Source organism: Scyliorhinus torazame, chromosome 11 (genome assembly GCF_047496885.1).
Source record: "Scyliorhinus torazame isolate Kashiwa2021f chromosome 11, sScyTor2.1, whole genome shotgun sequence".
NCBI lineage: Eukaryota > Metazoa > Chordata > Chondrichthyes > Carcharhiniformes > Scyliorhinidae > Scyliorhinus > Scyliorhinus torazame.
In genome coordinates this window covers 190,746,763-190,890,941 of record NC_092717.1, presented here as the reverse complement: position 1 = coordinate 190,890,941, position 144,179 = coordinate 190,746,763, and the positions used below count along the sequence as shown (strand labels likewise).

At 50.1% G+C, this 144,179-nt stretch overlaps 1 protein-coding gene and 1 non-coding gene across 2 annotated transcripts; one reads left to right on the top strand and one right to left on the bottom strand.

Moving 5' to 3' along the window:
• Window positions 1-51,714: 51,714 nt before the first annotated feature.
• trnar-acg (transfer RNA arginine (anticodon ACG)) lies at window positions 51,715-51,787 on the bottom strand. Its single transcript has one exon. It is a non-coding gene; the product is annotated as a tRNA-Arg (tRNA).
• Window positions 51,788-67,113: 15,326 nt separating this feature from the next.
• On the top strand, window positions 67,114-111,435 carry LOC140385739 (chymotrypsin-like elastase family member 2A). The gene is made up of 8 exons (XM_072468200.1): window positions 67,114-67,211; window positions 67,383-67,459; window positions 71,577-71,686; window positions 73,953-74,078; window positions 101,039-101,175; window positions 104,432-104,577; window positions 107,703-107,852; window positions 111,314-111,435. The coding sequence occupies exons 1-8, from the start codon at window positions 67,178-67,180 to the stop codon at window positions 111,338-111,340; spliced, it is 807 nt and encodes a 268-aa protein (XP_072324301.1). The 5' UTR covers window positions 67,114-67,177; the 3' UTR covers window positions 111,341-111,435.
• Window positions 111,436-144,179: the final 32,744 nt, after the last annotated feature.

Genomic DNA, 144,179 nt, shown 5'->3' with positions numbered 1-144,179 from the left:
CCAATGCCCTCTTGAATGCCTCGATTGAACCTGCCTCCACCACACGTCCAGGCAGTGCATCCCAGGCACGAACCACTCATTGTGGGAAAAAGCTTCTTCTTATAGATTAACATAGAATTTACAGTGCAGAAGGAGGCCATTCGGCCCATCGATTCTGCACCGGCTCTTAAAAAGAGCACCCTACCCAAGGTCAACACCTCCACCCTATCCCCATAACCCAGTAACCCCACCCAACACTAATGGCAATTTTGGACACTAAGGGCAGTTTATCATGGCCAATCCACCTAACCTGCACATCTTTGGACTGTGGGAGGAAACCGGAGCACCCGGAGGAAACCCACGCACACATGGGGAGGATGTGCAGACTCCGCACAGACAGTGACCCAAGCCGGAATCGAACCTGGGACCCTGGAGCTGTGAAGCAATTGTGCTATCCACAATGCTACCATGCTGCCCCACATATCATATTTGCTTCTTTTCAGTTCTGATAAAAGCTCATTGACCTGAAGCCTTAATTCTGTTTCTCTCTCTCCACAAATACTGCCTGACATGCCCACTGTTTCCAGAATTTTCTGTTTTATGTCCCAGATAACCTTTGCTCACTGATTCACTTCCAAAGGGCACAGAAGCATGGAAATTTGTTAACTTAAATAACAGTGCCAGACATCCTTCAACCAGTGAACCTTCATGCATTGCAAATACCATATTTGGCCTTGGAGAGGAAATGTAATTGTAAAGGAAAATGCAACTTTCTTGTCATGCTTCTTTTTAAAATTTATTTTATTTTATTTTATTTATTGTCACATGTACCGAAGTACAGTGAAAAGTATTTTTCTGCGGCCGAGGAACATACACAGTACGTACATAGTAGACAAAAGAATAATCAACAGAGAACATTAACAAATGGTACATCGACAAACAGTGGTTGGTTACAGTGCGGAACAAGGTGCCAAACAAAACAAACAAGCAATACACGAGCAAGAGCAGCATAGGGCATGGTGAATAGTGTTCTTACAGGGAACAGATCAGTCCGAGGGGGATTTGTTGAGGAATCTTGGAGCTGTGGGGATGAAGCTGTTCCCATGTCTGGATGTGTGAGTCTTCAGACTTCTGTACCTTCTGCCTGATGGAAGGGTCTGGAAGAAGGCAATGCCTGGTTGGGAGGGGTCTCTGATAATGCGGTCTGCCTTCCTGAGGCAGCGGGAGGTGTATGCAGAATCAATGTGGGGGTGGTAAGCTTGTGTGATGCGTTGGGCTGAGTTCACCACACTCTGCAGCTTCTTGCAATCTTGGATTGAGCAGTTGCCATACCTGGCTCTGATGCAGCCGGATAGGATGCTCTCTATCGCACAGCTGTAGAGAGTTGATGCAGACATGCCACATTTCTTTAGCTTCCGTAGGGAGTAGAGACCTTTTGGGCTTTCTTGACTGTTGCATCAATGTGAGTGGACCAGGAGAGACTGTTGTTGATGGTGACCCCCCAGGAACATAAAGCTATCGACCATCTCCACTTCGGAGCTATTGATGCAGACGTGAGTGTGTGTCGTGCTGCGCTTCCTGAAGTCGATGATCAGTTCCTTGGTCTTTCCAACATTTAGAGAGAGGTTGTTTTCGGTACACCATGCAACCAAGTGATTTATCCCCCTCCTGTAGCCTGATTCATCGTTGTTTGAGATACGGCCCACCACAGTCATATCATCCGCAAATTTATAGATTGAGTTGGAGTTAAATCTTGCCACACAGTCATGGGTGTATAGGGAGTACAGTAGAGGACTGAGCACACATCCTTGCGGGGTTCCGGTGTTGAGGACTATTGTGGGGGAGGTGCTGTTGCCTATCCTGACAGATTGCGGTCTGTTGGTGAGGGAGTCGAGGAGCCAGCTGCACCGGGAGGGGTCAAGTCCAAGATTGCGGAGTTTAGTTATTAGTCTTGTTGGGATAATGGTGTTGAAGGCAGAGCTGTAGTTTATAAACTGCAGTCTTACATAGGTGTCCTTGTTGTCGAGGTGTTTGAGTGTTGATTGCAGAGCCAGTGAGATAGCATCTGCTGTGGACCGGTTGCGGTGATAGGCAAACTGCAGTGGACCGAGACCGACTGGGAGGCTGGCAGTGATCCGTCTCATGACTAGCCGCTCGAAGCATTTCATGATAACAGACGTCAGGGCCACTGGTCGGTAGTCATTGAGGCAGGCTACCTTGTTCTTCTTTGGTACTGGTATTATGGTGGCCTTCTTGAAGGAGGAGGAGGCCTCAGAGCAGAGGAGTGAGGTGGTGAAGATATCTGCGAATACACTCGCCAGCTGGTCTGCGCAGGCTCTGTTTGCTCGCCCAGGGACTCCGTCAATAAAATTAATTTCAAGTAAAACTTAATTTACAGGATGTAGGCGTTGCTGCCTAGGCCAGCAAAATGCCCACCCCTATTGTCCTTCAATGCAGAGGCTTGCTCGGCCATATCAGAGGGCACTTAAGAGTCAATCACATTGCTGTGGGTCTGGAGTTACGTGTAGGCCAGACCAGTTAAGATTGGCAGATTTCCTTCCCTAAAGGACATTAGTGAACCAGCTGGGTTTTTAATGGCAATCACAATGGTTTCATGGTCAACACCAAACATTTCAATTCCAGATTTTGATTGAATTCAAATTCTACATCTGCCCTGGTGGGATTCAACCTGGCCCCTAGAACCTGGGTCTCTGGATTACTTGTCCAGTGACAATACCACTCTACCACTGCCACCTATATTAACCAAAGGAGCAGAAAAATGTAGGTGTTCACCCTTATTGTATTGATTTATGTGTACTGAGGTACAGTGAAAAGTATTGTTCTGCGTACAGTCCAGGCAGATCGTTCCATACATGAAAAACATAGGATATATAATAAATAGACAATGTAAATACATAGATATTGGGTGAAGCATATGGAGCATAGTGCTACTCAGTAGAAAGGATGTGTGGAGAGATCAGTTCAGTCCACAAGACGGTCATTCAGGAGTCTGGGACCAGTGGGGAAGAAGCTGTTTTTTTGAGACTGGTCGTGTGTGATCTCAGACTTTTGTATCTCCTGCCCGATGGAAGATGTTGGAAGAGAGAATAACCAGGGTGGGAGGTGTCTCTGATTATGCTGCCCACTTTCTAAAGGCAGTGGAAGGTGTAGACAGAGTCAATGGACGCAAGGTGGGTTCATGTGATGGACTGGGCTGCTGTGTTCACGACTCTCTGTAATTTCTTACGGTCTTGGGTCATGCAGTTGCCATACCAGGCTGTGATGCAGCCATATAGGATGCTTTCTATGGTGCATCTGTAAAACTTGGTAAGAGTCAATGGGGACATGCCAAATTTCCTCAGTTTCCTGAGGAAGTATAGGTGCTGTCGTGCTTTGCTGGTCATAGCGTCGATGTGGGTGGACTAGGACAGATTGTTGGTGATGTGCACACCTAGGAATTTGAAGCTGTCGACCATCTCCACATTGGCACCATTGATGCAGACAGGGGTGTGTATGATACTTCGCTTTCTGAAGTCAATGACCAGGTCCTTAGTTTTGCTGACATTGAGGGAGAGATTGTTGTTGTTTCACAACTCCATTAGGTTCTCTATCTCCCTCCTGTATTCTGACTCATCGTTGTTTGAGATCCTACCCACTACGATCGAGTCATTAGCAAACTTGTAAATGGAGCTGGCGCCAGATTTTTCTGCACAGTAATGTGTGTATGGGGAGTAAAATAGGGAGCTAAGTACGCAGTTTTGCGGGGCCCCGGTATTGAGGACTATCGTAGAGGAGGTGTTGTTGTTTGTCCTTACCGATTGTGGTCTATGGGTCAGGATGGCGAGGATCCAGTTGCAGAGGGAGGAGCCAAGTCCTAGGGTTTGGAGTTTGGATGTGAGCTTGGCTGGGATTACGGTGTTGAAGGCAGAGCTGTAGTCAATAATTACGAGTTTGACGTAGGAGTCCTTGTTGTTGAGATGCTCCAGGGATGAGAGTTGGGCCAGGGAGATAGCAACTGCTGTAGACCGATTGTGGCGGTAGGCGAGTTGCAGTGGATCAAGGCATTCCGGGAGTATGGAGTTGATGTGTCTCATGACCAGCCTTTTTGCAGCACTTCATATGGGTGGCATGTTAGCACAGTGGTTAGCACTGTTGCTTCACAGTGCCAGGGATCCGGGTTCACTTCCTGCCTTGGATCACTGTCTGTGCGGAGTCTGCACGTTCTCCCCATGATATTATTATTATCATTATAATGATAGATATCAAGGCCACTGGACGATAGGCATTGAGGCATGTTGGCTAGTTCTTCTTTGGCACCGGTATGATGGTGGTCTTCTTGAAGCAGTAAGAAGTCTTACAACACCAGGTTAAAGTCCAACAGGTTTGTTTCAAACACTAGCTTTCGGAGCACTGCTCCTTCCTCAGGTGAATGAAGAGGTATGTTCCAGAAACATATATATAGACAAATTCAAAGATGCCAGACAATGCTTAGAATGTGAGCATTTTCAGGTAATTAAGTCTTTACAGATCCAGAGATTGGGGTAACCCCAGGTTAAAGAGGTGTGAATTGTCTCAAGCCACACCTCTTCACACCTCTTTAACCTGGGGTTACCCCTATCTCTGGATCTGTAAAGACTTAATTACCTGCAAATGCTCACATTCTAAGCATTGTCTTGCATCTTTGAATTTGTCTATATATATGTTTCTGGAACATACCTCTTCATTCACCTGAGGAAGGAGCAGTGCTCCGAAAGCTAGTGTTTGAAACAAACCTGTTGGACTTTAACCTGGTGTTGTAAGACTTCTTACTGTGCTCACTCCAGTCCAAGGCCGGCATCTCCACATCATGGTTTCTTGAAGCAGGTGAGAGCCTAGGAACGGAGTAGAGGTTGAAGACGTCCGCGAACACACCCACCAATTAGTCCATGCAGGTTCTGAGTGCACGACCAGCGACTCCATCAGGATCCATTGCTTTCCGAGGCTTCACTTTCAAGAAGGCTGATCTGTCTTCGGAGGCTGTGATGGTCGGCATAGGTCTGCCTGAGGCTGCTGGGGCAGTTGACAACGGTTTGTTGGTTTCTTGCTCGAAATGAGCATAGAATGCATTGAGTTCATCGGCGAAGGGTGCACTGGTACCAGTGATTCTACTCAGCTTTGCTTTGTAGCCCATTAAATTGTTTAAGCCTGGCCACAACCGATGAGAGTCTGTGTCGTTAGTCTGTGACTTTGGCATAGTATGGTATTGTCTCTTGCCATTCCTGATGGCTTTGTGGAGATCGTACCTGGATTTCTTGCACTTTTTTAAATAAAATATTTTTATTCTCCTCCTTTTTCACATTTTCTCCGAACTTTGCACCCACCAACAATAAACAATAAGCAGTAACGAATATAATGACAATCCCCATATCAATAACAACGATCCCATCCTCCCACCAAACCCCAGACACCTGCCCGCATGTTAACATAAACAAATAACAAAAGGTAATCAGGAATCACACATAGTTATCATTTACACAGACAGTACCCCTCCCCCCAACCCTCCCGACCCCCCCCCCCCCTAACACCCAACTAATGTTCGATGTTATCCAATTCTTGAAAGTGCATAATGAATAACACTCATGAATTGTAGAACCCCTCCATCCTTCCCCTTAGGTCAAACTTAACCTTCTCAAGAGTCAAGAATTCTAACAGGTTCCCCCACCATGCCAGGGCACAGGGTGGAGAGGTTGCTCTCCAACCCATCAGGATCCGCCTTCGGGCGATCAGCGAGGCGAAGGCTACAACATCTGCCTCCGCACCCGTTTCCAACCCTGGCCGGGCCGACACCCCGAATGTGGCCTCCCAAAGACCCAGGTCCAGTTTCACGTGCACCACTTTAGCAATTACCCTAAAATCCTCCTTCCAGTAAGTCTCCAGCTCTGGACAGAACCAAAACATATGAAAGTGATTTGCGGGGCCCACCCACGCAACGTTCACACACACCTTCTACCCCCCCAAAGAGCCGGCTCATCCTCGTACTTGTGAGGTGCGCTCTATACACCACCTTCAGCTGTATCAGCCCCACCCTCGCGCACAAGGTGAAGGCGTGCTCACACCAGAACCACTGCTCCAACTCTCTCCCAACTCTTCCTCCCACTTTGCTTTGATCCCTTCCAGTGGTGCCTTCTCCTCTTCCAAAATAACCCCGTGAACCGCCGACACTACCCCCTTCTCCAGTCCCCCCTGTCGTCAGCACCTCCTCCAGCAATGTGGAGACCGGCTCCACCAGGAAGCTCTGTATCTCTTTCCTAGCAAAATCTCAAACCTGCATGTATCTAAACATTTACCTGGATTTCTTGTATAGGTCAGGGCCGCTTGTCTTGAATGCCACAGACGCCTTTAATCATTATTTTGTAGAAATTGAACATTTCATTGGTTTAACTTCAATAATTGTTTTCCCTTCACTGTCGCAATATAAATTTCTGGGCCAAAGTTGAGATTTTAGCAGAGGGTTTCTCAACATAATGGAAAAAAGAAGCTAGAATATTAAAACTAGGAGATTTTCTAAGCACTCACAAAGGGTTCCGTAATGCTTTATTATCAGCACCAACCTCTTTTGTCTATAAAAATCCAGAAACCTTTCTGGTAGTTTTCCATTTGTTTATCAATGCCACGCTCACAATATCTCCATCTCCTGCATAATGGGGGAATAAACCTCACCTGCATGTAATTGAAAGCTGCTTAGATTTTCACACTTTAAGGAAGGCCGGACAAAGTCAGATATGCCTGTTTCTCCTTTCCACTTTTCTGCCTCCTGTTCTGACCATGAACTGCTGGAGTAGTTGACCTCAGAAAGCGGTGAAAAATAAAGGGGCTCCAGTTGTATAGATCCTTTGTCAGACCACAGGCTGGATTCTCCGCTTGGGAGACTAAGTCCCCACGCCGGCTTGAAAACGGTGGTGTTTTACGCCAGGAAAACTGGTGCAAAATGGGCCACCGATTCACCGTATTGCTGGTGGCTAGCAGGGAGGCAGCGTAGAGTTCCAATGGCCGCACATGCACACGGCAGCGGCTTACAAAGGCCACACCGTGCTTCATGGCGGACTCAGCCCGCGGACCCGAACTGTAAAAATAGTAACCCCCTTCGGCCGCTTGAGCGCCCTGAACCTCCCACCCACAGTCCCGAATGAAGCCCTCCCTCCCGCGGATCGGCTCTCCCAGACTGTGGCGGCGCCAGACTGAGTCCGCAGCTGCCAGGCTAAGTTCACGACGGGTGAGACCACACGGGTCCCACACCGTCGGGAACTCGAATGGTCGGGGATGGAGCATCGCGGGGCGGGCCTCAGGCAATGGCCTGAGGCTGGGGATACGTGGTGCGGCGTACTCCTGGAGTATGCCACTGTTCAGGGGGCGGAGCATCGCGAAAGCGGCGCCGTCCCCGATTTTTGCATCATTGGGGATTCTCCACCCCATCGCCAAATACGAGTTCGGCATCGAGGAGCTGAGAATCCAGCCCCACATCTTGCATATTGCATTCAGCTTTGAGCGTGATGAACTAAAAAATTTCAGTCACTTGTTTCGCTCTTAATTTTCCAGACCACGACGCTGGCGGAATTTTACGCTGTGGTTCTGCTGAAGTCAATGGCCTTTTGAACGGCTTGCTGCCTTTTAGAGCCCTACCCCCACTGGTACAGGGAAATAGAATTCTGTCCCATGTCCCATTGAACCCTACATAAACATTAGCAACCGTTATCAGTTATCCCCCTTTATCCCCTGTTCTGCCATTCATTCAGATGATGACTGCTCCTCAATTGCATTTTACTATCTATGCTCTCTTACTTTAAAAAAAAAAAATTTAGTGTACCCAATTCATTTTTTCCAATTAAGGGGCAATTTAGCATGGCCAATCCACCTACCCTGTGTGGTGAATGTATAATTACTGATAATTCACCAGTGCACTGTGTTATGTTATTAACCCTGTGGGCTCTACCTATGGGCCATTGTGTGGCTTCACCCACAGGTGATATGTTGTGGCATATACGGGCTCCACCCATGGCTCCACCCCTTTTACAGGAAGTATAAGAGCTGCCGACCTGCAGGGCCGCCTTCAGTGTTGTACCGGTCACAGGCAGGCTCAGTTCTAAGCTGATTAAAACCACGGTGTACTTATCCACATGTCTTCGAGTGAATTGATGGTCGCATCACCCTGCACATCTTTGCGTTGTGGGGGAGAAACCCACTGTGCAAACTCAACATGGACAGTGACCCAGAGCCGGGATCGAACCCGGGACCTCGGCGCCGTGAGGCAACAGGGCTAACCCACTGTGCCACCGTGCTGCCCTTGCTCTCTTACTTTTACCCAGTATGATACGCTTACCAAACAAAAGTCCAGCAGTCAAAGTTTTAAAGGATCCAACCACCCTAACATCCACAATTTCTATTACCCTTTGTGTGAAAAAGTTAATCCTAATTTCAGTCCTGAATGCTCTAGCCCTAATTTTAAGATTAGCCTACTAGCCGTGTTTTTTTCAGTGCGCCGCTGTTCGTTGGCGACGGGATTCTATACTCCCACCTCTTGTCAGTGGGATTTCCCATTGAAGCCACTCGATGTCGCCGGGAAACCCACGGGCGGGGGTGTGCTGCCGGTGGGAGCAGAGAATCCCAACGGCCAGAGAATTCCAACCCATAGACCCAAGTTCACGATTTCCCTACCAGAGGAAATAATTTATCGAACATCTACCATTTCAAATCCTTTTAACATTTTAAAAACCGCAATCGGACCACCCTCAATATTTTATACTCTGATGGTGAACAGCTCGACAGCATGTTGTCACCTCAGGGACTGCAGTGGCGAAAATTGGATTAATGGAGGAGAAAGAAAGAAGAAAAGCATGTGTAGAAAAAAGTCATTCAGGAGTTCCCACCTAGTAGTTGCATACCAATTGGATGCTAATTGTACTCATACAAACATAAGAACTAGGAGCAGGAGTAGGTCACTCATCCTTTCAAGTCTGCTCCACCATTCAGATCGTGCCTGATCTGACTGTAACCTCCCGCCTACCCCCGATAATTTTTTCACCACTTGTTTATCAACATTCTACCCACCTCTGCCGTGAAAACATTCAAAGACATTGTGAGCATTTTAACGGGGAAAAAGCAGAGTCCCGTTTTGGGTATGTTTTGCAGGGATTGGATTTGTTTATTGTCACGTGTACCGAGGTACCGTGAAAAGTATTTTTCTGCGAGCAGCTCAACAGATCATTAAGTACATGAGAAGAAAAGGGAATAAAAGAAAATACATAATAGGGCAACACAACGGTGTTGCATGCGAGGGTGTTCCTCGCATGCAACACCGAGAATGGCCACACTATCAAACCGGACTTTTTTCTTGCCCCCACCAAGGCTGCATTTACCTTCATTTCCTAAAGAGATCGGGGCGCCATTTCTAAATGCTATCCCCGATCTCTGAACCCCCCCCATAGTGGCCTTTGGACCCCCCCTAACACCTCAACCTACATGAAATGGGTCATCAAGCTCTCGATCACCCCATCTCATAAGGGCAGGGCACCCCCAGGCCTAATTCATGGCACTGCCAATCTGGCATCTTGGCATGCCCATGCCAGCCTTGCAGTGCCACCCCGATCCTCTGATCTCCAACGATATTCAGAGTCTCTGGAAGAGCGCCCCCAGTGGCGGGGATCGGAAACGTCTGTCCGGGAGGTGGCGTTCTATGCACCAATGGGCACCCCAGACTGAGGACCACCATCCTTTGCAGTTATTGTGTCCCTTGATCTGCACTTTCCCTTGACAAAGCCGCTTTTTGACAAGGCTGCTTTTTGCAAATCTAGGTGAGTCTCAGCCAGCTCTGGGTTCCCGCATCCCGGATGCCACAAACCAACCAGTCCCGTAGTTTATATCTTAATAATCATCTTTATTGGTGTCACAAGTAGGCTGACATTAACACTGCAATGAAGTTACTGTAAAAAGCGCCTAGGCGCCTGACTACGGCGCCTGTTCGGGTACACTGAGGGAGAATTCAGAATGTCCAATTCATCTAACAAGCACGTCTTTCGGGAATTATGGGAGGAAACCGGAACATCCGGAGGAAACTAATGGAGACACGGGGAAAAATGTGCAGACTGCGCCAGGTAGCGACCCAAACTGGGAATTGAACCCAGGCCCCTGGCGCGGTGAAGTCTGCACGTTCTGTGAAAAATAGGAGCAGGCTGAAAGACATGCTGGGCTGGTGCATTGTTCATAACATGAATCACTGCAAATAAAAGCTTATAAATGAATAAGGACTTGACTTCAGTGTTCTATCCTTCACCACCTGGCTATCTGGGATTTGACAAAACTGTTTTAAAAAAAAAATTACCAGCCTTTATCTCACTTAGCGAGAATGTTAGGGTTTGCTTCAAGCAAAGTTCTTTAATGACTGTGTGTGTTACTCACCAGCCCCTACAATGTCCCATCTTGTAAACACATACTCACAGATAATTATCGCCCTGTCACCCATTTAAGACAGAGATGAGGAGGAATACCTTCTCTTAGGGGGTAATTAATCTGGAATTCTTTACCGCAGACAGCTGTAGAGGCGGGTCATTAAGTATGTTCAAGACTGAGATAGACAGATTTTTAATCAGCCAGGAATCACGGTTATGGGAAGAAGGTGGGAAAGTGGAGTTGAGGATTATCACATAAAATAATAATCTTTATTGTCACAAGTAGGCTTACATTGACACTGCAATAAAGTTACTGTGAAAAGCCCGTAGTCGCCACATTCCAGCGCCTGTTCGGGTACACAGAGGGAGAATTCAGAATGTCCAGATTACCTAACAGCGCATCTTTCGGGACTAGTGGGTGGAAACTGGAGCATCCGGAGAAAACCCACGGAGACAGAAGGAGAACGTGCAGACTCCACACAGACAGTGACCCAAGCTGGGAATCGAACATGGGACCCTGGCGCTGTGAAGCCACAGTGCTAACCACTGTGCTACCCTGCCACCCACATCAAATCAGTCATGAATTATCTCATTGAAATGCGGAGCAGACTTGATGGGCCAAATGGCCTACTTTTGCTCCTATGTCTTATGTCTTACTTTGGGTAGTGTGGCAGCTGGGAATGGGAACAGGTGGGTAGAGTGGCAGGTGGGTGAGGTGGTAGGGGAATTTGTGGGGGAGGGTGGGTTGGTTGGATCAGGTCAGGTCAGGAGGGCTTGTCAGGTTGGGGGCTAGTCAGGTCTGAGTCAGGGGACCAGAGAGGAGGTTGTACGGGTCAGCCGGAGTAGACGGGGCATTGAGGTGGGATAGCCAGGGGCTCAAGGTGGGAGTCAGGAGTTGAGGAGGGGATAGTTGGGGGGTGGGGAGTCAAGAGAGGAGTGGGAATGTCAGTTGTATACTTACCCAGGAGTAATACTAAAATTTAACATTAACCTGGTAACTATTCAGATAAGTACTTCAGAACTATCCGAACTCTCCGACTCTAACTTTTCAGAGGGTCCGGGGGAGCAGGCGAATGGCTCTTCGCAGCTTAAAACTTCCTGGGCCATTCCTATGGAATCATTGTGACAAGACATCTGCAGGGACCCAAAGCACTTCTTGGTTTTATGTCTGGGGCGAAATTCTCCGGTATCAGCACGATGCCCACCGACTGGCGCCCAAAACGGCGCAAATCAGTCGGGCATCGCGCCGCCCCAAAGGTGCGGAATGCTCCGCATCTTGGGGGGCCGAGCCCCAACCTTAAGGGGCTAGGCCCCGCGCCGGACAAATTTCTGCCCCGCCAGCTGGCGGAAAAGTCCTTTGGTGCACCGTCAGCTGGCGCGGGAATGACATCTCCGGGCGGCGCATGCGCGGCAGCGTTAGCGGCCGCTGACGGCATTCCCGCGCATGCGCAGTGGAAGGAGTCTCTTCCGCCTCTGCCATGGTGGAGACCGTGGCAAAGGCGGAAGGAAAAGAGTGCCCCCATGGCACAGACCCGCCCGCGGATCGGTGGGCCCCGATCGCGGGCCAGGCCAACGTGGGGGCACCCCCCCGGGGCCAGATCGCCCCGTGCACCCCCCAGGACCCCGGAACCCACCCGCGCCGCCTTGTCCCGCCGGTAAGGTAGGTGATTTAATTTACGCTGGCGGGACAGGCATTTTAGCAGCGGGACTTCGGCCCATCTTGGCCGGAGAATCATGGGGGGGGGGCCCGCCAACCGGCGCGCCGCGATTCCCACCCCGCCGAATATCCGGTGCCGGAGAATTCGGCAACTGGCGGGGGCGGGATTCACGCCAGCCCCCGGCGATTCTCCAACCCGGCGAGGGGTCGGAGAATCTCGCCCATGGTCGCTGATGATTCAGGCCATTGATTTAGAAGTGGTTGCTTCTAAACTATGTTTATCTTGTATATTTCTACAGTCCATAGAATGGTATTGTTGCAAATATCTGGTTCATGTTAATATTTTAGAGGATTTGTTAAGTTCTGGGAAGATTATTATTATGAAGATAAGGTAATTAAAATACAAAGTATTAGTGACTGCCAGGATACCTGAAGGCCAGGGCGGCACATAGCACAGTGGTTAGCACTGTTGCTTCACAACGCAAAGAGCCTGGGTTCAATTCCCAGCTTGGGTCATTGTCTGCAGAGACTACGCATTCTCCCCGTGTCTGCGTGGGTTTCCTCCAGGTGCTCTGGTTTCCTCCCACAAGTCCCAAAATACTTGCTTGTTAGGTGAATTCAACATTCTAATTTCTCCCTCAGTGTACCCGTACAGGCACTGCAGTGTGGCGACAAGGGGTTTTTCACAATAGCTCCATTGCAGTATTAATGTAAGCCTACTTGTGACACTTATAAAAATTATTTTCAGAGCATGATCCATGTTTGTTTAATAATGTCAGAAAAGATAGAGTTATAAAACAGAAGGTGGGCTGACGTAGCTGGAGATCTGGAGACATGGGACTGGATTCTCCGATTGTGAGGCTATGTCCTCATGCCGGCGTGGGAACGGTGGCGTTTTACACCTAAAAATTCGGCGCAAAATGACCACCGATCCTCCATGTAGCTGGGGGCTAGCATGCTGGCAACGTAGAGCACCCGGGTCTAGCTGCTGATACGGTGTGGAGAATTGCCGGGTCTGTGGCCGCGCATGTGCATGGACCCGGCCTGCGAAATAGTGCCCCCCCTTTGGCCGGCTTGCCCGTCCCAGACCACTCCCCAACAGTCCCCCAGAAACTGGCAAAGTCCCCCCTGCCCGCGGATCAGCCCTCCCCCGACTGTGGTGGCGCTGGACTGAGTCCGCAGCCGCCATGCTGAGTTCCCAACGGATGAGACCACACGCGACCGGGAACTTGGCCGATCGAGGGCGGAGCATCGGGGGGCGGGCCCCAGGCAATGTCCTGAGGCTGTCGATACGTTGCATGGTGTACCCTGAGGGGGCGGAGCATCGTGAAAGCAGAGCCGCCCCCAATTCAGTCATGAACGGGGATTCTCCAGCTGATCGCCGAACGCAATTTTGGCGTCGCTGACCGGAGAATCCCGCCCATGATGGCTACACTGTTTGCAAAGACGCGCATTTCAGAGAGATGTTTTTGTTTTGAGAGTTAAAGCTAAATTAGTTTTAAAGTAATCAATGAATCCATTATTTCATTAGATAAAAATAAATTGTAAATGAGGGATAATTAATTCAAAGGTCAGTATTTTTTATTTCATGTGATCTGGTCCTCACGTGTCCATCCCGCATTGCTCTGGAATTCACTGGCATTTTAGTCCATTTCCAAGCCAACCACATTGCCATGGGTCTGGAGTCACACGTATAGAATCATAGACTCCTTACAGTGCAGCAGGAGGCCCTTCAGCGCATTGAGTCTGCACCGACCCTTCAAAAGAGCACTCTATCCATGTCCACTCACCCCATGCCCGTAACTCCATAACCTAACCTGCACATCCCTGGTCACTATGGGGCAATTTAACTTGGCCAATCCACACACATTTTGAAAGAGGAGACTTCTTCCTCATGAAGCTGCGTTGAACTTCGGACGTGTAATAATTCCAGGAAGCGCAGGCTAAAAGGCAAAGTAGATTTATTCTCCAACCAAATAAGGCCACAGCCAACTCGTATAAAAACAATGCCCCAACTGGGACTACCGGGAACTGCCGGTCCACATATGGTGGCCGATATTCAAAGCCGCATTGGTGAGCCCCTATTGGGCAGGCCTCCACCCACTCAACACGGGAACTCATATTCTACGAAGCTCACAGGGAAATCAACCAGCAATCCCCTGTGGTCTTCGTGAAGGGTTTAACAGCCGTCCCTCCCAGCCCCTGATCCGTTTCATCCCCTTCACTCCTGTGGTGATGGGGCCTCTTCTGCCTTTTAGCTCTAAGCCTCGAGCCTGTGGCAGGGTGGACCGGGGGGCTGAAATGGATTGGGGATCTCCGCTTCCCCAACAAGCGCCTAGGTTGGGTCCCGCCAGTAATTTCTTCTGGGTTGGAACATGGATGCAATTCCAGTCATTTGGAAAGGGTGTCAACTATAATTAGGAACATTGATTCTATGAACAGACTAGTGAATTCTACATGCACCCGTGCCCATTGTCTTCCTTGGCCATTCCCATAGGCATAAGGAGGCCGAAGGTGGAAGCCTCTGGCTCTTCTGGCACAAGGAGCATTGCTTCACCAAATCCTTGATATCTGGATCAAGCCCGGGCCACCAAACAGCTCCTCACAAGCATGCTCACCTTGGATACCCCAGGGTGACCTCAGCGCAGATTCAACTTGGCTCATGATACTGGCAGCCGATGAGTGCTCCCTTGAGCACTGCTCTGGAATGCGTATTACCAAAACGGACACTCAGAGTTGGGTGCCGACCTGGACAGGGGACAACTACGCAGGATTCCCACAGGATAATCTTCAACACTTAGTTCTTGTCTTTTCATGAGGAAAGCCTTTATATCGTCCATGGGGTGTCCTCGGATCTCGCCAGTGAGGATCGTATGGTGTAACCTGAACAATATGGGGTCCTTCTAAGTCCAAGTACTGATCTGTTTCGCAGAGACAGGCAAGAAGACTAAAATATTTAAAGTCATGACCAGTTCTTCCAGTTCTTTCCAGATTCACGATTGCTGAGACCACAAGTGATCTGCGCCCACGTCTCACCCTCACATCCCAAAGATGTGCAGGGTAGGTGGATTGGCCACGCTAAATTTCCCCTTAATTGGACATTTGTTTAAAATTAACCACATTTTATGTTTGGGCATACTTTAATGAGATTGACAGAACATTTGATTATGACTTACAGCCTAGCACAGTACTGATACACACAGACCAGCAACACCCACAGTGTGATCAGGGACAGGTGTAATTTTATTTAGTCTCAGAGTCAGTGAGTGACTACATTTATCACCCGGTTTGGGAAAGTCCAAGTAGTTTGCTGCTTATTATTGGTGCCCAGCGATCCCTGTTGGAAAATCTGAATGATGGATGATTATAGAATCATCAATGTTCCAATTGTTCCATATTCTGCCTTGAGGCACTGTGTAGACTTGCCCATGAGGAGATGTTACTTAGCAGAGATACCAGAGAACCCCAAGCTCCATGCCAACCAACCAGGTGATAGAAGATTAGCAAATTTTCAAATGTTGGTTTCCACTAACTAGCTGTACAAATAAAAGCAAAATTGTTCCTGCAATGAGAGAAAGGACACAGAATAGGGCATTAGATTGTGATGGACCTCCTTGACCTGGGTCTGATCAAGGAGGTCCTCCCTGGATTTGCCTTCTTCGACTAGGACATCTCAAGAACCATTAAGATGATCCATTAATGTACAAGCCACAACTTGCTGCTGAGTTAAGGAATGTTTGCCTGGAGGGTAAATGATGGTGGTTGAGTAGTGAAGAATGAATTGATGAATACTTTAAATTTTACACAAGTATAACAGATGGTGATCCTTGGAGTATTTTGGCAAAGAAAGATTTGTATTAATATAGGGTTGATTTTAGTCTTTAGCACCCAATGTTCAGCATCAACTGGATGAAATGCAGAGAAGGAAATCTTATGGGAAGGATTGTGTATGTCTTACTGATTCCACTGGAGTGTTTTCCATTGATTTAAATGAAAGAAAATCCAGGCATGTGCAAAATACCCCTTCACAAGACTTTCCTGTTTATGCTCCTTATGGGCAGTGCCAAAAGCCGAGATGGTAAAGGAGAAGAACTACCGTGTATCGCTCAGAGAATTTTCAAAGAAGTTCACGTGCAGTGAATTATTTTGTAGCATAGTGACCATTACTGTGTGCAGCGGTGTGAGGAATACCTATTGCAGGACAAAGGTAGCAGTCCTGTGCCTGTATGCCAAGAATAAATTTACACGCAGTCAAACACTTAAAGGTTATTAAGGGTTAGATTCACCTGAACATACTCACAACCAACACTTGGGGTTACATAACATGCCATTGTTTTGCACTTCCGGTAGCGGCCATGACCTGCTAGGTCACGCGAACGGCAGCTCCCGCCGGGACCGTGTTTCGGGCCACTAAAAGGAGCGGCGGCGGCAATTGACAGGAGGGACCGGCGTGGGAACGGATGTGGGAGAGCCCCCCCCCCCCCCCCCCCCCCCCCCCCCCCACCCCGCTGGTGCATGGAGAGGACCAGGAGCGGAGCCGGCAGACGCCGGGGGAAGAAGGTCGAGAAGGTCCGGGAGGAAAAAATGGCGGCCGGAGAAGATCGGGAGGTGTGGGCCCAGTGGGCCAGAGAACAGCAGAAGCTCCTTAAAAACTGCTTCATGGAGCAGAAAACGGAGATGCTGGCCTCCATGGAAAGAATTGTGGGTGACCCAGAAGGCGCAGGAGAAGGAGATCAAGGAGGAGAGATGGATGGTTAGCGGAGAACGAGGACGAGGTCCTGGGCCTGGCGGTGAAAGTGGAGGCGCACGAGGCGCTCCATAAAAGATGGCAGGAGAGGCTGGATGACCTTGAGTGCAGATCTCGGAGCCACATTCTGCGGATTCTGGGCCTTCCCGAAGGAGTGGAGGGGGCGGACGTGAGCACGTACGTGGCCACAATGCTGGGGACGCTGATGGGTGTGGGGGCCTTCCCGCGGCCCGTGGAGCTGGATGGGGCGCACAGGGCTCTCACCAGAAGCCGAGGGTAAACGAGCCACCGAGGGCGATGGTGATACGGTTTCAGCGCTTGGCAGACCGGGAGCGAGTCCTGCGGTGGGCGAAGAAAGAGCAGAGCAGTAAGTGGGAGAATGGCGAGATACAAATTTACCAGGACCTGGGAGCTGAGCTGGCGAGGAGGCGTGCAGGTTTTAACCGGGCGAAGGCGGTCCTCCACGTAAAGGGGTGAAGTTTGGCCTCCTGCACCCGGCGAGACTGTGGGTAACATACCAGGACAGGCACCACTATTTTGATACCCCAGACGAGGCGTGGTCGTTCATCGGGCAGGAGAAGCTGGACCTGAACTAAGGGACTGTTGTATGGGGGTGAAATGTACGGGTGGGGAGGGACCGAGGGGAGGACGGCGGGGGGGAACGAGGGTAGGATGCCTGCCCTAGTTTGGTTTGGGGGTTTTGTTGTTTGTTCTGCTTGTTTTCCAGGTGTTTTGTTTTCCAGGTGTTTGGTGCAAGGTGGCGGGAAACGCCCGGGACGGCTGTCCGGCGCACGGGGAGGTCCCAGATGGCGCTTGCCCCTCTACCCTGCGGGGGAGGGGGGTAGGGTGGCCCGAAGGAGGCAACAAGTTAAGGGTTGGTATATAGAGGCGGGAGCGGCCGGGGTCAGCATGGGTGAGCTGACTCATGGAAGCCCAATGGGGGGGAAACCAGAGCTAAGCGGATGCTTGCGGGGGGGGGGGGGGGGGGGGGGGGGGGGGGGGGGGGGGGGGGGGGGGGTCCTGGGGGGGGGGAGGGGTGCTGCCTATGCTGACTGAAGGGGAGCCAGGGTGAGGGGTATGGATGGAGAGTCAGGCGGGGGGGCCGCGCGGGGGGGAGAGGTGGAGGAGGGAGGCGGGGGCACGCGGCTGGCCGAGAAAGGGAGATGGCAAGTCGGCGGGATGGGGGGGGGGGTCAACACCCCCGACCAGGCTGATCACGTGGAACGTGAGGGGGCCTGAATTGGCCGGTCAAACGGTCCCGCGTGTTTTCGCATTTGAAGGGGTTGAAGGCGGAAGTGGCCATGTTGCAAGAGACCACGTAAAGCTCGCGGACCAGACGAGACTGAGGAAAGGATGGGTGGGACAAGGTGTTTTCCACTCGGGGTTAGACTCCAAGACCAGAGTGGTGGCCATTTTGGTCAGTAAACGAGTGGCGTTTGAGGCGGGGAGCATCGTGGCGGACAAGGGGGCAGGTATTTAATGGTGAGTGGCAAGCTGCAGGGGGCCCGGGTGGTGTTAGTGAATATATATGCCCCGAACTGCGACGATGCGGACTTTATGAGGCGCGTGTTGGGTAGGATCCCGGACTTGGAGATAAGTCACCTGATAATGGGGGGGGACTTTAATACGGTCTTGGATCCGAGCTTGGCCCGTTCGAAGTCCAGACGGAAAGAGGCCAGCGGCGGCCAGGGCCTTGTGGGAGTTCATGGGCCAGATGGGGTCGCGAATAGACTTCTTTGTGTTGAGTAGGGCGTTAATCCCGAGGGTGGAGGGGTAGAATACTCGGCCATCGCAGTCTCGGACCATGCCCCGCACTGGGTGGACCTGCGACTGGGGGCGGAACGGGGTCAGCGCCCTCTCTGGCGACTGGATGTGGGGCTGCTGGCGGACGAAAGAGGTGTGCCGGGCGGATAAGGAGGAGTATTGAGAATTATGTCGTGAGCGAATGACATAGGAGAGGTGACGGTGGCAGTGGTTTGGGAGGCTCTGAAGGCGGTCGTTAGGGGATGAGTTAATCTCCATTAGGTCCCATAGAGAGAAGAGGAGAGGGCTGAGAGGGAGAGACTGGTGGGGAGAGATACTCAGGTAGACAGGAGGTTACGCGGAGGCCCCAGAGGGGGGGGCTGTTGAACGAGCACCAGAAATTACAGGCAGAGTTTGACTTGCTGTCCACGGGGAAGCGGAGGCGCAGCTGAGGAAAGCGAAGGGGGCAGTGTATGAGTATGGGGAGAAGGCGAGTAGTATGCTGGCGCACCAGCTGCGCAGGAGGGATACGGCCAGAGAGATTGGGGGAGTGCGGGATAGGGAAGGCAACATGGTGCTGAGCCAGAGAGGGTCAATGAAGTCTTCAGGGAGTTCTACGGGAGGTTATACGAGTCGGAACCCCCCGGGGAGGGGAAGGGATGAGGCGGTTCATGGACGTTGAGGTTCCCAAGGGTGGAAGCAGAACGGGTGCAGGAACTGGGGGGCTCCGATTGGGTTGGAGGAGGTAGTCAGGGGGCTGGCAGGCATGCAGGCGGGCAAGGCCCCGGGCCCGGATGGCTTCCCCGTAGAATTTTATAAGAAGTTCTCGGAGCTGTTGAGCCCGCTCCTGATGAGAACCTTCAATGAGGCAAAGGAGAAAGGGACCCTCCCTCCGACAATGTCGCTGGCCTTGATCTCGCTTATCCTGAAGAAGGAGAAGATCCGCTTCAGTGTGGGTCCTACAGGCCGATATCCGCTCCTAACGTGGATGCCAAGCTGTTGGCAAACATTCTGGCCACCAGAATAGAGGACTGTGTCCCGGGGAGTGATTGGGGAGGACTAGATGGGTGTTGTTAAGGGCCAGGCTGCTGAACACGAACGTGAGGAGGGCTCCTGAATATTATCATGATGCCCCTCGGAGGGGGGCAGGTGGAGGTGGTGTGATGCACGATCAATTGCACAAAGATTAAGTTGGGAAGTTGGGTACAACTGTGGCTTTATTACAGTCAGATGCGTGGCCTCCTGCTGCAGCTGGTGAAATGGCAGGGCACTGGAGGTCTTACATATTTATACAGTTCTCCGTGGCGGAGCCAGCCGGCAGGAGCTACCGGCGAACCTGTAGTGCAGGTCCATCCTCACAATCTCTTATTACAGTGGGTTCACCACATTCACCCCCTGTTCAAATGAGTCCGCGGGGGGTGACGTGAAACTATATAACAATTAGTGCAATTATGTACAGTGGTAGGGAAAGAAAAGTCCATGTTGACGGTCCGGAGTCCGTCAAAGGTTCAGCCGGTCCGTTGCTTTGGTGCTTCGTTGGGAGCGGCGTAACTGTGGCGGCGAAGTCGGTGGTGGAGGTGGCACCGATGCAGTGGTGGCGGTGCTGATGCTGGCCAGTCATGGGGGAACTCCGGGAGCGTGCAGAAGTCCTCTTCGTCCTCTTGTGCGGAAAAGGGGAGGGGGGTGCACTGGTGGGGTCAATATTGGCGGCGCGTTGGGAGGTGGGGGGGGGTGGGTGCATTGGTGGGGGGGGGGGGTGTTGGAGTGGAACCTGACGGTGCCAGGTCCCTGAGTGAGACAGTATCTTGGCGGCCGTCGGGGAACTCAACGTAGGCATATTGAGGGGTTGGCATGGAGCAGGTGAACCCTGTCCACCAAGGGGGTCCGCCTTGTGGAGTCGGACGTGCCTACGGAGAAGGACCGGTCCTGGAGTAGCGAGCCAAGTCGGGTAAAAACACGTTCATGGGGTGTGTTATTAGTGGTGGTGCACAATAGTGACCGGATGGAGTGTAGAGCGCAGGGAGGACCTCCTGCCAGCGAGAGGCTGGGAGGTTCCTGGACCGTAGGGCCAGCTGGATGGCCCTCCAAACCGTCCCATTCTCCCGTTCTACTTGCCCGTTCCCCCGGGGGTTGTAGCTGGTCGTCCTGCTGGAGGCTATACCCCTGCTGAGCAGGAACTGACGCAGCTCATCACTCATGAATGAGGATCCCCTGTCACTGTGGATGTAGGCGGGGAAACCGAACAGAGCGAAGATGGTGCTGGGGACATATCGGGGCATGGGATGGCGAAGGGGAATCTGGAGTACTCATCGACCACACTGAGAATGTACGTGTTACGGTCGGTGGAGGGGAGGGGCCCATTGAAATCCACGCTGAGGCGTTCAAAGGGGCGGGAAGCCTTCACCAGGCACGCATGGTCTGGCCGGTAGAAGTGGGGCTTGCACTCGGCACAGACCTGGCAGTCCCTGGTGACTGTCCTTACTTCCTCGACATAGTAGGGCAGATTGCGAGCTTTGACCAGATGGTACAATCGAGTGACCCCCGGGTGATAAAGGCTGTCGTGTAGGGCCCGGAGTTGGTCCACTTGTGCGCTGGCACATGTACCTCAGGATAGGGCGTCTGGGGGCTTGTTGAGTTTACCGGAGCGATACAAGATCTCGTTATTATAGGTGGAGAGCTCGATTCTCCACCGCAAATTTTTATCATTTTTGATCTTGCCCCGCTGTGTGTTATTGAACATGAAGGCTACCGACCGTTGGTCCATGTGGTATTATAGGTATTACGGTACCTGATAGGCTAAAGCACCATTGGTGGAAACTGTATGCTTTCTATTGGTTAGAATGTATGAAAGATCCGCCCTGATAGGCGGGGTATAAGAACCCGTGCCACCCCAGCAGCCTTCATTCCGTACCTGAGCTGCTGGGGGAAACATCTAGCTTATTAAAGCCTTCAGTTGGACTACAACCTCGCTTTAGTGGTCATTGATCGTGCATCAATTTAATAAGCTAGTTTTTTAAGAAGAAAGGATGGAGCTCCGAATCAAGCTGGAGTGTCTGCATCTTAGCCCCCACGCGGCGAACTCAGCGGCAATCTTTAAGCACTGGCTGGCGTGCTTTAAAGGGTATCTCGGGACAGCCGAAAACGCACCCACGGGAGAGCAGAAACTGCACATCCTGCACTCAAGGGTGAGCCCGGAGATTTACACCCTCATCGAGGAAGCGGAAGACTTTGATGCAGCAATAGAGCTGCTAAAAGGACACTATATTCGCCCGGTAAACCAGGTCTACGTCCGGCATCTGCTTGCAACAAGGTGACAAACCCCTGGGGAATTGCTGGAGGAATTCTACCGTGCACTCCTGGTGTTGGGAAGAAGCTGCAGCTGCCCGCAGGTTTCGGCGAGCGAACACACGGAACTCTTAGTCCGGGACGCTTTTGTGGCAGGTATGCTATCTTCACAAATCCGCCAGCGACTGTTAGAAAAGGACACCCTGGGTCTCAGGGAGGCACGGGCCCTTACAGGCTCCCTGGACGTGGCCTCAAGGAATGCCCACGCTTACGTTCCCGACTGCACGGCAGCCCCCTGGGCAGCGTGGAACCCTTCCGCGGCCGACCTCGAGACCTCCCCCATTCTCCTACAGGCCTGCACTGCAAGGCAGCCTGGCAAACCCGAGGGGCCCCGCTGCTACTTTTGCGGGCAGGCCAAGCACCCCTGCCAGCGCTGCCCGGCCCGCGCATCCACCTGCAAGGGATGCGGCAAAAAGGGCCATTTCGTGGGGGTATGCCAGGCCCATGCGGTTGCCGCGGTCCCCGGCGGTGAATGCGGACCACAACCACAAACTTCTCCACGGGCCCCATGCGGCCAGCGGTCGCCTCCATCTTCATATTCCAGGGCCATGTGCGGACCCCGGACGCCGCCATCTTGTTCCGCGGACGCCACGTTGGAGGGATGGGCGCCGCAATTTTGTGCACCCACAGCCATGTGCGACAATGGGAGCCGCCATCTTGGATAAATCCCCAGGACCCCAGCTCGGCAGACCACGCACTGCCCGAAGAGAACTCTCAACTGCTGCGATTAGCCTCGGTGACTCTGGATCAGTCTCGGCCTCGAACACTCTCAACTGCTACGACGACCGTATTCATCAACGGGCACGAGACATCCTGCCTAATCGACTCTGGGAGCACGGAGAGCTTCATACACCCTGACACGGTAAGGCACTGTTCTCTCCTCATCCATCCCGTTAATCAAAAATCTCCCTGGCTTCCGGTCCACACTCAGTGGAGATAAAGGGGTTTTGTGTAGCAAACCTCACAGTCCAGGGAAGGGAGTTCAAAAATTTCCCTCTCTACACCCTTCCCCACCTCTGCGCGGCTACACTCCTGGGTTTAGACATCCAGTGTAACCTTCAAAGTCTGACCTTCAAATTCGGCGGCCCTATAACCCCCCCTTACTGTCTGCGGCCTCGCGACCCTTAAGGCCGACCCACCTTCCCTGTTTGCGAACCTCACCCCGGATTGCAAACCCGTCGCCACCAGGAGCAGACGCTACAGTGCCCAGGACCGGATTTTTATTAGGTCAGAGGTCCAAAGGCTACTGAGGGAAGGGGTCATTGAAGCCAGTAACAGTCCCTGGAGAGCTCAAGTAGTGGTGGTAAAGACCGGGGAGAAGCATAGGATGTTCATCGACTACAGTCAGACCATCAACAGGTTTACGCAGCTGGATGCGTACCCTCTCCCCCGCATATCCGACCTGGTAAACAGAATTGTGCATTATAAGGTCTTCTCCACGGTGGATCTCAAGTCCGCCAACCACCAGCTCCCCATCCGTACAGTGACCGCAAATACACTGCCTTCGAGGCAGATGGGCGGCTCTATCACTTCTTCAGGGTTCCCTTCGGTGTCACCAACAGGGTCTCAGTCTTCCAGCGCGAAATGGACCGAATGGTTGACCAGTACGGTTTATGGGCAACATTCCCGTATCTCGATAATGTCACCATCTGCGGCCATGACCAGCAGGACCACGACACCAACCTCCGAAAATTTCTCCAGACCGCTAAAATCCTTAACCTTACATACAACAAGGTTAAATGCGTGTTTAGCACCGACCGTCTAGCCATCCTCGGCTACGTAGTGCAAAATGGAGTTATAGGCCCCGACCCTGAACGCATGCGCACCCTTATGGAGTTATCTCTCCCTCACTGCTCCAAGGCCCTGAAACGTTGCCTAGGGTTTTTTACGTGGGCAAGGCCCGTCCCCTGATCCAATCCACAGCTTTTCCCCTGTCGTTAGAGGCCCGCCAGGCCTTCAGCCGCATCAAAGCAGACATTGCAAAGGCCACGATGCACGCCATCGATGAGTCCCTCCCCTTCCAAGTCGAGAGCGATGCCTCCGACGTAGCTCTGGCAGCCACCCTCAACCAAGCAGGCAGACCGGTGGCCTTCTTCTCACGTACCCTCCATGCTTCCGAAATCCGCCACTCCTCAGTCGAAAAGGAGGCCCAGGCCATAGTAGAAGCTGTGCGACATTGGATGCATTACCTGGCCAGCAGGAGATTCACTGTCCTCACTGACCAACGGTCGGCTGCTTTCATGTTCGATAATGCACAGCAGGGCAAGATAAAAAACAACAAAATCTTGCGGTGGAGGATCGAACTCTCCACCTACAACTACGAGATCTTGTATCGTCCCGGGAAGCTAAATGAGCCTCCTGACGCCCTGTCCCGCGGCACAGGTGTCACCGCACAAGTGGACCGCCTCCGAGCCCTCCACGAGGACCTCTGCCACCCGGGGGTCACTCGCGTTTTCCATTTTGTCAAGACCCGCAACCTACCTTACTCCATCGAGGAGGTCAGGACAGTCACCAGGGACTGCCAAATCTGCGCGGAGTGCAAACCGCACTTCTACCGACCAGAGAAAGTGCACCTGATAAAGGTTTCCCGTCACTTTGAATGCCTCAGCATGGACTTCAAAGGCCCCCTCCCCTCCACCGACCGCAACACGTACTTCCTGAACGTGATTGACGAGTACTCCCAGTTTCCATTCGCCATCCCCTGCCCCGACATGACCGCAACCACCGTCATCAAGGCCCTCCATATCATCTTTGCACTGTTTGGGTTCCCCGCTTATATACACAGTGATAGGGGGTCCTCCTTTATGAGCGCCGAACTACGTCAAACCCTGCTCAGCAAGGGCATCGCCTCGAGCAGGACGACCAGTTACAACCTCCGGGGAACGGACAGGTAGAGAGGGAGAACAGAACGGTCTGGAAGACCGTCCTACTGGCCCTACGGTCCAGGAACCTCCCAGTCTCCCGCTGGCAAGAAGTCCTCCCGGATGCCCTCCACTCCATCCGGTCACTGCTTTGTACGACCACCAATCAGACACCTCACGAACGCCTCCTTGTTTTCCCTAGGAAGTCCTCCTCTGGGACCTCGCTCCCGACCTGGCTGGCAGCACCCGGACCCATCCTGCTCCGAAAACACGTGCGGGCGCACAAGTCGGACCCTTTGGTCGAGAGGGTCCATCTGCTCCATGCTAACCCCCAGTACGCCTACGTGGCGTACCCCGACGGCCGACAAGATACGGTCTCCCGACGGGACCTGGCGCCCGCCGGAACCCCACGCACATTCCAGCCACCAGTCCCACCCCCCGCTCCACCACAGCACCTTACAGGAGGATCGGTCCTTCCGCCGGCCCCGTCTAGGGCCCCCAAGCCACCGATGCCCCTGCAGGCGCTCCCTTCCCAGGTCAACCGTTTTCCCCACCAGCGCCATCTAGGGGTGCCGAAGCTGCCATGGAGATCGAAGCCACGCTCCCGAGCCACAGGCGCCCGAGCCTCCACCCGAGTCACCACCGAAGCTCTGACGATCACAGAGGACGACCAGGGCCCCCGATCGACTGATTGCTTCATTTTAATTGTAAACTGTAAATATAAACCATCAAATGTACATAGCTATCAGAATTGCAAATAGTTACTAAACACTGTACGGAGGTATTACGGTACCTCCATAACTAATTATACCACATTGCCATGTTTTGTAGTTTCAGGCCACCACCCCCGCCGGACTCTTTTTTAACAGGGGCTGAATGTGGTATTATAGGTATTACGGTACCTGATAGGCTAAAGCACCATTGGTGGAAACTGTATGCTTTCTATTGGTTAGAATGTATGATAGCTCCGCCCTGCCTTGCGGGGTATAAGAACCAGTGCCGCCCCAGCAGCCTTTATTCTGTACCTGAACTGCTGGGGGAAACATCTAGCTTATTAAAGCCTTCAGTTGGACTACAACCTCGCTTTAGTGGTAATTGATCGTGCATCAGTCCGTAAGGAGAGTGAATCTCTTACCGGCCAGGTAATGCCTCCAATGCCGCACAGCTTCAACGATAGCTTGGGCCTCATTTTCAACAGATGAGTGTCGAATTTCAGAGGCATGAAGGGTGCGGGAAAAGAATGCCACGGGTCTGCCTGCCTGGTTTAGAGTGGCGGCAAGGGAGACATCTGAAGCGTCGCTTTCTACTTGGAAAGACAGTGACTCATCCACTGCGTGCATCCCGGCCTTGGCGATGTCTGCTCTGATGCAGGCGAAAATGTGTTGTGCCTCGGCCGCGAGGGGGAATTGGGTGGACTGAATGAGTGGGCGGGCTTTGTCCGCATAGTTTGGGACCCACTGAGCGTAGTAGGAAAAGAACCCCAGGCAGCGTTTGAGGGCCTTGGGGCAGTGGGGGAGGGGAAGTTCCATGAGGGGGCGCATGCAGTCGGGGTCGGGTCAGAGAAGTCCGTTTTGGAATAGCTAACCGGGTCGTGCTGAACACATTCTTCTCTTTGTTGTAGGTCAGGTTGAGAAGAGTGGCAGTGCGGAGGAATTGATCGAGGTTGGCATCGTGGTCCTGCTGGTCATGGGCGCAGATGGTGACATTATCTAAGTACGGAAAGGTGGCCCGCAAACCGTACTGGTCGGCCATTAGGTCCATCTCTCTTTGGAAGACCGAGGCCCCATTTGTGACACCGAAAAGGACCCTATGGAAGTGGTAGAGGCGACCGTCCGCCTCAAAGGCAGTGTATGGCCGGTCCGACTTCCGGATGGGGAGCTGGTGGTAGGCGGATTTCAGGTCAATTGTTGAGAAGACCCAGTACTGCGCAATCTGATTGACCATATCAGATATGCGTGGGAGGGGGTACGCATCGAGCTGCGTGTACCGATTGATAGTCTGGCTGTAGTCCACGACCATCCTGTGTTTCTCCCCAGTTTTAACCACTACCACTTGGGCTCTCCAGGGGCTGTTGCTGGCCTCGATAACACCCTCCTTAAGCAGCCGCTGGACTTCGGACCTGATGAAGGTCTTGTCCTGGGTGCTGTACCGTCTGCTCATAGTGGCAATGGCCTTGCAATCCGCAGTTAGATTGGCAAAAAGGGAGGGGGGATTGACCTTGAGGGTCGCGAGGCAGCAAACGGTAAGGGGTGGTAAGGGCCCGCCGAATTTGAGGGTGAGGCTCTGGAGGTTGCACTGGAAGTCCAGGCCCAACAGGAGTGCAGCGCAGAGATTAGGAAGGACATAGAGACGGAAGTTACTAAATTCTACGCCCTGGACCGTGAGGGTGACTGAACAAAAGCATCGGATCGGGACGGAGTGGGATCCGGATGCTAGGGAGATCCTTTGATTGGCAGGGTGGACCGCGAGGGAGCAGCGCCTTACCGTATCTGGGTGAATGAAGATTTTGGTGCTCCCGGAGTCCAGCTGGCACGAGGTCGCGTGGCCATTGATTTTAACCATCGTTGACGCGGTGGCCAGGTTGTGCGGGCGAGATTGGTCCTGCGTCATCGAAGCGAGCTGCGGGTAGCCATCGGATGCTTCGGGTGGCGAGCGTTTGCGGTTCCGATGTCAGGAATATCCAGAGACCCTGTGGGGGACAAGATGGCGGCGCCCCTGGTGCGCACATTGCGGGGTCGGGACAAGATGGCGGCACCCATGGTGCGCACATTGCGGGGTCAGGACAAGATGGCGGCTCCCATGGGGCGCACGTGGCCGAAGGGGGACAAGATGGTGACGCCCATTGGTCGCACATGGACCCGGGAGGAGAAGATGGCGGCTCCCATTGTGCATCTGGTGTGGGGGAGGGGGCGATAGCGGGCGCAATCGTAGCGACTGCGCAGTCCTGGCACATAGCCGCAAAGTGGCCCTTTTTACTGCAGGCTTTACAAACTGCAGTGCGGGCCGGGCAGCGTTGGCGGGGGTGCTTCTGCTGACCGCAGAAGTAGCAGCGGGGACCCCCGGGGTGCACGGATTGGCATGCGGCGCAGACGTATTGGGAAGGCAGGGCCCCAGCTGAGGAGGTCGTTGGCGGGGTCCAGGAGGGGTAGGAAGGAGTAGAAGGGTGGGCAGCGCGGCAGGAGGGGTACGATTGTATGTTACGGGATGCAACCGTCATGGAGAGCGCCAAGGTTTTCATCTCCGCCAGTTCGAGCGTGGCCCCTTCCAGTAATCATTCTCGGCTGCGGTCCGACGCAATCCCCGACACGAAGGCATCGCGCATGAGGAGATTTGCGTGTTCGGCGGCCGTAACGGCCTGACAGTCACAGTCCCGGACGAGTGGAATTAGGGCCCGCCAGAAGTCTTCGATGGACTCACCAGGTAGTTGCGAGCGGGTGGAAAGTACATGCCTGGCGAAGAGCGTGTTCGCCTTCTGCGCGTAGTGTTCCTTCAGGAGTTCCATTGCTTTTGTGTAATTCGTGGCGTCTTGGATCAACGGGAACACGCTGGAGCTCAGTCTGGAGTACAGGACGTTTATCTTCTGAGTCTCCGTTGGCTCGGGGTTCGCAGACTTGCTGTAGGCCTCAAAACATGCTAGCCAGTGAGTAAAGTCTTTCCTGGCGTCGAGCGAGTGCGGATCCAGCTGCAGGCGATCGGGCTTAATTCTGATATCCATTCTGTGGAAAACCTGACTGTAATAAATTGATGCACGATCAATTGCACAAAGACTAAAGTAGGGTACAACTGTGGCTTTATTACAGTCAGATGCGTGGCCTCCTGCTGCAGCTGGCGAAATGGCAGGGCACTGGAGGTCATGTATATTTATACAGTTCTCCGTGGGCGGAGCCAGCCGGCAGGAGCTACCGGCGAACCTGTAGTGCAGGTCCTACCTTACACCTCCTATTACAGTGGTTCCCCACATAGTGGCTGCGATGGACGCAGAGAAGGCCTTTGACAGGGTGGAGTGGGAGTATCTGTGGGAGGCGCTCTGCAGGTTTGGATTTGGGGAGGGATTTATAGGGTGGGTCAAGCTGCTGTATCAGGCCCCCGTAGCGAGTGTGTCCACAAACCGGCTAAGCTCGGAATATTTCAGGCTGCACCGGGGGACGAGACAGGGGTGTCCCCTGTCCCCGTTGCTGTTTGCCCTGGCAATTGAGCCGTTGGCCATTGCGCTCAGGACTTCGGTGGATTGGAGGGGGCTGGTGCGCGGAGGGGAGGAGCACCAGGTCTGCCTCTACGCGGATGACCAGCTGTTGTATATTTCGGACCCGTTGGAGGGGATGGGGGAGGTCATACGGATCCTGGGGGACTTCGGGAGGTTCTCGGGGTATAAGTTGAACGTGGGGAAGAGTGAGCTGTTCGTGGTCCATGGTAGGGGCCAGGAGGAGAGACTGAGGGAGCTCCCGCTCAGGATAGTGGAGAGGAGCTTTCGGTACTTGGGGATACAAGTGGCCAGGAACTGGGATGCTCTGCACAGGCTCAACTTAACCCGGCTAGTGGAGCAGATGGAGGGAGAGTTTGAAAGGTGGGATATGCTCCCACTTTCCTTGGCGGGACGGGTGCAGACTGTGAAGATGACGGTTCTCCCCAGGTTCCTCTTTGTATTTTAGTGCCTCCCCATTTTCATCCCCAAGTCCTTCTTTCAGCGGGTGAATAGGATTGTTACGGGATTTGTGTGGGCGAATAAAACCCCGCGAGTCAAAAGAGTATTCTTGGAGCGTAGCCGGGGGAGGCGGGGAGGACTGGCTCTGCCGAACTGCTGCAGTTATTACTGGGCGGCCAATGTGGTCATGATCAGGAAATGGATGATGGAGGAGGGGGCGGCGTGGGGGCGGTTGGAGGTGGCATCGTTTAGAGGCAGCAGTCAAGGGGCACTTGTTACGACTCCGCTGCCGTTCTCGCCGGCGCGATACACCACTAGTCCGGTGGTGACGGTGGCACTGAGGATCTGGTGGCAATGGAGGAGACACAGGGGAGAGGAGGGGGCCTCGGTGTGGACCCCGATATGGAATAACCACAGATTTGCTCCGGGTAGGTTGGATGGGGGGTATCAAGGCTGTTGTAGGGCAGGTATTAGGAGGATGGGGGATCTGTTTATAGACGGTGTTTTCCCCAGCATGCAGGCGCTGGAGGAGATGTTCGGCCTGCCCCCGGGGAATGCGTTCAGGTACCTTCAGGTTCGGGACTTCCTTAGAAAACAGGTGGGGACATTCCCGCGGCTGCCCCCACGTAGGATCCAGTATAGGGTGGTGTCTGGTGTCTGGGTAGGGCAGGGGAAGGTGTCGGACATTTATCAGGAACTGCAGGAGGTAGAGGAAGCCTCAATGGGGGAGTTGAAAGATAAGTGGGAGGAGGAGCTGGGCGAGGAGCTGGATGAGGGCCTGTGGGCCAATAACCTGGGCAGGTTTAAGGTGGTGCATCGGGCGCATATAACAGCGGCAAGAATGAGTAGGTTTTTTGGGGTGGAGGACAGGTGCCCAAGGTGTGCGGGGCGTTCAGCGAATCATGCCCATATGTTTTGGGCATGCCCAGCTCTTAAAGGATTCTTGCAGGGGTTTGCAAGGGTGATGTCTAGGGTTTTGGACGCTCGGGTGAAGGCGAGCCCAGCAGTAGCGATATTTGGAGTGGCAGAGGATCCGGGAGTGCAGGAAGCGAAAGAGGCCGAGGTTTTGGCCTTTGCCTCCCTGGTAGCCCGGAGACGGATCTTGCTAATATGGAGGGACTCAAAACCCCCGGGTGTGGAGACCTGGGTTAGCGACATGGCCTGGAGCAAATAAAGTTCGCCTTGAGAGGGTCCTTGATGGGGTTCTCCCTGGGGTGGCAACCTTTCCTTGACTTTCTAGGGGAGCAGTAAGTGTCAACAGCAGCATCCTGGGGGGGAGGGGGCACTGTTGATATAATGTGAGTTGGGCATGGAGACAAAACCCACCTTGTGTTTAAAAAAAAAATTCTGTTGTGTAAGTAGTTTCATTGTAAGCTTTGGGCTATGTTTATTGTTATTTTCTATTACAATCTGTATTTCTATTTTTGTTATGTAAAAACGCTCATTGGAAAAACTTTAATAAAACATTTATTTTAAAAAAACATGCCATTATTTAAGAATAATGCATTACTGCCAGCTGAGCTCAGCTATGCTCCATCTGATCTATTTCCCCTTTGTGATAAACAATCTCATTTCTTTTACACTGTTTTTAAACCGTTCCAATTCATAAACGTTCCATGCATAATGCTTTACCCATTTTCCTTACCATCACATATCAAAATGTCTTGGGTCTATAAGTTCCAAAGTCTAATATTTCAGTCAGAAAGGCCTGAAAATAGAAGTGAGTTTCCAGTTGGGGGTAATGAAGTGTATCTAAATATAAACATGTGCCAGCTGTCCTTAGAGACTGCAGTAATGAACTTTGGTATAGATATTGGGAATAGATGTGATAGAAAGTTGGCAAATGTTACATGCTTTTTAAGAAAGGAGGGAGAGAGAAAATAGTGGACTACAGGCCAGTTAGTCTAACATCAGGGACGGGATTCTCCGACCCCCCGCTAGGTCGGAGAATCCCCAGGGGCGGCGTGAATCCCGCCCCGCCGCTCCGACGCCGGCTGCCGTATTCTCTGGCGCCAGTTTTCAGGCGGGGGCGGGATCAAGCCACGCCGGTCAGGGGCCATTGGCAGCTGCCCCCCCCGGCAATTCTCCGGGCCCCGATGAGCCGGGCGGCCGTCGGTTTCTGGCCAGTCCCACCGGCGTGGATTGGACATGGTCCCACACGGCGGGACCTGGCTGGTAGGCCGGCTGGTGCGGTCCTCGGGGGGGATCTGACCCAGGGGGGGGCCCCCACGGTGGCCTGGCCCGCGATCGGGGCCCACCGATCTGCGGGTGGGTCTGTGCCGTGGGGGCACTCCTTCCTTACGCGCCAGCCTCTGTAGGGCTCCGCCATGGCCGGTGCGGAGAAGACACCCGGCCAATCTGCGCATGCGCGGAACCACAGCAGCGGTACTGCGCATGCGCTAACTCGTGCCAGCCCTTCGGTGCCGGTTTCGCAGCGCCAACCGCTCCGGCGCCAGCCTAGCCCCCGGATGTGCGTAGGGTTCCGTGACTTCCAGTCAGCCTAACGCCAGAGTGGTTTGCGCCGCTTTTTACGCCGGCATCGGGCCATCACAGGGATTTGGGAGAATCCCGCTGCAGTTGTTGGGAAAAGGCTGGAACCTATTATTAAGGAAATCTTAACAATGCACTTCGAAAAGCTTTGTGTGATACGCACTAGTCAACATGATTTTACTAAAGGTAAATAATGTTTGATAACTTTGATAGAGTTTTTTGAGGATGTTGATGAAGGGGAACCTGTAGACCTACCATGCCTGGATTTATGGAATTTGGTGGTAATGTATTATCTTGGGTAGAGGATTGGTTAACAGACAAAAAACAGAGAGTGGGCATAAATGAGACTTTTTCAAGTTGGCAGGCAGTGAACAGTAGAGTGCTGAGATGATCAGTGCTGGGGCCACAGCAATTTACAATCTACAGCAATGACTTAGGTGAAGAGACAGAGGATAATGTAACCAAAGAGAAAATGCTGAAAAATCTCAGCAGGTCTGACAGCATCTGTAGGGAGAGAAAAGAGCGAACGTTTCAAGTCCAGGTGACCCTTATCAAAGCTTTGGGATGGCACGGGACTCGTGTGGTCTCAGTGGTCGGGAACACGGTGTGGCAGCTGCGGGCTGTGTTCAGCACCGCCACACTCGTCCGGGATCCTGGCCGCTGGCCGGAGGGGCTTCCGCAAGGGCTGGGGGACTGGTGGGAGGTGGCCAGGGAGCGGCCTGTGGGGTCGAGGATGGTGGGTTGGGTCCACGCACAGCCGGCGCCATGTTGTACGGCGCAACTGCTGTAGGTTGTTGCTGTGACCATGGGCGGCCAGTGACCTGGCCATTCTCCGGCCATTTTTGGCGCCGCTGCTAGCCCGTCTCCGGTCCCAGAATTGGTGTGGGGTTGGCGCCAAATCTTTTGTCATAGAACTCCCAGGAATTCTCCGTTCCAGCCGGCACTTAGCTGCTGAAACGGAGAATCCAACCCTATGTTCTCCCGCCGGAGGAGAATTGCTACCGATTTATGTTCCTCCTGGGAGCACAAATCAGGAATGAATTCAGTATTCCTTGCTATGCAAATTTATGCATGGCAAGAAATACGAGGGATTCCGAAGGGAATCCCACTTCTGCTGCCATTTTGAGCAGGCTTGAGTGATTGGAATGCACTTAGCGATTGGAATGCACTTACCTCTCTTTGTGTGGTTGATGTTTGTAAACATTGGGGTTTCGGCACTTGTAGTCACAATTCCATGAAGGGAGATGAATAAATCAAGGCTGCAGCTGTTTTGTGGAAGCTGTCAATCCCAGTCCACTACTAGAAATTAATGAATGGCTTGCAGCAAATGGATCTGAGGGATTTAAACACAGGTCACAGATGTTCTCTTTTTAGGAATGGACACGTGGCGCTTCCAGGTAAGTGTTACAGATGTATTTTTTTGACTGCCCAGTCTGGACTGCTCTCTAGCTTCCAGACAGGGGGCTCTTTTCTGAGGGGAGGGTCCCTGTAGTCAGTGGATCTCTGTGGAAGGTCCCTTTAGTTAGGGGGTCTCTGGGGGTTCATTTAATTAGGTGGCCTCTGTGGAAGGTTCCTTCACTTAGGGGTCCCTGCGGGCTTCTCCCTATTAAAGGGGTCCCTGGGGGTTTTTCCTATTAAGGGTGTCTCTTGGGCGGTTCTTCTATTTTGGGAGTTTCTGGGGGGTCTGGCAGAGGAGAGGTGGGCAGGTAGTGCACTGTGGGAGGGGTGGTGGCCCTCAGATGGACTTTGGAAGCAACTCCCTTGAGGAGTTCCCCCTGGGCCCACCGCGAGGTCAACATGTCAGGCTCACGTTTGGTCCTTTCAAAGCTTTTAACTGTTGACACCATCTGTTATTGTTGGTTTTGATCTGGTATGTGGTACTCATGGTGCTAAACTTACAGATAACACTGGGGGAAATACTGATTGCAAACTCTTTTTCTTCAGTAGTGAGACACAGATAACCTGAATTTTATGAGAGAGATCCAAACAAGTTTGGGCAGATTGGCGAAACCACCACAACATTTATCTTTGTGAACAAAAGATGAAGGCAGAGACCTTGAGAGATGTGGTGAATATGTACATTCACAGGCCAGGATTTTTTAGGTGGCAGCAATTCCTTTCCCACTATCCAAGGAGTTGGTGGTGAACATAACCATGCCGATGTTGATGGTCCCATAGCAATTTAACTCCAACGTCTGCCTCTCACTCAGGAGGCTATCCTGCCTCAGAGAGCTGCTGGCCAATCTGATTGGCCAACAGCACTCTAGTCTCAGCAGCACCAGAGGCTCCAGTGGACAGGACTGGGATTGTAAGCTGTCCCCAGAGCCTAAATTGCAGGAGTCCAGGACCAGGTAAGTGTAGGGGGTCTCAGGGACGGGTGAGAAGGTTAAGGCCCTGTGTGGTGGCAGAGGGAGGTGGTTTGGGGATGTTAGTGGTTTTCCAAGAGTAGGAGGGAGTACTGGCAGGGTCGGACCTTTTGGAGGGCCACCTGATGTTTAAAGAATGCTGATAACAGAGGTGCACCATCGCCCCACCACACCCTTCCCAATTGAAAGCCTGATCAGGCTCATTTGTTGGGCTTCTCCTCTGCCTCTGAGCTCCATCCTACCAGCTTGAAAATTGAGGCTGGGTGAAAGATGGCCCTTAAGTGGTAAATAATTGGCCACTGAAAGGACTCAATTCGCGCAAGGATGGGTGAGCCAGCCAAGGCCTCGCCCATTCTGCACTGTAAATTCTATGATATTAAAAAAAAAATTCATTCCAGAGTAAAATTGCGAAGAGGTCATGATGGGCACGGTGGAGGCGCTAACTGAAGAATTTTTAAAACAATTTGGCATAAGCATGGTCATTGCTGCAAAGTCATCATTATGAAAAGTGGGGGGGGGGGGAACCTGATTAATGAAGGCCCCATTGGCACACCCACTCCCCAGCCTGCAACTGGTAGACTGTCTCATGCCATCTGCTGGGTTTCAGCCTCAGCAGGGTGCCCACCTATCATTGGGAAGATCCCAGTGCTGTGACCGTTCTGTACCTAATTTGGCATTTAATTGGCAATAATTGGCTATCAGAACCTGCCAGAATCCAAAGTGGCAAATTCACCCAGAGGTGGAATGTATCAGGTCAACGACGCGACACGCCTCCTTTCCATCTTCAGAGCTACCACTGCATGGCTGATAAGATTCGGTCCAACAAGTTCCACAGTGAGATATCCTGGGAAAGACCATGGTAATACAGTTATCTGGAAACTTGTCCTCCTCTTGTAAATAAGAGCAAGGACAAAATTATCTGCTTCACAATGCTGCAAATGCTTGGACGGAGAATTGGGCGTCCGGCCAAAATCAAGGTCCGTGCTCGGTGTCGATTCGGGTGCCATGCCCCAGTCCCTCGCTGGTGGAAATAACCAGGTTTGCATCCCACGCAGGTATGCAAAACCGGCATTTGCATGCATTTAAGTGTGATTAGCGCGTTTGACCCACTATACTCTGGGCCTCCACGATGCTCCGCAACTATCAGGCAGAAGTCATATGGGCGCGATTTACTACAGATATTTACAAATGTGGACTGGGCACCATTGTGGGTAAGCAAAGTTTGAAAAAATGTTTAAAAATCGTGCCGCTTGCCAAGTCCAGGCGGAGTGGTGGGGAGCGACTTGCTGACAGCTCTGTGGATTCCGGGTGACCCCCTCAGGATCGGGATGGCCTGGCCCAGACTGCCATTGAGGCCGTATTTGTTTCAAAGTAGTGTTTTATAAACTTTGTTCCCTGGGACCCACTTTTGCCAACTGGCTGACCTTCAGAATCCCGCCAGCCGACCTTCACGGTCCACACCAGCCGACCTTTGCGACCCACGCTGGCCGACCTTCACAACAGGAAGAGGAGCCTGCTTGGTCCTCACGCTCTCACTTGAATCAGTTTAGAGCAGTGTTTGTCAAACCTTTTTTCCAAGGGCCCACTTTTACCTTCCGGCCGACCTTCGCAACACACGCCGGTCGCCTTTCGTGACCGATGCCAGCTGACCTTCACAACACACCATTATTGCTTACCTTTAATGCGACAGGTGGGCCTTCTTGGTCCTCACGATCTCACTTTTTTGTCATTCAATGTTATACTTCTGCTAAGGACTTCAGCTGAAGATTTAAGTTCTCGCTGATTCAAGTGAGAGCGTGAGGACCAAACTGGCTCCTTTTTCTCATTTAAGTCAAGCGTACGTGGCATATGTTGTGAAGGTCGGTGTGGTGAACGTATTGCAGTAACCATTCACCATGTATATAACTGTATCACGCTGTTGCGCATGTGGGCTCCACCTATGGACCATTGTAAGGTATTACCTGTAATGTATCATGTTGGTGCCTTGTGGGCTCCGCCCCTGGCTCCACCCCTTGAGGGGAGGTATAAAGAGCAGTAGCCCTGTAGGCAGCTCTCACTAGCAGACCAGTCGCAGGCAGGCACTGTTCTAGTTGATTAACGCCACAGTTTACTTCTACTTTTGGTTTCGCGTGAATTGATGGTCGCATCAGTCGGCCAACGTGGGTCGCAAAGGTCGGCTGGTGTGGATCGTGAAGGTCGGCTGGTGTGATTCCGAAGGACTTAAATCTGCTAAGGACTTCAGATGATGATTTAAGTTCTCGCTGCATCTTTTGAAAAATATCAAGAGGTTTGTCCTTGAACTCGCCTTGCTTAATCTTCAAATTCCTTTTAAGTTTTGAGGGTTTTAAACTTTCATTTGCCAGTACTTCCCTGTAGGTCTTCAGGAAACTACAGACTTGTCAGCTTGACATCAACAGTGGGAAAATTGATTGAGGCCATAATACGGGATGAGATAAATATACACTTAGAGAAAAATAAGTTAATACGAGACAGTCAACACAGTCAAGGGCAGATCATGTCTGGCAAGTTTAATTGAGTTCTTTGACGAGGTGACACAGGCAGTGGATGTTGTATATTTGGACTTTCAGAAAGCATTTGATTCGGAGTCACATGGAAGATTGGTTAGCAAATTTAAAATGTTTGGGATTGATGGGACCTTGGCAGCATGGATTAGAAGATGGCTAAGAGATAGGAAATAGAGGGTAGGTATAGGTGGGCATTTCTCCGACGAGTTGAAAGTGGTGTTCCCAGGGCTCAGTGTTGAGACCCAATGGTACAACTTTGAGAGGAGTACAGGAGCAGAGGGACCTCGGAGTTCAAGAGTATAGTTCTCTGAAGGTGGACAGGCAAGTTGAAACAGTTATTAAGCAGGCTTATAGCATCCTTGGGTTTATAAATAGCGGCAGAGAGTACAAAAGCAAAGAAGTGATGCTACACCTCTACAAATAATTGATCAGACCATATTTGGAGTACTGTGTTCAGTTCTGGGCACCTTATATAAGGAAGGATGTTAAAGCCCAGGAGAGAGTGCTAGAATTCTACCAGGAATAAGGAATTTTAGATACAAGGAAAGATTGGAGAAATTGAGCTTGTTTTTATTGGAGCAGTGAAGATTAAGAGGCGCCCTTATTGAAGTGTTCAAATTTCTGAACAATTTTGACAGGGTAAAGACGGATATTCTGTTTCCATTAGTTGGTATGTCAGTGACTAGAACATAAAACATACAGTGCAGAAGGAGGCCATTCGGCCCATCGAGTCTGCACCGCCCCACTTAAGCCCTCACTTCCACCCTATCCCCATAACCCAATAACCCCTCCTAACCTTTTTGGTCACTAAGAGCAATTTATCATGGCCAATCCACCTAACCTGCACGTCTTTGGACTGTGGGAGGAAACCAGAGCACCCAGAGGAAACCCACGCACACACTGGGACAACGTGCAGACTCCGCACAGACAGTGACGCAGCGGGGAATCGAAGCTGGCGCTGGAAGCCACAGTGCTATCCACTTGTGCTACCGTGTTGCCCTAGGAGTCACAATTTCAAGATGGTCAGCAAGAGAGCTAGGTATAAGATGAGGAGAAACTTCTTTACGCAGAGACTTGTTGGAGTTTGGAGTTCGCTGCCTGGGAGAGTGGTGGAGGTGGATTCCATAGGAGGTTTCAAAAGAGAGCTGGATATATATTTGAAAGTGATGAATTTAGAGGGCCATGGAGATAGGGCTGGGGAATGGGACTAGCTAGTTTGCTCCATTGGGAGCCGGTGCAGACATGATGGGCCAAATGACCTCTTTCTGTGCTATAAATAGCAAACAAATATAACCCACATGGGTTTGGCAAGCTGATTTGCATTGGCACAAATAAAGCCATACCTCAAAAAAAATCATCTTTAAAAAAAAATTTTTTTAATTGAATTTTACATCTGCACAATATATAATAGGTGAGCAAGATGGTTTGTATGTACAATTTTCATGTTTCCCTTTCAACGGCCTTTCCCTGCACCTCCCTTGTTCCCCCTTCCCACCCCCCACCCCCTCTCCTTCTTGTTGTTCGGCCTCCACCTTGGGTCCTTTCTTCCATCGTAGATGTTGTAGGCTGCTCTGTGCGGTCCTGTCTGCCCTCACTGGCCCCCCCGCCCCCTCCCTTCCTATCCACTATTGGCCTCGAACAAGTCTTGGAACAGGCTGATGAATGACCCCCAAGCTTTGTGGAAGCCCTCGTCCGACCCTCGAATGATGTATTTGATCTTCTCCAGGTGGAGAAATTCCGACAGGTCTGCCAGCCAGCCCACAACTTTGAGTGGTGCTGCTGATTGCCAGCCGAGCAGGATTCTCCGGCATGCGATTAGAGAAGCAAAAGCCAGGGCGTCGGCCCCCGTCCCCATATGTAGTTCTGGCTGCTCTGATACCCCGAAGATTGCAACTCTCGGGCACAACTCCACCCTCACCTCTACAACCTTGGACATTGCCTCGAAGAAGGCTGCGCAGAATCCAACAAGTCTGAGCCATGGTTGGCCGGGCCTCCCTGGCACCGTTCACATTTGTCCTCCACCTCCGGGAAGAACATTTAAATTTGGGTTCTGGTTAGGTGTGCTCTGTGGACCACTTTAAACTGCATAAGGCTGAGCCTTGCACAGGAGGAGGTTAAGTTGGCCCTGCTCAGTGCTTCGCTTGAGTCCCCACCCGACTTTCGTCCCTAGTTTGTCCTCCCATTCCTGTCTTGCTCGGTCTCGTGGTGTTCTCGCCCTTTCTAACAGTTGTCCATAAATGTCCCCACAGTTCCACTTCTCCATACTTTCCGCATCCAGCAGTTCCTCCAGCATTCTGCGTCTCGGGGCCCTAGGGCAGCGTTTTTCAAACTTTTTTTCCGGCGACCCATTTTTGCAAAATGTCCGCCTCTCGCGACCCACGCCACGGTATAGATTCAATAGACAATAGATTCGCCACAGTTACTTTTTAAAACATCACGTTCATTGTTGGCACTTCTGTATTATTAAATGTAAAAAATTGTAAATTGAAATATATTTTTTATTTTTGTTGTTATTTGGAGATCTAAATAACTTGTAATAAAAATATCTGCACAGATCAGTGAGCAAGACTTTTGATCGCAGACTCCTGAGGTGTTTGAAGGGGAATGAGGCAATTCTTGCAAACGCACCTGGATTTTGATCTGATGGGGAAGGAAGGAGACTCACCATTGATCGCAAAGTCAGTCTCACTGAGAGAGCGACTGATCTCAGAATGTGAGCGGAGAGCGGCTCTCCATTTTAAATATACATCAAACCCCTTATGCACACACAGCACAACTTCAAACATAGATCTGATTGACAAGGTTAAGAGTAATTGGGGGCAGCACGGTGGCGCAGTGGTTAGCCCTGCTGCCTCACGGCGCCGAGGTCCCAGGTTCAATCCCGGCTCTGGGTCACTGTCCGTGTGGAGTTTGCACATTCTCCCCGTGTTTGCGTGGGTTTCGCCCCCACAACTCAAAGTTGTGCAAAGTAGGTGGATTGGCCACGCTAAATTGCCCCTTAATTGGAAAAATGAATTGGGTACTCTAAATTTATTTTTAAAAAGAGTAACTGAAACTCAACAGACATCAACAAGATTAAATTGAACCAACGCTGACAACGTTAATGGTAACAGAAATTCAAGATTCATTGGCAATGGTAACAATGGCAGACATTAAACATGCATTCGATTCAAAACGTTAACCCTGAAGTCGGTATCTTTGTGTGATCATTGACTCTGTGCTTCCTATGAGCTGTAATTAAACAGATGCATTTGCCCCCTGACTGGGATATATGGATTTGCCAAACCCACACCCGTCGCCCCAGAGCCGAGTTCATAATGGGACAAACATAAATCAGCTTTGTGACAATGGACCAATTGAAAGGTGGGGGGATCCCCAATAGGATACACAGGAATTACTTGCTCGAGCTAGATCCTGTATATGGGAGTTCTCTGGCTATGAGTTACTGACTGGGATATGTCTGGATACATATTCCAGTCAGCAGTCACTTGGCTATGGGTGGGGTGCAGGCCTGGAATAAAAAGAGATTGCGGCAGTGCTGGAAACTAACTCTGTGCAGAAGGAGTATCCTCAGATAATAAATTTAAAGATATTTGTTTTTCTCTTTTAAAGTCTTCAGTTTTAGGTGCAGGTGGTGACGAAACTGGCTGATCAGCTGCTGCAGAAAAGGGAATGGCTGCTGGAGGCTGGTGTCGGTGGCGCTGACTATAACAGTGATCCAGGAAGGCAGAAAGTCCACGGCACCGGCCTCTATATCAGCCTCATATGGTTAGACACTGTACTGTAACCAGAATTCACCCAGGGAGAAAATGGGTAGAACCGTCAGGCGATCCTCGGGGATCATTTTTGGAGACCTTTTGGCGACTCATTTTACATCATCGCGACCCCCACTTTGAAAAACACTGCCCTAGGGTAACTTGTCATCTGCTTGCGGAAAATGTTTTTGATTTGTAAATGCCGGCATGCCTATCTGTTTGATAGCTCCAGTCTTTCCGTCAGCTCGTCCTGACGAATGTGATATAAAATAGTTACTTTAGAGATACTAGTTAATGTAATGTAGAAATAAGCCACTTTGATTCTTGCAGTTAGGGACAAAGGAATTCGAGACCGCATGGAAAAAGCAGGAAGAGGTGTGTCTATAAGAGTGAGGCTGCATTGATAGGGGCCAGAGAAAGGGATTGGAAGTGAGCCAATCAGAATAGATTAAACAGGTCAGGAGGGACCTAGGCTGACCTATGTCCGTCGAGTATGTGAAACTTGATACCATTTGAACTGATTTTGCAGAGATTCCTTTATCTTTTAGTCAGTCGTTTTCTGGAGTGTAAGAGGCTGGATGTCCTGTTACATTTCTGTAAGATGATTCAAGCTTGCAAGCTAAATAAATAACTTCTGTTTACGTGCGAATCCGTCTCAACTTTTATTGAGGCCAGACTGACAGGGAAAGAAATTTGGAGATCAACATTTGGTGCCGAAAACCGGGATTTCTCTGGGCGATCCTGATCCAACTGCGAAATCAGAATTAGACTGATTATGAACAGGAGGACGGGAACAAAGGGCCCTCAATGTAGAAATGGAAAACGACCAGCATTGATTGTTCCCCTCTTCTTATCGTCTGATTAGTCTGGTCACTCGCGGTTGGCATAGAAAGACCGCCTCGACGAAATCACAGGTCAGTCTGGGGATTAGCACTTTAATTGATGGGATTTCATATTGTTGTTTCGGCTTGGGTTAGGGTTTTGGGCTGATGGGACTTTAAATAATAAAGGTTCAGTCTATTATCAGGGTTCAGAGGCTGATGGGACTTTAAATAATAAAGGTTCAGTCTATTATCAGGGTTCAGAGGCTGATGGGACTTTAAATAATAAAGGTTCAGTCTATTATTAGGGTTCAGAGGCTGATGTGACTTAAATAATAAAGGTTCAGTCTATTATTAGGGTTCAGAGGCTGATGTGACTTAAATAATAAAGGTTCAGTCTATTATTAGGGGTCAGAGGCTGATGTGACTTAATTAATGAAGGTTCAGTCCAGTATAACTGTTTTTAAATCTGAAGATGGTTCAACTCTATGTGTGAGTGTTTTAAATATATAGTTGATTAAGCTAAAATTGTCTCCTTGGACTGTAAAGTTCCGAGGTCTAGTTGAGATTGTGAGGTTGAAGCAGAAGTCTCTCAAAGGGTTAACAGCAGCAGGCGGAGTTGAAAACAGACAGTGCTTCTCACTCAGGCCTTGAGATAACAGCACCAGTCTGCAGTGTAATCGGATACCTTTCCTTTGAGTCAGTGAACACCAGCAAAGTTACGTTTTGAATTAATTAAAGGAAACCAGTGGGTTTCTCCACCTCTTTGATAAAAGTTATTATTTTCGAAAGCAATTGATTGAAATTGCCAGAATCTTAAATTTTACTTACTTGAAATAAGGTTTATCTCATTTTATCTGGAGATTAATAGAAACTTAAAGAAGATCATGGACACCATTTTAAAAAGTGTCAATCTGGAGATGATAATTGATTTTGCTAATACTTATGATAGTTGATTTTGCTAATACTTATGTGTATGTAACAGAAAAAAAACTTGTTAAAAGAAAAATTGTTAAGATAAAGAAATAATTAAGTTGTAAATGTTATACAAGTTTGTGTTAAGCAAATTGTAAATTTAGTTCTGAGTTGAGATCAGAGCTAAGCTTGCAAGTTGCAGTAATTCAATTTGAATTTTCAAACATTTTTAAGTTTAAAAAAAAAGAGAGCAAATAGAGAAAAGAAGGACACAGTTCTTGAATGCGTTGAATAGCACATTTCAAAGGCCCATAAATCTTTCTGTTATCTTAGACCTAAAACCTAGGAAGATTGACGAGCCATAGGAATGTCTGGGGCGTTTTAATGAAATCTACCGGGGGCAGTCAGGCGATTTGCTGTATCAAAATGGTCAGAATTCCCCTCAATACTGTGCTATGTTAATGCATTGCCTACCACCTTCTGTGGTTACTGCTGTGAAATGTAATAACATGAATTGGACAGAGAACGACCCTTCCCAGATGGCAAGGGCAGTCAGATTTTACTGGAAGGAGGGTGTAGGCCAAGAAGGAGGCTCAGTTACAAAGGTTAAGACTGAGTATGTAATGAAAAAGGATGATCTGCGATCCCAACAAGCGGCAGAAATGGTAGTTTACCAGCAGGAGCTCCAATATAGTGACTTTGGGTGGGTGGATCAGCGAAGAGGAGGATGAGACAACAGTGCTATATTTCTATCACCCCCCAGTGGTGGACGTTAGACATTGAACAGCCACTATCACTGCATCACGTTACCCTGGCCTATGACAGAACTGGACGAAACAGGGAGTTGGAGGACAAATACCGGCCATTACTTGAGACCGAATGGCCAGTCAAGGTTACAGCCACAGTCACGGGAAAAGAAGGTACAGCCGATTTTGTTACAATATCACCACATTTATGGCCACAGTCAGCTTCGGTAAGCCCTCATATTACACGTCAGGTCCATGACCAGTACCATGCCAGGGATATGGGGCGAATGGTCAGCATCTTACCGCAGCTCGTCAGAATAGGTATGAGATATACCTTTTGAACAATCCACGTCTGACATTTAAACACTGTACCACTATCAATCCAGCCTGTTTTCTTAGTGGTCCCCCTGTCCATGAAGACGCACCTGGCCACGACTGTTTAGCCTTGATTCAGGAAACTACCACAAAAGGGGCGATTTGAGTGACATTTCGTCAGAACAACCTGACATGATTATGTGTGGTCAAATATCCCACCGGGGTTTAGTTAATGACCTACTGCAGGCCCTCCTTCTGCCAGCGCAGATTTCCGTTATTAAATGCGCTGCCCACACGAATGGTACAACCCCAGTTGACGTTGGTAATGAACGAGCAGATTGTGCAGCGCGCACAGCCGCACAAATTCAGCAAGTGATGGTGCCTAAAATGTTAAGTCAGACTAAACGATCTACTATGAATGTGTCTGCTTCTGACAAGCCAATGCCAGACGTCATAAGGTTACAGGAGGACGCTCCTGAGAGTGATAAACAAATGTGGAAACGGTTAGGTTGTACATATGATTCTGTTTCCTCTTTATGGACCACGCCTGCACATCAGACTTGTATGTCTGATGTACTGGCTTTATGGGTCATCGAATGTGTACACTTTGCAACTCATTGTGGGGCTCGAGGGACTAGTGATTTGTTGCTGGACACTTGGTGGCACCCTAAAATGCAGGGGTTGGCCCAAAGTATCAGTAATCGGTGTTTGATTTGTCAGCAATATAACACCGGAAAAGGTATCCCTTGTGGGAAGGGGCAAACCCCGTTGCCCAGTGGTCCCTTTGAGACGCTCCAAATGGATTACATTGAGTTGGAAAGGTGTCAATGTTACAAATATGTTTTGGTCATTGTGGATGTGTTCAGCAGATGGGTTGAGGCGTATCCGACTATCTATAGTAAAGCTGCTCCTGTGGTTAAAGTCTTGATGAGGGAAATCATTCCCCGGTACGGTATACCAGCTCAGTTAAGTTCTGATAATGGGCCTCATTTTATTGGAAAAATTAACAAGGAGTTTTGCTCCCAGTTGGGCATACGCCAGCAGTTACACTGTGCTTACAGACCGCAGGCAGCCGGGGTGGTTGAGAGACACAATCAGACCCTCAAAACTAAATTGGCTAACTTAAGAGCAGACACGGGACTGACATGGCTTAAGTTGCTCCCCGTTGCCCTCTTCCAGCTGCGGGTTACACCTGCGGGACCAGCCCGGCTCTCTCCCGCCGAGATTCTCTATGGCAGGCCTCTTAGAACTCCTTGGAGCCTGCAGGTTCCCAGACGGGTTCAGTTTCATCAGATGACTGAGGAAATGACCACCTATGTTCTAGCCCTTACGCAAGTGCTCAAGGAACTCCATGGCCCAGTCCGTGCGGCTCACCCGCCACCGCCCCCATTACCTAGCTCACTTTCAGTCCAGCCCGGTAGTTATGTCATGGTCAAAAAACTGGACTAGGAAGGGGTCGGAGCCGCGATGGGACGGGCCCTTCCAAGTTCTCCTTACCACCCCCACAGCAGTTAAAGTGGAGGGGCGAAGTGCTTGGGTCCACCTACATCACTGTAAATTGAGTCCATCTCCACTACTGTAAAGGGTCGGATACTAACCTGCCTCCCTTCTCCAGTGCTATTTTACAGGTGTGGAGCATGATGGAGTGGCTACGCATCGTCTGTCTGATATTTGGCCTCACTTCGCTTGGCGTGTTATTGGCGATGGACATGGAAAAGGGGAATATTATGTATCTGTGTAGCCCCAACCAATCTACAAGGATACATCACCTATGCAAAGGTGATGTTCTTCACTGCCCCCATATACGAGGACATGGTATCGACTCATGGAAGGTCATCAAAGTTAAGGAGAATGCGGGAGTCATGAAGCAGCTGCACCGGCCCCGGCGATGGGAAGGGAACATTATATGGACATTGCCTTGTTTTTGGAATACATGTAAATTTGATTTTGGATGTGTTAAAAGTGGTACAATAAATGTAACATCAGGCTGTCAGAAGAGTGTAGGAAGAGACCATGAGAAAGAGAAAGGGACTAGAGAGAGGACGGGGCGTGTGAGAAGGGAAGTACAGCTAGAACGTAGGTTACCGGGAGATGCACTTAAGTTAATTAAAGGCCAAACTGAGGAAAACCCTGGTAGTATGAATCTCTTCTACCAGATTTACCACCGTCTGTATGGCCAGGGACGGGTTGTCTGCTACCCAAACCCCGCAGCGGTGTCTAGGTTATTTTCTGTTTCACCGCTTTGGGGCACTCCCCAAACGGTGGTTCATTGTCAGCGTTCCGAGCCATTGCCCGAGCACGTCACTCTTCCTTACGATCCGGATTCAGCACCACCGGCTATTTGCCTTCCCCTCCCTCGGGATAATTCCCATTCACAGTACGATAGGCTGCGACGGTGGAGGGCGTACATACCTAGCCACTTCACTCCCAATAGGGATTCCCGGTCGTACGAGAATTGCTTCAGCAGTGAAGGATATGGCTGTTTGCTGGTAGAGGTGGACACAAATATAACATGTCTGTTTCCCACCTGTACGGACAGGAGGTGCCATATCACCCAGGCGTCTGGCCAATGCGTTTGTTATAGCACCACTTGCGTTCCATTGAACGCTGGCCTCCAGCTCCTTTGTGGCTGGGCGAATGTCTCTCATATCACTGTCGGGAATAGGGCTTTCCGCATTGCTGGGCGGCCCGAATGGGCATTGGTTATCATGGAATGATAAAAGGAGGGAATGACGAATGTGATATAAAATAGTTACTTTAGAGATACTAGTTAATGTAATGTAGAAATAAGCCACTTTGATTCTTGCAGTTAGGGACAAAGGAATTCGAGACCGCATGGAAAAAGCAGGAAGAGGTGTGTCTATAAGAGTGAGGCTGCATTGATAGGGGCCAGAGAAAGGGATTGGAAGTGAGCCAATCAGAATAGATTAAACAGGTCAGGAGGGACCTAGGCTGACCTATGTCCGTCGAGTATGTGAAACTTGATACCATTTGAACTGATTTTGCAGAGATTCCTTTGTCTTTTAGTCAGTCGTTTTCTGGAGTGTAAGAGGCTGGATGTCCTGTTACATTTCTGTAAGATGATTCAAGCTTGCAAGCTAAATAAATAACTTCTGTTTACGTGCGAATCCGTCTCAACTTTTATTGAGGCCAGACTGACAGGGAAAGAAATTTGGAGATCAACAGTCCAGGATTTCAAGTCTGCCCCCCATGTAAAAGTCCCTTATCGCTAGAGTGAGAAATCATGTTTATACAGTTTTGTTCCTGATTACAGCTTCTTCTTGATGGGGTGCTCATCAGAGGCCCTGGAGCTCACACCAATGCTACTTTGTCCTACCATGGACTCTCCTGTGCAGCTCTCTCCTGCAGATTCAGTTGTGAGATCCTGGCCTATGTTGTGTATCTCTGGCCCGCTCTTCCTTATTACAAAATAATCCATCTTCAGTTCTTCACACGGTCCTGTTGCTTGCTTGCTGGCAGCTACAAAATGGAGGAATGTCTTCTCCATGATTTTGCGCCCTACAGGGTGCGTGACATCAGTGTACGTGCAGGGTGTGTGACATTCTCTCTGCCACCACTTCTGGCAGGAACACCCAATTGTTTGTATTTAAAGGCTGTTTGGGGCCGGCATTCTTTTTTTTAAACTTTGAAACTTTGTTTCCAGTGCCTGATATTTCCAACATTATTACATTTTACTAATGAAAACTAAAGCAATTTCAGTTGAACATGTGCTCTTTACATTTACACACAAACTTTGTTTTGAATATATTCCCATTTCTTCAGAGATTTAAGCAAGTATAGAAAAAAGTACAATCTTGTTTTTACTTTACAAATGATCGGCGAAATTCTCCGTTCCTGAGACTAAGTGTTGACGCCGGGGCAGGATTCGACAGCAAACCTGGCGCTGCACCTGTACCGATTCAGCAAGTGGCTCGCGCTGACGCCACGTGGAGCACAATCGATTCCAATGAGAAACAGTGCTGGATTTGCCGGATTCGCGATTGACACTCAGGAGGCTGACAAGCTGCAGCCGCATGTACACATGTCACTCCCCACACACACCATCCTGGCCAACAACATGGCAGCAAGACGGTGAGCTTGAGACCCTCCTGGACGCGGTGGAGGAGAGGCAGGCCACCCTGTACCCCGGCCCGGGAAGGAGTCTGCTAGCCGCCACCATTCGCCGTGACTAGGTGCAGGTGGCAGAGGCGGTCAGCACCATCCGTAACACCATCTGGACTGGCCTGCAGTGCAGGAAGAAACTGCACGACATCCTCAGGGCGGCCAGGGTGAGTAGGCAGCACTGTGCCCATGGCACCAACCCCCGTTCCACACACCCCATAATCCCCTCCCCCACCCAGAGGGGTGTCGAACCCCCAACCTGTACCACATGCTGGCATCCATACCAGTCGCCATGGCCAGGTGCCCAGGCCACTGAGACCACCAGCTACTCACCCCCTGTGCTGCATGCTTCGGACTGTCTAACACTAGGCATTTCCCCCCACCCCCTACTCCAGGAGAAGGCTGCCCATAATCGCCGAGAGAGGGAGAAAATTGGAGGGGGACGACCGGACCTGCGGCCCTTCACTGTGGCTGAGCAGAAGGCCCTGGACGAGGTCGGTGGCCAAGAGCAAAGGGAAGTCACCAGGGTGGAGGTCAGCCACTGGCGAGAAAGTGAGACCCTGCTGAGTTGCGATTCCCCATGCCACGTGTGTCAACCCCCCCCCCCCCAACACGACCCGCACACTATCCTCACCTCCACACCATCTTCACCCCCACACCACCGGGGTGGAGGGGGGGTTGTGGAGGTGGGATGAGGTGTCCATGCCCCTTTCCAGTATCATCCCACCCCGCCAGTCAGTGAACCTGGAGGCAATCAGAGCATCCCGTGCACGTTGGCTCTGGCGCACATATCGTGCGGCCTCCTGTGCCTGTCTGGGCCCCATGTCCTGCCCATCTTCGCCCTCCCCCGCATCCTCCTCGTCGGACGAGGACTGGCGTTCATTCTTCTCCTCCAGCACATTGCCCCTCTGCTGCGCGATGTTGTGGAGGCCGACTGAACCTGCAGGATAACCATAAGAGAATCTTGAACTAGTGGGACTGTTCTTTTTCCAGTCATTATGTATGATGGTGTCACCAACTTGTCTCATACTCAATCTCACCAAACCTTAACCTAGGCTGTGTTTACCGAGATTCACACAGTATGATGCTCCATTATCTCGAGGGAAAGAATCAGGGAGAATCTTTAGGACCTTATCAGGTAAGGACTGATATCCCCATATCAAATGCATCTTGGGAAACAAATGGTGGCCTTTCTAGCGACGCTCACATCTCATGAATAAATTTTTCAAAAAACCATCTTTCTCAGAATCCTAAATAACAGTCACAATACATCATACTTATCATGAAGGACTAGTCTCACCATGTGTCACATTCTTGAACTTGAGATGATACTAATACAGAAATGCTCGTTTCTATGTAGTTAATTTGCATGTGGTCTAATAACTGGTTTGAAGAATGAAAAATTATAGCTGTGAGAAATATTTTATTGTCATTGCAGCTGCGTGGTCAAAATTATCAGACATGGCCATTACCAAAATTGAGATAAACAAAGAAAACAACAGCGTGGGAGTTTTTCAACATGTTTTCTGTGGATTTGCACAAGTTACCTAGTATGTATTTTAAACAGAATTTGCTGGTAGCTGCTGAGGTTTTGCCCAATTATTCTTTTTAAATTTAGAATGCCCAGTTTAGCTCAGTTGGTTACACAACTGGATTGTGATGTAGAGCAAAGCCAGCAGTGCGGGTCCAATTCCCGTACTGGCTGAGGCCTTCTCAACCTTGCCCCTTGCCTGAGGTGTGGTGATCCTCAGGTTAAATCACCACCAGTCAGCTCTCCCCCTCAACGGGGAAAACAGCCTATGGTCATCTGGGACGATGGCGACTTTATATTTTACATTCACGTATTCAGCCTTAAATATCAAATTAAAGATGATCAAAATAAAACACATTGGTGTATCTATCTCCAGAGCTCATTACAACCTTGGTCCAAACATGGATAAGAGAACTCAAGAGGTGATGTGAGAGTTATTTCCCTTGACACCAAGGCAGAATTTGACTGAACATGGCATCAAGGAGTCATGGGTAAATGGAAGTCAATGAAAAGTGAGGGAAACCACTCCACTGGTTGAAATCGCACCTGGTACTAAGGAAGATGTTTGTGGTTTATGGAAACTAATCATCCCAGTCTTACGACATCGCTGAAGGAATTTCTCATGTTGGGTCGTAGGCCCAACAACTTCAGCTGTTTCACCAATGGCCTTCCCTCCATCATAAAGTTAAAAGTGGGGATGTTTAATAATGATTGCACAGTGATCAGTATTCACAACTGCTTATAAACTGAAGCAGTCTGTGCATACTTGCAGCAAGACCTGGAAAACAGTCAGGCTTGGTTTGAAAAGTAGCAAGTAACATTCATGCTACACAACTACCGGGCAATAACCATCTCCAACAAGAGAGAATCTAACTATCTCTCTATGAAGTTCAACAGCATTACCATCACTGAATCCCCCACTATCAACATCCTGAAGGATACCATTGACCAGAAATTTAACCGGATCAACCATATAAATACTGTGGCTATAAGAACAGATCAGAGACTGGGAATTTTCCAGTTTGCAACTCACATCCTAACTCCCCAAAACCTGTCCACCATCTAACGGCACAAACCAGGAGTGTGATGGAATACTCTTCATTTGCCTTGATGGGTGCAGCACCAACACACTCAAGAAGCTCAACATCATCCAGAACAAGGCTTGATACCCCATCCACCACCGTAAACATTCAATCCCTTCATCGGTGCACTGGAACCATCACATAAGCACTGCAGAGACTCACCAATGCTCCTTCAAGCAACTTTCAAACTCACGAAGCTTACTGCCTAGAAGGACAAGAGTAGCAGATGCAGAGGAATACCACACCTTCAAGTTTCCCTCCAAATCACTTGCTATCCGACTTGGTACTACATTACTGTTCCTCTATCGTCAATGAGTCAAAATCCTGGAACGCACTCCCTAACAGCATTGTGTGTAGACCTACATGGCTGTGGCATTTATTTAATATAAATTTAGAGTGCTCAATTCTTTTTTTTCCCAATGAAGGGGCAATTTAGCATGGTCAATCCACCTACCCTGCACATCTTTGGGTTGTGGGGGTGAGACCCACGCAGACACGGGGAGAAGGTGCAAACTCCACATGGACAATGGCGGGGGGCTGGGATCGAACCTCGTCCTCAGTGCCGTGAGGCAGCAGTGCTAACCACTGCGCCACCGTGCTGCCCAGGACTGCAGCATTTAAAGGAGGCAACTGATCTCCACCACCTCAAGGGCAATTAGAAATGTGACATAAACGTGAGTCGGAGTGTTTATATGGACCATGTCAGTTGGGGTCTGTGTTTGGGGGGGGAAGGCTATGTTCTGTGATTTTTTTTGTCTTTGTTGGATCTTTCCGTTTAATAGTGTTAAAACCATAAATGCCTTAATAAAATATTTTCTAAAAAAAAGGGATGGGACATAAATGTTGGCCATCACCCAAAGAACAAATAAAAAAAAGGTGTTGTTCACCAGTGTCTTCTTTTGAAAGAAAAAAAGTATCGCAATTAATGTAATGTGGCTAATGTGGCAACCAATTTTCACACCACAATGTCATAATGACCAGATGGTCTGTTCTTATTATATTTATTATTGAGGGTTTGACCAGGACACAGAATAACTCTCCTGCTCTTCTTCAAAACAATGCCCTATAACATTATTTATGTCTGCTTGGCAGCAGACAGAGTCTTGATTAACACCTCATCCAAAAGGCAGCTCTTCTGACAGAGTAGCAACCTCTCAGTACTTCACTCCAGTGTCTACGTAAATATCTGTGCTCAAGTATTGGAATGGGAGCTGAACCCAATTGAATATGAAAGAAAGAATTTGCATTTATATAGATCCTTGCACAACCACAGAATTATAGATTATCATAGAATTTACAGTGCAGAAGGAGGCCATTCAGCCCATCGAGTCTGCACCGGCTCTTGGAAAGAGCACCCTACCCAAGGTCAACACCTCCACCCTATCCCCATAACCCAGTAACCCCACCCAACACTAAGGGCAATTTTGGACACTAAGGGCAATTTATCATGGCCAATCCACCTAACCCGCACGTCTTTGGACTGTGGGAGGAAACCGGAGCACCCGGAGGAAACCCACGCACATACGGGGAGGATGTGCAGACTCCGCACAGACAGTGACCTAAGCTGGAACCGAACCTGGGACCCTGGAGCTATGAAGCAATTTTGTTATCCACAATGCTACCGTGCTGCCCTAAAAAAAAATTTGAACTCTGAGCCAGCCAGGGGCCGAACCTGGAACCTCCTGAATCGTAGTCAGACGCGTTATCCATTGCGCCACTGGCCCACCAGTATGTCCCAAAGTGTTTTACAGCCAATGAAGTATGGTCACTACTCTTGTGTAGGAAATGCAACAGCCAATTTGCTCACAAAGAAAGCTCATAATTATCAAATTCATTTGACTGGGTAATCTTTTAATGCAGTTTTAAGAATGAACATTGGCCAGAAGAGTAGAGGAAACTTACCTGCGTTTCAAATAGTAAAGTTGCCATAGTCCCAAATGACCATGGGCTGCTTTCCCAAGGCGGAGAGCTGACTGGTGGTGATTTAACCTGAGGTTCACCACACCTCAGGAGAGGGTCAAGGTTGAGAAGGTAGGGCCTTCATGAATAACCTCAGCCGGTACAGAAATTGAACCCATTCTGTTGGATTCGCTCTGTATCACAAACCAGCTGTCCAGCCAACCAAGCTAAATTGATGGTAGTCAGGAAGAATGGGAATAGATGGGCTGAATGGCTTGGTTCATCCAAACTGATTCTGTGGTAAGCATAGGTGGCACCAAGTGCAGCTATAATTCATCATGCACCTGCAGCCCAGGGGGAGCAATGGGAAACAGAACAAAAATAACTATTTGTTGATTAACTCATATTAGCGATATACCAGAATCTGCTTGGCCTTAAATGTTGTTGAGTGGCCTTGCATTAATCCCGGGTGTCATTTTCCCTATTACACAAGACGAGGGTGATATGCGAGCAGGACACTAATAAACTGGAATAGTTCCAAATACTAAATGGGAATGTACTAAAATTTTAAAAAAAGAATTGGGACAACATTACAGAAGGAATATCAGATGACTGAGAAGTGGTTCATAGCACATCTGAATGAGGTAATGGGGAATCTTGGACTGGATTTTCAGTCAGGCCGACTCCGGAGATCTTTAAAAGGGATGGGTTAGCCCTGACGAGGAAGTCTCACCCCCATTTTACTGATACCTGTTTTTTACTTCTATATTTTTTAAAGGGAATTCAAATTCACAGTGGAGATAGCTTTGTCTTTAGGTAACAGTGTGGAATATGCGTAATTGGCTCAGCCATGCATTAAGCGCCTCTTCTGATTTACACTTGCATTAATGCCAATAGAAACCAAAATAAAGTGTCATTTAATGGGTGGCTGTATAATGACTTTGCACATGTTGAATGACAGTCTGGAGTCAAAATTACCCTTACGTGCCCTCGTTCAGACCTTTGGGCAGCTTAGCCAGGGGCAAAAAACTAATTTTGGTGTCAGGCATTGAGTTCATGAATACCTTGATTGAAGACATGTGTCCTCTACATGTTTTCCCACACCAGTGAAATACTTGGTTGTTTTGTACTTAAACCAAATCTAATGGAAACTCTGCCATTAGATCTAAAGTTGTGGACCAGTGCTCCTTTAAGGCTTAAACCATCACAGCACATGAGTGCATGAGTTTATGCTTTATTATTGGTTTTATGTATTATTGCTTGTTAAGTTTGATATGTTGGGTACTCTGGATCCGTGGAACACATACAAGCCACAAACACTTAAAATAGTACAACACTATTTTATTAAGCTAGAAACTGTTGAACATACTTTCACTGTGGGTTAACACGATATTGGATTAATATAAATGGTCTATGCACTCAGCACATGGTGAAGATCTGTGCTGTAAGCTGTAAGCTCTGTCCTTCTGAGAGGCTGCATCCCGAATGAGCGGGAAAATTGATGCCCTCTGTCTTTATAGTAAGTGTGCTCTAACTGGTGATTGGCTGCGGTGTTGTGTGTGTTGATTGGTCTTGCGGTGTGTCCATCAGTGTGTGTGTCTGCACCATGATATACTGGTGTATATTATGACAAAGTTGATGTGCTTTAAACTCTGAGAGGAAATGCATCACACAGTGTGGTATTGTGCCACATAAACCAGAAAGGGATCAGGTCCGATTGTAGGCCAGTGCTAAGTTAAATTATCTCAGCTGAGACAAGAGTAGGAGTAATACATTCAGCCTTAGCTTCCAGCAGGAAATAGGCCATGGTTCCTGTTCCTGATTATTGTCTACTAACCCAATGATCCTCTGCTGGAAAACATGTATCATGGACAGTGATTGAGGACATACTGGAGTTCACTCTGATGATTTCCCTTGTGGCAATTTCACTAATAATCCAGAGACCCAGCTAATGCTCTGGGGCCATGCATTCGTAGCCCACCATGGTAACTGGTGGAATTTGAATTCAAATGATAAATCTGGAATTGAAAACTAGGTTGGGACTTTCCGGCCCCACTGTGGCCGTTTTCCCCACGGCGATGAAATCTCTGTTGACTTCAGCGGATGCTCGTGCCAGAAGACCTCTTTCATGACTATGAAACTGTCATATATTGTCATAAAAGCTCATCTAATGTCCTTTCGGGAAAGGAAATTTGGCATCCTTACCTGGTCTGACCTACATAAGGCTCCAGAGCCACAAAAAGGTGGCCGACGCTCATCTGCTCTCTGAGATGATCTAGTAAGTCACTCAGTTCACAAATGCTGGCCATGATGATGACACCTATATCACACGGAACAATAAAAAAAAAACAATCTCTGGGAATTTTCATAAAAATGGACACTGATCAAAAATACAAGATGGCTGCCCACATCTATATAAGGACACAGCATCATGAGTCAGTGACGTCTAGAGTAGGGATGAAAGTCAGGAATGGATTTATATTTTCACTTTGAAATGCAAGGGCGAGACTTATTAATGGGATCATCCACAGTATATATATCCAGATCAAGGACTGGAAAGAGGCCGGCGGCGGCCAAGGTGCTTAGGGGGTTTTGGATCAGATGGGGGGAGTGGACCCATGGAGGTTTGAAAGGCCGCAGGCCAGGGAATTTTCTTTTTTCTCCCATGTTCTCCCAGTGAGCCAGAGAAGACACAGTCAGAGTGAGGCACAGCTAAGAGTGAGTTTCGGAATTTGAATCTAGGTGGGAATTGAATTAAATCAGTAAGGCAGTTCCTTTTAAATTTCAGGAGTTTAAATTAATTTAAATTAAGCTAGAATTGTGCAGTGTAGGTTAACAAGGGCTACCCCACCCACTCACATAACTGGTTGGCAGTTAAGTGTCAGTCACTTAAATCTACCTTGATCTAAAAGCAGGTGGGGGAGGGGAGTCAATTCAGGACAGTTTTAAAGAGAGCAACTTGTAAACTCACTCCCAGTGAGTTCTCCCAGTGAGCCAGAGAAGACAGAGCCAGGAGTGAGACACAGCTAAGAGTGAGTTTGGGAATTTGAATCTAGGTGGGAATTCGAAGCTGGGTGGGGAGGAAGTGCTTTTTATCCCTGGTAAGTGACTGGTAAGTAGTGTTTCTGTTTTTCTGTTTCTTTTCATTAGGTATATTTATTTTTTTTTTTCTTCGTTGTTTATTTATTTATTTAATTTTTGGAAATTGTAATTGTTGAAGTTAACCGAAGGTTTAAAGACATGGCAGGAGATCTCAGACCCGTGTCATGCTCCTCGTGTGCGATGTGGGAGCTCAGGGACACGTCCACTGTCCCTGGCTGCTTCATGTGCAAGAAGTGTGTCCAGTTGCAGCTCCTGTTAGACCGCTTGACGGCTCTGGAGCTGCGGATGGACTAACTTTGGAGCATCCGCGATGCTGAGGACATCGTGGATAGCACGTTTAGCGAGTTGGTCACACCGCAGGTGAAAGGTACTGAGGGAGATAGAAAATGGGTGACCAAAGACAGAGCAAGAGTAGGAAGGCAGTGCAGGTGTCCTCTACGGTCATCTTCCTGCAAAACAGATATACCGCTTTGGATACTGTTGAGGGAATTGGCTCACCAGGGGAAGGCAGCAGCAGCCAGTTTCATGGCACCGTGGCTGGCTCTGCTGCGCAGCTGGGCAGGAAGAAGAATGGCAGGGCTATAGTGATAGGGGACTCAATTGTAAGGGGAATAGACAGGCGGTTCTGCGGACGCAATCGAGACTCCAGGATGGTATGTTGCCTCCCTGGTGCAAGGCTCAAGGATGTCTCAGAGCGGCTGCAGGACATTCTGGGGGGGGAGGGTGAACAGCCAGCTGTCGTGGTGCACATAGGCACCAACGATATAGGTAAAAAACGGGACGAGGTCCTACACGCTGAATTTAGGGAGCTAGGAGTTAAACTAAAAAGTAGGACCTCAAAGGTAGTACTCTCAGGATTGCTACCAGTGCCACGGACTAGTCAGAGTAGGAATGTCAGGATAGATAGGATGAATGCGTGGCTCGAGAGATGGTGCAAGAGGGAGGGATTCAAATTCCTGGGACATTGGAACCGGTTCTGGGGGAGGTGGGACCAGTACAAAATGGACGGTCTGCACCTGGGCAGGACTGGAACCGATGTCCTAGGTGGGGTGTTTGCTAGAGCTGTTGGGGAGAGTTTAAACTAATGTGGCAGGGGGATGGGAACCGATGCAGGAAGTTGGAAGGTAGTAAAACAGGGACAGAAATAAAAGGCAGTAAGGGGGAAAGTGTAAGACAGAGAAGCCACAGTCAAAAATCAAAAAGGGCGACAGTACAAGGTACAGTGACTGAGGGGAGCTCAGTGAATAGGACCAGGACTACTAAAAGAAATAAAACGGGAAGTGATACATTAATTGTCAGCGACGCGGCAGGTTGTTACATGAAGATATGGGTTCAACGACAAGGAAAATTAGGAGAAAGGTAAAGAGGAAATATAACTTAGGAGAGGTTACTGATCGAGGTGTTAAGATTCAGAACAGAGGTAAAAAAGCCAACATAAGTGTACTTTACCTGAATGCTCGTAGTATTCGGAATAAGGTAAATGAGTTGATGGCGCAAATCATCGTGAATGACTATGATTTAGTGGCCATTACTGAAACATGGTTAAAGGATGGTCACGACTGGGAGTTAAATATCCGAGTGTATAAAACTTTTCTGAAGGACAGAGTGGATGGTAAGGGAGGTGGTGTAGCTCTGTTATTTAAGGATGACATCCGGGCAACAGTAAGGGATGACATCGGTGCTATGGAGGATAAGGCTGAATCCATTTGGGTGGAAATCAGGAATAGTAAGGCGAAAAAGTCACTGATAGGAGTAATCTATATGACACCAAATAGTAACATTGTGTTGGGGCAGGCAATAAACAAAGAAATAACTGATGCATGTAGAAATGGTACAGCAGTTATCATGGGGGATTTTAATCTACATGTCGATTGGTTTAACCAGGTCGGTCAAGGCAGCCTTGAGGAGGAGTTTATAGAATGTATCCGCGATAGTTTCCTAGAACAGTATGTAATGGAACCTACGAGGGAACAAGCGGCCCTAGATCTGGTCCTGTGTAATGAGACAGGATTGATTCAGGATCTCACAGTTAGGGATCCTTTCGGAAGGAGCGATCACAATATGGTGGAATTTAAAATACAGATGGAGGGTGAGAAGGTAAAATCAAGCACTACTGTTTTTTGGGGGGGGGGTTTAAACTAATGCAGCAGGGGCATGGGAACCTGGATTGTAGTTTTAGGGTACGGGAGATTGAGAGTACAGAGGTCAGGAGCACAGATTTGACTTCGCAGGACGGGGCCAGTGTTCAGGTAGGTGGTTTGAAGTGTGTCTACTTCAATGCCAGGAGTATACAGAATAAGGGAGGGGAACTGGCAGCATGGGTTGGTACCTGGGACTTCGATGTTGTGGCCATTTCGGAGACATGGATAGAGCAGGGACAGGAATGGTTGTTGCAGGTTCCGGGGTTTAGGTGTTTTAGTAAGCTCAGAGAAGGAGGCGAAAGAGGGGAAGCTGTGGCGCTGCTAGTCAAGAACAGTATTACGGTGGTGGAGAGGATGCTAGATGGGGACTCTTCTTCCGAGGTAGTATGGGCTGAGGTTAGAAACAGGAAAGGAGAGGTCACCCTGTTGGGAGTTTTCTATAGGCCTCCAAATAGTTCTAGGGATGTAGAGGAAAGGATGGCGAAGATTATTCTGGATAAGAGCGAAAGTAACAGGGTAGTTATTATGGGAGACTTAACTTTCCAAATATTGACTGGAAAAGATATAGTTCAAGTACATAAGATGGGTCGTTTTTTGTACAATGTGTGCAGGAGGGTTTCCTGACACAATATGTTGACAGGCCAACAAGAGGCGAGGCCACATTGGATTTGGTTTTGGGTAATGAACCAGGCCAGGTGTTAGATTTGGAGGTAGGTGAGCACTTTGGGGACAGTGACCACAATTCGGTGACATTTACGTTAGTGATGGAAAGGGATAAGTATACCCCGCAGGGCAAGAGTTATAGCTGGGGGAAGGGCAATTATGATGCCATTAGACATGACTTGGGAGGGGTAGGTTGGAGAAGTAGGCTGCAAGTGTTGGGCACACTGGATATGTGGAGCTTGTTCAAGGAACTGCTACTGCATGTTCTTGATAAGTACGTACCGGTCAGGCAGGGAGGAAGGCGTCGAGCGAGGGAACCGTGATTTACCAAAGAAGTGGAATCTCTTGTTAAGAGGAAGAAGGAGGCCTATGTGAAGATGAGGTGTGAAGTTTCAGTTGGGGCACTTGATAGTTACAAGGTAGCGAGGAAGGATCTAAAGAGAGAGCTAAGACGAGCAAGGAGGGGACATGAGAAGTATTTAGCAGGTAGGATCAAGGAAAACCCAAAAGCTTTCTATAGGTATGTCAGGAATAAAAGAATGACTAGGGTAAGAGTAGGGCCAGTCAAGGACAGGGATGAGAAGTTGTGTGTGGAGTCTAAAGAGATAGGCGAGATACTAAATGAATATTTTTCGTCAGTATTCACTCAGGAAAAAGAGAATGTTGTGGAAGAGAATGCTGAGGCCCAGGCTATTAGAATAGATGGCATTGAGGTACGTAGGGAAGAGGTGTTGGCAATTCTGGACAGGCTGAAAATAGATAAGTCCCCGGGGCCTGATGGGATTTATCCTAGGATTCTCTGGGAAGCCAGGGAAGAGATTGCTGAGCCTTTGGCTTTGATTTTTATGTCATCATTGGCTACAGGAATAGTGCCAGAGGACTGGAGGATAGCAAATGTGGTTCCTTTGTTCAAGAAGGGGAGTAGAGACAACCCCGGCAACTATAGACCGGTGAGCCTCACGTCTGTTGTGGGTAAAGTCTTGGAGGGGATTATAAGAGACAAGATTTATAATCATCTAGATAGGAATTATATGATTAGGGATAGTCAGCATGGCTTTATGAAGGGTAGGTCATGCCTCACAAACCTTATTGAGTTCTTTGAGAAGGTGACTGAACAGGTAGACGAGGGTAGAGCAGTTGATGTGGTGTGTATGGATTTCAGTAAAGCGTTTGATAAGGTTCCCCACTGTAGGCTATTGCAGAAAATACGGAGGCTGGGGATTGAGGGTGATTTAGAGATGTGGATCAGAAATTGGCTAGCTGAAAGAAGACAGAGGGTGGTGGTTGATGGGAAATGTTCAGAATGGAGTTCAGTTATAAGTGGCGTACAACAAGGATCGGTTCTGGGGCCGTTGCTGTTTGTCATTTTTATCAATGACCTAGAGGAGGGCGCAGAAGGGTGGGTGAGTAAATTTGCAGACAATACTAAAGTCGGTGGTGTTGTCGACAGTGCGGAAGGATGTTGCAGGTTACAGAGGGACATAGATAAGCTGCAGAGCTGGGCTGAGAGGTGGCAAATGGAGTTTAATGTAGAGAAGTGTGAGGTGATTCACTTTGGAAGGAATAACAGGGATGCGGAATATTTGGCTAATGGTAAAATTCTTGGAAGTGTGGATGAGCAGAGGGATCTCGGTGTCCATGTACATAGATCCCTGAAAGTTGCCACCCAGGTTGATAGGGTTGTGAAGAAGGCCTATGGAGTGTTGGCCTTTATTGGTAGAGGGATTGAGTTCCGGAGTCATGAGGTCATGTTGCAGCTGTACAAAACTCTGGTACGGCCGCATTTGGAGTATTGCGTACAGTTCTGGTCACCTCATTATAGGAAGGACGTGGAAGCTTTGGAGCGGGTGCAGAGGAGATTTACCAGGATGTTGCCTGGTATGGAGGGAAAATCTTATGAGGAAAGGCTGATGGACTTGAGGTTGTTTTCGTTGGAGAGAAGAAGGTTAAGAGGAGACTTAATAGAGGCATACAAAATGATCAGGGGGTTAGATAGGGTGGACAGTGAGAGCCTTCTCCCGCGGATGAAAATGGCTAGCACGAGGGGACATAGCCTTAAACTGAGGGGTAATAGAGATAGGACAGAGGTCAGAGGTAGGTTCTTTACGCAAAGAGTAGTGAGGCCGTGGAATGCCCTACCTGCAACAGTAGTGAACTCGCCAACATTGAGGGCATTTAAAAGTTTATTGGATAAGCATATGGATGATAATGGCAGAGTGTAGGTTAGATGGCTTTTCTTTTTTGACTTCCCATGTCGGTGCAACACCGTGGGCCGAAGGGCCTGTACTGCGCTGTATCGTTCTATGTTCTATGTTCTATGTTTTGTGCTTAAACAAAGGAGATTACAATGGGATGAGAGAAGAACTAGCTAAGGTAGACTGGGAGCTAGGAGTTTATGGTGAAACAGTTGAGGAACAGTGGAGAACCTTCCAAGTGATTTTTCACAGTGCTCAGCAAAGGTTTATACCAACAAAAAGGAAGGACGGTAAAAAGAGGGAAAGTCGACCGTGATATCTAAGGAAATAAGGGAGAGTATCAAATTGAAGGAAAAAACATACAAAGTAGCAAAGATCAGTGGGAGACTAGAGGACTGGGAAATCTTTAGGGGGCAATAGAAAGCTACTAAAAAAGCTATAAAGAAGAGTAAGATAGATTATGAGAGTAAACTTGCTCAGAATATAAAAACAGATAGTAAGAGTTTCTACAAATACATAAAACAAAAAAGAGTGGCTAAGGTAAATATTGGTCCTTTAGAGGATGAGAAGGGAGATTTAATAATGGGAGATGAGGAAATGGCTGAGGAGCTGAACAGGTTTTTTGGGTCGGTCTTCACAGTGGAAGACACAAATAACATGCCAGTGACTGATGGAAATGAGGCTATGACAGGTGAGGACCTTGAGAGGATTGTTATCACCAAGGAGGTAGTGATGGGCTAGCTAATGGGGCTAAAGGTAGACAAGTCTCCTGGACCTGATGGAATGCATCCCAAAGTGCTAAAAGAGATGGCTAGGGAAATTGCAAATGCACTAGTGATAATTTACCAAAATTCACTAGACTCTGGGCTGGTCCCAGCGGATTGGAAATTAGCAAACGTGACACCACTGTTTAAAAAAGGAGGTAGGCAGAAAGCGGGTAATTATAGGCCAGTGAGCTTAACTTTGGTAGTCGGGAAGATGCTGGAATCTATCATCAAGGAAGAAATAGCGAGGCATCTGGATGGAAATTGTCCCATTGGGCAGACACAGCATGGGTTCATAAAGGGCTGGTCGTGCCTAACTAATTCAGTGGAATTTTTTGAGGACATTAACAGTGCGGTATATAACGGGGAGCCAATGGATGTGGTATATCTGGATTTCCAGAAAGCCTTTGACAAGGTGCCACACAAAAGGTTGCTGCATAAGATAAAGATGCGTGGCATTAAGGGGAAAGTAGTAGCATGGATAGAGGATTGGTTAATTAATAGAAAGCAAAGAGTGGGGATTAATGGGTGTTTCTCTGGTTGGCAATCAGTAGCTAGTGGTGTCCCTCAGGGATCAGTGTTGGGCCCACAACTGTTCACAATTTACATAGATGATTTGGAGTTGGGGACCAAGGGCAATGTGTCCAAGTTTGCAGACGACACTAAGATAAGTGGTAAAGCAAAAAGTGCAGAGGATACTGGAAGTCTGCAGAGGGATTTGGATAGGCTAAGTGAATGGGCTAGGAGCTGGCAGATGGAATACAATGTTGACAAATGTGAGGTTATCCATTTTGGTAGGAATAACAGCAAAAGGGATTATTATTTAAATGATAAAATATTAAAACATGCTGCTGTGCAGAGAGACCTGGGTGTGTTAGTGCATGAGTCGCAAAAAGTCAGTTTACAGGTGCAACAGGTGATTAAGAAGGCAAATGGAATGTTGTCCTTCATTGCTAGAGGGATGGAGTTTAAGACTAGGGAGGTTCTGCTGCAATTGTATAAGGTGTTAGTGAGGCACCTGGAATATTGTGTTCAGTTTTGGTCTCCTTACTTGAGAAAGGACGTACTGGCAATGGAGGGTGTGCAGAGGAGATTCACTAGGTTAATCCCAGAGCTGAAGGGGTTGGATTACGAGGAGAGGTTGTGTAGACTGGGACTGTACTTGTTGGAATTTAGAATGATGAGGGGGGATCTTATAGAAACATATAAGATTACGTAGGGAATAGATAGGATAGATGCAGGCAGGTTGTTTCCACTGGCGGGTGAAAGCAGAACTAGGGGGCATAGCCTCAAAATAAGGGGAAGTAGATTTAGGACTGAGTTTAGGAGGAAAGTCTTCACCCAAAGTGTTGTGAATCTATAGAATTCCTTGCCCAGTGAAGCAGTAGAGGCTCCTTCATTAAATGTTTTTAAGATAAAGATAGATAGTTTTTTGAAGAATAAAGGGATTAAGGGTTATGGTGTTCAGGCCGGAAAGTGGAGCTGAGTCCACAAAAGATCAGCCATGATCTCATTGAATGGTGGAGCAGGCTCGAGGGGCCAGATGGCCTACTCCTGCTCCTAGTTCTTATGTTCTTATGTGCACAAAGCCTACTCCCAGATAGATTTTTTTGTTCTGGGCAGGGCGCTCATCCCGAGGGTGGAGGGGACGGAGTATTCGGCCATAGCCATTTCGGATCACGCCCCGCACTGGGTGGAACTGGAGCTGGGAGAGAAGAGGGACCAACGCCCGCTGTGGCGGCTGGATGTGGGACTGCTGGCAGTTGAGGTGGTGTGTGGGAAGGTGAGGGGGTGCATCGAAAGGTACTTGGAGGCCAATGACAATGGGGAGGTGCAGGTGGGGGTGGTATGGGAGGCGTTGAAGGCGGTGATCAGGGAAGAGCTAATCTCCATCAGGGCTCATAGGGAGAAGACAGAGGGCATGGAAAGGGAGAGGTTAGTGGGGGAGATTTTAAGAGTGGACAGGAGATACGCAGAGGCCCCGGAGGAGAGATTACTTGGGGAAAGACGATGGCTCCAGACGGAGTTTGACCTGTTGACCACAGGGAAGGCAGAGGCACAGTGGAGGAAGGCGCAGGGGGCGACCTACGAGTATGGGGAAAAGGCTAATTGGATGCTGGCACACCAGCTCCGTAAGAGGATGGCAGCGAGGGAAATAGGGGGAGTCAAAGATGGAAGGGGAGCCACGGTTCGAAGTGCGACGAAAATAAACAACGTATTCAAGGCCTTCTATGAAGAGCTGTACAGATCCCAGCCCCCAGCGGGGGAAGAGGGGATGAGACGATTCCTAGACCAACTGAGATTCCCGAGGGTGGAGGAGCAAGAGGTGGCTGGTTTGGGGGCACCAATTGGGTTGGAGGAGCTGAGCAAGGGTTTGGGGAGCATGCAGGCGGGGAAGGCCCAGGGACCTGACGGGTTCCCGGTGGAGTTCTACAGGAAGTACGTAGACGTGTTGGCCCCGCTACTGGTGAGGACCTTTAATGAGGCAAGAGGGGAGGGGACCCTGCCCCCGACAATGTCGGAAGCGACAATTTCTTTGATCCTAAAGCAGGACAAGGACCCACTGCAATGTGGATCGTACAGGCCGATCTCGCTCCTCAACGTGGATGCTAAGTTGCTGGCAAAAGTGCTGGCCACGAGGATCGAGGACTGTGTCCCGGGGGTGATCCACGAGGACCAGACGGGATTTGTAAAGGGCAGGCAATTAAACACTAATGTGCGGCAGCTCTTAAATGTGATAATGATGCCATCGGAGGAGGGAGAGGCGGAGATAGTGGCAGCTATGGACGCGGAGAAGGCCTTTGACCGAGTAGAGTGGGAGGACCTCTGGGAGGTGCTGCGTAGGTTTGGGTTCGGGGTAGGGTTTATCAATTGGGTTAAGCTCCTTTACAGAGCCCCGATGGCGAGTGTAGTGACGAACCGGCAGAGGTCGGAGTACTTTCGACTGTACCGAGGGACGAGGCAGGGGTGCCCCCTGTCCCCCCTGTTGTTCGCATTGGCGATCGAACCCTTGGCCATGTCATTGAGGGAGTCTAATAAATGGAGGGGGTGGTCCGAGGGGGAGAAGAGCATCAGGTGTCGCTATATGTGGCTGACCTGTTGCTGTACGTGGCGGATCCAATGGAGGGGATGGTGGAGGTCATGCAGACTCTAAGGGAGTTTGGGGAGTTTTCGGGCTATAAGCTCAATGTAGGGAAGAGTGAGCTCTTTGTTCTACAGGCAGGGGACCAAGAAAGAGGGATAGGGGATCTACCACTGAGGAGGGCGGAGGGGAGCTTTCGGTATCTGGGGATCCAGATAGCCAGGAGTTGGGGGGCCCTACATAAACTGAATCTGACGAGGTTGGTGGAGCAAATGGAGGAGGATTTCAAAAGATGGGACATGTTACCGCTCTCGCTAGCGGGTAGAGTGCAGTCGGTCAAAATGGTAGTCCTTCCGTGGTTTCTGTTTGTGTTTCAGTGCCTTCCCATCGTGATCACCAAGGCATTTTTTAAGAGAGTAGGTAGGAGTATTATGGGGTTTGTGTGGGCGAATAGGACCCCGAGGGTAAGGAGAGGGTTCCTGGAACGCAGTAGGGACCGAGGAGGGTTGGCGCTGCCAAACCTAGGGAGCTACTACTGGGCAGCAAATGTGGCGATGATCCGCAAGTGGGTGATGGAGGGAGAGGGTGTTGCGTGGAAGAGGATGGAGATGGCGTCCTGTAAAGGAACGAGCCTGGAGGCGTTGGTGACGGCACCGCTGCCGCTCTCGCCGACAAGATACACCACGAGCCCGGTGGTGGCGGCAACGCTAAGGATCTGGGGCCAGTGGAGACGGCACAGGGGTGCAATGGGAGCCTCGGTGTGGTCCCCGATCAGGGGGTAACCACCGGTTTGTTCCGGGGAAGATGGACGGGGGGTTTCAGAGCTGGCATCGGGCGGGGATTAGAAGAATAGGGTACCTGTTCATTGACGGGACGTTTGCGAGCCTAGGGGCACTAGAGGAGAAGTTTGAGATACCCCCGGGAAATGCTTTTAGATATATGCAGGTGAGGGTGTTTTTGGGGCGACAGGTGAGGGAATTCCCGTTGCTCCCGGCACAAGAAATTCAAGACAGGGCGATCTCGGGTGTATGGGTCGGGGAGGGCAAGGTGTCGGCAATACACCAGGAGATGAAAGAAGAAGGGAAGCGCTGGGAGAAGAGTTGAAGGGTAAATGGGAGGAGGAGCTGGGAGAGGAGATCGAGGAAGGTCTGTGGGCTGATGCCCTAGGTAGGGTTAATTCCTCCTCCTCATGTGCCAGGCTCAGCCTGATACAATTTAAAGTGGTTCACAGAGCGCACTTGACAGGGGCGAGGTTGAGTCGGTTCTTTGGGGTAGAGGACAGATGTGGAAGGTGCTCAGGGAGCCAGGCGAACCATGTCCATATGTTTTGGTCACGCCCGGCACTGGAGGGGTTCTGGAGAGGAGTGGCGGGAGCAATATCTCAGGTGGTGAAAGTCCGGGTCAAGCCAAGCTGGGGGCTAGCAATATCTGGAGCAGTGGACGAGCCGGGAGTGCAGGAGGCGAAAGAGGCCGGCATTCTGGCCTTTGCGTCCCTAGTAGCCCGGCGAAGGATCTTGCTAATGTGGAAGGAGGCGAAGTCCCCCAGCGTAGAGGCCTGGATAAACGACATGGCTGGGTTCATAAAGCTGGAGAGGATTAAGTTTGCCTTGAGAGGGTCTGCGCAGGGGTTCTACAGGCGGTGGCAACCGTTCCTAGACTATCTCGCGGAGCGTTAGAGGAAGGTCCGTCAGCAGCAGCAGCAACCTAGGGGGGGTGGGGGGGACGTCCTGGGAGGGGGGTGGGGGGGGGTGTGGGGGGTGGGGGGGGAATGGGGGATTGCCTGGGAGGGTGGATGAGCAAGAGATAACATGAAGGATTGGGGAAGCAGGCCCGTGCGGGAGAGAGCTATGTAACATATCATTTTACCATGTATATATCTTGCTCTGTGCGATTTCTTGTTATTTTGTTACGAGGGGGGGGGGTTATTGTTTGTAAGGGTGAAAAATTGTGTTAAAAAACTTTAATAAATATATTTTATTTTTTTAAAAAGAAGGCGTACGGTGTGTTCACTTTTATTGGTAGAGGGATTGAGTTTCAGAGCCATGAGGTCATGTTGCAGCTGTACAAAACTCTGGTGCGGCCGCATTTGGAGTATTGCGTGCAATTCTGGTCGGCGCATTATAGGAAGGATGTGGAAGCATTGGAAATGGTGCAGAGGAGATTTACCAGAATGTTGCCTGGTATGGAGGGAAGATCTTATGAGGAAAGGCTGAGGGACTTGAGGCTGTTTTCATTAGCGAGAAGAAGGTTAAGAGGTGATTTAATTGAGGCATACAAGATGATCAGAGGATTGGATAGGGTGGACAGTGAGAGCCTTTTTCCTCGGATGATGATGTCTAGCATGAGGGGACATAGCTTTAAATTGAGGGGTGATAGATATAAGACAGATGTCAGAGGTAGGTTCTTTACTCAGAGAGTAGTAAGGGTGTGGAATGCCCTGCCTGCAACAGTAGTGGACTCGCCAACACTAAGGGTATTCAAATGGTCATTGGATAGACATATGGACGATAAGGGAATAGTGTGGATGAGCTTTAGAGTGGTTTCACAGGTCGGCGCAACATCGAGGGCCGAAGGGCCTGTACTGCGCTGTAATGTTCTATGTTCTATGTTCTATATACAATTTAGAATTATATCCAGGTAAATGTACATTAGTGATAGCAAGTGCTGGGGAGTGAGCCTTAAATGATCACATTAAGGGCTGGTTTAGCACAGGGCTAAATCGCTGGCTTTGAAAGCAGACCACGGTAGGCCAGCAGCACGTTTCACTTCCCGTACCAGCCTCCCAGAACAGGCACCGGAATGTGGTGACTAGGGGCTTTTCACAGTAACTTCATTTGAAGCCTACTTGTGACAATAAGCGGTTTTCATTTCATTTAATTTCATGAAGGACATTATTCGCATTGATTTCTACTTCAGTCGTTCCTTTTTTTCTCAGTGTCGCTGATGCGCTTTGGATCTCCAGCAGCTAGCTTTGGGAGCAGTTGGTGTCTGCCTTTCGGTCTCATGCAGTAACATGGTGCAATGGGAGATGTTGGCAGTGTGCAGGCGAACAGCTGGCAATACTGTGGGCCAAGATAGACAAGTCATTTATTCAGTTAATGATTTCCTGGTCAGCGTCACAGGCATTTTGGCACTGTTGCCTGATAAAAATTGCCCTTTGAATAGTTGTTATCGTGTTTATGGGAACAGAGTTTATCTTGTGAGGTATGACAAAATGTATATATTTATGAGAAGTTGCTTGACAGCTGAGTTCATTTAAGATTTCAACATGTTCAAGTACCTGCTCTTGACTCTCTGCCTCAGTAAGGATTGATCATGAGTTCAAATTCTTTGCTTCTGCTCATCCGCCAGCTTAGAATGCATTGATTAAAATGAATTAAAATAAATGGCCAGTCTTAAAACAATCTTTATCTTATGTATTGAATGTTAACAATTTTTTTTTTGTTTCTTGTGTTTTTTTCCCTATGTGTTAGGGGCTGTCACTGCGAGCCCATTGTCAGGACGTGTCGTTGCTGGGCAGGAAGCAAGGCCGCACAGCTGGCCCTGGCAGGTAAGGAAACCTCACTAGCTGCATACCACTAGAAAGTCAGAATACAGCAACCCTGTTCCAGCTGTGAAGTTTGAGATTATAAAGTATGGAGGGCTTGCTATTCACTGTAATTTATTATAGATAGATCAAGATAGGGATATAGATAGGTAAGGCAAGTGGGCAAAAATTTGGCAGATGGAGTATAATGTGGGAAATTGTAAGCTTTTCCACTTTGGCAGGAAGAATAGTAAAGCAGAATATTATTTAAATTGAGAAAGACTGCAGAAATTTGTGGTAAAAAGGGATCTGGGTGTCCTGGTATACGAGTCACAAAAAGTTAGTATCTCAGGTACAGCAAGTGATTGGGAAGGCATAATGGAAGATTGGCATTTATTGCTAGGGGAATGGAATATAAAAGTAGGGAAGTGTTGCTTCAGCAATGCAGGGCCTCAGTGAAACCACATCTGGAATACTGTGGACAGTTTTGGTCCCTTTACTTAAGGAAGGATATAGCTGCATTGGAAGAGGCGAATCACTCAACTGTTTCCTTATGAGGAAAGGTTGAGCAGGTTAGGCCCTACACTCATCAGTTTCGAAGAACGAGAGGTAGTCATATTGAAACATATAAGATTCTGAGAGAACATGGCAGAGTGGATGCTGTAAAGATATTTCCCCTTGTGGGGGAATCGAGAACTAGGGGCACAGTTTAAAAATAAGGGGTCTCCCAGTTAAGAGGTGAGGAGGAATTCTTTCTCTCACATCTGGGAGTTATTGTTACAATTTGAAATTCATTTCCTCAGAGAGCAGTAGAGGTTGAGTAATTGAATATATTCAAGGCTGAGACAGATTTTTGGCCGACATCGGAGTCAAGGGTGATGGGGGAGGGGTGTGTGTGGCACGCACAAAAGTACAGTTAAGGCCACAATCAGATCAGTCATAATTTTAGTGAATGGCAGAGAAGGCTTAGGCACTAAATATCCTGGGCGGGATTCTCCGATCCCGCACCGGGTCGGAGAATCACCAGGGTGGGGGTGCAAATCCCGCCACGCAGCTCTGACACTAGGCCGCCGATTCTCCGGCGACCAGAGAATCGCCGCCAATGGCACCGGCACGGTCGCTGCGGTGCCGGTCGGGGGCCGTGTTCAGTGGCCCCCTCGGCGATTCTCCGCACTCAACGGGATGAGTGCCCACTGATTCCCGCCGGCGTCGTTCGCGTGTGGACCTAGCTGGCAGGACCGCAGATTTCTGGCTGCAGGGGCCGATCTGGTGGGGGGGGGAGGGAGGATCCGACTCGGGGTGGGGGGTCTTCACGGTGGCCAGGCCCGCGATCGGGGGCTACCAATCGGTGGGCGGGCTAATTCCGGGGGGTCCTATGTTCCCCTGCGCCGGGCCCTCATAGGTCTCCGCCATGTTGCGTGAGAGACGGCAACCCACACGCATGCGTGGACCCACGCCGGTCGTGGCGCACATGCGCGGACCCCCGCCAGCTGCACAGGGGGCCAGCACAGCACTGGAGCCCTTCATGCAGCTCCAGCTGCTGATACGGACCCCGGCACTGCTCCTAGCGGCCAGTTGACGCCATCGTAAAATGCTCCGGCGTTTACGACGGCGTCAACACTCTGCCGCTAAAACGGACAATCCCGCCCCTACTCCTGCTTCTACTTCTTACGATCTTATATTATGCATTTGCTATTTGTAATGAAATATAGTCTGCCATTCACAATAATATTTTTTGGTCTGTGCTGGTTGTAGGATACCAAATGCAAAATTCAGGTATTAATGTACTGAACTTATGCCATGTATGCTCCAGTAATTTGTACAGGGCATAAGCAACCTAACCAGAGATCTTTAAAGGAAGGCAGTGAAATAAAGGTCCCAGAAATTTTCAGTTTTTATCTTATTAGAATAAGAAGAACCAAAAACAAAATTGCCGTTCACTGCCAATGTATTTGAGTTAGCTGCTCAGATACCCCCTCCCTCCATGTCCCTCCATCCAGTTCTACCCTGGCATCTGATGCTGATTAGTGGCCATCCCACCAGCTCTGCATCAAGGTCACGAGACACTGATTTTGCACTGCAGATCACCAGCAAAACTTAACTGGAGCCTCAAGCTGAATCCGGCTCATTTTCCATCTCTCAGTTCTGAAGAAAGGTCATCAACCCAAAACATTGGGCTGGACTTTCCCGGACCCAAGAAAATAGCAGGGAGCCACGTCAAGACAGCTCCCCGATGCATTACCCCCTCCAAGGCTGGGGCTGGGAACTGGGCCGGCTGCTCGCTTCACTGAGACAAGCTAATAATTAATCAGAATAAGGACAAAATACGGTGGATGCTGGAAATCTGAAATAAAGATGGGAAATGCTGGAAGCACTCAGCGGGTCAGGCAGTATCGGTGGAGTATAACATTTCAGCTTGACGGCCATTCATCAGAACTAGTCAGGTTATTGACAGGAAACTTTGGGAGAGATTTAACAGGGAAAAAAAGAGTTCAGTTTTGGACACGTTTATCAGGGTGTTTCTCGGTGCCTGCAGTGCAGAGAACAACCCCGGTATTAAACGGGTTTCTTTTTTGGACCTCGGTGCGGAAAACCCCACTGAGGCCACACTTACTTTCATTTCCTGCACTGACGAGCTGAGTTTGAAGAGATCAGGGTTCCAATGTTAAACGCCGCCCTAATCTCTTCCCCCCTCTCCCCCCCATGGCCCAATTTCCAGATTAGGAGGTCCTCGAGCCTCACCTCAACCCACCTCATAAGGGCAGGGCACCCCTGGGCCTGATCCCTGCCATGGGCAATCTGCCACATAGGCACCTTGACACTGCCATCCTGGAGGTGTCCCTCCCAGCCAGGCAATGCCACCTGGGCACCCTGGCAGTGCCACCCTGGAGGTGCCCCTACCAGCCCAGCAATGCCACCTGGGCACCCTGGCAGTGCCCAAGTGGCAATGCCAAGGTGCCAGGCTGGCAGTGCCAAGGGCACCACCCTGCCCAGAGCCCGACCACCCGGGGGCCTCCAAATGCCTGGGTGACCCTCCATGGTGCTATTAAGCATGGTCCACATTTGTGTGGACCAGTGCTAAATGGCATCATGGGGGAGTCTCCCAGGTGTGGACATTCAATCCCGGGCCTTGGGAGACTTTGGCGTAGTCATATTTAAATGAAGCTAACTACTCACTTAAATATGCAAATTTGGATCCTGCTCAGTGAGGGTGAGATCCAGATCACACATCTCACGAGATCTCGTTACATTTAGACTGCCTTGTCCCGAGTTGGGTGCGATGAGGCCTTTTGATTGGGCCGTTATCTCTCTTTCACTCTCCATAAAAACCATCAGACCTGTTGAATATTTCCAACATTTTGATTTGGTTTATTGTCACATGTACCGAAGTACAGTGAAAAGTCTTTTTCTGCAGCCGAGGGAATGTACACAGTATGAACACAGTAGACAAAAAGAATAATCAACAGAGAACATTAACAAATGGTACATCGACAAACAGTGATTGGTTACAGTGCACAACAAGGGGACAAACAAAGCAAATACATGAGCAAGAGCAGCATAGGGCATCGTGAATAGTGTTCTTACAAGGAACAGATCAGTTCGAGGGGGAGTCGTTGAGGAGTCTTGTAGCTGTGGGGAAGAAGCTGTTCCTATGTCTGGATGTGCGGGTTTTCAGACTTCTGTACCATCTGCCTGATCGAAGGGCCTAGAAGAAGGCAATGCCTGGGTGGGAGGGGTCTCTAATAATGCTGTCTGCCTTCCTGAGGCAGCGGGAGGTGTATACAGAATCAATGTGGGGATGGCAAGCTTGTGTGCTGAGTTCACTGTTTCTATTTTAGAATTTCCTGTTCTGTTTCCCAAATCCATATTTGTTTTGCTTTTCTTTGTTTTGTTATGATGGGCAACACTATTGCATCTGAATGCCATTTCTATACTTCACAGCAGCCATCCTTCTAACTCCCCAGCCTCAATATACCGGGTACATTTCAGGTGCTTTTTGAAAGCGCACGCATCCCTGCCTTCCATATTGATGCTCAACGCATATTTTGCTCTGATAATTGGGAAATGTGCCTTCAGGTTTTCAAGCCTCTGTTTTGCATCTGTAAAAATAATAATAGAATTTTTTTTTTTTTGCTTTTAGGCATCTCTGCAGTTTGCTTATGAGCATGATCCTGATTTTTTTCAACATATGTGTGGTGGATCCCTAATTTCTACAAATTGGGTCATGACTGCTGCTCATTGTATTGTTGAGTAAGTGTATTGTTTAGGAACAAGTGCTTTGGACAATCACTTTTATACTGAAGGCACTTTCTTACAGTTACATAAAATAGAATTTTAATCTATACAGATTAGACATACATAGAAATATATGAATTGCTGGACAAATATCAACCATGCTTCATCAAAATTGCCTTCCTGTTGCTCTGGTAGTCGCATGATACAATGGTAATGAAACAGTTGACTAATTATAGCCATCAACCTCTATCAATTAGTTAAACAACAGACCCAACATGATGCAACAGAAACCCAGTGGGGAAAAGCTATGGGAACCATAGAATCTCTGCAGTGCAGAAGGAGGCCAGTCAGCCCATCGTGTCTGCACCGACCCTCCAAAAGAGCACTCTACCCAGGCCCACTTCCCCCATCCACCCTGCCCTATCCTTGTAACCTAACCTGCACATCCCTGGACACTAAGGGGCAATTTAGCGTGGCCAATCCACATAGCTTGTATACCTTTGAACTGTAGGAGAAAACCGGAGCACACGGAGGAAACCCGCGCAGACACGGGGAGAGCTTGCTAACTCCACAACGACAGTCACCCAAGGCCGGAATTGATCCCAGGTGACTGGCACGATGAGGCAGCAGTGCTAACCACTGTTCCACCATATCATCGATCCAAAGTCACTTCCCTCTCAAAGATTGCTACATCCATCATGTTACGTCTCATATTACTCATAAATGTTTTCAAAAAATATTATTTTCTGAAATAAGTTAATCTAATTTGTATTTGAACCAATAGTACCTGTTTCCACCATCTCCCCAGTGGGTTATGTCAATAGATTGACCTAATTCACTCATTGAAACATAAGTAGTTCTGAACTTAGTTTCCTTTGGGCACATGCTGAACTACTGTTCTCACCAAGATGACATAACCTGCCATGGATCACATTATCTGATGTAATCATTGTAAAATTAAGAATAATTTGACATATGTTGTACAGATGCTTATTACACTCGCGGTTCCATATTTAGACCACGGTTTTGATCAAAGTCTACAAATCGCGGCAATTTGTTTTGTTTGTATGGCTTCTCTGCCCTTTGAGATCCCTTTCCACTTCTTTGTGCATTTAACAGTAGACCCACTCACAAGCATCATTCTCTTCCAGCATTGGTGGGGATTCCTCTTCACAGTAGCTAAATCAACAGGCGCCTCAGGAAATTATACTGGGGTTAGGATAGTGTTTGAGAAATGAGTAGAAGTTCGCCTCCCTATTCCACCTCATTCCCCCGTGTTCTCTGGCAATTCACTGCGGATTTTTATTTCCCTCAGATGAGATGTTAAACCAAGACCAGGTGCGCTATTCTCCCCCCCCCCCCCCTCCCCACGCCGGGTGGGAGAATCGCCGGGGCGCTGTGCAAATCGGGCCACGCCGCCCCGACCCCCGCACACGATTCTCCCACCCCGCCCCCGGAAACCAGCGGCGCACGATTCGCACCGGTCCACTCGGAGAACAGGCGAGCCGCGATTCTCCGGCCTGGACGGGCCGAGAGGCCGCTACGACACGACAGGTTCCCGCCAGCGCCGTCCACCCCTGGTCGCTGCCGGTGGGAACTCTGTGGGAATGCTGGGGGGGGGGGGGGGCGGCCTGTGGGGGTGGGGGGGGGTGGGAGAGGGCTCCTTAACCGGGGTGGCCTCCGATGGGGTCTGGCCCACGATCGGGGCCCACCGATCGGCGGGCCGGCTTCTCCCCCCTCCCCGAGCTTCCCTCCTTCCGCGCGCGGCCCCAGAACACCGGCTCCATGTTGGTGAGGGGCCAGCGTGCGTAAGACATTCCCCGCGCATGCGCAGGATGGCGCGGCCCAAGTGCGCATGCACTGGATTGGGCTGCCCCAAATGTGCATGCGCGGGTTGGCACGGCGCCCTGTGGGGGCCAAAATAGGTTGTGTCCGGGCCCTGTTTGCGCTGTCATGAAACGCGACGGCGTTCACGACGGCGCGAACACTTGGCCTCAATATCGGGGAATCACCCCCCTGTCTATCCTCTAAGGAGACATAAAAAATCCTATAGCACTATTTAAAAGAAAAGCCAGGGAATTCTCCCTGCTATGCACCGAACCAATATCACTAAAACAGATGCTCTGGTCACTATCATATTGCTATTAATGTTTGCTGTGCTGATACACTGACTGCTGCTTTTCCTATGTTACAACAGGAACTACACTCCAAAAGTCCTTAATCGGCTATAAAGTGCTTTGGGATGTCCGAGGATGTGAATTTTTCTTTCTTTTCCTTTCAGCGTCCCAGGAAGATTTGCAGTTGTTCTTGGAGAGCACAATCTGGAGAGGAAAGGCAATGAATATTTGAGACATATTCAGTTGATTATCACTCATCCTAGATGGAATCCACTTGTCCTTGAAGATGGGTAATTTAGACCTATATTTTTAAATATGCCAGCTTCATTCGCATGGAATTATTTTTAATCAACTTGCTCCAAAATAACTTTCTGTTTTAAATCATTCCCCAGTGTAATGATGGTGATTGCTGATGATTTTCCCCTCCTTTATTCCTAAAATTCTTCAAATGCACCATTGTATTGTCGCTCCCCCATTCCTGCATTCTTGTGTTGAAATCAAGACTCATCTATGTTTATGGGCAGCACGGTGGTGCAGTGGTTAGCACTGCTGCCTCACGATGCCAAAGTCCCAGGTTCGATTTCGGCTCTGGGTTACTGTCTGTGTGGAGTTTGCACACTCTCCCCGTGTTTGCGTGGGTTTCACCCCCACAAGCCAAAAATATGCAGGGTAGGTGGAATGGCCACGCTAAATTGCCCCTTAATTGGAAAAAATTAATTGGGCACTCTAAATTTATTTTTGAAAGGACTCATTTATGATTGAATTGCTTTTTCCTGGGATCGTAAATATGTGGATCCCTCATCCCTTTCTCTTTCCTTCCTCATAAATTCTACAGGCTTCGCATCCAATGCTTAAATCCACATAATCTCTTGCTTAATGTCTTGACTCAGTGGAGAGGACTCTTGTTTCCGATCCAGAAGATCAGAAGCGCCACCCCCACTTAAGTATACACTTCAGGCTGGTAGTAGGCAATGCGGACTTTTGTATATGAGATATTAAACTTTAACTTTGGCCAGAATTTTGTTGAGGCATTGGATTCTGACTTACCAGCTGGATAAGAGCTGCTGGCTAATCAGAGTTGGCAACTCCTGTGCTTAGAAGCACCATGTGGCTTCTACCAGAAGAACACCCCTGAAGTCCTAGGATCGTGGAGCAATCCATGACAAAGGTAAGTGATTAGGGAGGTGGGGTGTTTGTCACGGTGAGGGATGCAAGCAGAGGGGTGCAACACATTCAGAAGCCCTGTGGTGGTGGCAGCCCTGAGGGTGTGAGGGCAATGGAGGCAGCACATTGGAGATTGGAGGGGGCGTCAGTGTGGTCACCGATTTGTGACAACCACTGGTTTGCTAAGAGATGGCAGCGGGCAGGGATTGAGAAATTTGGGGACCTATTCATCCAGGAGGGCTTTCCGACCTTGGAGGCATTAGAGGAGGATTTTGAGTTGCCGGGTGGGAACGGGTTCCAGTACCTTCAGGTGCGGGACTTTGTACGGAGGTAGGTTCCAAGCTTTCCTCGCCTTCCCCTGAGAGGTCTACAGGACAAGGTGATGTCAAAAACAGGGGTTGAAGAGGGGAGGGTTTCGGAGATATACAAGGAGTTGATGGAGTGGGAAAGGACCCCTCTCAGAGAGGTCAAGAAAAAGTGGGAAGAGGAGCTGGGAGGAGAGTTGGAAATTGAACTGTGTGAAAAAGCCTTGAAGAGAGTTAATTCATCCTCGCCGTGTGCCAGACTTAACTTGATCCAGTTCAAGGTGGTCCACAGGGCCCACATGGCAGCAGCCCGGATGAGCAGGTTCTTTGAGGAGGTGGAGGACAGATGTGGGTGGTGTGGGAGTAGCCCGGCGAACCATGTACATATGTTCTGGGCATGTCCGAAATTGAGGGGATTCAGGCAGGGATTTGCGGACGTTATGTCAGAAGTCCTGGAAGGGAGGGTAACTCCGAGTCCAGAACTGGCAATATTTGGTGTATCGGAAGATCCACGGGCCAAGGGGGGGAGGGAGGCCGGTGTCCTGGTGTTCTCCTCCCTGGTGGCCCGGAGACGGATTTTGCTGGGATGAAGGGACTCAGAGCCCCCGAATCAGGAGTGTGGGTCAGCGATATGGCAAGGTTTTTCAATTTCTCAGGACAGGGAACTTAGTATACAGGTAATTAAGGAATAGGGCCGGGGTAGTAGGGGATGTGGATTTCTGTGTTTTGTTCGTTTAGGTGTTTTGCGTGTGTAGGCCCACGCAGTTGTTTAAGAAATGTTAATGTGTTAAACTGTGAAAATTTACAAATGCTTCAACAAAATATTTTCTGAAAAAAAGAAAATATATCCAACTCTGAGTTTGAGTCAGAGAATTCAGGCAGTGCCAACTTATTTACTTGAATAGTTACCCAGGAAGTATTCAAAAGAAAAATCCTAGTCTAACTCCTGGGTAACTATTCAACCTCCCACTACTTTCCCTTCATCCTCCTAACTATTTCCTGACTCCCGACTACCCCCCCTTACCCAACTGACTAGCCCCCACCTCCCGACCCCCCGATCCTCCCACACCCCCTTGACCCACTGACTCCCTCCCCGACCTGACTTGACTAGCCCCCACCACCCAACTATGCTCCGATCCCCCACTTCTCCTTATGCCCGACACTCCAAAGGTTACCTGACTACTCCGCTGACCCACCTACCTACTCATCCACATATCCATCTCATCCACATGCCACCCCACCACTTCATCCATCTACCGCACTACCCACCTGCTACCCTACCACTCCACTAACTTTGTCTCGAAACTGTTCACCCATTAGGTTATTACAAACATTTGTCGCAGCATAAAATGGTTAATCTTAAAATATTTTCTGTTTATATTGAAACTTTATTTTATTATTTGTTCCTGGGAAGTGAGTAACATCGGCAAGGATGTGCCCTGAAGGCATTAACAGTTCTTTCACTGTTGCTGAGTCAAAATCCTGGAACTCCCTTAACAGTACTGTGGATGTACCCACACCACATGGACTGCAGAGGTTGAAGAAGGCAGCTCACCACCAACTTTTCAAGGGCAATTAGGGATGGGTAATAGATGTTGGCCCAACCAGTGACATCTACATTCTGTGCAAAATTTAAAAAGTCACCTCCAAAAGGTTAATGCATGAGATAAGGGCTCATGGAATTGGGTTAATGTGATCGCATGAATAGAGAATTGGTTAATGGGCAGAAGCTGAGAGTGGGCATAAAAGGGGCATTTTCAAATTGGCAGACTGTGACTGGTGGAGTGCTCGCAGGTGTAAGTGCTGGGGCCTCAACTATTTATAATCTGGGACTTCCGGTTGCGGCGATGCCCAGCTAAGCCGCACGTTTCGGCGGCTCCAGCTCAAACGGACCTTCGGGCTCTTTTAAGAGCCCCAACGGGGATTTTTTTCAGGACGAAACCCGGTGTGGGGTGAGTTAACAGGGAGTCCCCCCCAACGAAAGAGAAAAATATCGGCAGCGGTGGCTACATCGCGAAGAATCCTCGACGATAGGGACAGGAGGAAAAAAGAAGCAAGATGGCGGCGGAGAAAGCCCAGGCGACATGGGGGCCCGATCAAGACAAATTCTTAAGACGGTGTGTGGAGCTACTTAAGAAGGAGGTGCTGACCCCGATGCTACAGGCAATTGAGGGGCTTAAGGAGGCACAAAGGACCCAGGAGACAGAGCTCCGCATGGTGGAGCAGAAGGTGACGGATAATGAAGACGAGATCCTGGGCCTGGCGGTCAAAACACAGACGCATGAGGCGCTCCACAAAAAGTGCATTGAAAGGATTGAGGCCCTAGAAAACAGAGCACGAAGGAAGAACCTTCGGATCCTGGGTCTCCCCGAGGGAGTGGAAGGAGCGGACTGCGGGGCTTACGTGAGCACGATGCTAAGCTCGCTGATGGGAGCTGAGGCCCCTTCGGGCCCCTTAGAAGTGGAGGGGGCTCATCGGGTCCCTGCGAGGAGACCAAAGGCGGGAGAACCACCTAGGGCGACAATCGTGCGATTTCACCGCTTTAATGATAGAGAAGTGGTTCTGAGATGGGCCAAAAAGGTACGGAGTAGTAGATGGGAGAATGCGGTGGTACGGGTGTACCAGGATTGGAGTGCGGAAGTGGCGAGAAGGAGGGCGAGTTTTAATCGAGCCAAGGAGGTGCTACACAAGATGAAGGTGAAGTTCGGGATGCTGCAGCCGGCGCGACTATGGGTCACGTACCAGGAGAGACATCACTACTTTGAAACGGCGGAAGAAGCATGGACCTTTATTAAAGACGAGAAACTGGATCGGAACTGAGGGACTGATATTAGAGGGAAATGTCACTGTCGATGTATATAGAGTTGTAAATTGGGAAGGGGGGGGACACTAAGAAATGTGGGCGCCGGTGGGGGGAAAGAAGAGATATAGGCGGAGGATGAGGAATGGGAGTGGGGCGGGAGAGGGAGCTGCGCCACAAGGGGCGGGACAGCTACAGGGAATATGGAGCCTACTGTCCTTGTTCCCGCGCCAGAAAGGTGATGGCGGGAAGATAGGCGCAAGGTCGATGGGAGTTCCCCACACGGGGGGGTCAAGGAGTGAGCGGGAGAAGCCGGGGTCAGTTGAAGTCAGCTGACTTTCGGAAGTAATATGGGGGGAGCAATCACGCTAGATGGGGATCTAGCGGGGGGGGGGGTGGGAGAGGATAACTGGGTTGCTGCTGCAGAAATCAAAGAGGAACTGGCTAAAGAAAGGGTGGTCGGGGCTGGAATGCGCCACCTGGTGAACGAGTGGGAGCGCGGAATCGGGACGTGGGACTGGCCTAGAGAGGGCGATGGCTAGTCGACACGGGAAGGGGGCAGGTAGCCCCCCAGTGCGGCTGATCACGTGGAACGTGAGAGGCCTAAATGGACCGATTAAAAGGGCCCGAGTGTTCGCGCACTTGAAAGGACTGAGGGCAGACGTGGCTATGCTCCAGGAGACGCACCTGAAGGTGGCGGACCAAGTTAGGTTAAGGAAAGGATGGGTGGGACAGGTGTTCCATTCAGGGCTGGATGCAAAGAATAGAGGGGTGGCCATACTGGTGGGGAAACGGGTATCATTCGAAGCTCGGAGCATTGTAGCAGATAGTGGAGGCAGATATGTGATGATGAGTGGCAGGCTGGAGGGAATGGAGGTCGTGTTGGTTAACGTATATGCCCCGAATTGGGATGATGCGGGATTCATGAAGCGGATGCTGGGACGTATACCGGACCTGGAGGTAGGAAACTTGATAATGGGGGGAGACTTCAACACCATGCTGGACCCAGGGTTAGATAGATCCAGATCTAAGACCGGAAGAAGGCCGGCAGCAGCCAAGGTGCTTAAGGGGTTTATGGACCAAATGGGGGGAGTGGATCCATGGCGATTTGTTAGACCGAAGGCCAAGGAGTTCTCCTTCTTCTCCCATGTTCACAAGGTGTACTCCCGGATAGATTTTTTTGTTTTGGGAAGGTCGTTGATCTCGAGGGTGGAAGAAACTGAGTATTCAGCCATAGCTATCTCGGATCATGCCCCACATTGGGTGGACCTGGAACTAGGAGAGGAGAAGGAGCAGCGTGCACTCTGGCGATTAGATGTGGGATTGTTGGCGGATGAGGGAGTCTGTGGAAGGGAGCGGGGATGTATCGAGAGATACCTGGAGGCCAATGACGACGGGGAAGTCCGAGTGGGAGTGTATGGGAAGCACTAAAGGAGGTGGTCAGAGGAGAGCTGATCTCCATCAGGGCCCACAAAGGGAAAACAGAGGCCAAGGAAAGGGAAAGATTACTGGGGGAGATTTTAAGGGTGGACAAAGAATATGCGGAGACCCCGGAGGAGGGACTGTACAGGGAGAGACGACGACTCCAGACGGAGTTCGACCTTCTGACCACCAGGAGGGCGGAGGTGCTGTGGAGGAAGGCACAGGGGATGAATTATGAATATGGGGAAAAGGCTAGTTGCCTGTTGGCCCATCAGCTGCGAAAGAGGACAGCGGCGAGGGAGATAGGGGGAATTAGAGATGAAAAGGGAGCTACGGTGCGGAGAGCAGGGAAGATAAACGAGGTGTTTAAGACCTTTTATGAAAGATTTTATAGATCCCAACCCCCGGAGGGAAAAGAGGAGATGCGGCAGTTTTTGGACCAATTAAGGTTCCCGAGGGTGGAGGAGCAGGAGGTGGAAGGCCTGGGGGCACCAATTGGGGTGGACGAGGTTACCAAGGGGCTGGGGAACATGCAGGCAGGGAAGGCCCCGGGACCAGATGGGTTCCCGGTGGAATTTTACAGAAAATACGTGGACTTGCTGGCCCCGCTGTTGGTGAGGACATTTAACGAGGCCAGGGAAGGGGGGACTCTACCCCCGACAATGTCGGAGGCGACGATATCGCTAATTTTGAAGCGGGATAAAGATCCGCTGCAGTGCGGGTCCTATAGGCCTATTTCACTACTAAATGTGGACGCTAAATTGCTAGCAAAGGTGCTGGCATCGAGGATAGAGGACTGTGTCCCGGGGTGGTGCACGAAGACCAGACAGGATTCGTAAAGGGGAGACAACTAAATGTCAACGTGCGACGGCTATTAGGGGTGATAATGATGCCCCCAGCAGAGGGGGAGGCAGAGATAGTGGCGGCAATGGATGCAGAGAAGGCATTTGATAGGGTGGAGTGGGAGTATCTATGGGAGGTGCTGAGGAGGTTCGGGTTTGGGGACGGGTTTGTTAGCTGGGTCAAACTCCTCTATGGGGCCCCAACGGCAAGTGTGGTCACGGGTCAGCAAAGATCGGAGTATTTCCGACTATACAGGGGAACAAGACAGGGATGCCCGCTATCTCCATTACTGTTCGCGTTGGCAATTGAACCACTGGCCATGGCGCTGAGAGACTCCAGAAAATGGAGAGGGGTGATTAGAGGGGGAGAGGAACACCGAGTGTCACTCTACGCGGATGACCTACTGTTGTATGTGACGGACCCAGTGGGGGGGATGACAGAGGTCATGCAGATATTGAGGGAGTTCGGAGATTTCTCGGGATATAGGCTTAACATGGGAAAGAGTGAACTTTTTGTGATACACCCTGGGGACCAGAGTAGAGGGATAGATGGCCTGCCTTTAAGGAAAGTGGAAAGAAACTTTCGATACCTAGGGATTCAGATAGCCAGGAGCTGGGGAACCTTGCACAGACTTAATCTGACACGACTGGTGGAACAAATGGAAGAGGACTTCAAGAGGTGGGACATGCAGCCACTGTCACTGGCGGGCAGAGTGCAGGCAATTAAGATGATGGTTCTCCCGAGGTTCCTATTTGTATTCCAATGTCTCCCTATATTGATCACTAAGGCCTTCTTTAAAAAAATAGACAGGAGCATCACGAGCTTCGTGTGGGCAGGGAAAGTTCCGAGGGTAAGGAGGGGGTTCTTCCAACGTAGTAGAGACAGAGGGGGACTGGCGCTGCCGAATTTGGGCGACTACTACTGGGCCGCCAATGTGGCGATGATCCATAGATGGATGATGGAGGGTGAGGGAGCGGCGTGGAAAAGACTGGAGAGAAAGTCCTGTAAAGGGACGAGTCTAGAGGCGCTGGTGACGGCGCCACTACCGTTCTCACCAAAGAAATTTACCACGAACCCAGTGGTGGCGGCAACATTAAATATTTGGGGGCAATGGAGGTGACAGAGAGGTGTGCTGGGAGCCCTGGTGGGGTCCCCAATTAGGAACAACCATAGGTTTGCCCCAGGGAGGATGGATGGAGGATTCCAGAGCTGGCACCAGCTGGGAATTAGGAGGGTGGGAGATTTATTTATAGACGGGACGTTTGCGAGCTTGGGAGCGTTGGAGGAAAAGTATAAGCTGCCCCGGGGAAATTTCTTTAGGTATATGCAGGTGAGGGCATTCACAAGACAACAGGTGAGGGAATTTCCATTGCTCCCGACACAGGGGATCCAGGATAGAATGCTCTCGGGGGTGTGGGTCGGGGAGGGCAAGGTGTCAGAGATATACCGAGAGGTGAGAGAAGAGGGGGAGGAGCTGGTGGGCGAACTGAAAGGAAAGTGGGAAGAAGAGCTCGGGGAGGAGATAGAGGAGGGTCTGTGGGCTGATGCCCTAAGCAGGGTAAATTCCTCTTACTCGTGTGCCAGGCTTAGCCTGATTCAATTTAAGGTGCTACATAGAGCACACGTAACGGGAGCAAGGTTGAGCAGGTTCTTCGGAGTGGAGGACAAGTGTGGGAGGTGCGGCGGAAGCCCGGCAAACCACACACATATGTTTTGGTTGTGCCCGGCACTGGAGGGGTATTGGAGGGGAGTGACAGGGGTGATTTCGAAGGTGGTGAAGGTCCGGGTCAAACCAGGCTGGGGGTTAGCTTTATTTGGAGTTGCGGATGAGCCGGGAGTGCAGGAGGCAAAAGAGACCGATGTCGTGGCCTTTGCGTCCCTAGTAGCCCGGCGTAGGATTTTACTCATGTGGAAGGAAGTGAAACCCCCCGGACTGGAGGCCTGGGTAAACGATATGGCGGGGTTCATAAAACTGGAGCAGATTAAGTTTGCACTGAGAGGATCGGCTCAAGGGTTCACCAGACGGTGGCAACCGTTCCTCGACTACCTAGCGGAACGTTAGAGGGAAGATAGATGACCAGCAGCAACAACCCAGGGGGGCGGGGGGGGGGGGGGGCGGGGAGGGAGGGGGGGGGGGAAGTTTCATTTTATGTTATTGGGTTAGTTTACCATGTTAGTTAGTTACTCTTTATTAGATTGTAGTTATCATGTTACGTGTACTGTTAAATTTTCTTTATCTTTGATGTGTAAGGGGAAAAAATTGTGAATGTAAAATTTCAATAAAATATATATATTTTTAAAAACTATTTATAATCTGTATCAGTGACAGAAAGTAATGTATCAAAATGTATTGATGATACAAAGCTAGGTGGAAAGGTAAGCTGTGCAAAGGACAGAGGCTTGGAAGTGATATAGACAGATCAAGAGAGTGGGCAAAATGTTGGCACATAGAGTATATTATGGGAAATGTGAAGCTGCATATTTGTATGTGGTTACTGAATAGATGTTTGTTGTTTTTAAAACTAAACCACTCGAGGGGATTTAATCTTTTTCATTGTGTCTGGAGTTTGTTTAAGTATGAATGGTTGTGTTTTTGGGTGACAGTTTTATTACATTGTTCGAGATGTACTTTTTCCATATCATTTAGGAGGAAGAACACAAAGAGACAATATAAAATAAAGGGTACAATTCTAAAAGGGGGCTCAGGAGCAGAGGGACCTGGTCGTATTTGTGTTTAAAATATTGAAGGTGGCCTGCAGGACTGGTTGAGAGATTGGTTAATGAAGCATACAGCATCCTGGAATTTTACTAATCAGGGCTTGGAGTATAAAAGCAAGGAAGCTATGTTAAAACTGTACAGAACACAGGTTCAGCCTCAACTAGAATATTGTGTCCAGTTCTGGGTACAACATTTTGGGAAGAATATGAAACATTAGCGAGAGTGCAGAAGAGAGTCATGAGAATGGTCCCAGGAATTAGGAACTTCAGTCATGTAGATAAATTAAAGAAGTTGGAACTGTTTTCCACGAACAATAGAAGGTTTTGAGGAGATTTGATAGAGGTATTCAAAATTGTGATGGGACTAGGCAGATGGAAACTGTTCTCTTTGGTGGGCGGATTGAGAATAAGAAAGCTCAGATTTAGGGTGGGAATTTTCAGCTGAGGTCAATGACCTGTCCATGGCGATCTTGCAGCGGACGTGGCCAAAAAATACAGCCCTAAAAGTAATTGGCAAAAGAAGCAATGGCAACATGAGGGAAATCTTTCCACACAATGAGTGGTTAAGATTTTGAATGCTCCCATCAGGGGGGGGGTGGGGGGCACAGGCGTTGGTTGGACTAATGGCGGAAATGGGAGGGGTGGACCCTTGGAGGGTTCTGCACCCGGGGGAGTGGGAGTATTCTTTTTTCTCCTCGGTTCATAAAGTTTATTCGCGGATTGACTTTTTTGAGGTGGAGAAGGCGCTGTTGGCTGGTGGTCTTCAAAAGGGAATTGAATTGTTATTTGAAAAGGATGAATGTGCAGGGCTACAGGGAGAAGGTGGGGAGCAACATTGGGTGAATTGTTCTTTTGGAGAACCGGCAGAGATATGGTGGGCCAAATAGTCTCCTTTTAACATAAGAACTAGGAACAGGAGTAGGCCATCTGGCCCCTCGAGCCTGCTCCACCATTCAATGAGATCATGGCTGATCTTTTGTGGACTCAGCTCCACTTTCCGGCCCGAACACCATAACCCTTTATTCCTTTATTCTTCAAAAAACTATCTATCTTTATCTTGAAAACATTAATGAAGGAGCCTCTACTGCTTCACTGGGCAAGGAATTCCATAGATTCACAACCCTTTGGGTGAAGAAGTTCCTCCTAAACTCAGTCCTAAATCTACTTCCCCTTATTTTGAGGCTGTGCCCCCTAGTTCTGCTTTTACCCGCCAGTGGAAATAACCAGCCCGCATCTATCCTATCTATTCCCTTTTCTATTCTTTTCAGCTGTAACCATTCTGTAATTCTGTGATGTCCATTTCAAAGATTTCCAATTGCTATTACATTGCTCCTGAGGACTGCACATAGTGGATACTGGGTAAGTGGGCATGGAGGGATATGCAGGGATGACAGGGGATGTGTGGGGTTGGTGGATGAGCATTAGGGACATAAAAACAATGTTGGAGAGCTGGGCTGATATCCCAGGAAACCGAGTTGGTCATTCTGACCAGCCAGTCTTGGCACCCTACACTGCCTTAGGAGTCGGGAAAGTCAAACCCTGCCCGCCCACTTTTCTAGGAAACAATAATATGATCGGTATGGGCAGAGGCGATCGGTAACTCAAGAAATAACTTGGCTCATGTTTCCCGAGCCCAACACAAAAATCCAGCCCTAAAACTCAAAAACATTTCATTGGCTTCAAACGGCGTGATTCTCCAGAAAGGTTTCTAAGTGTTGTAGCGAGCAGGAATTGCCGGCAGCTTCCTGGTGCTCGGCCAGCAAAGGCAGCAATGTTATTCAACGTTATTTGGGCCACTTAACGAGTCCTCATGGGCTTCTTGCCGCAAATTAAGGCTCGTCAGCTGACTCGCCGGCACCGCACTCGCCAGCTGACTCGCCGGCACCGCACTCGCCAGCTGACTCGCCGGCACCGCGCTCGCCAGCTGACTCGCCGGCACCGCGCTCGCCAGCTGACTCGCCGGCACCGCGCTCGGCGGCTGACTCGTCGGCACCGCTCTCGCCAGCTGACTCGCCGGCACCGCACTCGCCGGCTGACTAGCCGGCACCGCTCTCGCCGGCTGACTCGCCGGCACCGCGCTCGCCAGCTGACTCGCCGGCACCGCTCTCGCCAGCTGACTCGCCGGCACCGCGCTCGCCAGCTGACTCGCCGGCACCGCGCTCGCCAGCTGACTCGCCGGCACCGCACTCGCCGGCTGACTCGCCGGCACCGCGCTCGCCAGCTGACTCGCCGGCACCGCGCTCGCCAGCTGACTCGCCGGCACCGCGCTCACCAGCTGACTCGCCGGCACCGCGCTCGCCAGCTGACTCGCCGGCACCGCGCTCGCCAGCTGACTCGCCGGCACCGCGCTCGCCAGCTGACTCGCCGGCACCGCGCTCGCCAGCTGACTCGCCGGCACCGCTCTCGCCAGCTGACTCGCCGGCACCGCGCTCGCCAGCTGACTCGCCGGCACCCGCGCTCGCCAGCTGACTCGCCGGCACCGCGCTCGCCAGCTGACTCGCCGGCACCGCTCTCGCCAGCTGACTCGCCGGCACCGCGCTCGCCAGCTGACTCGCCGGCACCGCACTCGCCAGCACCGCGCTCGCCAGCCACTTGCTAACAAGGTTTTTAAAAAATATATATTTATTAAAGTTTTCAAACAGAATTTTTCCACTTTACAAATCAACAAAAAATAGCACAATAACTGATAAATAACATTATTTAAATAAAATAGTGAACTAACAAAGTAACAAAAAATAGTGCTCCCCCCCCCCCCCCCCCCCCCCCGCCCACCCCTGGGCTGCTGCTGCCGACGATCTATTTTCCTTTAACGTTCCTCGAGATGGTCAAGGGTCGGTTGCCACCGTCTGGAGAACCCCTGAGCCGATCCTCTCAGCGCAAATTTCATTCGTTCCAGTTTTATGAACCCTGCCATATCGTTTATCCAGGCCTCCACGCCGGGGGGTTTCGCTTCCTTCCACATGAGTAAGATCCTTCGCCGGGCTACCAGGGACGCAAAGGCCAGAATATCGGCCTCTTTCGCCTCCTGCACTCCCTGCTCTTCCGCTACCCCAAATATAGCTAACCCCCAGCCTGGCTTGACCCGGACCTTCACCACCTTTGAGATCACCTTTGCACTCCCCTCCAGTACTCATCCAGTGCCGGACATGACCAGAACATGCGTGTGTGGTTCGCCGGGCTTCCCGTGCACCTCCTGCACCTGTCCTCCACTCCGAAGAACCTGCTCAGTCTTGCTCCCGTCATATGTGCTCTGTGTAGAACCTTAAATTATATCAGGCTAAGCCTGGCACACGAAGACGAGGAGTTTACCCTACTTAGGGCATCAGCCCACAGCCCCTCCTCAATCTCCTCTCCCAGCTCTTCTTCCCATTTTGCCTTCAGCTCCTCTACCAGCGCCTCCCCCTCGTCTCTCATCTCCTGATATATTTCGGACACTTTGCCCTCCCCGACCCATACCCCGGAAATCACTCTATCTTGGATCCCCTGTGTCGGGAGCAGCTGAAATTCCCTCACCTGTTGCCTCGTAAACGCCCTCACTTGCATGTATCTAAAATTGTTCCCCGGGGGCAACTCATACTTTTCCTCCAGCGCTCCCAGGCTCGCAAACGTCCCGTCTATAAACAAATCTCTCAGTCTCCTAATTCCTGCCCGTTGCCAGCTCTGGAACCCTCTGTCCATCTTTCCTGGGACAAACATATGGTTGTTCCTGATCGGGGACCACACCGAGGCACCTGTCACCCCTCTGTGTCGCCTCCACTTCCCCCAGATCCTTAAGGTTGCCACCACCACTGGGTTTGTGGTATACCTTTTCGGGGAGAGCGGCCAGCGCCTTTAGGCTCGTTCCCTTACAGGACGCCATCTCCAGCCTCTTCCACGCTGCCCCCTCTCCCTCCCTCATCCACTTACAAACCATCGCCACATTGGCGGCCCATTAGTAGTCGTCCAGGTTCGGCAACGCCAGTCCCCCTCTGTCCCTGCTACGCTGCAGGAACCCCCTCCTTACCCTCGGGGTCTTCCCTGCCCACACAAAACTCATAACGCTCCTGTCTATTTTCTTGAAAAAGGCCTTCGTGATCAGAATGGAGAGACACTGAAACACAAAAAGAAACCTTGGGAGAACCATCATTTTTACCGCCTGCACTCTGCCCGCCAATGAGAGCGGCAGCATATCCCACCTCTTGAAATCCTCCTCCATCTGCTCCACCAGCCGCGTCAGATTAAGTTTGTGTAGAGTTCCCCAGCTCCTAGCTACCTGAATCCCCAAATATCGGAAGCTCCTTTCCACTCTCCTTAACGGCAGGGCGTCTATTCCTCTTCCCTGGTCCCCAGGGTGTATTCCAAAATCTCGCTCTTCCCCATATTTAGCTTGTATCCCGAAAAATCTCCAAACTCCCTCAATATCTGCGTAACCTCTGTCATCCCCTCTACAGGATCCGCCACATATAGCAGTAGGTCATCCGCGTAGAGTGACACTCGGTGTTCCTCTCGCCTCTAACCACCCCCCTCCATTTCTTGGAGTCTCTCAACGCTATGGCCAGTGGTTCAATTGCCAACGCGAACAGTAATGGGGACAGGGGACACCCCTGCCTTGTTCCCCTATGTAACCGAAAATACTCCGATCTTTGCCGGTTTGTGACTACACTTGCCACTCTGACCCAACTGACAAACCCCTCCCCGAACCCAAACCTCCTCAACACCTCCCATAAATACTCCCACTCTACCATATCGAATGCCTTCTCTGCATCCATCGCCACCAGTATCTCTGCCTCCCCCTTCGCTGGGGGCATCATTATCGCCCCCAACAGCCGTCGAACGTTGACATTCAGTTGTCTCCCTGTCTGGTCTTCATGCACCACCCCCGGGACACAATCCTCAATCCTCGTCGCCAGCACTTTTGCCAGCAGCTTGGCGTCTACACTTAGGAGTGAGATAGGCCTATATGACCTGCATTGCAACGGATCTTTATCCCGCTTCAGGATTAGTAATATCGTCGCCTCTGACATTGTCGGGGGTAGAGTCCCCCCTTCTCTGGCCTCGTTAAAGGTTCTCGCCAGCAGCGGGGCCAACAAGTCCACATATTTCCTGTAAAATTCCACCGGGAACCCGTCTGGACCCGGGGCCTTCCCTGCCTGCATATTCCCCAGCCCTTTAGTCACCTCATCCACCTCAATTGGCGCCCCCAGATCTGCCACCTCCTGCTCCTCCACCCTCGGGAACCTTAGTTGGTCCAGAAACTGTTGCATTCCCTCTTTTCCCTCCGGGGGTTGGGACTTATATAGCCTCTCATATAAGGTCCTAAACACCTCATTTACCTTCCCTGCTCTCCGCTCCGTAGTTCCCGTTTCATCACTAACTCCCCCAATCTCCCTCGCCGCTATCCTCTTGCGAAGTTGGTGGGCCAGCAGCCGGCTCGCCTTTTCCCCATACTCATATCTCATCCCCTGTGCCTTCCTCCACTGTGCCTCTGCCTTTCCTGTGGTCAGCAGGTCAAACTCCGTCTGAAGTCTTCGCCTCTCTCGATATAGTCCTTCGTCCGGGGCCTCCGCATATCTTTTATCCACCCTCAAAATCTCCCCCATTAATCGCTCCCTTTCTTTGCCCTCTTGTTTCTCCTTGTGAGCTCTAATGGAGATCAACTCTCCCCTAACCACCGCCTTCAGCGCTTCTCATACTACCCCCACCTGGACCTCACCATCGTCATTGGCCTCCAGGTACCTCTCAATACATCCCCGCACCGTTCCACAGACTCCCTCATCCGCCAATAGTCCCACATCCAGTCGCCAGAGTGGGCGCTGCTCCCTCTCCTCTCCTAATTCCAGATCCACCCAGTGCGGGGCATGGTCTGAAATGGCTATGGCCGAGTACTCCGTTCCTGCCACCTTCGAGATCAGTGCCCTGCTCAAAACAAAGAAATCTATCCAGGAGTACACCTTATGGACATGGGAGAAAAAGGAGAACTCTTTGGCCAACGGCCTAGCAAATCTCCACAGATCCACTCCCCCAATTTGCTCCATGAACCCCCTAAGCACCTTGGCCGCTGCCGGCCTTCTTCCGGTCCTGGATCTAGACCGGTCTAACCCTGGATCCCCCCCCCCCCCCGACTAGCCATCCCCTATTCTCGGCCAGCCCCCCGTCCGGGTCCCGCGCACCCACCCATTCCCCAGGCGGCGCCTTCCCGTCCCGACCACCTCTTCTCTTGCCAGCTCCCCCTTGCTCTCAGCAGCAGCAACCCAGTTAGTCCCCCCCCCCCACCCGCTAGATCCCCATCTAGCATGGTTACTCCCCCCATGATGCTTCCGAAAGTCAGCTACCTCTAACTGACCCCGGCTTCCCCCGTTCTCTCCTTGACCCCCCCTGTGCGTGGAACTCTCTTCCTTCCTGCGCCTATCTTCCCGCCATCATCTCCATAGTGCGGGAAAAACCCCGCGCTTTCTATCGGCCCCGCCCCCTATGGCGCAGCTCCCTCATTCCCCATCCCCCTTCTCAGTCCCTTTTTCCACCGGCGCCCACATTTCTCCGTGTCCCCCCATCAAGGGGAGAAAAATTCCCCGTCTCTCGTTTCAATACTATAAACCTCCCATTCCCCAATTTACACTTCTGTACAACAATCTCGTTGTCTCCCCCCCAACATCAGTCTCTCAGTTCTAGTCCAGTTTCTCTTCTTGGATGAAGGTCCATGCCTCATCTGCCGTTTCGAAGTAGTAGTGCTTGCCCTGGTGCGTGACCCACAATCGCGCCGGCTGCAGCATCCCAAATTTTATTTTCTTCCTGTGAAGCACCGCCTTGGCCCGATTAAAGCTCGCCCTCCTTCTCGCCACCTCCGCGCTCCAGTCCTGATACACTCGTATCACCGCATTCTCCCACCTGCTACTCCGTACCTTCTTGGCCCAGCTCAAGACAGCCTCTCTGTCCGTGAATCGGTGAAATCTCACCACTATCGCCCTTGGTAGTTCTCCAGCCTTTGGTCTTCTCACAAGGACCCGGTGAGCCCCTTCCACCTCCAGGGGGCCCGAGGGGGCCTCAGCTCCCATTAGCGTATGGAGCATCGTGCTCACATAAGCCCCAACGTCAGCTCCCTCCATTCCTTCGGGGACACCTAGAATCCGGAGGTTCTTCCTCCTCGAGCTGTTCTCCAGGACTTCGAGCCTTTCGATACACCTCTTTTGTAGCGCCTCATGCGTCTCCGTTTTTATCACAAGGCCCTGTATCTCATCCTCGTTTTCGGCTGCCTTTGCCTTCACCCCACGGAGCTCTATCGCCTGGGCCTTTTGTGTTTCTTTCAGCCCATCGATTACCAATAACATCGGCGCCAGCACCTCCTTCTTTAGTTCCTCCACACACCGTCGGAGGAATTCCTGCTGGTCCGGGCCCCATGTCGTCTGGGCTCCATCCGCCGCCATCTTGCTTCTTCCTTCTCTTCTCTGCCGCTGCTCCAGAGGATCCTTCACAATTTGGCCACTGCCACTGGTCCATTCCATGCACCCCCGGGGGGACACCTTCCTTCGTCACCCCACACTGGGTTTGGTCTGAAAAAATTTCCGTTGGGGGTCCCGAAAAGAGCCCAAAAGTCCGTTAGAACGGGAGCTGCCGAAATGTGCGGCTTAGCAGTGCATCGCCGCAACCGGAAGTCACTTGCTAACAAGGTTGAGCAGCACTTAAGCAGCACTTGCTCAGCTAACCCCAGCCAGCTCACAACAATGGTGCCCAGGGGATCAGCCCCAAGATTCAGGGACACTGACCTGGGGAGGCTGCTAGACGCTGTGGAGGCCAGGAGCGATGTCCTGTTCCCCCGAGGGTCCAGGAAGGTCAGCCATAGGTCAACCAGTGCCGCCTGGGACAGGTGGTGGCGCCAGTGAGCTCGGGGAGTGCGACCAGGAGAACTGGCCTCCAGTGCAGGAAGAAGGTCAATGACCTACACCAGGCAGCACGTGTGAATAGACCCCCCCCCCCCCTCCACTATAATAGTCGCGTCACTGCTGTCATCTCCACCCTCTACACAGTGCACACACCTCAGTGGGATATGTCAATGGTCAGGCTTCTGAGGAACAACCTGGTGAGCACCACACTGCTGCTGATGTACATCAGGTGGAGGGAGGAACCCCCATGTGAGGCAGCAGTCGGAGGTCTGCTGGATCCCAGGACCCAGCTGGGCCCCAGCCTGATGTTGCGCCTGTGGAAGAGGTCATCCCGGAGCTGATAGAGACATTAGGGAGTGGTCGGGACATTCAGAGGGAGGTGTCAACGACACTTCAGCAGATGCATGGCCAATTGGAGGAGTCCAAGAAACTACGGGTGCAGGAGTTGTCCGCGGCAATGTGTGCCGCCAAGACCAATGCTATTAGGGTGGCTAGTGGTTTCTCGCAATAACCTCATTGCAATGTAAGCCTACTTGTGACAATAAAGATTATTATTATTAGTGAAGGTGTCCAAGGTGTGGCGCAATCAGTGACGGCCATGTTTGAGGGTCTCGACAGAATGTCTGCCTCGCTGGGGGATGTGATCCATTACCAGGCTGACCTTGATGAGGTTCTGCGGTACTCTCCGCTGCGGAGCTTGCCCCAGTCGCAGGTGGGCATTGCCGAGGCACTGCAGAGCATGTCCCAATCATTGGGAAGCATCGCTGAGGGTGATGACATGATGGTGCGGACCATGGGGAACCGCCAGGGCTGGCAGAACCAGATGATGCAGGGGCTGCCGGTGCTCGAACAGCTGCCCCTCCGACCCAGACCCAAGTTGAACCCCAGAGCCCTATGGTACCGAGCGGGAGTAGGTGGCACTGGATGCCAACTGGAACCGTCCCATGAAGTGGGGGTGGTGGCCATCAGCTCCCCTGAGTTCCACCCCTCTGATGACACCGCATCTCGCAGCCAGCACACGGGACAAGACGGCATGGCTGGGACCCTCCGGCCCCAGAGCCCCAGAGGACGCCCGCCGGGGGATTCAAAGACCACAGGACGAGGTAAGCAGCGGGCTGCCTCCACCTCAGATATGGATCCAGGGGTCACACTAGATGTGGTGGTAGAGCTAAGAAGGCAAAGCATATTGAGGATCACTGAGGGCACCGGGAGGAGGGGGAATAGGCTGGGGGGTGTAGGTAGGGGGGGTGGGGTGCGGCACCATTGGGAGAGTGGGGAATTGTATTGCACATTAAACGCCCTTGTGCTCAACCAGTGTGATGTCTCTGTCACTTTCTTCCACAATGCGGGCCGACCTCCGAACCCTTGGCCCATCTTTCCAGACAACCCCCCACCGGGGCACACCGCATGCAGGTGATGGGTGTGAGCGAGCACTCAGCAGACAGGCAAGGGTTAGACTATGGCCTGTGTAATCGTCCTTGTATTGTTCTCCAAGATAGCCAAAGTCATAGTGTTTACACAGAACATTGAGCTATATGTTTAAACCAAAGCTAGATTATTTTACACTACTTGAAATGGTTCGCACACTCTACTGAGTAACAGCTAACAAAATAATAGTATTGAATCTATCAATACATCATCTTGTTAACCCTTTACTCTACTTAGATTATACATATCATTACAGCCTGGACCGATGTGACACATACCCTGAGAGGGTAGGAAATAGGTGTGTGGTATGATGGACCAGGCCACGTCCTTAGTGAATCGGGCAAATATGAGGGCCTCCCTCATCCTCCAGGCTTCCCAGACCCTCGCCGCTGCCACCTGTCCTGCAGCATCCGGGTGGGCCTCAGGTTCCTCCCCGGCCTCACCCTCAAGCCCCTCCTCGTCCGGTGCCACCTCATCACCCTCATCCTCCTTCTCCTCCTCAAGGGGGCCACATGTTCCTCATCACCAACCTCCAACATGTCGCCCTGCTGCTGTGCGAGATTGTGGAGGGCACAGCAGAGCACCACAGTGCGGGCGTCCCTCCGGGGGGTGTACTGGGGTGCACCAGCGGAGCAGTTGAGGCATCGGATCTGCATCTTGAGGAGTCCGATGCACCGCTCAATCACAGCCGCGTGGCTGTATGGGCTGTGTTGTACCGTGTCTTCCGTTTTGGTCACCCACCTCAGTACTGGGGTCATTAGCCAGGTCCTCAGCAGGTATCCCTTATCCCCCAAGAGCCAGCAGCCCATCCTGGGCTTCTCCTCGAAGAGGCCTGGGGGATTGACTGCCCCAGGATGTAGCTTTCATGGACACTTCCCGGGAAGTGTGCACACACATGCATTATCTTCATCTGGTGGTCGCACATGAGCTGGAGCTTGAGGGAGTGGAACCCCTTGCGGTTTGGTGAGCACAGGGCAACATGCGTGGCATCTATTGAAGTGTTGGGTACTCTGATACACAGATGAACCAACACGGTTGCAAATGGTACAGCGCAGTTTTATTTCAATGAACTATTAACATATTAAACTCTGATATTCAGCACATGGTGAATCTCTGAGTGCCTGGCAATGAGGTCTGTGCCCTGAGCCCTCTCCTGCTCGAGTGCCCAGGAAGTGTCGTGTTCCCTGCTTTGTACCGTGTATGCTCTTGTCCGTGATTGGCTGTCGTGTTTTGTGTGTTGATTGGTCCGTTGATCTATCCATCATTATGTGTGTATGTATGTGCTGTGACGTTTACCTGAATATCATGACATCCGCCCTTTTTTTACAGGATTATGTGCCTACGTGTTTATAAATAGAGATGTGTACTGAGTGTAGCTAAATGTGTGTTTGTGCAATATTTACAGCGTGTACATGGGGCTTAACTGTATACAAGGGGCTATGTCGGGTGTGACACAACAACAAGGTTGTACCATAACAAAGAACGGGGAAATGTTGAACGATAAAACAAATTCCTGTAATGATAAGAACATAAACATATTAACAAAGTAGTTGCATGAGTTCAATGTATAAACAGTCTCATAAGTCCAGTCTAGTAGGTGGGCGATGAATTCGGGTTGACCGCCTCAAGGGTAGGTCTGGAACCACCGGCTGAGGAACGGGCCTGGCCACGGGCGACGACGGATGGGACATGGTAGCAGGCAGCTCCACAAAGTCGAAATCAGGAATAATAGGAGGGCACGGTGTCGGTGTAAGGTCTCGTAACGAGCGTGGAAGCAGGCGAAGAGCCCGGCGATTGCGCCTACGAACGGATCCATCAGGCATGCAAACCAGGAACGAGCGGGGAGCCATGCGTCGGAGAACTTCGGCAGGTGCTGACCAGCCACCTTCTGGTAGGTGGATGCGGACTTCGTCTCCAGGGGCCAGGGCGGGAAGATCAGTTGCCCGTGTGTCATATGACCTCTTCTGGCGACAGCGCTGCAGTTGCATCCTGTGCAGTACCGGAGCATGGTCGATTGTGGGCGCCAGAATGGAAGGCACAGTAGTCCTGAGGGCGCGACCCATCAACAGCTGGGCTGGTGAGAGACCAGTGGCTAGTGGGGCCGAGCGATAGGCCAGCAGGGCGAGGCAGAAATCCGATCCGGCAGCAGCAGCCTTACAGAGGAGCCGCTTGACAATGTGAATGCCCTTCTCCGCCTTTCCGTTGGACTGGGGGGTGCAGAGGGCTAGACGTCACGTGTGTGAAGCCATACGAGGCAGCAAACGATGACCATTCCTGGCTGGCGAAACAGGGCCCATTGTCCGACATGCCCGTCATCGGAATGCCGTGGTGAGCGAAGGTGTCTTTGCAGGCCCTTAAGACGGCGGATGACGTCAAATCGTGCAGGCGAATGACCTCTGGGTAGTTGGAGAAGTAGTCAACGACGATGACATAGTCCCTGCCGAGCGCGTGAAAGAGGTCCACACCCACCTTCACCCAGGTGGACGTCACCAGCTTATGGGCAGAAGCGTTTCAGGAGGTTGCGCCGGCTCAAACCTTTGGCAGATTGGGCAGTTGAGCACCATATTGGCCATGTCATCACTGATGCCCGGCCAGTATACCGCCTCTCGGGCCCTCCTTCTGCACTTCTCGACCCCCAGGTGGCCTTCGTGTAGTTGGTCGAGAACCAGCTTGTGCATGCTGTGCGGAATCACAATCCGGTCCTGTTTCAGAAGGACACCATCAATGATGGCCAAGTCATCTCGGACATTGTAGAACTGCGGGCACTGCCCTTTAAGCCACCCTCCTGTCATGTGGCGCATCACACGTTGTAGAAGGGGGTCAGCCGCAGTCTCTCAGCGAATACGGGCCAGACTGGCGTCGTCAGCTGGCAGATTTGCCGATATGAAGGCCACCTGCGCCTCAACCTGACATACGAACCCCTCCAAATCTGGCGGCGTGCTCACTGCTCTCGATAGGGCATCCGCAATGATAAGGTCCTTCCCTGGGGTGTAGACCAGTTGGAAGTCATACTTCCTGAGTTTAAGTAGGATGCGCTGGAGGCGAGGGGTCATCTCGTTCAGGTCCTTGTTTATGATGCTGACCAGGGGGCGGTGGTCAGTTTCAACAGTGATCCGGGGAAGACCATACACATAATCATGGAACTTGCCTAAACCGGTTAGCAAGCCCAGGCACACCCTTTCAATCTGCGCGTAGCGCTGCTCTGTGGGGGTCATGGCCCGCGAGGCATAGGCGACCGGGGCCCATGACGCAGTGTCATCCCGCTGCAGGAGCACTGCCCCAATGCCGGACTGGCTGGCATCAGTCGAGATTTTAGTGGCACGAGACGTGTCAAAAAACGCCAGTACCGGTGCAGTGGTGAGCTTGAGTTTGAGCTCCTCCCATTCCTGCTGGTGTGTGTGCTGCCACTGGAACTCCGTGGACTTCTTGACTAGGTGGCGCAGAGCTGTCGTGTGGGAGGCAAGGTTGGGAATGAACTTCCCCAGGAAGTTGACCATGCCTAGGAAGCGTAGTACTGCTTTCCTGTCTGCTGGCTGCGGCATGGCTGTGATGGCGCTCACCTTGTCTGCATCCAGACAGACCCCTGACCGGGAAATGTGGTCCCCCAGGAACTTCAGCTCGGTTTGGCCGAAAGAACACTTGGCTCGGTTGAGGCGCAGGCCGTTTTCACGTATGCGTGCAAAGACGCGTTGGAGACGGTAGATATGCTCCTGTGGTGTGGTGGACCAGATGATGACGTCGTCCAAGTAGACGCGCACCCCTTCGATGCCTTCCATCATCTGCTCCATGATCCTATGAAAGACCTCGGACGCCGAGATGATGTCAAATGGCATTCGGTTGTAGCAGAACCTGCTGAAAGGGGTGTTGAAAGTGCACAGCTTTCGGCTGGACGGATCCAGTTGGATCTGCCAAAAGCCTTTAGAGGCATCCAGTTTGGTCAATATCTTCGCCTGGGCCATTTCACTCGTTATCTCTTCCCGTTTGGGTGTGGGGTAATGTTCCCTCATAATATTGTTATTGAGGTCTTTCGGATCAATACAGATCCGGAGCTCGCCGGAGGGCTTCTTGACACACACCATGGAGCTGACCCACGGCGTGGGCTCCGTGACCCTGGATAGGACTCCTTGTTCCTGGAGATCCTGCAGCTGCTGCTTGAGGCGGTCTTTGAGTGGCGCAGGGACCCTGCGAGGTGCGTGAATGACCGGGGTGGCATCTGGTTTGAGCCGAATTCTATAGGTGTATGGCAGTGTTCCCATGCCCTCGAATGCCTCCTGGTTGTGGGCGAGGAGCGATTGGAGCTGTGCGTTAAACTCTGCATCCGGGAAGTCAAACGTTCCGTCTGGAGAGAGTGGACTCGTTGCACGAGGTGGAGAGCCTTGCATGCCTGTACTCCTAGCAGGGAGTCCTTCGATCAGCCGACTATCTCGAATGAGAGTGTGGCCGTGTGTGTTGTGTGTCACCTGGAGCTGGCAGGATCCCATAGCCGGGATAACGTTCCCGTTGTAGTCGACCATCCTGCACCGGGACGGCCGAATTGGTGGTCTGACCTTCATGGCGTAGAAGGCTGACCATGCTATGAGGTTGGCGGAGGCGCCAGTGTACAGGCAGAAAGTTATCGGCGATCTGTTGACCGTCAGGGTGGCACACCATTCATCACCCGGATTGATCGTGTTAACTCGGTTCCCATCAATGACCGCAACACGGAAGGCGTCTCGGTCATCTGTGTCACCGGTCTGGATGTCGTCTGGGCAAGATTCGTAATGGGGAGGCTGAATGGTCCGCACGTCCCTGCGAGGTTGTCGGAGTTGTGGAAGATCAACAGGTTGAGCTGCTCGACAGTAGGCAGCGTAGTGGCCCACCTTGCCACAGCGTAGGCATTGTCGGGTTCTTGCGGGACATTGCCGCTTTAAATGTGCAGCTCCACAGTTGCCGCACGTCGTGACGTCATGACGTTCGTTGCGCCACTGCGCATGCGCAGTTCGGTCTTGCGTCGGGCACGCCTGCGCATCACGACCCTCAGTGTTGCCGTAGGTTTTGGCGCGCACAAGCGCGAGAGGCCCGAAAAGCGCGTGAAATGGCCGACGTCGTCCGGGCCGCGGGCCAGGAGGAACTCGATCGCCTGGACCCGTTCGGCCTCGTGGGGCACCTGGCTCGCCGATCCCGCCGCGTAGGATCCCCGCCGTGCCGATTCGGTCGCCTGAAATTGTGCATAGAGGCTAGTCACGTTTTTGTGCAGGCCACAGGCTTCGATTGCGGAGGCTAAGGTGAGGCCTTTTATTTTTAAAAGCTGCTGGCGTAGGATGCCCGAGGCGACCCCAAAAACGACCTGGTCCTGAATCATGGAGTCTGAGGTGGTGTCGTAACCGCAGGACTGCGCGAGGATGCGGAGCTGGGTAAGGAGTGACTGAAAGAGCTCATCCTTACCTTGCAGGCGCTGCTGGAAGACATATCTCTCGAAGCTCTCGTTGACCTCGACGTTGAAGTGTTGGTCGAGCTTGAGAAGGACCGTCTTGTATTTGGATTTGTCCTCGCCTTCCGCGAATACCAGGGAGTTGTAGACATGGATGGCGTGCTGCCCTGCGGTGGTGAGGAGGATGGCAATTTTTCTGGTGTCCGAGGCGCTCCCTCTTTCGTTGGCTTCCAGAAAGAGCTGGAAGCGCTGCTTGAACAGCTTCCAATTTACGCCGAGGTTCCCAGCGACTTGCAGCGGCTGCGGTGTGTTGACGGTGTCCATGGCGCAGGATGGCAGATTTGTGGGTAGGTGTCAAAACACTCCTGGTATCATGAAATGTTGGGTACTCTGATACACAGATGAACCAACACGGTTGCGAATGGTACAACGCAGTTTTATTTCAATGAACTATTAACATATTAAACTCTGGTATTCAGCACATGGTGAACCTCTGAGTGCCTGGCAATGAGGTCTGTGCCCTGAGCCCTCTCCTGCTCGAGTGCCCTCGTGTTCCCTGCTTTGTACTGTGTATGCTCTTGTCCGTGATTGGCTGTCGTGTTTTGTGTGTTGATTGGTCCGTTGATCTATCCGTCATTATGTGTGTATGTATGTGCTGTGATGTTCACCTGAATATCATGACATCTATTACCCCCTGGACCTGGGGAATCCCAGCAAAGGCGGAGAAACCTGCTGCCCGGGCATCTTGCTGGGCTTTGTCCATGTCAAAGTTAATGTCGTTTTCCGCCTGGGCATACAGGGCATTCGTGACCTGTCGGTTGCACCTGTGGCCTGCGAGCTACCACACAGGTCCCCGCTCGAGCTCTGGAATGACCCCGAGGTGTAAACGTTCAGAGCTACAGTGACCTTACCAGCCACAGAGAGTGGGTGTCCTCGTCCTCCATGTGGTGCCAAGTCCACGTGGACATGGCACAGGTTCCACATCATCTCCTTGCTGAGGCGGAGCCTCCTGCAGCACGTGCTGTCCATCATCTGTTCGAACGACCAGCAACGCTGTATACCCTGGGCCATTGCGGGACACCCCCTTTGGGTCCTTCCCTGGCCTGAGTGGTGGCCAGGTCCTCATGGTGTGGGCTGGGGTCCGCCGCCTTGAGCATCTGCTGCCGCTGCTGTTGCTGCCGTCTCCGGCATCTGGCCACCCAGCCTAGCAGCAGCAGCACTTTAAGTTCTGCATCCAAAATCCCTGCCATAGCGTTCAGTATCTGTAAGGAATTAGGAGAGGGTATTATACTGGCAATCAGCGGTGGCTCCCATCCCAGGACCTTCATTCCCCCATTGATCACCCCCACGCCCCCACCCAGAACGCCCTGCCCAGGCACTCCCGGCCGCAGTGGGCTCCCCTCACCAGACCCCAGACCCTGTGACCAGGACTCCTTCTCGCAACATCACCTGGACCGGGTGCTGGTTCTGTCCCCATTGCACTCACGCACTCTCCAGCCGTGGACATGTCCCCGGAGCTGTGTCCCATCCACTGGGTGTTCGGGTGTTGGCTGTGTGTGGTGTGGCTTCCCACAGTGTTCAGGCACAGTGTCCAGGCATCACAGTTTGAATGGGATGAAAGGCAATGACTCCCAAATGCGACATGGTCGGCATGCACGGTAGCATAGGGCAGCACGGTAGCATAGCGGTTAGCGCAATTGCTTCACAGCTCCAGGGTCCCAGGTTCGATTCCCGGCTGGGTCACTGTCTGTGCGGAGTCTGCACGTTCTCCCCGTGTGTGCGTGGGTTTCCTCCGGGTGCTCCGGTTTCCTCCCACAGTCCAAAGATGTGCAGGTTAGGTGGATTGGCCATGCTAAATTGCCCTTAGTGTCCAAAATTGCCCTTAGTGTTGGTTGAGTGGGGTTACTGGGTTATGGGGATAGGGTGGTGTGGGCTTGGGTAGGGTGCTCTTTCCAAGAGCCGGTGCAGACTCGATGGGCCGAATGGCCTCCTTCTGCACTGTAAATTCTGTAAAATTCTGTAAATTCTGTAAATGGTCCACTCACCCACAGGGAGCCACCGGGGTTGTATGAAGTGTTCAGTTAATTACGATTGCCTATTCCCTATAGCAAGAGCATCAGTCGCATGGCAGCACAAGTGGCTAGCACTGTGGCTTCACAGCGGCAGCGACCCAGGCTCGATTCCCCGCCGGGTCACTGTCTGTGTGGAGTCTGCACCTTCTCCCCGTGTCTGTGTGGGTTTCCTCTGGGTGCTCCGGTTTCCTCCCACAGTCCAAAGACATGAAGGTTAGGTGGATTGGCCATGATAAATTGGCCTTAGTGTCCAAAAAGGTTAGGAGGGGTTATTGGGTTACGGGGATAGGGTGGAAGTGAGGGCTTAAGTGGGTCGGTGCAGACTCGATGGGCCAAATGGCCTCCTTCTGCACTGTATGTTCTATGGTCAGAGGCCTCGGCAGTCGGTGGGGGTTATGGGTGGGGTTGTGGGCCAGACGAGTATGGACAAGGGCTGCTCCCGAAACGGGTAAACATGATCCAGGGATTGGCATGGTGGTGGCCCAAACGACTTCCCCCCTTTCCCATGGTGACCCAGCCCTGTGGAGGGTCCCCCACCCCCAGACGAGAGCCCGACTCCGTGCCAAGCACTGAGGTGGCAAGCCCAGCGCCCCCGGGCTCTTTGCCTGTGAGCAAAGATGGCTACTCACCTCCTCGGCTCCCCGCAGAAGCCCTTCCGCCAGCTTCACGTTTTTCGATAGGAGTACTAATCAGCACCAGCTTGACCATTTGCCTGGAAGGCCGGTGAATTCTGGGAGGCCGTCGAATAAGAGGTGGCTCCTGTTAATTTTATGGAAATAGGGCTTAAGTGATGATAATTGGTTACTCGTCATGCTACAGCGAGATCCTGATTTCGCCTACGGGAGCGGGCTGGTTGCAGCGCAAACCGTTTGGCACCTGGCGTGGTTCTGGTCTTTGGCCTCTCCCGCTATTCTCCGGCCTCGTTTCGTTTGAGCGAGAGCGTAACGAGGGCGGAGAATCGCGCTCAAAGGAGTTTGGGACATTTCGAGGTTGTGAAGGGTGCTATATGAATGTAGGCTCCATTTTAATCCAAATAATCAATGTCACGCTTTTCAATATGACTACAGTTAGTGCTTAACCATGAGAAACCTTGGCTGATTTTGTTTCCTCGCTCTTAGCCCAGCGGTGCCTAGGTTAATTGTAGCTGCCCCTGAGATCAGCTAATTCAGAAATGACTGGAGATCTTTTAACAATCGGATCCATGCATTTCCCTTCTACCCTGTGACTTTTAGGAATGACATTGCCCTACTCCGAATGGCACAGCCTGCATATGCCACGACTGATGTACAGATCGCAGCCTTACCAACATTAAATGAGATCCTACCCAATGGCTATCCATGTTACATCACTGGATGGGGTTTAACGCAACGTAAGTTCACAACAAGGGCCCATAAATATAGAGTGACCGCTAGAAAATCAAATAATGCATGTAGGAGGAATTTGTTCAGATAGGTAACGGTGAGAATATGAAAGTCCATGCCACAGGAACTGTTTGCACATAGGGCACTACTGCATTTAAGGGGAGGTTTGAGGCAAAGGGGAACAGATGAATAAGAGATGCAGGGCAGGCATAGGTAATTAGACTGGGATGAAGCTATTATAAGACCATAAGACATAGGAGCAGAATTAGGCCACTCGGCCCATCAAGTCTGCTCCGCCATTCAATCATGGCTGATATTTTCTCATCCCCATTCTTCTGCCTTCTCCCCATAACCCCTGATCCCCTATGTAGAGGATAAGCCCAGTTTAGGCCGGTTGAGATAAGTAGCCTATTTCTATACTGTAGATTCAGCGCAATGCCATGTAAAGGTTCTATGAATCATAGAATCTACAGTGCAGAAGGAGGCCATTCGGCCTATTGAGTCTGCACCGGCTTTCTCTCTCCCTCCCTTTTTGAATATCGGAGTTATGTGAGCTACCCTCCAATCCGCAGAGTCCCAGAGTCTATAGAATCCTGGAAGATGACCACCAATGCATCCATTATTACCACAGCCACCTCCTTACGCACTCTGGGATGCAGAATCCCAGGTCCTGGGGGTTTATCCGCCTTCAATCTAATCAATTTTCCCAGCACCATTTCTCAACTAATGTTGATCTCCCTCAGTTCTTCCCTCTCACTAAACCTTTCATTCTCCAACATTTCTGGGATCTGATTTGTGTCCTCATTTGTGAAGACAGAACCAAAGTATGTATTCAATTGCTCAGCCATTTCTTTGTCCCGTATTATGCATTCCCCTGTTTCTGTCTGTAGGGGGCCTACATTTCTCTTTACCAATCTCTTTCTCTTCACATATCAATAGAAACTCTTAGTGTCAGTCTTCATGTTCCCTGCAAGCTTCCTTTCGTACTGTACTTTCCCCTTCTTAATCAATCCCTTTGTCCTTCTTTGCTGAATTGTAAACTGCTCCCAATCCTCAGACCTATTATTTTTCTTGGCCAATCTGTATGCTTCTCCCTTGTATCGAATACTATTTCTAATTTCCTTTGTAAGCCATGGATTGGCTCTCTTACCCCCTTCACTTTTGTGCCAGACAGGAATGAACAGTTGCTGTAGTTCCCCCAAATGATCCTTGAATGTTTGCCATTGTCTATCCACTGTCGTCCCTTTAAGTAACTCTCCCCAATCTATCAAGGCCAATTCACGCCTCATACCCTTATAGTTCCCTTTATTAAGATTCAGCATCCTAGTCCCCGAATCAACTACTTCACTCTCCACCTTGATAAACAATTCTATCATGTTATGGTCGCTCATCGCCAAGGGGTCTCGTACAGCCAGATTGGCAATGACTCCCTTCTCATTACGCAGTCTAAGATGGTCTGCTTACTAGTTGGTTCTTCCACATATTGGTCAAGAAAACCATCCCGTATACACTCCAGGAATTCCTCATCTACGCCATTGTGGCTAATTTGATTTGCCCAATCTATGTGAAGATTAAAATCCCCATGATCACTGATATTCCCTTGTTACATGCATATCTAATTTCTTGTTTAATGCCATTCCCAACCTCACTACTGCAGTTTGAGGGTCTATATATGACACCCACTAATGTTTTTTGTCCCTTGGTATTTCTCAACTCTACCCCTACAGATTCCCCATTTTCAGAGCTGATATTCTTTCTCACACTGTGTTAATTTCCTCTTTAACCAGCAGTGCCACGCCACCACCTTTTCTTTTATGCCTGTCCTTCCTAAATACTGAGAACCCTGGGACATTCAGTTCCCATCCCTGTTCACCCTGCAGCCATGTCTCCGTAATCCCAATTATATCATACCCATTTATATCTATCTGCGCGGTTAGTTCATCCACTTTATTGCAAATGCTCCGTGCATTAAGGCACAGAGCCTTTAAGTTTGTCTTTTTCACAATGTTTGTCTTGCTCCCAATGTTTTTCTCTACTGCCCTGTTTGAATTTTGCCCTGGGTTTCTCCATCTATCACTTTTCTTATTCACTTTCTACCTTTTGCTTTTGTTCTTGCTCCCTCTTCCTCTGACTCCTTGCAGAGGTTCCCATCCTCCTAGCATTTTAATTTAAACCCTCCCCAACCTCTCTAGCAAATAGCCCCCCTAGGACATCAGTTCCAGTCCTGCCCAGGTGTAAACTGTCCAGTTTGTATAGGTCCCACCTCCCCCAGAACCGGTCCCAATGCCCCAGGAATCTGAAACCCTCCCCCTGACACCATCTCTTCAGCCACGTATTTATCCTATACATCCTGTCATTTCTACTCTGACTAGCACGTGGCACCGGCAGTAATCCTGAGATCACTACCTTTGGTCCCAATGGAGGAGGTCCAGAGAGAGATGTCCTTTGTTTACAGGGGGCTGAAGAGTCCACTGCGTTTCCCTGTCACTGTCCTACAGCAGCTGGAGCTTCAAGTCTTTTATGAAGATGGCAGCTTGCACTAAATGTGAGCTAAATGCCACTTCAGTTTAGGACTCCACCTTGGTCACCTCAGAGATTCTTTAACACCTAAAGTTGCCAGAGAAAACCAAACTCCTTATGTTAGTAAAACTAAGGTGATTTTGCAGCATGGACATTTTACCACTAGATGTCACTATATTCTTTATTATACCTTCATAGCACACTCAGCAATATCAGGGCAGACATTAGCTGATGTTACCTTCTATAATAATAATCTTTATTAGTGTCACAAGTAGGCTTAACACTGCAATGAAGTTACTGTGAAAATCCCCTGGTCGCCACACCATGGCACCTGTTCGGGTACACAGAGGGAGAATTCAGGATGTCCAATTCATCGAACAAGTACGTTTTCCAGGACTGGGAGGAAACCGGAGCACCCAGAAGAAACCCACGTAGACACGGGGAGAACGTGCAGACTCTGCACAGACAGTGACCCGTGCCAGGAATCGAACCCGGGTCCCTGGTGCTGTGAAGCAACAGTTCCAACCACTGTGCTATCGTGCTGGCCTCTGTCATTCTACAACACAATGAATGGCACAAAATAAAAAGGAAATCATGGCACAAGTAATCCATTAAATACACAACTTTACCACTGGATCACCAAACTGAAATTGTTGGTCTGGGCCGGAACATTAGGGCCATAGAATTTGAAGATTGACCAAAGAATTTGTTAAATTAAACCATTATATTCTGTTGCTCTTTCAGCTTTTGGCCTTCCCTCTCCCACTCTGCAGGAAGCTCTGCTCTCTGTGGTGGACCATGCTACGTGCACATCTCCATACTGGTGGTCATACATGGTCACCGAAAACATGGTCTGTGCGGGGGGTGATGGTGTGATGGCTGGATGTCAGGTAATGGTCTCTGTTCATCTATATTGTCATCATGATGCAGTCTCTGTATTTACTCACGTGAATAGGTGCACCCTGGTGTGCCCTTGGGTCGGTATGGCAAGGGTTTGCACTATAGATTGATTGGACACATTTCTGTGTCCACAATGATCCATTAGTTTGATTAGCCAATTGCATTTAGACTGCGTTGTCCAATTGCTCAGCAGGTTGTTGTAGGAAGGTCTGGTTTTACACAATGGCAGGATGTACAGACATGCCCATATTTCCCCATTCAACAATTTTCCAGGGAAGGGAAAAGGCAACTAAACTCTAAAGGGGAGATTTACATTCAACTGGAATAAGGATGGTAGTGCATTAGATGAGCAGGAGAATTGGGAGGGTTATTTAACTGGTGGATGAACCACTACCTCCCTTATGCCACCACTGCCAGAAGTGCAAATCTACCCCAATGCGTTTTTCCAGAGTGAGAAGATGATTAATGGAAGAGTGTTCTGGCCTCAAACAACATCACTGAAACAGATTGTCTGATGATTGTTCATTCATTCTCCCCGTGCTCACATTGACTGCTGCATTTTTGACCGTACGACGGTGAATACACGACAAAAATAATTATTTGGCTGTGAGGCACTTTGCAGAGAGCATGAAAGTTTGTCTTCTTCATGCACCATTAGTTTGGCTTTTTAATGGTCAATTTGAATGGGGTCTGAGTGGGCCATCAGTCTGCTTGCCTCATTGAGAAACAGCCTGATTTAAACTTAAATGGGAAGGATGCACAATGCCAATGGAGCTTTGACATAGAATGATACGAGACAAGTTTACATCGACTCAAGAAACAAAGAAAGGCAAGTGTTGTTGAAAACTCACCACTATTCTTAGAATTCCCCCTATACCAAAAAGGGTTGATATTCTAAATTGTGAACAGGATTCTCACTCCCTGACTCCGATGCAGGCTTCGGTGGGTGCTATTCAGGTCAAACTATATTTTCAAGTTATCCCCTGGTATAACCCATACCTTCACCGAAGATTTCATCTACTTACCCCTTAGTAGTATTGATCCTGGGTCCCGCATTGCTAAGTAAGTAAAGTAGCCTTTGGAATAACCATTATTTCAGGTTAAATTAAGTTATTTTATTATTATATTTTTTCTTTTAAAAGCTGCAATTACTGTCTTGACAGAAAGGTAAACAGATCTTGCTTCTGAACATAGAACATAGAAAATACAGCACAGAACAGGCCCTTCGGCACACGATGTTGTGCCGAACCTTTGTCCTAGATTAATTATAATCTAGGATTATGGATCCTTCTGGTTGGTTGAAGGGACCTTCAGGCCCAACTTGACAATCAATCTTCTTTAAATTCTGGTCTTCTTTAGATGTATTCACTGTTCTGCTTGGTTGCTATGTCCTATCTTTCCCATGTACCGAGCTGTGAGAGCTGACTCTGCTGACTGTCTCTGAGCTGACTCTGCCTCCTCTTTAAATTCTAGTCTTCCTTAGATGTATTAGCTGTTTTAGCTCGGCTGCTATGTCTTATCTTTCCCATGGCCGAGCTGACTGTAAGCTGACTCTGCTTGCTTCTCTTGTTCCTTCTCTGCCTCTCTCTCTCTCACCCTCTGCTTCTGGTAGTTCCTGCTTTGGTCTCTGGGTTTATATTCTCTTATTAAATTTTTATGACTTTATTGTAAAGTAACTTTTATTTCACTTTGATAGTAAATGTATCTTTGATCTAAACATTCTAATACAACAAAGTATTCATTTTGACATGACCTCACCTCTCAGGTCTCTGATTACATTGTTTCCTTTGTGATGTTCAAAGTTCCTTTGTGATATTCAAAAATGCTTTGGTTTCAACAGGGGTGTGAATTTTGGTTCCTGTCATTTCCATACTTTTATTTTCATATTGTCCCCAGCTCATAATTTTGACTTTGATTTGGGCTTTAAATTATGTTTCTCGTAGACTGATAGTTTCCAATTTTCTTTAATTTACTTGGTGTTTGCAGACTTTCACACCTAGAATTGTCACCAAATTCAACTGAACCTCATCCTTTCCTTTCCAGCTGCTTACTAAGATAATTAATTTCAATGAAGGTGTGAACCATTGTTTTTAGCTTCATACAAAAATCCTGTGTGTTTGCTAAGTCTTTTTGGAAGAAGGAATCTGCATTTTATAATCCTGCTCTTTGCAGCTGCTGTTAACCCTTCGTATGATCTTTCCCTGTATCCTCTCATGTTTCTCTCAGACCAGATATTGCCAGACTTCCATGTTTCAAATGACACATCTTTCCATATTTTCAATCACACAAGGTACCCCATAGAAAGTCAAATCAAAATCAGCCGTTCTCCAGGAGGCTGATCACTCAGCAATGCTGGTAGAGGAACTCAGTCTTCAGGCTATCCTCTCAGCTGGCAAAGGGAGATAACGGGAAAGAACAACATAAGAGCTCATCAAAAAGGCAGGGTGACTAAAATGTCAAGAAATATATGTGTAAAATAGATGCAAATCATTAGAGTCCTTAACATCACACTGTTAATGTCAGATATAAAAGATGGATTGGTGCCCTTCAAAAAAAAACATAATTTGCTCCATCATGAAATTTCCTTAATCTTCTGAGGAACGCAAGTAGAAGACTAGTTCCCCCACCCCAGTCCATACATTCAACCTATAGAAAATCAGTGATAAAATACTTTAAGTATTGTTCCACGTAAGTTAACAAGCTTTGCCAAATTTAATTCCTGACGGGCTAGATAATAGCTAATAGCCGCTGTCCCCCTATTTACTGAGTTTCAGCAGAATTTGCCTATTGAATCAACTTATTGCGTCAGAGAGTAGATAGATAAATATCTGATTGAGAGGCTATCGGGGTTTATATGGATGGATAAGCCCAAACATTCCATACAGCATAATGGTCACCAGAATGTTATCCACAGCACAGCAACAAGACTGAATTTTGGAGTTCTGGGAACATATGAGCATTCTGGACATTTTCTTGAATGCCTTTATGGTTCATACTACATTTAAATATTTTCCTCAGGAAGTTACAGAGTCTACAATGTAATTCATGTTATGTGGTTCATTGAAGGAGTGGACCAAATGGCCTCATCTCAGCCTATGCACTTTCTTGTTCACAGGGAGATTCTGGCGGCCCCCTGAACTGTCAGAATGATGCTGGACTGTGGGTTATCCATGGCATTGTAAGCTTCGGACCAATCTATTGTGTTATGGACAAGAAGCCCACAGTTTTTACTCGGGTGTCAGCCTATACCGACTGGGTTTATCAGGTAGGCGTTCGATGATGTATTGTCTGATGAAAGCACAATATATTGATAGCACAATATTGATCTTGTTGACATCTGGAGAAATAAATTATTTTGACAGAACAGTACTATTAAACACAAAGATTCCCAATATTAAATTATAATGGTGGAATTTTATAAACAATTTTTGGCAGTGTTGGTGCCCCATCCACTGGGGATGTATCATGACTTGTTGGCTCGGGGGGAGCTGCCGGCCACGCTGGCTCAGGCATCGATCTCTTTGGTCCCGAAAAAGGATAAGAACCCAGTGGAGTGTGGGTCTTCTGAGCCCATCTCCCTTTAAAACACCGATGTGAAGTTGCTGGCTAAGGTGCTGGCCAGGTGATTGCAGAGGTGCCTGCCGGAGCTGGTCTCTGAGGATCAGACAGGCTTTGTTAAGGGACAACAGTTATTGAGCACCATTAGGTGACTGTTGAATGTGGTGATGAGTCCGTCTAATGGAAAGGCACCAGAAGTTATTATTTCAATGGGCATGGAAAAGGCTTTTAACCGGGTAGACTGGAGGTACTTGTTTGAGACCCTGGGGCGGTTTGGGTTTGGTCCGCTGATCATTTCTTGGGTATGATTGCCATATGCCACCCCCATGGCAAGTGTGAGCATGAATATGAGCTCAGGATATTTTTGGCTACATAGGGGTACAAGAGAGGGATGCCCGTTGACCCTGTTGCTGTTTGCCCTGGCTATTGAGCCTTTGGCTAGTGCACTCCAGACATCAAGAGAGTGAAGGGCATTGAAAGGTGTGGCAGGAAGCAGGGTGTCGTTGTATGCAGATGATCTGTTACTATACATTTCAAATCCGCTGCAGCGCATGGGGAAAATAGGGAAATTTAGCACCTTCTCTGGGTTAAAAATCAAAGATGGCAAAGAGTGAATGCCTTGGGGAGGACTGCTAATTTGGGAAGCCTGCCACTCAAGCTGGCCAAAATGAGGTTTCGGTATTTGGGAATTCAGATGCATAAGTGGAATTTGGCCAGTTTGGTAGAGGAGGTGAAGGGGGATCTAAAGAGATGGGATGCCCTTCCAGGGTCCTTTGTGAAATATCCTTCTGAGGTTTTTATTTGTCTTTCAGTCTCTCCTGATATTCCTTCTAAAGGCTTCCTTTCGGAAGGTAGATAAGTTAATCTCAAACTTTGTATGGGCAGGCAGGTTGCCCAGGATTCGGAGGGCTTTTCTGCAGAGGGGATGGTGGGGGTCTGGCGCTTCCAAATCTGCTGCATTATTATTGGGCGGCAAATGTGGAAAATGTGCGATGGTGGTGCGGGCAGGTGGAATAGGTATATGTGGCCTCCTGTGTGGGGGTGTGCTTAAGGGCCCTGGCGATGGCCCCCCTCCCGTTCTCCCCGGTTAGGTACACTATTAGTCTGGTAGCGGTGTCATCGCTCAATGTCTGGAACTAGCTGAGGCGGCACTTTGGAGCGGGACGTATATCTGTGCTTGCCCCATTATGTGAGAATCAGCCGGGCTATACACGATGTACAGGAGTTGGCAGAGGGAAGGGATAGAACAGGTAAGGGATCTGTTCATGGAGGGGAGGTTTGCGAGGCTGGAAGAGTTGCAGGGGAAATATTAGCTGCTGAGGGGGAGTGAATTCAGGTACATGCAGTTGCAGGACGTTGCGTGCGAGGAGCTACCCTCGTTTTCCCAGCTACCAATGCATACTCTATTGGATAGATTGTTAACATGGGATGAGCTGGGGGAAGGGAGGATTGTGGATACTTATGGATGGTTGTTGGAAATGGAGAAGGTGCCAATGGAGGAGATAAGATGGAAGTGGAAGGAGGAGTTGGGGATTTAATTTGGGGGTGTGGGGCCTGGAGTGAAATTATGCACTGGACAAATTCAACATCATCCTGTGCCAGGATGAGCCTGATACAGTTTAAGGTGTGCTTAGGGTCCATATGACACGGGCTCGTATCAGCAGGTTCTTCCCTGAGGTATTGGATACACATGATAGGTGTGCAAGGGAGTCTGCGAATCATGTTCATATGTGTTGGTCTTGCCCGAAACTAGGGGCATTCTGGACCTCGATCTCTGAGACATTGTTGGAGATTGTGGGGGTGAGGATAGCGACGTGCCAATTGGTGGCGATCTTCGGAGTTTCGGAGCTGCCGGAGCTACTGGAGGGGAGAGGGGATGATGTTGTGGCCGTCGCCACTCTAATTGCCTGCCGGCAATTCCTGTTAGGGTGGAGAGTGTTGGCTTGGTTGGAAGATATGGCGAAGTTCTGACAATTGAACAAAATTAAGTTCACTCTTAGAGGGACAGAGAAGGGGTTTTGTGTAAGATGGAGACTGTTTTGGTCTGTATTCAAGGACCTGCTTGTCTCCAGCGGGTGGGGTTTGGGGAAGGTGTTGTATTAGTTTTGTGAGGGCCACGAAGAATCCAGCACGAGTTTGTAGAATAGAAAGAAAACTTTATTTACAATAACATATACATGTACAACAGCAGCAGTAACTGCCTTGCTGCTCACTCCTCTCTAGCTGGTTCCATACTGGCCAGCTTTATTTATGCAGGGATCTGCTGATGATTTCTCTGCCCCCCTCATTGGGGAAGCTCATACTCCCTAAGGATTGTGGGATTGCCATTAGTCCCCAGCCAGTGGTAAGCAGGCAGGTTATAACAATTCGTTAGGAGAAAATGAGGAAAAATGACAAACTTTGTAATTTGGTTGTGTCTTTGGATGACTATGTGATTCGTTGATTGTGGTTGGAGTAAATTATATATTTTTTTAAATGAAAGATCATTCAAAGCTCTACTTCATCAATCCTAACTCACATTAATTTCTGTAGAACAATCGACCCAGTGCTTGCTATCTACATTGTCTGTGGGTCCAAGGACACTTAAAATTCTCATCCTTGTGTTTCAATCGCTTTGTGGCTTTCCCCCTTATCTCTGAAACCTCCTCCTGTCACAAAACCCTTCGAGAACTCTGCTTTCATCCAACTCTGGTCATTAGCAGCCATGTCTTCAAAGCTCTGGACCCCAAGCTATGGAATTCCCGGCCTAAACCTCAGCGTCTCTTCATTGATCTCTCCTCACTTAAGTTCCTTAAAATCTATCTCTTTGGCCCAGCATTTGACCATCTGTCTTAATATCTCCTTGATTGGTTCGGTGATAACTTTTGCCTGATTGCACTCCTCTGAATCACCTTGGAACCTTTTAGTACAAGTAAATGCAAATAACCATTGTTGCTAGTTTTGCTATCACGGTTGAGTCAAATATTTGATTGTTAAACATCAATAGAGGCATTTTCTAGACAGAGACCGTCGGAGCATTGAATGAATTTTGCTTTTCTCTTCCCTATCAGCCTTGGTAATTGTAGCATTCTGATTTCAAACCCGACGGAGCGCAGCTAACTCAGTACAGGCCAGGAATACAATCAGGTTGTCGCAATAAATAATTTTATATTTGTTCCCTTCTTTCAGACCATGGAACAAAATGGTGGCACTTAAAATGATTCCTAAGCATGATCCATGGAGTGACGTCAAGCAGAAACATTTGCCTGTTGCTTTAACCTAAGCCTGTCAATAAAAGTAGGTTTGCCGGATTTGACCTGTGCTCGTCTCATTTTTCCTTTGCCACCCTGTGATGAACATTTATGATAATAAGCAGAGTTTGAAAAATTCTAACATTCAGGATTCTGCTCCCAACTTTCCAGCAATGCTATTTGGAGAGACTTGCTTCCCACAAGTGCTGTGGCACCTGTGTCTCAGTAGCAGGATAAATTACAGACATGGGTCATTGTGGAAAATAATAAATTCCCTGCTGACACCAGCTGCACACAGCTAATGCAGTGCAGAATGCAGAGCAAACATAAGTCCTTTTGTGTGCCTCAGCATCACACTGTGCAGTCAGTACTTTACCCATTAAACTCTGGAAGTCACACTACTGGCTGCCAGCAAAGCCTCCAGCTCTGCAATAGGCAACTTATCTTTCTACTGCCCTGTTCTAATCAGGACACCATCATAGCAAACTTGATTTTGAGAAATGTAGCAGCAAAGTGCAAAGTTCCCAAGCCAGCATTCAACAACTGAAGAACACTGGGCGAAATTCTCCCAAACCGCCCGCAGTGGGTTTGCTGATGGGCAGACGCAGAGAATCGGTTGGGAGCCAAAACCCGTCGACGTAAAATGACATTGCAATTCTCCCAATGGCAGGTTAATGGCGGTCGGTCATCCTGCTGACAGGTGGCGCGAATGCTATTTGCATTAATTTGCGTCTCATGAATGCTCATTAAAACAGCTGCCCACCTGTGTCCTGTCAAGTCTTCCAACCTGGCATCACACCAGCAGGAAATCACGTCGGCGTCAATTCCAATTGATAAAGAGCAAGAGTGGAGTGCACAACATGGTCCTCAGTATGCCGGAGGCTTTGAGGTGAGTGGAACAAAGCTTTCTGCCATAGTGTTGCAGAACTAGGACAGACCAGTTCTTGCCCTTCTTCTCCATGCCAAGCTGATCTTCATGGACAGCATAGTGCTTCTGCACGCATGGACACTGCTGTGTCACCATCTCAGTTCAGTACTGCGCCTGGTGTTGGGGAGTACAGAGGTCTTTTCCCCCCATCTTGGTGCCACACACCAGTGTCTACCTGGACAGCATTGTGCTGCCGGACTCATGCAGCCACCGCAAAGGTCCGAAGTTTGATTGGGAGTGGGGTGTAAGGTGAGGGTGGGGAAGACAAAGTGGGCCGTGTAGAGGGGACGCAGTGCAAGGAAGGGGGTTAGGGTGAGGGCTCATGATGGCAGGAAGAGGGGCAAGGAGGTGGATGAACGAGGCAAACAATGGAAGGCAGAGGAAAGACTGAAGGGAGGCAAGCTGGACCCCGACAAGCTCACAGGCAAAACGTGATACCAAATTATTTACTGGAAGGAGATGGATGAAGACTCCGGATGTGGTGCGTCGAGGCTAAATTGGGGCATGGGCACCTCTCAGGTGATGGGCTTGGGAGGGAGGTGGTTGAATTTAAGAACAGACTTCCTCTTGAGGTTGCTGGCCTTTTCCCACTTGGTTATTGACTTCCTGTGTGGTCTGTTGAAGACAGGTGGGCTGGAGAGGGCGGCATGGCAGCACAGTGGTTAGCAGTGCTGCCTCACAGCACCAGGGACCCGGGTTCAATTCCGGCCTTGGGTGACTGTGTGGAGTTTGCACTTTCTCCCCGTGTCAGTGCTCCAGTTTCCTTCCACAGTCCAAAGATGTGCAGGTTAAGTGGATTGTACATGATCAATTGCCCCTTAGTGTCCAGAGATGTGCAGGTTGGGTAGAGTTACGGGGATGGGGCGGAGGAGTGGGGCTAGATTGGTGCTCTTTCAGAGGGTCAGCGCAGGCTTGATGGGCCAAATGGCCTCATTCTGCACTGTAAGAATTCTATGAATTCTATGGAGTGATACGAGTGTGCTGGACTTGTATTTAAATATGGCAGCAGCACCTTTGAACCCATCAGCTGAGGGTGGGCAGCCCAATTAGCTGCTGGCCAGTAGAGTCTGGGGGAACTCACCTGTGCATAATTAATGAGGTTCCAGAATCTGGTGCGGGATCCCACCATTATGGCCGGTGTGACAGGCACCTCTGGAGCTGCCCATCACTACAATTAATCTCAAAATGGGAGAAGTCAAATAGAAAAATAATCATAATCATGTCGTAAATATTCTCAAAGCCGAGGCCGTGCAGATTGAAAGAAGCAGCAAGTTGTGATGGCAGCTAATTAAGTGTTCCCTCTCTTAAAAAATGTAAAACAAAAAAACGTGTCAGTGTGGGTTTCCTCCGGGTGCTCACCTCTATGAGGGCATCCTGGAACTGCTGCTGCAGCCAAGCAGGCAGGGAGGGCTTCTAGGATGAACACCGCTCACAATCCCATGGTGTGCCACTGGGAGGCCATCTCCAGCCACCAAAATTAGTCCCTGCCACCATCAGGAATCCTGGAAGTCAATTGGAATATCCTGTTTGGCCTCCTTTAATTAGCCTTAAGTGGCCATTATAAGCCAGCATGCAGGTTGGTGGTCCTGCCATCCCCCCAATCTGCTTTCTTGTCAATTCAGCTGAATAGTGTTGTATGACGATATCTGCAAAGCAGTCTCCATGGATTTTTTGGCCTCTATTAGACATGATATTGGGTTACGATTAGGAGCACATTGGGTAAAGGAATCATAACAGATTCCATTATCCATCAATGTACTGTCACAGACTCAATTGATGTGTTTCCTGTTACTGGCCATGATCAGTGTGTTGGTATTGTCATGGGAGTGTCCCTTTATGAAAGATTTTTGTCTTATCACATGGCTTCAGTGATGTCATTGTGTGGGAGGAGCTGGGCAGTGGCTCTGTGAGGGGTTTTTACTTTCGTTTTCAGTTTTGACTGCTATGGACTCAGACAGGAGAAATAAGGGGCTGGTTTAGCACACTGGGCTAAATAGCTGGCTTGTAATGCAGAACAAGGCAGCAGCATGGGTTCAATTCCTGTACCGGCCTCCCCGAACAGACGCCGGAATGTGGCGACTAGGGGCTTTTCACAGTAACTTCATTGAAGCCTACTTGTGACAATAGCTATTATTATTATTAAGTGTTTTGGCCTGTCTGTCTCTAGTTTCATTTTAAATATCTGTTCCAGTAAAAATCACCTTGGTGGTGGCTTTTAAGATGTGGAGATGCCGACGTTCGACTGGGATGAGCACAGTAAGAAGTCTTTCAACACCAGGTTAAAGTCCAACAGGTTTGTTTCAAATCACTAGCTTTTGGAGCGCTGCTCCTTCATCAGGTGAATCATTCACCTGAGAAAGGAGCAGTGCTCTGAAAGCTTGTGATTTGAAACTAACCTGTTGAACTTTAACCTGGTGTTGTAAGACTTCTTACTGTGGCTTTTAAGATATAGTTTGCTTTCCGGAACGGTTTAAACCTGCTGGTGAGACGGAATCAGAATCTCAGGGAAAGCTAGTCTCATTCAAGTGAGAATGCAGAGTGCTGGGCCATGCCCTTGAAAAGCGGTTTTGGGTTTATGTGATTTTGTTTCTGAATTGGAACAGTTAAGGGGGAATTCATTAAGTGTTATACATAGATTACTGTAGCTGGGGGGTGTCTTTATGTTTGTAATTAATAAAAATTCTTGCTGTGTGTTTATATAAATGTTAACTAAGTTCTTAGAATAAAGCTTAATTTGATTAAAGTATCCAGGAAGACTGTTGAATCACACATGAAGGGAAGGCTCTTGTGCTCATCCTAGCAAAATCGACATAAAGGTTGTAGGTCAGGTGTGTTGCTCTCTTTGGTGTTGCCTCTTAATTTGGCTCTGTTTAATTAAGTTTGCTCAAGAGTCGCCAGGTATCTTTCGACACTGCCACAAGGTTCATAAGAACTAGGAGCAGGAGTAGGCCATCTGGCCCCTTGAGCCTGCTCCACCATTCAATGAGATCATGGCTGATCTTTTGTGGACTGAGCTCCACTTTCCAGCCCGAACACCATAACCCTTAATGCCTTTATTCTTCAAAAAACTATCTATCTTTATCTTAAAAACATTTAATGAAGCAGCCTATACTGCTTCACTGGGCACTTCCATAGATTCACAACCCTTTGGGTGAAGAAGTTCCTCCTAAACTCAGTCCTAAATCTACTTCCCCTTATTTTGAGGCTATGCCCCTTAGTTCTGCTTTCACCCGCCAGTGGAAACAACCTGCCCGCATCTATCCTATCTATTCCCTTCATAATTTTATATGTTTCTATAAGATCCCCCCTCATCCTTCTAAATTCCAACGAGTACAGTCCCAGTCTACTCAACCTCTCGTCGTAATCCAACCCCTTCAGCTCTGGGATTAACCTAGTGAATCTCCTCTGCACACCCTCCAGTGCCAGTACGTCCTTTCTCAAGTAAGGAGACCAAAACTGAACACAATACTCCAGGTGTGGCTCACTAACACCTTATACAATTGCAGCAGAACCTCCCTAGTCTTAAACTCCATCCCTCTTGCAATGAAGGACAACATTCCATTTGCCTTCTTAATCACTTTTGCACCTGTAAACCGACTTTTTGCGACTCATGCACTAGCACGCCCAGGCCTCTCTGCACAGCAGCATGTTTTAATATTTTATCATTTAAATAATAATCCCTTTTGCTGTTATTCCTACCAAAATGGATAACCTCACATTTGTCAACATTAAATTCCATCTGCCAGACCCTAGCTCATTCACTTAGCCTATCCAAATCCCTCTGCAGACTTCCAGTATCCTCTGCATTTTTTGCTTTACCATTCATCTAAGTGTCGTCTGCAAACTTGGACACATTACCCTTGGTCCCCAACTCCAAATCATCTATGTAAATTGTGAACAATTGTGGGCCCAACACTGATCCCTGAGGGACACCACTAGCTATTGATTGTCAACCAGAGAAACACCCATTAATCCCCACTCTTTGCTTTCTATTAATTAACCAATCCTCTATCCATGCTACTACTTTACCCTGACTGCCATGCATCTTTATCTTATGCAACAACCTTTTGTGTGGCACCTTGTCAAAGGCTTTCTGGAAATCCAAATATACCACATCCATTGGCTCCCCGTTATCTACCGCACTGGTAATGTCCTCAAAAAATTCCACCAAATTAGTTTGGCACGACCTGCCCTTTATGAACCCATGCTGCGTCTGCCCAATGGGACAATTTCCATCCAGGTGCCTCGCTATTTCTTCCTTGATGATAGATTCCAGCATCTTCCCTACTACCGAAGTTAAGCTCACTGGCCTATAATTACCCGCTTTCTGCCTACCTCCTTTTTTAAACAGTGGTGTCACGTTTGCTAATTTCCAATCCGCTGGGACCAGCCCAGAGTCTAGTGAATTTTGGTAAATTATCACTAGTGCATTTGCAATTTCCCTAGCCATCTCTTTTAGCACTCTGAGATGCATTCCATCAGGGCCAGGAGACTTGTCTGCCTTTAGCTTGCCCATCACTACCTCCTTAGTGATAACAATGCTCTTAAGGTCCTCACCTGTCATAGCCTCATTTCCATCAGTCACTGGCATGTTATTTGTGTCTTCCACTGTGAAGACCGACCCAAAAAACCTGTTCAGTTCCTCAGCCATTTCCTCTTCTCCCATTATTAAATCTCCCTTCTCATCCTCTAAAGGACCAATATTTACCTTAGCCACTCTTTTTTGTTTTATATATTTGTAGAAACTTTTACTATCTGTTTTTATATTCTGAGAAAGTTTACTCTCATAATCTATCTTACTCTTCTTTATAGCGTTTTTAGTAGCTTTCTGTTGTCCCCTAAAGATTTCCCAGTCCTCCAGTCTCCCACTAATCTTTGCTACTTTGTATGCTTTTTCCTTCAATTTGATACTCTCTCTTATTTCCTTAGATATCCACGGTCGATTCTCCCTCTTTCTACCGTCCTTCCTTTTTGTTGGTATAAACCTTTGCTGAGCACTGTGAAAAATCACTTGGAAGGTTCTCCACTATTCCTCAACTGTTTCACCATAAAGTCTTTGCTCCCAGTCTACCTTAGCTAGTTCTTCTCTCATCCCATTGTAATCTCCTTTGTTCAAGCACAAAACACTAGTGTTCGATTTTACCTTTTCACCCTCCATCTGTATTTTAAATTCCACCATATTGTGATCGCTCCTTCTGAGAGGATCCCTAACTATGAGGTCCTGAATCAATCCTGTCTCATTACACAGGACCAGATCTAGGACCGCTTGTTCCCTCATAGGTTCCATTACATACTGTTCTAGGAAACTATCGCGGATACATTCTATAAACTCCTCCTCAAGGCTGCCTTGACCGACCTGGTTAAACCAATCGACATGTAGATTAAAATCCCCCATGATAACTGCTGTACCATTTCTACATGCATCAGTTATTTCTTTGTTTATTGCCTGCCCCACCATAATGTTACTACTTGGTGGCCTATAGACTACTCCTATCAGTGACTTTTCCGCCTTACTATTCCTGATTTCCACCCAAATGGATTCAACCTTATCCTCCATAGCACCGATGTCATCCCTTACTATTGCCCGGGTGTCTTCCTTAAATAACAGAGCTACACCACCTCCCTTACCATCCACTCTATCCTTCCGAATAGTTTGATACCCTCGGATATTTAACTCCCAGTCGTGACCATCCTTTAACCATGTTTCAGTAATGGCCACTAAATCATAATCATTCACGATGATTTGCGCCATCAACTCATTTACCTTATTCCGAATACTACGAGCATTCAGGTAAAGTACACTTATGTTGTTTTTTTTTACCTCTGTTCTGAATCTTAACACCTCCATCAGTAACCTCTCCTAAGTTATATTTCCTCTTAACCTTTCTCCTAATTTTCCTTGTCGTTGAACCCATGTCTTCATGTAACAACCTGCCGCGTTGCTTACCATTCATGTTTTTACTTCCCGTTTTATTCCTTTTAGTATTCCTGGTCCTATTCACTGAGCTCCCCTCAGTCACTGTACCTTGTACTGTCGCCCTTTTTGATTTTTGACTATGGCTTCTCTGCCTTACACTTTCCCCTTTACTGCCTTTTGTTTCTGTCCCTGTTTTACTACCTTCCAGCTTCCTGCATTGGTTCCCATCCCCCTGCCACATTAGTTTAAACTCTCCCCATCAGCTCTAGCAAACACCCTCCCAGGACATCGGTTCCAGTCCTGCCCAGGTGCAGACCGTCCGGTTTGTACTGGTCCCACCTCCCCCAGAACCAGTTCCAATGCCTCAGGAATTTGAATCCCTCCCTCTTGCACCATCTCTCGAGCCACACATTCATCCTATCTATCCTGACATTCCTACTCTGACTAGCTCGTGGCACTGGTAGCAATCCTGAGATTACTACCTTTGAGGTCCTACTTTTTAGTTTAACTCCTAACTCCCTGAATTCAGCTTGTAGGATGTTGTCCCATTTTTTACCTATATCGTTGGTGCCTATGTGCACCACGACAGCTGGCTGTTCACCCCCCCCCCCCCCCAGAATGTCCTGCAGCCGCGCTCCGAGACATCCTTGACCCTTACACCAGGGAGGCAACATACCATCCTGGAGTCTCGATTGCGTCCGCAGAACCGCCTGTCTATTCCCCTTACGATTGAGTCCCCTATCACTATAGCCCTGCCATTCTTCTTCCTGCCCAGCTGTGCAGCAGAGCCAGCCATGGTGCCATGAACCTGGCTGCTGCTGCCTTCCCCTGGTGAGCCATCTCCCTTAACAGTATTCAAAGCGGTATGTCTGTTTTGCAGGGAGATGACTGCAGGGGACACCTGCACTGCCTTCCTACTCTTGCTCTGTCTTTTGGTCACCCATTTTCTATCTCCCTCTGTACCTTTCACCTGCGGTGTGACCAACTCGCTAAACGTGCTATCCACGACGTCCTCATCATCGCGGACACTCCAAAGTGAGTCCATCCGCAGCTCCAGAGCCGTCAAGCGGTCTAACAGGAGCTGCAACTGGACACACTTCTTGCACGTGAAGGAGCCAGGGACAGTGGATGTGTCCCTGAGCTCCCACATCGCACACGAGGAGCATGACACGGGTCTGAGATCTCCTGCCATGTCTTAAACCTTCGGTTAACTTCAACAACTACAATTTCCGGGGGAAAAAACAACGAAGAAAAAATAAATAAATATACCAATGAAAAGAAAAAGAAAACAGAAAAACTACTTTCCAGTCAAACCAAATAATGATCAAAGACTCGATACACCAGTTAGTAAGTTCAAAAGCAATGCTCATTTATTTACACACAGTCAAATCTACTTATGCATAAACTCTACAAACTAAACTATCACTATTACTAAAGCCTATACTTAGCTTCGGGTGCCCACTCAGTCAGAGGAACAATGGCTGTTGCTCGGTTCTGAGGCTGCTGGGTTGAGTTGTTTACAGGATAGCAACTAGGAGCGTCTATCTCGTAGCGTGCGTTGACTTGGAACTTACTTGGTCTGGCGTAGCTGCTCGGCTGGTCTCTCTTCGCTGAGAGCCAAAGCCAAAGAAGAAAGATTCTCTCTTGGGGAATACCTTTTATACCTAAAAGGGCTTTGCGCGCTTTTGGGCGGGCCTTGAACTTGGCCTCAATTAATTGGGCCTTTCCCGATCATTCTTATCGATCTTCCTCCAATAGAGGGGTGGGTTCCCTGGTTGCTGGACATGTCCTAGGTGGCCGTTGGTTTGCTTTGTTTGAGTCTCCTCTAGCGCCGGGGTGTCTGCCTTAACATTGTTTATCTAAATGTTTCCCTTTTGTCCCCGGAGATGGCTCATTAGTCTGTAGATGGCTTAGCAGTTTCTGTCCTGTCTGAGAGCCAAGGCTCTAATCAACAGACAGACCTTGCACCTGCTTGTTTCTCAGTATTGTCCAATTTTCTCTGCATTCTTTGCAAGTGTCCATTTTGTAATTGGGATGTGTCCATCCCAGGTGGCTACAGGTGGACTTCGTAATATACTTTGGAGTTTCTAACAGTATGTCAGAGGTTTGTGTTTTCCTAATCTTAGAGTGGGTGCACAAATAAATAATTCCAGCAGCAAGATTTTGTCAGTTTAAAGAAATGTTATTTATTACGCCCACCCTTACCCCGAATTTGATGCATTTAAACTCACTCATCTCACATATCCTCTGACACAATGTCAGGGGGAAAAAAGGTGGTTTTCAAGGATTTATATTTGTATTGCTAAATATTCAAAATAAGGTACAGTTTTAAGAGAGTTTAATTTAGTGTTTTTGTGTCAGGAAAGGTAAACCGATAGTGAGATTCGTGCTGGGCAAAGGTGTTTTATGTGTGGGGGTTGGCTTAGTTCAAACTGTGTTTCTATTGTGCTTAGAAAGGGTTATGGCATGAAAAGTAAACAAGCTTACAGAAGCATAAAGTTGTTGCTTAACAACTGGGGGCACTTTTAAGGTAGGAAGGCTTTCTGAGTTTCGCTTCTAGCTGGGCATATTGCAGTTGAAGATAGGAGGCTGGGGAGTGAACTGCTCTCAGCTCTGCCAGAAGAAAAGCTGGACAGGACAAGGGGGCTGACTTACCAAAGAACCAGATAAAGTCCAGACAACCCAGGAATTGGGACAGAAAGAATGTCTTAGAGAGACTGAAGCTAAGGGAACAGAGATCAAGAAGTTGAGCAAGGTACTGTTCAGGAGAATTCAAGGAAAAAGGAGTTATAATGGTCTGATTTGAAGAAACAGCTGCAGTAACCAGATTTAAAGTAGGAAAGCAAACTTCAGGGGTGAAATTCTCCGGTATCGGCGCGATGTCCACCGACCGGCGCCAAAAACGGCGCAAATCCGTCGGGCATCACACCGCCCCAAAGGTGCGGAATCCTCCGCATCTTGGGGGGCCAAGCCCTAACCTTGAGGGGCTAGGCCCGCGCCGGACTGATTTCTGCCCCGCCAGCTGGCGGAAAAGGCCTTTGGTGCCCCGCCAGCTGGCGCGGAAATGACATTGCATTGCGGCGCATGCGCGGGAGCGTTAGCGGCCGCTCACGGCATCCCCGCGCATGCGCTGTGGAGGGAGTCTCTTCCGCCTCCGCCATGGTGGAGACCATGGCGAAGGCGGAAGGAAAAGAGTGCCCCCACTGCACAGGCCCGCCCGCGGATCGGTGGGCCCCGATCACGGGCCAGGCCACCGTGGGGGCACCCCCCAGGACCCCAGAGCCCGCCCGCGCCGCCTTGTCCTGCCGGTAAGAGAGGTGGTTTAATCCACGCCGGCGGGACAGGCATCCTAGCAGCGGGACTTTGGCCCATCCAGGCCGGAGAATCGCGGGGGGGGGGCAAAGATGTTGTGCCTCCTGTAGCTGGAACCAGAATGGCTGCAGCACCGGGGAGCACACACATTTATACCCCGCCTACTGGGCGGAGCCAGCAAGCAGGGATTTACCCATGTACCTCTATTATACGGGCCTTACCGTAATACATGTGATACTACTAGTGGTGACTACCACATTCACCCCCTGTTAAAAAAAAAGTCCGGCGGGGTGGTGGAAAACATTACAAGTTCAGTCTGTCGGGGGCCTTGACCCTCCTCTGCGATCGCCTCAGTCCTGGTGATGTTGTGGGCGCTGACTGGGTCACCTGCGACTCTGGGAGCGTGTTGTCCTCGTCTTCGTCACCCCTGAGTGGAACCAGTGTGATGACGGATCCTACTGGGGCGGGAGCAGCGGTGAGGTTCGCTGGAGGGAGGGTGAGTGGCGCAGGGGTGAATGAGGCAGCCAGTGGGGGGGGGGGCGGTGTCAGTTCGGGGGCCGTGGGTGGGGATCCAGCGGGTGCCAGGTCCCGGAGGGAGACTGTGTCCTGGTGCCCATCGGGGTGTGCCACGTAGGTGTACTGCGGGTTCGCGTGCAGGAGGTGGACTCTTTCGACCAAGGGGTCTGATTTATGGGTCCGCACATGCTTGCAAAGGAGGACGGGTCCAGGAACTGTCAGCCATGTTGGGAGTGAGACCCCGGATGTGGACTTCCTGGGGAAGGCAAACACACTTTTGTGAGGGGTCTCAGTAGTCGCGGTGCAGAGGAGCGATCGGATGGAGTCGAGCGCGTCGGGGAGGACCTCCTGCCAGCGGGAGACCGGGAGATTTTTAGACCGCAGGGCCAGCAGGACAGCCTTCCAGACCGTCCCGTTCTCGCTCTCCACCTGCCCATTTCGCTGGGGGTTGTAGCTGGTCGTCCTGCTTGAGGCGATGTCCTGGCTGAGCAGGAACTGACGCAGCTCATTGCTCATGAAAGAGGATCCCCGATCACTGTGGATGTAGGTGGGGAAACCGAGCAGAGTGAAGATGCTGTGCAGGGCTTTGATTACCGTGGCAGAAGTCATGTCGGGGCATGGGATGGCGAAAGGGAACTGGGAGTACTCGTCAATCACGTTCAGGATTGTGCGGTCAGTGGAGGGGAGGGGCATTCTGAAGTCCACGCTGAGGCGTTCAAAGGGGCGGGAGGCCTGCGGCAGAAGTGCAGCTTGCACTCTGCACAGACCTGGCAGACCTGGTGACGGCCCTGACCTCCTCAATGGAGTAGGGCAGGTTGCGGGCCTTTTTGAAATGAAAGAACCGGGTGACCCCCGGGTGGCAGAGGTCATAGTGGAGAGCCCGGAGTCGGTCCACTTGTGCGCTGGCACATGTACCGCGGGATAGGGCGTCAGGGGGTTCGTTGAGCTTCTCCGGATGATACAAAATCTCGTAATTATAGGTGGAGAACTCGATCCTCCACCTCAAGATATTGTCGTTTTTGATCTTGCCCCGCTGTGTGTTATTAACCCTGAAGGCAACCGACCGTTGGTCAGTGAAGAGAGTGAATCTCCTGCCGGCCAGGTAATGCCTCCAATGTCTCACAGCTTCCACAATGGCTTTTCGTCAGAGGAGTGCCGAATTCCGGCAGCATGGAGGGTGCGGGAGAAGAAGGCCACTGGCCTGCCCACCTGGTTGAGGGTGGCGGCCAGAGCTACGTCCGATGCATCGCTCTCGACTTGAAAGGGAAGGGACTCGTCGACCGCGTGCATCGTGGCCTTGGCGATGTCTGCCTTTATGCGGTTGAAGGTCTGGCGGGCCTCAGCCGTCAGGGGAAAAACTGTGGACTGAATGAGTGGGCGGGCCTTGTCTGCATAATTAGGGACCCACTGGGCATAGTAGGAGAAAAACACCAGGCATCGTTTCAGGGCCTTGAGGCAGTGGGGGAGTGGGAGTTCCATGAGGGGGCGCATGCGGTCGGGGTAGGGCCCTAGAACTCCATTTTCCACGACATAGCCAAGGATGGCTAAGCGGTTTGTGCGGAACACGCATTTCTCCTTATTGTACGTCAGGTTAAGGGGTTTGGCGTTCTGGAGGAATTTTTGGAGATTTGCGTCGTGGTCCTGCTGATCATGGCCGCAGATGGTGACGTTATCTAGGTACGGGAAGGTGGCCCGCAGTCCGTACCGGTCAACCATTCGGTCCATCTTTCATTGGAAGACCAAAACCCCATTAGTGACGCCGAAGGGAACCCTGAGGAAGTGATCTGCTTCGAACGCAGTGCATTGGCAGTCCTCCGGGCGGATGGGGAGCTGGTGGTAGGCGGACATCAGGTCCACTGTGGAAAAACCCGATACTGTGCAATCTGATTGACCATGTCAGATATGCGTGGGAGGGGGTACGCGTCGAGCTGTGTGTACCGATTGATGGTCTGACTGTAGTCAATGACCATCCTGTGCTTCTCCCCAGTCTTTACTGCTACCACTTGAGCTCTCCAGGGGCTGTTGCTGGCCTCAATGACCCCTTCCCGCAGAAGCCGTTGTACCTCCGACCTGATGAAGGTCCTGTCCTGGGCACTGTACCGTCTGCTCCTAGTGGCGACGGGTTTGCAATCCGGGTTGAGGTTCGCAAACAGGGAAGGTGGATCGACCTTAAGGGTCGTGAGGCTGCATACGGTGAGGGGGGGGGGGGGGGGGGCGGGTGGCGAGCTTTAAGGTTAAGCTTTGGAGGTGGCATGGAAGTCCAGGCCGATTAACAGGGCAGCGCAGAGGTGGGGGAGGACGTAGAGCCGGAAGTTGCTAAACTCTACGCCTTGGACGGTGAGGGTCGTGATGCAGTACCCCTGGATTTCCACAGAATGGGATCTGGAGTCCAGGGAGATTTTCTGGCTGACTGGGTGTACCGCGAAGGAGCAGCGCCTTACCATAGTGCGGTGGATGAAGCTCTCTGTGCTCCCGGAGTCAAAAAGGCAGGTCGTCTCGTGCCCATCGATTTTCACCGTCGTTGTTGCGGTCGCGAGGTTGCGGGGCCGGGATGATCCAGGGTGATCGAGGCGAGCTGCGGCAAATGCTGGGAGGTCCTGGGCTAGCCAGCGGTGGCGGAGGTAGCGGCAGGCAATGAATGGCCAGACGAGCAGGGGTCCTGAGGTGCCGTCCAAAATGGTACTGAAGATGGCAGCACCCACAGGATGCACATGGCGGGCTGCATCAAAGATGGCGGCGCCCACGGGCCGCACGTGGTTTGCGGTGAAGAAGATGGCGGCGCCCCTGGGTCGCACATGAGGGGTGTAGGAACGCCGGGCCTGGAAACAGTGCCGACCGACCGGGCCTGGCAAACAGAAACAAAGTGTCCTTTCTTCCCACATGCATTGTAGGTCGCGCTCCACGCCGGGCAGCGCTGCCTGGGGTGTTTGTTCTGCCCACAAAAATAGCACTTGGGCCCCCCAGGGTTGGCTGGCTGTCACGCGGCGCAGGCTTGCGGTGAGCTGGAGTCGGCAGCTGGTGGGGCCCATGACGCCCACGAGGGTGCCGCGCGGTCGGGGGCGTATGACTGGACGTTACAGGAGGCCACTTCTAATGAATTAGCGAGCTGCCTAGTTCTCGCAAGATCAAGCGTACCCCCTTCCAGTAGCCGCTGGCGGACTTCATGCCCGTAACGTAAGCGTCTCGAATTAAAAGTTCTGTGTGCTGGACTGCCGAAACTGCCTGGCAGTCACAGTTCCTACCTAGGATGTGCAGGGCACACCTGAAATCGTCCAGAGACTCCCCAGGGAGTTGCTGTCTTGTGGCCAGGAGGTGCCTGGCGTATACTTGATTTACTGTCGAACGTAATGTCCCTTCAGGAGCTCCATCGCTTCGGAGTAAGTGGGCGCATCCCGGATGACATGAAAAATGTCAGGGCTCACCCGTGAACAAAGGACTTGGAGCTTCTGTGAGTCCGAGGGTTCCTCAGCGGATGTTCGGAGGTAGCTTTCGAAGCAGGCTAGCCAGTGGTCAAAGGCGGATGTAATGTTGGCTGCTTGAGGGCTCAGCTGCAGGCGATCAGGCTTGATGCGGAGATCCATTGTTTAAAAAAATCTTTGCTCAATAAATTGATGCACTATCAATTACCACAAAGACCAGGGTAGTGGAATAATCGAGGCTTTATTGAGCAAAGATGTTGTGCCTCCTGTAGCTGGAACCAGAATGGCTGCAGCACCGGCGAGCACACACATTTATACGCCACCTACTGGGCGGAGCCAGCAGGCAGGGATTTACCCATGTACCTCTAGTATACGGGCCTTACCGTAATACATGTGATACTACCAGTGGTGACTACCACACTAAATCTGACCTCCAACCAGTGCAGCACATGGCCCGAGGTCACAATTTCCGGGTACTCCATCCCCTCAACCCCCACCAGCACCGCTCGACTCACTACAAAAAGATCAATTCTGGAGTACACCTTGTACACATGCAAGGAGGAGGAGCACTCCCTCTCCCCCTGTTTCTAAACGGGTCCACCATTCCCCTGCGTTCCATAAGCCCTCCATCCTCACCCTTCCCATTGACTTAGGGCTCAACCTATTCACCCTCTGTTCCAGCACACAGTTGAAATCACCCCCCCCATCATCAACTGATGCTTGTCTAGGTCCGGGATCGTTCCCAGCAACCCCATCACAGACCTCACATCATCCCAATTCAGCGCATATACATTCACTAGCACCACCGGCGACCCCTCCACCACTGCACTCACTGTCCCACTGGGTCCCGCACTTCCTTGGCCCCGACAAACCCCACTGATGCACTAAGCGTCAAGAACCACAAAGACATGTGAGACTTTAACCAAGGCTTTAATACATTAGATAGGAAGCTTACCCGACACAGACGACCCCAGACAAAATGGGTCCGGTCTCAGAAGCTGGGTCTTATACTTAACTCCCGGGGGAGTGGCCAAGGCGGAGCTCTCCGTGGCCAGGTCAGGTTACATACAGGTGACCGAACCTCTACAGAGCTACAGTACAATACACAGTACCATACACAGGATTACAGGGCCACATTACACACAACTATTATATAACTATGTACAATGCTAGTGTACGTTTTTCGGGCAACTCAGGCTTTTCTCTGAGCTGGGAGAGGATTGAAATCAAGGAACTGTGAAAGTTGGCCACGTTTGGCTGCAAAACCTGACCAAATCTCCCAGTAGGCTCAGCATGCCGGTGGGTGGGTGTGTGTGTGTGAGAAACCCCAGCCTTTGAACTGACAAACTGCAAGATGCCAGACAGCCACTGATTAGTTCAACCAACAGAACAATGGAATGAATGATGTCACCAGACTCACCCAGCAGGAGGTCAGAGCACAGAAACTGGACTTCAATATAGGTGCTAACGGCCTTATCTCAGGGTAAGGAGATAGCCATTACCATGATGGGGAAGCAAGTTCAGAATCTCCGGAGAAACAAGGAACGGCTGTTAAGAAGTCCTTTTATCTTGCAGATAAAGAGATAGTGGCTTTTGTCATAGGAACTTTGCCTGTTGGAGAGTGGGCGGAGACTGCGGGAGCTTTGAAATCATATTATAAAGTAAGGGGCCAGGACAGCCATTTTTCAGTTCAATCAAGTGGTTCCAGTGACTCAAGTTTAGCAGTTCAGCTAAGTAACTCAAGTTCAGTTGAGCTAACAGTTCAGCTCTAAATGCTCCTGATTCTACGCTCCTGCCGTTTTTGTGTCTACAGTCTGCTGAGAAATCGGACCTTTTAAACTGTGAGTACCTCAAGCAGCTTGCGAAGTTTCCCGAGAGATTCATAGGTGTTGAGAATCTGGGGAAAGGGGGTTTGACTTGTTTATTAATTGTTTTGAAACATTGCTAAGAAATTGTGTAACAGTAAGCTTTTACGTTGTGTCCGTTATAGCAATTTCTTGATAGACATAGTTTTGGTAGAGTTTAAGGGTTTTATTGTATTTTCTTCTGTTTTGGTGATTTTGACCTGGGTTTTGCAATAAACCTCGATTTGTTTGTAATTGGAGTCCGTTTCAATTCTTCGATCTCTCACCAGCGATCTCTGACCAAGTCCCATTTAAAATACTCCTCACCCTAATTCCGGGGTCGAGAACCTAGGGTAATCTTGGAACGATTCGAACCCGTTCACTCAGGACAGGCTGCTGGTTAGGTGATAAACAGCAGTGTCCTATTCTCTCTCTTGGGAAAGCTACTCCAGCGAAGTAGGAACCGGGTGGGTCTTTTCCCACCGGCAAGAGAGAGAATCACCTGGGCATTGGTGGGGGTCTGGATATCTGTGCGATATAAGCCTCAGGCTTCCGGTTAGGGATAAACGGCAGGCTTGATTCAGTGCTCTCTCCCGCGGAGGTGTCCCAGTGCGGCATCCCCTGGTCTCTGAAGTTTCAGTGCCAGCTGTAGAGAGACACACACAGATATACAAACCCCAGATATCAGCCCAGTAGTGGAGTAAAGCAAGAATAGAACCCGCTACACTAGGGAAGTACAGTGGTGTATTACCACATTCACCCCTTGTTTAGAAGGAAGTCCGGGGTGAAAATATGGAGTAGCAAACACAGTGAACAAACAGGGAGTAACGAACAGTGTCCATCAGGAGGTTCCGTGTCGTTAGAGGTCGAGACGAACGATGGGTTTGGTCGATCTCTTTGAACGTCGGAGCTGCGGCGCTGAGGTAGTGTCCGGCGGTATCCGTGCGGTCGGTGGTGCTGGGTCGCGAGGCGGCATGACGTCCCCCACCGCTTCGGCTAGCTCGAGGCGAAACTGTGGGATGACAGCGGCTGGCACGGAGTAGTAACAGGCCGAGGGATCGACGGGAGCAGAGAGGGAGCGGGGTGGAGGTTGCGGGGTGGGGGCGGCAAGGGTCCCAGAGGGGGCCAGGTCCTTGATGGAGACGGTCTCCTCACGCCCGTCGGGGTACGCTATGTACGCGTACTGTGGGTTGGCGTGGAGGAGACGGACTCTCTCCACCAGGGGCTCCGCCTTAGAGGTCCGCACGTGCTTGCGGAGCAGGACGACTCCCGGGGACAGGAGCCAGGACGGAAGCGATGTCACGGATGCCGATCTCCTGGAGAAGAGAAACATCCGCTCATGAGGGGTAGCATTCGTTGCAGTACACAAAAGAGACCGGATGGAGTGGAGTGCGGCAGGGAGGGCCTCCTGCCAACGGGAGACTGGTAGGCCTTTGGACTTGAGGGCTAGCAGCACGGCCTTCCAAACTGTCGCGTTCTCCCTCTCCACCTGTCCGTTCCTCCGGGGGTTGTAACTAGTCATCCTGCTCGAGGCAACGCCCCTGGCGAGCAGGTACTGACGCAGCTCCTCACTCATGAAGGAGGAGCCCCGGTCACTGTGAATGTAATTGGGATAACCGAACAGCATGAAGAGGTCGTGCAACGCTTTGATGACGGTGGCGGAGGTCGTGTCGGGGCAGGGAATGGCGAAGGGGAACCGCGAGTACTCGTCGTTGACATTGAGGAAGTATGTGTTGCGGTTGTGGGTGGGGAGGGGCCCTTTGAAGTCAATGCTGAGACGTTCAAAGGGGCGGGTAGCCTTGATTAGGTGCGCCTTGTCTGGCTTGTAGAATTGTGGCTTGCACTCCGCACAGACTTGGCAGTCCCTAGTCATGGCCTTGACCTCCTCGACTGAGAAGGGCAGGTTGTGGCCCTTGGTGTAGTGGTAGAACCGCCTGACGCCCGGGTGACAGAGGTCATTATGTAGTGCCCGCAGTCGGTCATCCTGTGCATTGGCACAAGTACTACGGGACAGGGCATCAGGAGGATCATTGAGCTTACCTGGCCGGTATAAGATACTATAATTGTAGGTGGAGAGTTCGATCCTCCACCGTAATATCTTATCATTTTTGATTTTACCTCATTGTTTGTTGTCGAACATGAACGCAACTGATCGTTGGTCAGTAACGAGGGTAAATGGTTTTCCGGCCAGGTAGTGCCTCCAGTGCCGGACGGCTTCCACTATGGCCTGTGCCTCCTTCTCAACAGAGGAGTGGCGGATCTCGGGGCCTTGGAGTGTGCGGGAAAAGAAGGCGATGAGCCTGCCCGCCTGGTTGAGGGTGGCACCCAGGGCAAAGTCGGAGGCATCGCTCTCGACTTGGAATGGTGCAGACTCGTCTACCGCATGCATGGCGGCTTTGGCGATAGCGGTTTTTAGGAGGTGGAAGGCCTGGCAGGCCTCGGGCGGGAGGGGGAATGAGGGGGAACGGAGGAGGGGTCGGGCCTTGTCAGCGTACTCGGGCACCCACTGGGCATAGTAGGCAAAGAACCCGAGGCATCGCCTCAGTTCTTTGGGGCAGGTTGGAATGGGGAGTTCGAGAAGGCGGTCGGGATCGGGGCCGAGGACACCGTTCTCCACCACGTAGCCGAGTATGGCGAGGCGGGTGGTGCCGAAAACACATTTTGCCTTGTTGTACGTGAGATTGAGGCGTTTGGCAGTTTGGAGGAATTTAGTGAGGTTGATGTCATGGTCCTGCTGGTTGTGGCCGCAGATGGTGACGTTGTCCAGATACGGGAAGGTAGCCCGCAGTCTGTTCTGGTTCACCATTCGGTCCAACTCCCGTTGGAAGACCGAGACTCCATGGGTGACGCCAAAGGGTACCCTAAGAAAGTGGTAGAGGCGGCTGTCCGCCTCGAAGGCCGTGAAGTTACGGTCCTCCGGGCGGATAGGGAGCTGGTGGTAGGTGGATTTCAAGTCTATGGTGGAGAACACCCGGTACTGTGCAATCCGGTTGACCATGTCAGATATGCGGGGGAGTGGATACGCATCAAGCAGCGTGTACCGGTTGATGGTCTGACTGTAGTCAATGACCATGCGGTGTTTCTCGCTAGACTTGACTACCACCACTTGGGCTCGCCAGGGGCTGGTGCTGTGAACAACGATCTTTTCCGAGAGAAGGCGCTTAATCTCCGCTCGAATGAATTGGCGGTCCCCGAAACTGTAACGCCGACTTTTAGTAGCCACGGGCTTGCAGTCGGGGGTGAGATTAGCAAACAGTGAAGGGGGGGGGGGGGGAGAGACTACAGGTGGGACCCGGGGGGGGATCAGGGAAGAACTGGGGGTTGGAGACCGTGAGGGGGGGGAGGGGGCTGTTAAAATGCAAGGTGAGGCTGCGCAGGTGGCATTGGAAGTCCAGGCCGAGCATTGCAGTGGCGTAGAGGTGAGGGAATCCTGGAACACTGCGCCGTTCACTGAGAGGGTGACGACGCAGTAGCCCGAAACCTCGGCCGACTGAGAGTTGGAGGCCATGGAAATATGCCTACGCGTGGGTAGTACAAAGAACAAAGAACAAAGAAATGTACAGCACAGGAACAGGCCCTTCGGCCCTCCAAGCCCGTGCCGACCATACTGCCCGACTAAACTACAATCTTCTACACTTCCTGGGTCCGTATCCTTCTATTCCCATCCTATTCATATATTTGTCAAGATGTCCCTTAAATGTCCCTATCGTCCCTGCTTCCACTACCTCCTCCGGTAGTGAGTTCCAGGCACCCACTACCCTCTGCGTAAAAAACTTGTCTCGTACATCTACTCTAAACCTTGCCCCTCTCACCTTAAACCTATGCCCCCTAGTAATTGACCCCTCTACCCTGGGGAAAAGCCTCTGACTATCCACTCTGTCTATGCCCCTCATAATTTTGTATACCTCTATCAGGTCGCCCCTCAACCTCCTTCGTTCCAGTGAGAACAAACCGAGTTTATTCAATCGCTCCTCATAGCTTATGCCCTCCATACCAGGCAACATTCTGGTAAATCTCTTCTGCACCCTCTCCAAAGCCTCCACATCCTTCTGGTAGTGTGGCGACCAGAATTGAACACTATACTCCAAGTGTGGCCTAACTAAGGTTCTATACAACTGCAACATGACTTGCCAATTCTTATACTCAATGCCCCGGCCAATGAAGGCAAGCATGCCGTATGCCTTCTTGACTACCTTCTCCACCTGTGTTGCCCCTTTCAATGACCTGTGGACCTGTACTCCTAGATCTCTTTGACTTTCAATACTCTTGAGGGTTCTACCATTCACTGTATATTCCCTACTTGCATTAGCCCTTCCAAAATGCATTACCTCACATTTGTCCGGATTAAACTCCATCTGCCATCTCTCCGCCCAAGTCTCCAGACAATCTAAATCCTGCTGTATCCTCAGACAGTCCTCATCGCTATCCGCAATTCCACCAACCTTTGTGTCGTCTGCAAACTTACTAATCAGACCAGTTACATTTTCCTCCAAATCATTTATATATACTACAAAGAGCAAAGGTCCCAGCACTGATCCCTGTGGAACACCACTGGTCACAGCCCTCCAATTAGAAAAGCATCCCTCCATTGCTACCCTCTGCCTTCTATGGCCTAGCCAGTTCTGTATCCACCTTGCCAGTTCACCCCTGATCCCGTGTGACTTCACCTTTTGTACTAGTCTACCATGAGGGACCTTGTCAAAGGCCTTACTGAAGTCCATATAGACAACATCTACTGCCCTACCTGCATCAATCATCTTAGTGACCTCCTCGAAAAACTCTATCAAGTTAGTGAGACACGACCTCCCCTTCACAAAACCTTGGGGGAGCAGCGGCGCACGGTGTCCGGGTGGAGTAAGCTCTCCGTGCTACCGCTGTCGAAGAGGCAGGTAACAGTGTAACAATTTACCTGAACTTCCATGGTGGATCTGGCGAGCTGATGCGGTCGGTCCTGGTCGAGAACGATGGATGCGATGGTGGAGCTGTTGGAGAAGGGTGCCGGATCCGGGGAGGGTCCTGCGGAAGAAGGTGGCGGCGCCCAGGCATCATAGGCTGCTGTTGGAGGCCAGGTTGCTGTCGTTGGCTGAATCTCAGTTGTTTGCAGCATTTCGGTCGAGTGCGCAGGTCCGAAAGTGACGATCGGCGGCGGACCGGAAGTGATGTGCGGCGGACCGGAAGTGAAGGAAGCCGGGCCGGGGATAATCAAAGATGGCGCCACCCATGCGTCGCACATGTCGAATAGCGAGCCGGGAACGGAGGATGGCGGCACCCAGGAGTAGCAGGCCGCGGTGCTGGACCCCGCGGCAGCGGTGGAGCGGCAGACGTTTGCAAAATGGCCTTTCTTGCCACAGGCTGAACAGGTAGCATCTCTAGCAGGGCAGCGTTTCCTGGGGTGTTTTGCCTGGCCACAAAAGTAACACTAGGGCCCCGGCCTTATTTTTACTGCTGGTGTGGCTGGGTGTGCCGTGACTTGCAGGCTTTGTTGCTGGGCGGGCGGCAGGGAGGTAGCGGCCACGTAGGGAATGTGGGCAGGCGCATAGGAAGTTTGGGCAGGCGTGTAGGACGCATTATTGTCATAGGCTGCCTGTGGGCCTCTGCCATAGTGACTGCCGTGTCCAGAGTCAGGGTAGTTTGTGCCAGTTGGAGTTGGCGAATTGGGACGGAAGCGATGCCGGCTACAAAGGCATCGAGCACCAGGGCCTCAGTGTTCTGCTCAGCGGAGACTGCTGGCGCGTTGCAGGTGAGCGCGAGGGCACGGAGGTCCCGAACGAACACGGATAGGGGTTCACCCGGCTGCTGGTGCCGGGAGGCGAGGCGGTGGCGGGCGTAAATAGAATTAACAGTTCGTGCATACCGGCTTTTGAGCTTCACGATGGCATCATCGTAGGCCGTTGATCCCGTGATGAGGTCGAAAAGCCCGTAGTTGAGCCGTGAGCACAGGAGGTTGAGTCGGTCAGCGTCCGTTTTGGCGAAGGCGGAGGATGCTTCCAGGTAGGCCTCAAAACACCAGAGCCAGCAGTTGAAAAGGTGATCCGCGCGTGGAGCGTGGGGGTCGAGCGAGAGCTTGTCGGGTTTCAGAGCAGCCTCCATTATAACTGTAGTGTATTAAATTGATGCACTAAGCGTCAAGAACCACAAAGACATGTGAGACTTTAACCAAGGCTTTAATACACTACATAGGAAGCTTACCCGACACAGACGACCCCAGACAAAATGGGTCCGATCTCAGAAGATGGGTCTTATACCTAACTCCCGGGGGAGTGGCCAAGGCGGAGCTCTCCGTGGCCAGGTCAGGTTACATACAGGTGACCGAACCTCTACAGAGCTACAGTACAATACACAGTACCATACACAGGATTACAGGGCCACGTTACACACAACTATTATATAACTATGTACAATGCTAGGGATACACAGAGGTGTATCACCACACCCACCGATGTTGCTCATCTGGATTGCCACCCCCCAGACCTTGAATCAAACCCCGAATGCTGCCTCACGGTGCCGAGGACCCAGGTTTGATCCTGCTGTGGGCCAGGGAGAAGTGGAACGGCGAATGGGAGTGGAAACTGCATCACAGCCTGGGTCTCACACCCACAACCCAAAGATGTGCAGGTTAGGTGTATTGGCCACGCTAAATTGCCCCTTAATTGGAAAAAAAATGTTTCAAAAACAACCCCGAATAGAATACCTGTCCCACCCATCCCTTCCTCAACCTGAACTGATCCTTCACCTGGAGGTGCATTTCCTGAAGAAAGACCACCCCCAGCCTTAAGATTCCTCAGATGTGTAAAGACCAGAGACTTCTTCACTGGCTTGTTCAGTCGTGTACATTCCACATTACGGCTCTTACCGGACGCTTCCATCCAGGCTTCCCTGTACCCACCGCCATCATCCCATTATAATATTTATTGTCACAAATAGGCTTACATTAACACTGCAATGAAGTTACTGTGAAAAGCCCCAAGTCGCCCCGGCGTCTGTTCGGGTTCATAGAGGGAGAATTCAGAATGTCCAAATTACCTAACAGCACGTCTTTCGGGACTTGTGGGAGGAAACCGGAGCACACGGAGGAAACCCACGCAGACACGGGGAGAATGTGCAGACTCCGCAGAGTGACCCAAGCCTGGAATCGAACCTGGGACCCTGGCGCTGTGAAGCGACAGTGCTAACCACTGTGCTACCGTGCCGCCCACATCCCCTTCCGATTCTCCCTTTAATTCCATCCTGAAGCGGGCCCATCCAAGATGGCCCCCTTCTCCACCCATGACCACGCTCAGTCTCCAACTTTGCCAAACTTTGCGTCCCTCCCCTGAGGCCTTAACCTGGCTATCACCTTCCCCACCTCACTTCCGTTCATCAGCATTACCTGCCAGCTTGGCAGCTCCTGCCCGAAGACCTCTCCTACCTACCCCTATCTTTCCCTCCTTGTGCAAAAGGCTCCCTTTGGCCACCACCTTCCCCCACCCAAACACAGACACATCCAAAACCACAGGTCACCCCCTCTGTCATGATATACACCAGTATATCACGGTGCAGATACACACACACTGATGGACACACAGCAAGACCAATCAACACACACAACACCGCAGCCAATCACCAGTTAGAGCACACTCACTATAAAGACAGGGGGCATCAGAATTCCCGCTCATTCGGGATGCAGCCTCCTACAAGGACAGAGCTTACAGCTCACAGCACAGGTCCTCACCATGTGCTGAGTGCATAGATTGGTTCGGACAGGCATAGGTCTTTAGTTTAATCTAACATCATGTTAACCCACAGTGAAAGTATGTTCAACAGTTTCTAACTTAGTAAAATAATGTTGCACTATTTTACGTGTCGGTGGCCTGTATGTGTTCCACGGATCCAGAACACCCAACACATCACCCTCCAAAAATAAATATCTCAGAAGGCTGGGGGAGGGGGGGAGGAGGGGGGCAATTGCCCCCTTACAAACTTATAGCCCCCTAACAAACAACAGCAAAATCTCCCAACCCCCCAAAAAACTACCCTCCAGCTCCCCACAATACCCGCATCTTCCAACACCTGTTGTTCCAGCTCCTCCGCCTCCCATCGACATTCTGTTCTCCCCCAATTTATGGTCTCTTATAAAGTCGTTGGCCTCTTCTGGTGTTTCAAAATAATACTCCTGACTGTCAAAAGTTACCCATAGGTTCACCGGGTACAGTAACACGAACTGAATCTACCTTCGGTATAGCACCGCCTTGGCCTTGTTAAAACCGGCACATCTCTTGGCCAGCTCCGCGCCAATATCTTGATCAATTCCAGTTTCTCCTCCCATTCGCCGTTCCACTTTTCCCTGGCAGGATCTTCTCCTTCTCCACACACCTGTGGAGCCTCACAATCACCGCCCATGGCGGCTCCTCACTCTCGGCTTTTGCCTTGGGGACCTGTGCGCTCTGTCCACCTCTGGGGCCTTGTCCAGCACTCGTCTGCCACCAGCCCTGACAGCATCCTCGAAATGTATCTCGTGGGACTTGGCAGGCCGATGCAATGTGTAAATTCTGCCTTCTGGACCTGTTTTCCTGATCCTTTACTTTGCCTTCAGTGACTTCCAAAGGTCCCCCAGGAGCCCCACCTCCGCCTCCAACGTCACTGTGGTGGGACATCACCTTCTCCATCTCCCGAATCTGTGATCTCTGTGCCTCGAGACATTTCTCCACTTGCTCCATCGATACTTTCATGGGTGCTACTGCTCCCTCGATAACCTTTGAATGGCCCTCATGCATCCCCTTTCGTTGCTGGAGGAACTCTCCTTTAATAAACGGCATCAACTGCACCATCTGGGGCTTTCCAACCTACCATGACCCTCCCCCCTCCATCATCTTCACAATTGTCTCTGCACCACAAGTCTCCTCCAGTTCCTTGGCCTTAACCTTTTTTTGCCGGGTCTGGTAACGAGCCGACATGCCACTCACAGGGAGAACTTCTCCTCCATACCTTCTGCTACATTTTCCCGTCGAAACTACTCCACTTTTGGGTAAAAAGAGTTCAAACCAACATCTTGGAGCCAGAGCTGCCTTGTGTGCAACCAATCACTCCATGGCCGCCACTGGAAGTCAGCACATTCATCTTCACCACATGCACCTATCCTGCCAACGTCAAGTGCAAAGTGTCCCACCTCTTGAGATCCTCCTTGACCTCTTGCACGAATGCTGTCAAGTTCCACCTATTGATCATGGCTCACTCATGCGTTACCTGAATCCCCAAAAGCTAACCGCTCTCTTCCCACCTTAAATGGTAGAGCCCCCAAATTGACCCCCCTCTTCCACATTCACCTCGAGGAAACACGTCGCTCTTCACTACATTCATCTTATACCCGGAGAAGGCCCCAAACCTCTCCAGCAGGCTAATGATTCTGCCCATACTATCCAGTGGGTCTGGCACAAATGACAGCAAGTGGTCTGCGTACAGCGACACCGGTGCTCCCTGCCCCCACCACCCGCCCCCCCCCCGCCCCCCCCCCCCCCCCCCCCCCGCCTCCACCCCTCACAATCTCTCACCACTCGGCCGACCCAGAAGAGCCATTCCAAGGGCTCAATCGCCAATGCAAATAACAAGGGTGACAACGAGCCCTCCTGCCTCTTTCCCATGTGTAGTGCAAAGTAACCTGAACTCATCTCGGTCGTACGCACACTTGCCACCGGGGACACATACAAAAGATGCACCCATGCCCCAAGTCTACCCAAAATTTCAAACAAGTACCTCTACTCTACCTGGTCAAAGGCCTTCTCCACATTCATGGATACAAAAACCTCCGGTGCCCGCCCCCTTGACGAGTCATAACAACATTCAACAGCCTCTTAATGTTGCAGGAGAGCTGCCTGCCCTTCACAAAACCTGATCCTCGGAGACCACCTCTGACCCGTCCAACCGACATGCCAATACCTTCGGCAGCACTTTAACATCCGTGGGTCACTCCAGTGGGTCCTTCACCTTCAGGATCAACAAAATTGACGCCTGCGACAACGTTGCTGGCAACTCCCCCCTCTCCACCGCCTCACTGAACTCCTCAACAGGTGGGGGCTCAACTCTGTCGCAAACTGCTTATAGAATTCCGCTGGAAAACCATCCGGGCCCGGGGCCTTTCCCAATTGCATTCCCCTGATAATATTCATCTCCATTCTCAGCCCCAGCGGCTCCTCCAATGCTTGCCTCTTCTCCTCCTCCAGCTTTGGGAAGTCCAACCCATCCAAAAACCATCCCACATCCCCCACCTCTCCACCCGGCTCGGACTTATACAATTCTCGTAGCACCCCCTGAACACCTCATTTATTTTTCCCAGCTCCAACACCATCTCCCCCTGCTCTGTCTTTATCTCTAAAATCTCTCTAGACACTGCCTGCTGCTGCAATTGATGGACTAACATACGACTCGCCTCTCCCCATACTCATACTGCACCTCCCTCGCCCTCTGCAGCTGCCCCACTGCCTTGTCCGTCGCCAACCTATCAAACTGCCCCTGCAACCTCTTCCTCTCCACCAACTCCTTCATGGCGGCCGCCGAGCATCCTCCATTTACCTCAACTATCTTGTCTAACTGTGCTCCTCCCTCCTCCTCCTATCTCTATGAGCCTTAAACAAAATAATCTCACCTCGGACCACCGCCTTCAAAGCTTCCCAAAACGTGGCCACAGACACCTCCCCATTTTGATTAAGTTCCACATAATTCCTAATCGCCATTCTCACCTTCTCACAAAATGCCTTGTCTGCCAGAAGTCCCGAATCCAATGTGTCCCCCCGCACCCCACCCCCCGGCCTTTGCACCTGTCCCGAACTAAGCCTCACATCTAGCCAATGCGGCGCGTGGTCCGAAATCATAATTTCCGCAAACTCCGCCCATACCACCCCCATCAGCACCGTCGACTCACCACAAAAAAATTCTAGAATGCACCTTATACATGTGTGAACAAGGAATACTCCAGCAGCCCCCCCCCCCCCCCAAAACCCCGGGTTTCTGAGCCTCCATGAATCCACCATCCCCATGCTCTCCATAATCCCTCGTAGTTCCTTCGCCATCCTCGACCTTTCCATCGATTTGGGGTCAGCCTGTCCACCTTCGGCTCCATTACACAGTTAAAATCCTCTCCCATGATCAACTGGTGCGTATCTAAGTCCAGAATCCCCTCCAGTAAGTTCTTTACAAGCTCCGCATTGTCCCAGTTATGCACATACACGTTGACTAACACTACCGCCGTCCCCTCTAATACCCCACTCACTGTCACAAATATCCCCCGCCAGGTTTTGCACCTACCTGGCTCCCACAAAGTACTGCACACACCCCTGTCAGCATTAACGGGGCCGAGGTGGAGATGGTTAGCAGTTTCAAATTCCTAGCTGTACACATCTCCAAAAATCTGTCCTGGTCCACCCACGTCGATGCTACCACCAAGAAAGTACAACAGCGCCTATACTTCCTCAGGAAACTAAGGAAATTCAGCATGTCCACATTAACTCTTGCCAACTTTTACAGATGCACCGTAGAAAGCATCCTATCTCGCTGCATCACAGCCTGGTATGGCAACTGCTCGGCCCAAGTACCGCAAGAAACTTCAGAGAGTCGTGAACACATCACACAAACCTGCCTCTCATCCATTGACTCCATCTACACCTCCCGCTGCCTGGGGAAAGCGGGCAGAATAATCAAAGACCCCTCCCACCCGGCTTAATCACTCTTCCAACTTCTTTCTTCAGGCAGGAGATACAAAAGTCTGAGAACACGCACGAACAGACTCAAAAACAGCTTCTTTCCCGCTGCTACCAGACTCCTAAATGACCCTTATGGACTGACCTCATTAACACTACACCCTGTATGCTTCATCCGATGCCGGTGTTTATGTAGTTACATTGTATACCTTGTGTTGCCTTATTATGTATTTTCTTTTATTTCCTTTTCTTTTCATGTACTTAATGATCTGTTGAGCTGATCGCAGAAAAATATTTTTCACTGCACCTCGGTACACGTGACAATAAACAAATCCAATCCAGCTTTACTGACGCGGAACTGCAGACTCTCCTGGACGCCATAGAGGAGACGCGGGCCACCCTGCACCCCAGCCCAGGAAGGAGGCTGCCACTGTGCCTGGGCACAGGTGAAAGAGGCAGTAAGCGCCAAGAGCAACACCATCCTGACCAGCCAGCAGTGCCGCAAAAAAATGCACAACCTCCTCAGGGCGGCCAGGGTGAGTAGACAGCACTGTGCCCCTGGCACCAACCCCCGTCCCACACATCTGAATTCCTACCCCAGGAGGGCAGCCGAACCCCCACCCTGTACCACATGCTAGCACCGGGTGCCCTGGCCACTGAAGCCACCCATAACTGCTGGGAGCAGAAGACTGGAGGGGATCGCCAGACTTGTGGCCCCTCACTGTGGGAGAATAGTGAGCCCTGGACGTGGTCAGAGGGCCCGAGGAAAGAGAAGTTACCGTGGTGGAGATCGCCCTCAGGTGAGGAAGTGAAACCCCGCTGAGTTGCGTTTCCCCGTGACACGTTTGTGAAAGCCCCCCCAACACCACCCTCACCCCCACCCCCCCCAGTCTAATCATACGTATTGTCTTGGGTCTTATAGGAACTGCTGGGGATGGGGCAGGTCCTTCTGGTGTACTAATCCCCAGCAAAAGCCATAGCCATAGCCCCCGCCTCCTCACTGTGTGCTGAGCAACGATGATGACACCGACACGAAGGGGAGCCATAGGCCTGAAACCCAGGAAACCCCAGAGCTCGAGTCCAATGATGACACAGATTTCCCATCACAGCTGTCTCCAACACCCTCCACCACCCCAGAGACACTCATCTCGGCCCATCACTTTAGTGAAGAGGCTCCTGAGACACTATCTGGTGCTCACCACACAATTGCTCCGGTACATCAGATGGAGATTGGAACTCCAGAGGGGAGGATGGTCGGAGGGCTGTTTGGATGGCTTGCAACTAGTTTTGGAGAAACTCTTTGCCTACAAGCAGCTTCTTGCTGTTTTAAAAGCAGAGACAAAAATAGTTCCCTCATCATGTGACTTCCACAATTTCAAAGTCCTGTTTCAAAACAAAAAGGTGGTGTGTATGTTGATTCTAACCATCGTGTGTTGTCATTTCATACCTGGAGATTCACCCAAGCTATTTTGGATGAGGTAAACTATCATAATACAAAGGAATGTTGATAGCATGCATTCACATCTATCTTACATATACTGAGTTTTGGTGTCCCCTTTGTCCAGGATGAATAAGTTAGGTCAGCTGGAATACTTTTCTTCCTTTTTGCTGATCCATCCTTAAACAAAGGGATGTGTGAATTCCCTGAATGGCTGTGGATCATTTAAAAATATATATTTTTATTGTTTCCACATTTATTTATAACAACATTACAAGGGATATCACACAACAGTAAAGGGAAATCTACAAAATGGGTATATAAAAGAAAAAAATAAACAGGTATGCATGCAAAAGTAACATATATACAGATATGGGACCCCTACATTCGGTGATCAGTTGCCACCACTGTACTATGTTAATTATATGCATGTTGCCTCCTGGTACGAAAATATACCAGGGGTGCGTTTGGTACCAACCAGGCATACCTTGGTGTTGTAGTTGGTGTCGCACACATGTGTTTCCTCACCCCTTGTCCCCTCTGGGTGAATGTCCATATTTAATCAGATATACACTTGAGGCTTGGGACAGTCTGAAGCTCAAACTGCCAAAGGTCACATGATTTGAAGTGGCCATTTTAATAGTCTGGGTGTGTTCAGTGTTAAAAGTATTGAATAAAAGTTCATGATGTACTTGGATGTGAAACATGATGCTAATGTGCAGTTTCAGAAAGTTTTCATAAACATACATATGGGCAAGACCTCCAAATATTAACAAATCCCACAATTTTAACTTTATGCACGTGCAAGAGTTGCTAACACTGATCCAATGTATTCCTGGAGGATTTATTATGTAATCTCACACCTCCAACCACCCTTTTCAGCTAAATTGTCTTTTTTATACATCTCCAATATTTTGATGCTTAATAAATGGAAGTATTCAGAAAAAATGCAAAAAGCACATACTTTAATATTTTCCACAATATTATTCACAATGTCTTTAATTCCAGGATGATTGCAGAGGGTTGGTAGCCCAAAATGACCTCCATTTCATTGAAAATAAATCACAGAATCACAAAACTATTACAGCGCAGAAGGAGGTAATTCAGCCCATCAAGTTTTCACCGCCTCTCCGAATGAATATTTCACAAAGCCATTCTCCCCATAACCCTGCATATTCTTCCTTTTCAGATATCAGTCTCATTCCCTTTTGACTGCTTCAATGGGATCTGCCTCCAACACACCCTAAGGCATTTCATTCCAGCCCTAAACCACTTGTTGCATGCAAAGGTTTTCCTTATGTCGCTTTTGCTTCTTTTACAAAGGGATTCCTTCTTTAGATAGAATTCACTTACGAGTTAACACAATGGAAAGCAGTTGTCATCTAATTGGCAGTAGCAATGGTGTCAAGTATGACAGAATGGACAAAGCTATGATTGGAATCTGTATTGCGGAGATTTCTGAAGAACCTGGGCAACATTTGATTGTACTAAGTAGGGCATCAGCGCTGAAGATTCATTAAGAGCATGCTTTTCAAACTTTTTATCCCGGGACCCAATTTTAACAACCGGCTGATCTCCAGGACCCACGCCGACTGACCTTCGCCACCCATGCTGACCGACCTATGCGACCCACCTTCGCGACACACCGTTTTTGCTTGTGTTTAATGTGACAGGTGATCTTGCTTGGTCCTCACGATCTACTTGCTTTGCCATTCAATGTTATATTTCTGCTAAGGAATTCAGCTGATGATTTACGTTCCCACTGCTTCCTCTGAAAAAAATCAAGAGGTTTGTCCTTGGACCCGCCATGCTTAGTCTTTATATGTCTTGAGGGTTTTAAATTTTAATTTGCCAGTACTTCCCTGCATATGACACACATGGGCTTTGCATCCTGATTTGCATTGGGACAATTAATAAAACCATCCCTCGAGAAATAACCTTTATATTGCTTTGTTCCTGATTTCAGCTTCTTCTTTTTCTTTTATTAAGTACCCAATTCATTTTTTCCAATTAAGGTGCAATTTAGCGTGGCCAATCCACCTACCCTGCACATCTTTGGCTTCTGGGGGCGAAACCCACGCACACACGGGGAAAATGTGCAGACTCCACACGAACAGTGACCCAGAGCCGGGATCGAACCGGGTACCTCGGCGTCGTGAGGCAGCAGTGCTAACCACTGCTTCAGTGTGCTGCCCTATTTCAGCTTCTTCTTAATGGGTTGGGCACTAGAGGCCCTGGAGCTCACACCAGCACTACTTTGTCCTGCTGTGGGCTCTCCTGAGTAGCTCTCTCCAGCAGATTTAGTTGTGAGGTCATGGCCTGTTTGTGTCACTGGCACTTTCTTCCTTATTCCAGAAGTTCTTCACAGTCCTATTGCTTTCTTGCTCGTAGCTACAAGATGGAGGTATCTCTCCTCCATGATTTTGCACCTGAAGTACGGACATTAAGACACGTGACTTTAGTGAAGGTGCTGGGCACATTACCTGCTCTCTGCCCACTTCTGCAGGGAAGGCTCCATCATTTTTTAAAATAAATTTGGTCCTGGCAATGACACCAGGAGGAGGTGGTACTGGGACAAAGCACCAACGTCAGGAGGAGGCAGTCTGTCCCGCTGGACTCCAGGTCTGCACACTGCCAGATCCGCCTGATGGGGCACGCATGTGTGGGACAGCCGGCATTTATAAAAGCTTCTTGTGGCAGTTAGGCGTTTCTCCGTGATTGTTTATTTTTATGATCATTACACATTAAATATTGAAACCAAACCTCTTTTTCATGCTCTCTCAGTTTAATGTGCACAAAGCAATTGTTCACGCTACTTTACAATGACAAGAATATCTGGTGTAATTATTTTTTCTTTCTCTGCAGATGCTGCCTGACTTGCTGAATACTAACAGCATTTTCTGCTTTTCCTTCAGATTTCAAATATCTGCACTATTTTACTTTTGACTTGACACTGGATGTGAAGAGGGGAAATGGCCTGAAGGACTCCGGCTTGTGGTGATGTGCATCAATGTAAATGCATGTAAGCTAGCTATACACGAGAGGGAGCACCAGAAACATCACACACACACACACACACACACTCAACCAATAGATCAGTTAGATAGGACACAACCAATGGACATTCACGATGCACGCAGAGGTGACACCACCACAGGAAGGCATTACACCAACCCATATATAAAGGACACCACACACATGATCTGCCTCTTTCCAGTGGAGACAGTCAATGAGTAGAGACACAGGGTTGATTCAATATTACACCCACCACGTGGATTGCAGCAACTGGTTAGTCAGTCTGGGTAGCTATAGTAGGATTAGCAGTAGTGTCGAACCCGAGTAATAGAAGTATAAATAGTTTAATAATTGTGTTGAAGTTATCTCCACGTCTGAACCTTCCTTTGTCAAGTGCACCACAAGGAAGCCGCTTATGTTACACCGAGAACATAACAAATCATGGTACCAGGACCGAACTGTTTCAATCAATTTAGCCATACCTCAGCGTACAGTGACAACCAGCAACGATACCCAGGCAAGATGTTCGAGATCCGGGTTCCGCAGCAGCTCCAGTGCCACGGCGATCTCCGCGAAAACTGGTGGGTATTCCGGCAAATGTTTGAGGTCTTTCTGGTGGCAGCCGAACTAGAGGACGTGGCCGATGCTGAAAAGACACAGCTTCTGCTCACCATCGCTGGTGCCAGAGCAGAAGAAATCTTTTAAAAATTCAAGTTCTCCAAAGGGCAAAACAGGAGCGACTTCCA

What these genes read in the sequence shown, in the direction of transcription:
- LOC140385739 (XM_072468200.1), top strand. Translation starts at nt 67,178, where the DNA reads ATGTTCAAGTACCTGCTCTTGACTCTCTGCCTCA. An exon ending in GCTCTTGACTCTCTGCCTCA is followed by an intron (nt 67,212 to 67,382) that starts GTAAGGATTGAT and finishes CCTATGTGTTAG; the next exon opens with GGGCTGTCACTGCGAGCCCA. An exon ending in GCTGCTCATTGTATTGTTGA is followed by an intron (nt 71,687 to 73,952) that starts GTAAGTGTATTG and finishes TTTTCCTTTCAG; the next exon opens with CGTCCCAGGAAGATTTGCAG.